General features: G+C 36.7%; 3 protein-coding genes across 10 annotated transcripts in view; 1 reads left to right on the forward strand and 2 right to left on the reverse strand.

Annotated features, from left to right (window-relative positions):
* Positions 1-1,384: 1,384 nt before the first annotated feature.
* Positions 1,385-14,024, reverse strand: LOC139960052 (steroid 17-alpha-hydroxylase/17,20 lyase-like). 2 transcript variants are annotated; one of them, XM_071958078.1, is made up of 10 exons: positions 13,925-14,024; positions 12,556-12,745; positions 11,825-12,007; positions 10,542-10,635; positions 8,422-8,586; positions 6,905-7,113; positions 5,294-5,419; positions 4,310-4,549; positions 3,562-3,660; positions 1,385-2,684 (listed from the first exon to the last, which is right to left on the reverse strand). In XM_071958078.1, the coding sequence occupies exons 2-10, from the start codon at positions 12,713-12,715 to the stop codon at positions 2,431-2,433; spliced, it is 1,530 nt and encodes a 509-aa protein (XP_071814179.1). In that variant the 5' UTR covers positions 12,716-12,745; positions 13,925-14,024; the 3' UTR covers positions 1,385-2,430. The 2 variants fall into 2 exon arrangements, with proteins under 2 accessions (XP_071814179.1, XP_071814178.1); XM_071958077.1 differs by having other exon boundaries at positions 13,707-13,977.
* A 1,863-nt stretch (positions 14,025-15,887) lies between these two features.
* Positions 15,888-76,234, forward strand: LOC139960064 (uncharacterized). 7 transcript variants are annotated; one of them, XM_071958103.1, is made up of 20 exons: positions 15,888-15,955; positions 17,908-17,970; positions 19,153-19,281; positions 20,575-20,799; positions 21,757-21,877; positions 25,130-25,694; positions 26,435-26,557; positions 28,246-28,426; positions 29,280-29,441; positions 30,182-30,534; positions 32,006-32,115; positions 33,277-33,583; positions 34,732-34,824; positions 36,144-36,318; positions 37,422-37,588; positions 39,427-39,501; positions 52,123-52,275; positions 53,977-54,110; positions 73,811-73,895; positions 75,606-76,234. In XM_071958103.1, exons 1-20 carry the CDS (start codon positions 15,892-15,894, stop codon positions 75,768-75,770), a joined length of 3,450 nt encoding a protein of 1,149 aa, XP_071814204.1. In that variant the 5' UTR covers positions 15,888-15,891; the 3' UTR covers positions 75,771-76,234. The 7 variants fall into 7 exon arrangements, 6 of the variants coding, with proteins under 6 accessions (XP_071814204.1, XP_071814207.1, XP_071814206.1 ...); XM_071958106.1 differs by having other exon boundaries at positions 25,130-25,652; XM_071958105.1 differs by having other exon boundaries at positions 25,133-25,694.
* A 59,859-nt stretch (positions 76,235-136,093) lies between these two features.
* LOC139960174 (gastrin-releasing peptide receptor-like) overlaps positions 136,094-144,179 on the reverse strand; it is a 17,000-nt gene continuing 8,914 nt past the window's right edge. Inside the window, exon 2 of the mRNA XM_071958338.1 lies at positions 136,094-140,129. Coding sequence (XP_071814439.1) covers positions 139,007-140,071 — 1,065 coding nt within the window. The 5' untranslated portion in view covers positions 140,072-140,129 and the 3' untranslated portion in view covers positions 136,094-139,006. The remainder of the gene's footprint in view (positions 140,130-144,179) is intronic.

Genomic DNA, 144,179 nt, shown 5'->3' on the forward strand with positions numbered 1-144,179 from the left:
GTTGTCAGATACAAACTGGTTGATTCTGTATGATGTCAGGAGAATTATGTGTTTTCTTTGTCAGAGATAGCTGCAAATGTCACCGTTTTCTGTGTCAAATCCAAGTTAGTTATAACTTTTCCTCCACCAAAGCCTTATAACTACCGCGCTTCGCTGTGTCAACAGTGAGCAACGCATCATAGTTATTGCTCTGCATATTAGGATGTATAGTGTGCAGTTAAGTTGTACACAACACTCGGGTGGCATGTTATCCATACCTCACCGAATGTATACTAATGAGAAACTATATTACTTGTTTTCATCGGAAAACGCACGCTTCAACATTTATCGACTACTGACGATACGGTCTGATCATCAGGGTCCGAAGTATTGACGGCTAGCCTAGCCCAGATTTCTAGAGGCATACATACTTGTTCCTTCGACTATATCTCTCAATCCATTTTTGACAAACCTCTTCGGCTTTCGCGGACCCATATTTTTTTCACGGACCCTTATTTTTTCACGGACCCCCTGCGGACCCCTTTGCCCTTACGGACCCCAAATAAATTTCACGGACCCCCTAGGTGTCCGCGGATCCCATGGTTGAGTAACCTGGATTTAGACGATAGATTTATAGGTATAGATGCAAGTTTGTTCTTATTATTTTTGAATTTTCAAAAACTCCTCCAACTGAAAGTCTCCCCCTCCCCCTCCTCCTTTGGGTATGTGCCAGTTACCTATGTCATAACAGTTTGGTAATTATTTGTCTTACAGCAATGGGTAATTTAGTCATGCACCTGCTTGATGTAACATGAAGATGAATATAATGCCATTATATTTGTGTCATAAGTTTGTTTGACCTACTTAGTATCAAGTCTTTTAAGTTTGGCTTAAATAAAAACTATTGTTTCAGTGTATCGTGTTGACATGAACCACATGAAGTTAATAATCCTGGAGGCTGTTTTAGAACTTGCAGAATACTACCTGCTGTCCCATATAAGACAACAGTTTTTAACAGGAAGAGTATAGGGAGTACAGATTTTCATGGTGAAAACTACTATATGTACTAGATTTCAAATAAGAAGCCACTTGAAGTTTGTCAAGTAATCAGCTGCGCTCACATCCATCTGATTGGGAAGTTAAATGGAACTCCTGGGAGCAATGACAATCACATGCCCCACTCATTATTCTCTGAACACCCCCTACGGAATGGTATCTGTTGGTATTCAGCGGAGAAAATCTCTTGGATAGGGTTTCAAATGAGCTTCTGTTAGCTTGCAAACTGTAGGAGGTATGATGGAATTAAGTACCATAACCATAGGCATAACTGGTTTAAGTTTTGAAAGAAGCAACGTTCACTGGACTTCATATGTGGGACACCACTTTTCATTAAAGAACTAAACAGTTGATATTTAACTTGTTTATTAGGAGTATTAATCAAACTCATATGACCTCTAACATGTCTGTTGTAGAAATACAACATTTGTCATTTAATTTATAAAGTGAAAACAAAATATTATCAAGTAATTTTGCCATATTAAAGTTGGAAATGCATAATTATGAAGGAAATCAATACAAAAATATCAAAACTTTAAGCAGTTGAAACATAAGGCCCAAATTGTTTTACCTGCATTTTCCTGATTCCCAGAGAGCAATCCATATGTGAGTGGTACAACAACATATACTAAGACTTGACCTAATACTATTGATGAAAATCATCATCAGATTGTCAAATTGTACTTAGCAATTTTATCGACACAGTTCCCCACTGTTACAGCTGAGGTTCCAGAATTTTGGGAAGTGGCCATGGGGTCCCGAGAGATGTATTGAGAAGAATTGGCAGATACTGAAATTAATACTTGATAGTGGTGCATAAAAACAAAAGATCAATAAAAAAGTAAGTAATGTACACACTCGATGGGTGCTAAGTATTTTCACTATGTACCTTGCTTGGACTAAAATTACATTGGGCTACGCTTTTGTACAAAACTGTCAAATGAGGTGGCTGAGCCCCCCCCCCCCCCTGGATCCTCTTTGGGAGCCCCTCCTTTGATCCAACTATGGATTTGCACCTGTACTGTCACTGCTGCATCAGCTATGGTAGTGCATTTGGTCATTTTCTTTGTCTTCAGTTTCTTTCTACAATTTTTAAATATATCATTGTAATATTAAATTCCCTTCACCCGAAATATAAATGTATATATAAAGTTCAAAACAGAGAGGTAATTATTTAATTAAAACAAAACAAAATGAAGAGTCTCTTAAATGTTTTCAAATTAATCAAACCGATGCAATGCCCCACAATTAATTTTCTTATTAATAAAGCTTTAATATGATTTACCCGTTCTTCAAATATATTTTTGAAAGTACAATTCAGGCAGTTCTCCACATCATCATATAGACTTTCCATTTCCAAAATAGCAGCCACAAACATTTGCTGCTGTCATGCAATTAAAAGCGTTTCTCTACAACCACTTCTATATCCTTCAGCATATTCAGTGCAGCCTGGGGATCTCCTTCTGAAAAATCTTTCTCTTCCTGCCCGATAGGTTTGCTGAACTTGTAATGCTGGAATAACCACGCAAAGAGAAGAAAGAGCTCAGCCTTGGCAACCGATTCACCGATGCAGACACGGCGTCCGGTTGAGAAAGGCATGTAACCTTCTGGGTGGAGACGAACTTTTCCGCTCTCATCCAGGAAATGTTCTGCCGGGGAAAAAAAGAGTTGATATATTATTATCATACCATGTTACATGAGGGTGGTCTGGAGTGGAAACTTTAAGCTGCCTCCTCCAAACTTTAGAACATTGTACTTCTGTTTACCTCTATACAGTTTGTAAACTAATACTATGAACACTATGCCATCATCATAACAAGCTTTGGATTATTTATATACTGTAATGTTAGATTTAGTCACGAGATGGACGAGAACCTGTTCTACAAATAAAAGACCAAAGCAGAGATTATTGTATGAATGTTGACTGGCTGCAACTTCACGACCGGTTTCTCTGTACAATCATAACATATGCAGACTTGTACAGAGATACCGGTCGTGAAGTGGAATTTTTCTGGTGTGTTGGTTTTTATTTATTTACTATATATCTGTCATACCACTTGCTACACATTCATTTCTTATTTACGGCTTGGCTTGCCTATAAAAAGTGTGTTGTTCTTTATTTATTTACAATATATATATATATATATATATATATATATTTTGAGACTAGTGGAACACTAGTAGTTGTTACTCAGAGTTTCACGCGTTGTGCGATCATCAGACTATATATATATATTTATATAATTGAATTCGTAGTGAGTTGGAAAATCCAGAACAGTGAAAAAACTTCCAGCCTCCACCGGGATTTGAACCCAGGCCTCTGGCTTTATATGCTGATGCCCTAACCACTAGGCTATGGACACTGATTGTATGTCCAGAGATTCAAAACCGGTAAGGAAGGTCCCATTCCACTGTAGGCGTTTGTCACCTGTATCGAACAATACTAGTTCTGTACATATATACTAGTTCTGTATATATATATATATATATATATATATATATATATATATAGGTCACAAAAATTACCTGGTGTGAATTTTTTAGGGTCGTCCCAGAGTTTTTCATCATAGTGCATGGAGTAGATGTTCACTAAAACCCAAGTATCTTTAGGGATGGTATAACCACCTACAAATTAACAGAAAAACAGAAGACATATACCTGTAAAGCAATCAGTAAGCATGGAATGCCGAAAGGGTCACCAGATGTGAAGATTTTTGGACGGAAATATCTATGGCCTATATGATACGTCTATGTCCATTGGCGTGTGTGCTAATGTGAAGATATATGTCACTGCTGTAGAAAGGCATATAAATCTGATAAACATTTTAATGTATTGAAAGCAAATCTATCTTTTACTGAGAGGGTATAAAATCACATTTTGCGCTGTCCTATTGATGGAATATAGCACTCCCTGATTAGCATAGCGAGAATTTTCAAAGGAAAACATTTTTGATATGCTGTAGACCAACTTCTTTAAGGTTTTGAGAAATGAAACTTTAAAAATCTGAGGCTCATGAATGCAAGTGGCTAAAGACCGCTAGACTACTTAGCATGATTACATTACAAACTTGTCAAGGACAAATGGTTTGGAAGGTCACGAAAGGGTAATCAATTCTTTAACTGAAATTAGGATAAAACATGGTTAGGTTGATTTATTAGCATGTATGGATTAATAATAACATTGAGGCATGCACTGAGGAGCCAACACCATCATCAATTTATTCTCCAGCCAAGCCGCTATCCAGTTGTTACATAATTGGCAATGACATCTTACCAAGCTCCACATCTGCCGATGTAGCATGCGGCACGGCTAATGGAACTAAGGTACTGTACCGCATAACCTCGTACAGGGTCGCTGTGGTGTATACTAGCTCCTCACGGTCATCAAGTGAGGGCAGCCTATCTCTTCCCACGACACGATCCACTTCGGCGGCTACTTTGGCTTGCACCTCTGGATATTGCACCATCAGTCCAGTACACCATTGTAAGGTAAAAATGGACGTATCCGTACCGGCTTAAAAGTCAAGAAAATGAAGACGTTGAGAAGATTTACAAGACACAAAATACCAAATCTATAGATAATTTCTAAATAAAACTCTTGCCTACTTCACTGCATAAGAATTTTTAATGTACATTAAATAGCATCTGACAACATCTAAATGATGAATAGCAATTGAAAGATTGATTTAAATTTTTCTGTTTTTGTTATTCCTTGTTTTGTGTGGTTTTACTTTAAGAATATGAGAACATAAATATATTACCCCTCCCTCCCCCCACCCCCCTAAGAAAAAGGTAAACAGTTTACACAAAGTGCTGAGTCCATACAGCTGCTTTTCAAATAATATACACATTTCATAGATATCCAATTTTCAGTTAAAATACTAACTGCTGAGTCACACATGGATCAGTGAGTCAAAAAAATTGGATGCAATGTTTTCAGCGATTGACATTATTATGGTGATTTCTATAAAAGTTCAGACAATTCAAAAAACCAATTTTTACTGCAACTGTTCTGTAGAATAATGTTAGATTTATAGCAGGCTAACATTGTTTCCATTCCATAACTATGGACTAAGAGAAACCTCCCCAGTTGGAAATTGAAGGAGAATGAAGATAGAGGGAAGGCAATCATGTTAGAATGAAAGATGGGGACAAAGACAAACCAACAGGAAGATTAATCTCTACCTGGAACCTCTGCTAGTCCTTCCATGAATATTCTTACTCTTAAAAGGAAACATTTATAATTGGAGATCCTTACCTCCAAATACATCTACCACTGTCTGTCTGATATGAGCCTCTGTTATCAAACTCATGTCTTCTTTGCCTTCATCTTTGATTTCTTGTCGAGACTGAAAGAGCATCTCTATGAAATCTTTCGGTTCACCTGTGTGAATCGGAGAAATGTAAATGTGTCAAGTCATTTGTACATCCCTCAAAAACAGCTTAGATGATATCACGTCAACTTGAAAACATCACTTGAAGACATCACGTGGCGCCGCAGACATCCTATTACGACAACATGAAAACATCTTCACAACTAGAAAAAGACATCCTTTTACACTACACAGATCACTGGAAAATAACTTTAAAGACAGCAAACCAAATACATCACTTCAAGACATCACTTGACACCACAGACATCCTATTAGGACAACATGAAAACATCTTCATAAATAGAAGGTACCACTTGAAGACATCCCTATACACCACACAGATCACTGGAAAAATAACTTTAAAGACAGCAAACCAAATACATCACTTCAAGACATCACTTGACACCACAGACATCCTATTAAGACAAAATAAAAACATAAATAGAAGGGACCACTTGAAGATATCAATTAACAACACATGAAGATAAATGTGAAGACATCTTGCTAACTTGAAGAATTCACATGAAGACATAACTCGACTCCACACACATCACACTTGAAGTCATACAAAGATATCATCTAGAATAAGGTGACCAGACGTCCCCGATTTTCGGGGACAGTCCCTGATTACAGTGTGCTGTCCCCGATGAACAAGTGTCCCAGAAAATGTCCCCATTCGTCAAAATGTTCAGGAATTTCGAAAATATCCCATATTATTAGTAATATAATTGTAAAAACAAAATATAGTCAAGTGTGCAGTCGCAGAACGGAACTAACCAGTACTTCAGGTAGGCCAGTGTAAAGTGGAATATGCTACTGTAGTTTGATCTAGCCTAGCACTCTTTCGTAAAGTAAACAAATTCATCTAAGAAAAAGCTACATTTTCGAAAATAAACTTGATTTAAAAAGTGCTTTTAAGTTTCACCATTTTACTTCTGAGCACCTTAGGTACTTGAAAATTTTCCAAAAGGGAAGGGGGACACCTCACCTTAGACCCCTCCCCCATATCAGTCATACAATAAATGTCCCTGATTCCAGTCAGGTAATATATCACCTTATATATATGGTCACCTTAATCTAGAATGACAACCTGGATAATTCCTTAACGTGTAACATAAATATCGAGAATTCTGATTGAAAGCACTCAAATTATAGATGGGGTTAAGAGACTCGCAATGCCAAACAGGGAAACAACTAACATAATGTGCATTATAATCATCTTTGTGAGCTATGGTTTTGTCTTTATTACAAATTCTAAGCGTTCAATATAAATACCTTCTCTCAATTAGTTGTGCATGTTATTTGAACAGGCTCAAGGAATCACTGAGAACAAAATTGTGGTCAGTGTAATGACTGGGCTCCTCTAGTAGTACAATGACTCTTCTGGCTAACTGCCCCCTCCTCTACCCCTGCCCTACCACCCAGTGGCGGAGCATCCATATAGTCAGGGGGGAGGGGCGAATGCCGTTTTTTTGTGACCACCAACATATACATACCCCCATCATACTTCTCACGGTGTTCATCCACTTCCTTGTTGACCAAGTTAAAGAAATCTTTAAAAATAGCTTCCAGTTTTCTCTGACCAGGGGTAGGAACATATTTGAAGATTGGTATGTAGTCAGCTAGAAGACCACTTCCAGCAATATCATTCCCTTCTTTACTTAGGTACATCAAGCGAGTAAGTTCCGGATCATCAAATTCGTACCTAGTAAATGAGGGAGATTACAGAAAGTTTATTGCAATAAATGGAAGGCAATGCTAAAAGTCAAGAATTAATTTACTCGTAACAAACTTTGTTTACCCACAAAATACACAAACAACATGCTGTGCACAAAAAAAAAAACAATAGGTAGACATCCTTAAGATAGGTATTTTGTGTAACCTTTTGCAATCCTAGACCAGATTAATAATTCCCCTTTAGTCTATTGATGATAAACTTGAAAGAAGTATGTGTACATCATACTTATTGTGGGAACCATGTCAGTAATACTACCAGAATGTACAATGCACAATTTGACCATTGTTGAACTCAAACGACCATTGAACTCCACCCACAACATTAGGCTTCTTGTACTCAATATGGTACAATTACATACCAAATATGCAATCTGCCCAAAGTTCCCCTTCTTGCAAAATCATGTTTACAAGGTTTTCACAATTTGACTCTTGTTGACCCCAAATGACCATTGACCTTCACCAAAAACTATAGGCTTCATGTACTCAATGTGGTACTTTTACCCAATAAATATGAGGTCTGCCCAAGCTTCTCTTCTTGAGATATCCTGTTTACAAAGTTTTCAAAGTTTTGACCCCTGGTGACCCCAAATGACCTTTTAACTCCACCAAAAACTATAGGCTATTTGCACTCAATGTCATTCATATACATTTTAGATATGAGATCTTCCCAAGCTTACCTCCTTGAGATATCATGTTTACAAGGTTTTTAAAATTTGACCCCTGGTAACCCCAAATGACCTTTGACCTCCACAAAAAACAATATGCTTCTTGTACTCAAGTTGGGGGTCACAAACACACTGATGCCATCATCAATGTAAAGGTTAAGACTTTCATCGAAACCGAAATCTGAGGTTATGAGATGATAATTAAACAAGGTCAAAGTTCATTTGAGACTCTATATTCATGAATGTAGTTTATATTGCCACTGCGCAATACTTGATATGTTATTTGGCAAATTATTTTACTTATACATATAAAAGCATTAGTAACTTACTTATTTGCACGGACATTTCCAGGTATCACTTAAAATATGTCACAGTAAACATTCACACAGTTGCTTACTTTGAAGAAATGATACATAACTAAAAGCACAAGTTAAGAACACATTGGGTGAGGGGGGGGGGGGTATTAGCATGAGGTGTAGAAGAGAAAATAGAGTCTTTGTATGCAACCTAATGAAAACTTTACCGACAGAAGCACTACATTGGTGGCAACTGCTTCCTTCTCTACAGAGAAACATTTCTACATTAGATACAACTGCAATTTCTTAACTTACTGTTTGCCAAAGCATAAACTCGCCAAGATATTATATATGGATGATGCAAGAACTGTTCGTGTGTCAAATGGTTCTGACCCTTTGGAGTCCAAGTTTGCTGTAAGGGCAGGAATGATGGAATAAACCAGCTTTTCAAATCTCTTGTTGTCACCAGTAGCCAACTTCCTGAAACATAGAAAAGGTTATTGAAAGTGAACATTTCATTCAATATATTAAATATAAAGTAACTAAAAATAAATTCTGTTCTGTACTATCAGGTAATAATTGCAAGCTTAAACAATCTTCAAACATAGAATAGTAATTGAATACCTTCCTTGGTAAATATGTATGTTTGTGATGATTTCATCATCCACTAATACAACTTATAATACCAGGAAGCTGGAAAACAGCTCCCTCCTTAACACAGGTATAGAGGTAACAGTATGTTCAACACCTGGCACATGCAAACAAGTACTGTACATCTCGGAATCCTCAACATTAGTACATGAATACCCCGTGGGGGCATACAACAGACTCCGAATTTGATGGAATGTACGAATGTGATGAGGATGACAATTTTCACACCAGTCCAACTTTGTACAGATAGGTACAGTGCATGTAGGCATATCTCAACACTGCACTGATAGGGATATTCCAGTGGCAAACAATTGAAACCTCATCTCAATATCTTACTCCTAACTAGAGATAGAGCGATTGAATCGAACCTATTTTGACAGGCTTAACTTTCAAATACTCTGGCAGGAAGTTGTTGGCTCACAGTAGGGTAAATTTGGAATGTTTGATTTCCTGTCAAACCTCTCTGTTCTTTAAAAAATTCCATCAAAATGTACATGTTTTGTACAAATATTCGTTTCTGCTGTGGATAAATGTTTGACAAATTGTAAAGAAAAAAAAACAAAGACATTTTCGACTGAGGTGCCCTGATGACATCATCCATTCTGCTGTTGCCAGATGCAAAATATCACAAAAATTTGACAAATTTAGCGATACAAAATGCTACAAGGTTGTGGTTTTCATCTGATAGGTTCTGTTAATTCCGGCAAATTTGCTAAGTAATCAACTTCAGCCAACAGAATATCTTTTTCAATGTAATATATGTGTAGGCACGTAGCTATAAATGTCTACAAATTTATGCCACTAAGATATTCCATTTCAACATCGTAGAGAGCTACATACAGCTGTGGAGGCATTTCTCAACAGCAGTTCAGCTCAGTTTGCCCTAGCCCTGTTATAAGGGCTGTAGACTATTCTCTCAAAAGCTGCCTCACTTGCTTCTACCAAACTTCCTCTCTACTCTTTGATGTTATCAAGCCAACCTTTCTTTCTTCTTCCTCGTCTTCCTCTTGCGCACACCTCTCCCTGAATCGTTGCCAAACTTAATCTGTTGCCTCTTCTCTTCCAGTGATCATACTTTCTCAACTTCCTCTTCCTTAATTCTTCCAACATTCCTTTCTCTACAGTGATACCAACTCTCCTCCTCAACAGCAGTACTTAAAGGGTGTGAAGACTCGCACAAAAAGAATTTTAATGATTTGACCTAGTTTCGAATGAGGTGTAACAGAAGTGTTAAACACCATCGATCCCAGAAAATACACACACAGCTTGCTACCGTCGGTAATTAGATACTACTGTACAGTCAGTACATACAGCTGCGGTCAATACCCACAGCACAGTATACAAACGATACAGCGATGGACATCTAAGGTCCAGCTAAAGATAACAAGGTATCAGGTTTCATAACTGTCTGCATTTTGTAGTGACACAAACAAAATGTCACTTGCAAGCAACAGAAAGTTAACTTTTTCAGATGGCCGCACGCGGTTTGGGGCGAGTCTTCAATGCCTTTAAAGTAATACATGTGAAGGCACATCCTGTAGCTATACATGTGATGACAGGTATATGATCCCATGTTTAGCCCAATCTTAGACCAAATGCAATGTTAGTTTGATTTATTGTGCTGGTATAATCTTCTAAAACTTTTACTCTAACCCCTAAGTGCACATATGTATGTTTCAGCACTTCCCACAAATTTCTGTTACTTTGTTGTGTACGGTAAATCTAATATGTTGAATGATGTTAGCAAATAAGTAGAAACATTAGACGATTCTAAATAACATTACCTGAAAGCAGAAAAGGCCAGCTTTCTGTGTAGCTTCCAGGAAGGGGAATACTGACCAAAGACAATATCCTGCCCACCTTCAGTGAATAAGTCAACTACAGGTAAAAAGAGAAAAAAAAATTTCATCAATTGAATATATGTCATTTCATAACAAAGAAAGTACTGTATAAAATACACTTCATCTGCCTTCTTTGTGTGTATCTATCAGTGGCATAGGAAGGTACATTTTAGTGGGGGGGGGGGCTAAAGACTGATGGCCGGCCTGGGGGAGGGGTCTAAGGGGACCCCTCCCCTTTGGATTTTTTTGGCATTTCCAGGTGGCCTCAGATGCAATTTGGTGTAATATAGCACACTTCAACACCCACTCCATTTTTGTAAATAATTTTGCATTTTCACCTGGCCTTAGATGCAATTTGGTGCTCCAAATGAGATTTTTTCTCATTTGGAAATGAAAAAGGGATTTTCTGACTTGCGGAGCGGGGGGGGGGGGGGGGGGGGGGAATGATACTTCCACCCCCCATATTTTTCACTGGGGGGCTAGTGCCCCCCCCCCCCGCCCCCCCCCCCCCGCCCCCCCCCCAGTTCCTACGCCCTTGGATTCTATAGCAAAATGGGTTTACATCTCAAATGCTCACAACTGAGTGGTTACAAAGTGTATGGTTGTCCAACCAGTCTAATGTAATGAAAAGGTAGAGAAAATAAAAACGATAAGAAACTAATTTAAACCTTAATTCCACATAAAATTGTCGAACATTTGTTGGTTGCCACAAGTAAAAATTTCTTGTTCATGGCACTGAAATGGAACATTTCTTTACTTTGGGCTGACCTCAAAATATGAGTCTCTTCCAATAATTGAAGTTAACTCTGGAATTTTTTTTTCATCAATTAATATTACTAAAGACACAATAATTCTGAGCACCCAGTAATGTAACAACAGTACTACTGTAATAGTTTGCTTCTTCTGGAAAAAACTGCTGTCTTTATCTTCATAGCAAAAAAAGTGACTTGAACAATTAGATCTGATGTTGCAATTTATACATCTCAATGTACCAAATCTCTTTCAATTGTTATTTTTAAATGTTAATTTCTTTAACAAGTCCTCAACAAAAATGAACAGTAAATATGTCAGTCAATGACTGACAGAGTAACAACACCTACATAGGAAGTATACCTGTAGAAAAGCCATAGGAGATTTTACCGTCATAACTATCATAGATTTCATCGCCTCCACCCCAACAACCAAAACAAAAATGAAACAATTTGCATGCTAAACAGCAGGCTTACTTGTGACGCTTGTTGGTCTGTTTGCAAACTCCACACCCTTCTTCAGGAGAGCTTCCTTTATCGTAGCAGCGCCATTCAGGACTACAGCCCACCTCTGACCTACTCTTATGGAAAATATATCACCATACTCCTTAGCATATTCCGTGAAGACAACAAAGGCAGGCTTCTCATTACGTGCAAGCTCTGTGAGAAATCAAACATACTTAAATCGCAAATGATTTGAGGTGGTACAGCGAATAGATTAGGCCTACTATGTATGTAAAGTAGACAACATGTTACAATTTACCAAAAAATTGCAGTTAGTGGTACAGAAAATTAACAGTAAATTTGACTGCAAACAAGCAACTTCATCCTTAAAAGCATGAGCAACTGTGATGGTATTATTATGAAAAATAAATGCATATTTTGAAAGAGCTTTTTTCAAACAGCACCCCTTGGAGAAAAAACAATTTTGAGTTTTCTGACTGAACAAGCTTGGCTCATCATAATTATTTCTTTTAACATTAATAATTAACATAATGTACAGACACGCAATATATCCATTTCGATATCATTTACAGTACATTGCCTTGGATGAGACTTAGACTGTTACTATCATTAGTTAAATACAAGTACAGATCCTTCAGTGACAGCAGCTTCCTATCTCTACTCACTTTTGATGTTTCAGGCTATATATAGTATGTTACACATAGGCAGCATTGGGATTAGCTGACACCTTTATCTACCCTTACCCAGGATATTGCCAATGAGAGGCCATCCCTTTGGTCCAGGTGGAAAGTTCTTAGTCGGCTTTTGTTGACTCCATATCCACATTCCAGCCAATACTGTTGTTATGGTAACCAGAGTTAGAGATGTGGAATTAACTACCACTGCACTAGACTCAAAAGCCATGCTGCTAGTTTATGGATCCTGAGCAGTTCACTATAGTGACAGAAGAAAAATAATACATCTTTGACTCTTTCGTAACTATTAATCACCTTTAGAAAACAGCCATGTCCCTACCATTTAATTCATCATCCTGCCTAATTTTAAAGATAACATTGCACCTGATAAACCCAGCGATAACCTACATAGGCGTATATGATGTCACAAAAAGTCCGGTATTAATTTAGAATCCGTACCAATCGACCCTACTTCTTAACCCCTAACCCTATTCCCTACTTCCTTACCCTACTCCTTAACCCCTAACCCTATTCCCTACTTCCTTACCCTACTCCCTAACCCCTCACCATATTCCCTACTTCCTAACCCTAATTCCTAACCCTACTCCTTAACCCTACTTTCTAACCCCTAACCTTATTCTGCCATTTCGAAGTAAGCTTTCCCATTCATATGGTACGGATTCTAAAGTTAGGCCAAAAGTCCTCCTCTAGGCCTATCAATGTAAGCATTAAATAAACTTTAATTCTCTGAATAAAAGTTGGGCCCTGCAAGCTTTCACACAATGTTGGCTACTACTTTGAGCACTGTAACAAAGTTGGCCTTGGCCAGTACTACTGACACAATGGCCATATCTTAATTAGCCCTTACTGCTACTGCGCTAACGTAATGTTAAACTAGGAAGCCCTCAGACTCAGAGCTACCTGTAGAGTCAGACACAAGTTGATGAGCTGCCACCAGGTAATCCACAGTATAGGTCTGGCCTACCTGTATTTTGTAGTAACTATTGTATGACGTACGTAGCTTATTAACATTATGGGTACATTATGAAAACTTTTACCCCTCCCCCCCCCCAAAAAAAATGGGAAAATCGGCCTGAAATATATAGCGTATATAACTCATGGCTCGTCTAATTGCTTACGCGAAAGTGGCCAGGGTATAGAGTTCTATAGGACCTAGAACTAATAGTAATACTATAGGCTACTACTACTGTACTAGTTACCGTTAGTTAGGCCTAGGCTAATCCGCTTCAGAGTCACCCCTTGGAAATATTGCTGCTCAGTGCTTTCACAATTTGGATAATCAGTGCAGGATTATATGAATAACGTCTGCCAGTGACGATGAGGACAAAGAGCTGATTATCCTGGATTGATAGATGATAATTGTGGTGACAAATTCGATGAGACTGTCTACATAATTATGGTTTACTCAATCCAGTACCTGGACATTTGAGATACGTCATTAATTCAAAAAGGTTTACAGTGTATACACTGTACTGTACAGTAATAATTAACTACAAATACAAGGACAATCTGGCACCTGTTGCCGATATGCGGATATACACGTAACTTCACTATGTTGCGTAACTACGCAAACTTGTTGCTGCACGCGTAGCTTTGGCCGGTTCGCAGTTATATTACCAGAATTTAGATTAGAACATGCGCGATATGATGGAAATTTCCCTCACAGTATGGTACTTTTTGCCTTTATTATAATAACACAACTAAAGAGAGAACACATACACGTCTGATCTGCTTGGGGTTTAAAGACTTGCTTTTCTCATTCAATCAATGATCTTTGCGACTCTTGACTTAATTCCTCTGCTTATCATCTATTTTCTGGATATGTATACATATATTTCGGTATAAGTGGAGAAGAAGAAATGCTCAATTCAGAATCAATTTTCACATTATGTTAATAATTCCTTTGTATCATTCAGATGACATACCTATGTTGGTATCAGAACTCTAAATATAATCGATTTACCACATACATGTTTAATAATCGTGAATAAATGAGACGGGAAAATTATTATTATTATTAATATTAATATTATTATAATTATTATTATTGTTTTTATTATTATTATTATTATCAGTGGCGTCGCAAAGGGGGGGGGGCAGGGGGGCACGTGCCCCCCTGGATAACCTAGTGCCCCCCGAGTGCCCCCCCCCCATCTGAGATTTGGGTTGGTAAAAAAATATATATATATTTTGTTGTTATATTCAACTCCCATCATCTCAGTTGGTTTTTCTTAAGGACAAAGAAGCACAGTAATTCGTATTTTCTTCAAATGAGCTGCGAAAAATGAAAATTTTATCCTTGACCGTCGGGTGTCGAAGTCGTAACCCGTGCCATCACAACAGGTGTCGATATTTACATTGAATATGTCAGTGCTCACGCCATACCAGCGGCTATACACGTCCGCTTGACAGGTTAGGAGCTGACGAAATGTGAGAATGTGAGGCACCATACTTGCCTATATTTGTGGACCCATATATTAACCCTGTTGTGTAGGGGGTGCAGAGGTCATTTGAGGTCAGATGCTTGTAGGAACAAATGGCGAATGTTCACACCTGCATACTGAGCCATACTCGATGTGTGATCAAACTTTGGATTGCATGGTGAGATCCCTGATAGGAGCCAATAACGATGCTGGAACCTGTTACATTTAATAGATAATGGAAGAAAACGAGAAGGACAAGAAAGGAGTCGGGGGTCATGCACACATTAATTCAACAAATGTAGGTTCTATTTATAGGGTTAGGCATAATATCGACAGCATGTGGTTCATATCCTCTGCAAAATTCTGCGCATTGTTAAAATCATTACCTCAGAAATAGCAATTTCTGGAGATATCTTCAGATCGAATTTAGCATCAAATGTGGCACCATTTTGCATCTAGCCCATCCTCCATATGCGAAAATCCCTCCCCTTAGACCCTTCCCCCAGGACGGCGATCCGTATCCACCTAAGTGCCCCGCCATCAGATGCTGGTGCCCCCCTGTGCCCCCCAGACTGAAAAGTCTGGTGACGCCACTGATTATTATCATTATTATTATTACTATTATTACTATTATAACAATTCTGTCGATTTCATGACAGTCCTTTCTTTGTTGCTGTGTCAAGTTGATTAAAATAATTATATCATCCATGCTTTTTAGAAATCGTCTCGTAATGTAGTGCCATAATAAGCCTATAGCCGTAATTTAGAGTAGAGCAGATGCCACTTCTGATTTCTAGGGTGCCATGATAGGGACCAAATACACACGCTGTTATCGGTTAGACAGCTCCAGGGTGCCATTCCCAGGACAGTCAAAACAAGTTTCCTCTTCGTTCAAGAGTAGGTAGATGACGTCATGAATAATGCACGTCTGCGATTGGCTTGTTATTTACCGGCCTGGTGTATGAAATTTTTTCTTGTCCGACGCTGGAAACATCGCCTGACCATTTTGCCTGAGTCTTACAAATGTAAGCCGCAATATTCTGTGGTATTTTCCCCAATTACTCACACGTTTCAATATTCATTAAAGAGGCATGAGGAAAAATAAATATACTTTGACATTGTAAACTTAGAACTCGAATTTCATTTAAATTAGAAATGCGTAGTCTTTTAACTCTGGATAGTCGTAGGCTTGGCCTAGGCCACTAAGTAATACATGCTAGGCCTAGTTACGCTATATTTTCGAGAACATAGAAGTTTAATGACGCGGGACCAATCAACTACGACTAAGTTTGGAAATTTCATAATTTTACAATAGCAACAGGAAATAAAACAAACTTGAAGAATGAAAGCTTGTCGCTCAATGTGCTTTTCACAACAGTGATGATGTAACTAAGCCCAAATGATCGTTTTCAGTAACATTTTTCATGTTACTATCGGCCTAACCTAGTTAACTTCTATACAGCTACCTAAAGCAGGGCTAGCCTATACTAGTGGTTTGTATCAGCTCAACTGGTGAGTAATAGTTTTCAGTGGAAATAAAGACGGAAAGAAATGTACTCAGACAATGCTTTGTATACGTTTCTTTTATACTTTGCATAGTTTTATTAAAACAAAGGATAGGCTAGTTATTGTAGCTCATTTGAGATTGCTTAGGCCTAAGTTTACTTCAGCTACATTGGACTCTAGTTTTATTCCATCTGTGTCATAACCTTTTATGCCTAGCCTATCTTGGGTATCACAGCTGCACCGTTATAAGCAAAGATGTTTGAAAATTCCCATCGATATTTTGTCAAAAACATGAAAAGATATGTACAGGTTGTTAAAGGAAGTGAGACTCGCGCAAGAGAAACGTCTAATGCCGGTAATTTGACCTAGTTTCGAATGAGGTGTAACAGAAGTGTAAGACACCACCATCGATCCCAGAAAATAAGCACACAGCTTGCTACCTTTGGTAATTATACACTAGTGTACATACAGCTGCGGTCAATACCCACAGCACAGTGTACAAACAATACAGCGATGGACATCTCAGGTCCAGCTAAAGATAACAAGGTATCACGTTTCATTACTGTCTGCATTTTGTAGCGATAAGCAGAAAACTTCCCTTGCAAGCAAGAGAAAGTTAACTTTTTCAGAGCTCGAGACATGGTTTGGGGCGAGTCTTCAATGCCTTTAAGATATTTCCAAAGCTAGATATGTACATAAGATTAAGACAACTTTGTATGACAAATTTGAGTAGGGCCTATATAAGTTGAAAGTTAAAATCTTAAATGTTTAATAATTGAGCTTCCAAATAATATCACATTCAGCATTCATAAACAGTCACACTGAGACAGTTGGTTAATATTATTCAGAAATATATGAAACTCTAATTACTCATCCCTAATGTTAAGATGATTACCATACCTGCAAGGCAAAGCCTTGGGAAATGTTTAATTCAGCAATGAAACTGAAAATCCAGTGTATCCAGTGTACTTATATAATAATAATAATAATAATAATAAATACTACTTATAAAGCGCCTCCCAGAAATCTCGAAGCGCTGTACAGTGAAGAAAGTCAAAAACAGAAAAACCTTATATTCGATTACAAATGCTTCTTCGCAATCAGAAGATTTGCATGGATGATTGCCTCAAAGAGTGAACTATGCTGGTCTAAAGGAAATCCTGAAAGACAACACACCAGTTGACAGTTGATACAATTGCTATAAATGTGTAAGGAACTATGTACATACAGTAGCCAACATTTCTGGATACATTCTTGATAATTAGGGGAAAGGGTTTCACATAGAACTGTACATCGAACATTTGAAACATTCTGTTAGTGTTGCTGTTATGCACATTGGTTAAAACCTTAAAATTTCTGAACAATTGTGTATAACATTGCATTAAATTATGCAAGATTCTATTCCACAAGTACAAAGTGGACATAGTTTCTTCAATTCTTCTCAAATTTAATATTTTTGCCTTATTTATAGTTTACACCTGCAGTATGGATATTCCATCTTCATCCTCATCTGAATATGGAGAATCTCAAACTGGTTTGTAGATTTTAAGTCTTTTGAATGTTTATTAGATAGGAACCCCTTTGGAATGGTTGTTGGTCAGTGAACATACTTGTTTGTAATGAACAGTTAGACTTGAATTGAAACCGATGTTCTAACTTTCTCTTTCCTATCGTGTTTTCAGGTGGACTTTTTTCCACTAAATTTTGCATTAGCATTAAAACTGTATGATTTCTGTGCATATGCATATCATCTGTGTGATTATGAAGGTCAAAAATTGGGGTTTTTTGGGGGGATGTTGTGTGGGGGGGGGGTGGTTTAGATACCAACTGAGGACCCCATAAAAGTAACTAAATGTTCACAATTGCAGTATTATTTACTTTTGGTATTACACACATTTGTTTATCCTTTGTCTATTTGATTTATTCACTTTCCTTCTACTGCCCCACTTTTGTCTGAGTAGCTTTTGTTGTTGACATTTTCATTCCTACTAGTCAAAGCTGATTTATTGATTTTATAGTATGCCTTATCATCCAACAGTCTAAAGCAGGAGTTCCCTAAATGGGGTGCATAAACCCCCAGGTGGTGCGCAAGCCCATCCCAGGGGGTTCGTGAGACGTTTCTGAAAGCCTAAACTAGAGTACTTTTTGTTGAACTGAAATCTGATATGGATAATACCTGTGCCTATCGACAAACTCTTTTCCCGTTCCATACGCATATGTTGCCATAATAGTATCGTACCGTGCATGTGATAAAATAATTGAATTATGAAACAGATACAGGCCGCATGACTTTGGTGAAGTTGGTGTACGCATGACAGTACGTCTTGAAGATAAAGAGCTGATCTGATCTTGAAGTTTCCAAATAAATATTTGTTCATCTCTTGTTTTATTGTTGTCACAATATTACACTATGGAACTTGATCTTTTATGAAGCAGTCTTATGCCTATTATAGTATAATAATGCATAAGATCGTGTCTCGAAAGTTGGGGGTTCATAGACAACTCTGACATCCACAGGGGGTTCGTGGGGGGATAAAGTTAGGGAAACCCTGGTCTAAAGGTACTATTCAATCATGATCAATTTCATCTTCTTTCTAAAACCTGTATTAACAATTTTTCCCTTGGGTAAAAAAATTTGTTGTAATGAAATTGAAAAAATAAGTTAAGTTCATTATGTTTAAGGCTCACAGGAACTCTTGTTTACTTTTCCCACCAGCAGGGTTCATAGAGACTGCCAATGAATTTCTCCTGAAATATGGACTTGACCGAGTCTCTGACCTGGCAGAAGTTACGGCTTCAGTATTTGTGACCGTCTATGAACTTATTCTGGGCGACAGATTGGAAGGTAAAAGTTCCAGACACTCACAGCAATCTCCAACTCTAGAGTTTTACAATATTAATCACTTGCTAAAAAATGCCAGTGGTGCATAAAATAATCTACGAGTTTGCTAACATGGAATTCCCACTCGAATTGCCTTGAATTAATACAATCACAAGATTCCTTTCGCAGAAAAATGCAGATTCCTTTTTTTCCCCATCTGGCAAGCAGATCCACTAACATTTAACCAGTAAACAGCCTGAATTTCGAGCCTTGATCTCTTTTCCAAACGGTAACATGGCATTGCTCTATTGTTGTTGAAGTGTCAGCCTGAAGATCAATTTGAACTGAGAGCTGTCGCTATTTAATATTGGAATCCTTCAACTTATTGCTTGGAAACATGTTGCAGCTTGTCTCCTGTTCACTCATTAAGCAATTGGTTGTCAGTGAACTACCTCTGTATTCAGTTTCATAACCAAAAACTCCTAGTATGCTAGAGCAAACCATAAGAGGTTCGAAGCTTAACTACATACATCACTGACATGACCCAAATCCAATTTGACAAAGTACTAAATTGTTTGGAAGAATTTACTTCCAGTGTTTTCACCACCGGAAAAGTACTTAAATAGTCTTGTTATTTTAGCATTCCAAAATCTGAGACCATTGCAGATAAAGACTTTTGACAAAGATGGAATATCAAATTATCATTTATTATATTACATTACTCATGCTTCTGTGGTGTTTCAGAGTTTGTTCAATCAGTGCTTGTCAAGAACCAAAAAATGCTTCAAGGGTGTTATTTACAGATTCACAGAACAGTACTTCTTACACGCAAAATGATTGGTCGTGTTGAAAGGATTTCATTCTATTTTCAACAGGGAAAGCTCATAGCAAATGACTATCTTGATACAATATCCTGTATTCTTACATATTACATATTAGACACTTGTATAGCACTGCTACATCAAGATTGTCTTAGTCTTGGTCATTGGTTACTTGTCACACCTACATACCCAAGGGTTTGGCAATTCAATCAATCTCTCCTGGGGCACCACAGTGCACCCCAACCATGTATTTCCTGGTGGACTTCCCATAAGGTGCAGCCACAAATCGGCGCACTATTTTTACAAGTTACCTCGCCAGTCCTCATTTATACACCTGGGTGAAGAGAGGCAATGGAGATAAAGCGCCTTGCCCAAGGACACAACGCAATGAGTCTGGCCAGGGCTCGAACCTGTAATCCTTAGATCACAAGTCCACTGCCTTAACCACTTGACCACAACGCCCTCTCATTTAATCTATGTTGCATTCTTACTTCAGGAGTCATCAAAGATGTGGTAACCAGAGAGGATGAGATCAACAACATCCAGCGTTTGATTGACAGTCTTGCCAATGACTTTCTGCACTGTGACCTGTCACACATCACTGGGGTGGCGGTGGCAGACGGTCGTGTGACCAGCATTCAATACCTGTTGGAGATTTTCCTTGCACTTGAAGCATTCTTAATGGAACAGATCAGTTTAGACTCCTCTAGCCATGCTGATGGTACGTCTGTACTTGGTATAGAAAGACACATTATGGTGGAAGATTTGAAATTTACTGCAATTAGTAAACGCCAGTCTGTTTAATTATATGAATAATGTAACATCATTTATTTAGTATATATAGTAAATTATAATCTTCCCTTAGAGGGAAATTTTATTAAGTTGAAATAATTTGTTATTGTTAAGATCATTGACATGTGATTATTTATTATCATGTTGTTTGGTAGTTTTACTTGAAAATGTTTGTTATTTACTTATATACATATGTAATATTTTACTTAAATTATTCCATTACTATTTACTTCAATAGGTAGTATAAGTTCAGTTTATGTTATGATATAAATAGTCATTATTGATGGGAGGTCAAAGCTTCCTAGGCCGCGTTGATTTATCTAGATAATACAAATAAAACATAAAATGCTTGGAAAAAGTTCAGCTTATCCCGTTGGCCAATCATTGTGTTTCCTCTCAATTACTGTTACATGATGTTAATATTAGTAAGATTACTGTCGAGATGTCACATATCCTACCGCCAAAATTATTTTTTCTATCAGGGAGACATGTATGAGAGAGGAAACTTGGCAAGCATGTATAATGAAATTATATATTTGACTATAATTGATATGTATTAAAACATAGTCAGCCAATTCCCCTTACGTAAGTTACTTATTTTGGATGATAATTGTCCCCAGCCTGGTTTTATTAGCATGGAGGCAGACTTTTGTAGTCAATCTTACATTTCAACAACCTATATATTTGAAATATATCTTTCTCGATTGCAATTAACTAAACTTAGATACAGTTTGAGCATTTAACACTGTTAAAATTGACAGAGAGGAATCTCTTAAGAATAAGAGATACTTATACATTCTGCTAGGAGAGACTCACCATGTTAGAGGCATCGAATCCTGCAAACAACATAAACAATGTATGAAAGGTATTTCTGGTTTCTTGACAGCACCACATGAAGAGGATTTAGATGTGGTTACCATGGGAACAGCACATGCTATATCAGAGGTGTTGAGAGAAGAAGGCATCAGTTCACCTCCTACCAAAGATGACACAGAAACCAGTATTAGGTAACTAAGTATTTTTATATGTTAGTAGTAACACACCAAGATGGGGAAGCTATTTGATTTATACTGTACTTACTTATACTGTACCATGTCATGCTTCAAAGCACTTGTTGTGACAGTTTGAACAGAATGAATATATCCTGTTCATATCAGATAATATGGTTAGGAACTATCCATACTGTCAGTAAGAATGCTTTTAAGCATGATTTATTTGTGGGACGAAATTATTGAGTGGTATGAGCAGGGGTAGTTAATTTTCCCAGTTTGATGAAGTAAAATTGACAACAACATCTATCTGCTTGCATATTCATGACCTTACCATTATTAACTTGTCTTAATTATATTGTTGCACAAGAGGTGTTTTGCAGATCTCATGGAAAGCTGTTACTCTCCAAAACCGATGTGAAAACTTTATCATAAATGTCATAAATCATATAATATCATAACTAATGGCTACCTCATAATACACAAGCTCGAGAGTTAAGTTTGGTATGTACAAATCTCGGTAGAGAATTTTTATTTTCTAGCTTTCAAGTGAATAGCAGAACTACCAATACCTGAGTATGCCTTGTTCTGGTATTGTTTGCATGGTGCACACTGCACTGCATTAATATACAGTAATTAGTGGGTGTGATGAAGCAGTGCATCAGTTGGAAAAAATGCATATATGGGTATTTTGTTTTGTACAGCAGTCAACTGGTTGAAATACACATGATGTTTTATATACATTCATTAACAATGATATTAAAAAAACACCAAAACGATGAAGCTTCTAAGTCTAGGACTGATTCCATATATTTTCATATATGATTCCATATGTGATTCCATGTATGGTTTTGACAATTTATCTTTCACTGACTTTTTCATGTTTGCTATTAGTAGTTGTACCAGAGGTGATTGTCTGAAACTCCAAAAGTCACAAAGTAGGATTAATATTCGACATAACTTTTTTTCTAATAGGGTTGTGAAGGAGTGGAACGGTTTGCCTGAGAAAGTTGTACTTGCTAGTAGTGTGAATGGGTTTAAGAATGCTTTGGACAAGTTCTTTAAGCATTGTAATCGGGTCTGAGTGTATGTGTCTTCAGGTTTTTTTTTCTCTTCTATAGGGTCCTTGATGGGGACTTGAGTGTCCCTCCTGATCCTTTTTTTCTACTCAACTCAACATATGAAGTGAAGATTTGTTTGACTATATAGTGAAACAGTCAATGTGAGGGAACTGATAATACTCTGTAACATGTAATATGTAATGAACTGTGTAGGCCTGCCACTAGATTAGTGTTCAACCGATTAACCTAATCGGAATCGGTACGAATATTGCATAATCGGAACATAATCGGAATCGGTAAAAATTACGTGGAATACCAGTTATTTCATACCGATTATTCAAAAACATATGGAAGGTGAAAATATCATTATTCAAAAACATATGGAAATTGAAAATATCAACTGATGTATTAGGTTTGTTCTTTTACTACGAAATATTAAAATAAGACACCCTCTATATACGTCTTTCACAGTGTATACTTTCATCAATTTACGCTGCCAGGGTCGCCGATTTAGCTTCCCTCGTGGTTAGTGACTTCAAATTTCTTGGCACAGTAGGCATAGCAGCAATACCAATTTCGCGAACTAACGAATGTGCTTGACAGGGTCGAAAATAAGCGGGAGCGATGTGCTAAAAAGCCCTCCTAAAGCACAATTACGAGTGTGAAAAAGAAATATAAGAAAATCGCCCTCGTTATATCAGGTGTCTGTGTAAAATTAATTGTGACATGCGTTTGCTTTAGCTAGGAATTGCAGTTGCAGCGCGAATCGCGCAAACAGTTTCACATCTCGCATCAAATTTGAAGCAGTGCGGTAGGGTCGCGCACAATCCCCGGGAAGTTACCGTGGAAAATTACGGCATGCACGAAGCAATTTCAGTACCAGCGAAAATAACCTAAAATCCTCACAAATCTCCGACCACATGGTAGCCTTACTTCACACTAAGTCAACTGCATGGAAATCTAACCTTGCCATCTGTTTATTCGCTCTAGTTGTGTCGCAAATACAAAATAAAAATATCCACGGAAACTGCAATCTTCGACCACATGTTAGCCTAACAACCACACTAAGTCAATGAGAAATGTAGCCTAACCATCGGTTTGCAAAAAAAAAATGCGTAGCAAACTTTCATTTTGCTGGAAATCGACATTTGTTTGGAAGGTACTGTAAGTGATATGTCTTATAGAGGGAATGTAATCTGGTATTACATTTTAGAGTAATTTTAAACAAGTTACGATGGTACAATTTGCTTTTCAGTTTGATTGGCCTAAGCTTACATTTTCTAATTGAACCTGAATAGAGTTAAATAGGTAACGAATAGGTATGTTTAACTTGAAGTTCGTAACATTTCTATTTGTTCATAAACAGTATAATACTGAAAATAAGTAGAAAATAATGTCGGAATGAAGGCAACATGTCATTAAAATTTACACTTTGGTAAAGATTGAAGATGGATGGTTTGTCTGAGATACTTTTTGAGATGGATATTTTGAGTAACTATTCTTAGCCCATTTCAAGCCATTAACAGGTGACATTCATGTCGAGGTGGTTAGGCCATTCGCTTAGCACAGTACTGACTAGGTAGGATGTCATATTTCCGTATTTTGGAAATTTAAAAAAAAAACACTTTTTATTTCTTTCCAAGAAACTCCAGAGGTAATTTGGTACATTCAAAATGATACCTTAGAGCCTTGTATAACAACGAAGCAAAAGGAAACAGGGGAAAATCACAACAATTATTGTTTCAAATTCTGTCAAACTTTATTGCCGATTTCGTATATACGGGATATTTTCGCATTTTCAAATAATCGGAATCGGAATCGGTACGATTTTGGAAAAAATAATCGGTAATCGGTATTTTCTGTTATGCATAATCGGTTGAACACTACACTAGATTGTGCCAAATATAAAGCAAAGTAACCCATGACAATGATAAAATGATCCTATAAATAGTGACACCATTTATCATATCATGTAATGGCATCTTAATACCACCTTATTATATGCCAAGTCATATAAATCTACGGTGATATTTCATCCTTAATATATGTTAAACCTGATATATTTAGTCTATAACGTTGTTTCAATTTCTCCTGTTTGGTTTCATATTGCTCTTGCAACATGTCAGCTATAGTTATGTATCGTAATACACATCAAATCAATTCAAGAAAAACTTAAATACTTTTCTATCATTTTCATCTCCTTTCAAAGAAGTTTAGATTCTCGTCTACCGAGCTCCATCTCGGGTGGTGACCTAGAGCAGCATCAGATCGAGAGTGACTTATCGATGGAGGAACTCATAAACTTGGGAGACAGAGCTGTTTACGGACAGTCTTATCCACAGAGAAATCTACCGCCCTCTACTAGCGCTCCCCCACACGACGATCGAAATCGTGTTCCTCGTACGAAGCATGATTATCTGATCCCCTCGCGGGATGAAACCGGAGCAAAGCCGTCATATTCTTACAGGGATCAGAATTCTAGAAGAGATCCTTTCACATATAGGGATCAAAATAAATTCAGAAGGGATGATATATCTGAATCTGGCGATTTACAGAGAGGCTTGGATGGTCGTAGATTAGAGGCAAAATCAGATCATCAAAGGAACCCACAGACATCCAGACATGTTCATCGCTCAAGGGATCTGGATGGAGAAAACCAACAGTGTGCAATTAAAGAACGTAGCAGATCCAAGCCTCTATATATATCTACTCACCAAAACCAACCCTCCAAGGTCAGCCCGATGCCTGATACAGTAACAGGATCAGTGCAGAAGGTAGTACTCTTTAATAGTTTTCTTTGAACCTTGTCTTGAACAAGAAGGGTAAAAATTAGAAAAAACAAAATGTGTTTTATTCCACCAGTTACAACATATTCCAATTTTTCAGTTACATTCAAATGATTTAATTTATAGTATACAAGTAAATTTACTTTCAGCGGTTTATGTTTTCTCGAAAATAAAATCTTGAAGGAATTAAAATCAGAATTTCTTCCATGTTTAGTGAACCACCCCTTCCTATTTTCCTGGTTTAATTGGACAATGTTTGTTTCTATTTTTTGGTAGTCAAAAGTCATATTATTCTTGGTTTCTTGGGAATAAAGGTTAAAGCAAAGAATGACTTCATCAGCAGCCTCCCCACCCCTCCCTCTATTCTCCTTGCACCTAGTTTTGGCTTCAAAGATTGAGTACATTGATGTAAGACATGATATTTAAACAGCCCTCTCCCCTTCTCCTCTAATCCCCTCCTTGCCTCTGGTTGAATAAGTTCTGTATGGACAACATTAAGTTAAATTATGACTCTGTACATAGTAGTTTTCTTGCCCCCCCAAAAAAGTTTAGTAAATCAAAGAATTGCTTTGACAAACTCTTGCTTTAAAAGTTCTTACCCTCATCATGGTTCATAAGAATTCAGATAAAGACAACAAATTCTCATTTTATTTGTCCTCATGACTGTTTATTTTTATGTGCATGCAAAAAATATGTTTCCGATAACTGATTGATTGTTCCTGCTTCAGAAAAGTCACAGAGATGAAGATGGAGCCTCAGAAGGAAAGGAAAAACAATCGAATCTAGCAACCTCTCTGGATTCCTACCTCTCAGTCAATGCCTCATCAAGGCCATCCGCTGCACATTCAATGGTACGACCATTTCAAAGTTTTATTCCCCATTTTAATTATCTACTGAGGGATAAACAAGGGATATTCTGGTGGCTGGAACTGATTGCTTAGTAGAAATAATTGAAACTTGAGGCATCTTTAGGTCAAAACCACATCCTCATAGCATCTTGTATTTATTAAGATATATCATCATTTTGGGGGGTCAAAAGTTTGGGAATATGTTTTGAAAGTATCTTGCAACAGTAAACTTAAAGATGTCATTATGGCAATTCAGCTAGAAAAGTAAGGCTTGCAGAACATTTGCCAATCACAGACCACCTTATGTGATCCCAGCCCTGGATTGATGGAGGGTTTAACCAATCAAAATAGGTTACATCAATCAAGCATAGAGGGCTTAACCAATCAAAATAGGTTACATCAATCAAGCACAGATGGTTTCACCAATCAAAATAGGTTACATCAATCAAGCACACAGGGCTTATCCAATCAAAATAGGTTACATCAATCAAGCACACAGGGTTTAACCAATCAAAATGGGTTACATCAATCAAGCATAGAGCGCTTAACCAATCAAAATAGGTTACATCAATCAAGCAAAGAGGGTTTAACCAATCAAAATAGGTTACATCAATCAAGCATAGAGGATTGAACCAATCAAAGTAGGTTACAATCATTCAAGCATATTTTGAATTAGGGACAAAATATTGTGATGGGGTTTTCAACTAACAGTGCAGCATTATTTTCTTTTCCATGTAAGTGTCACACTTGTCTGTCACTGGAATGTCCATCTAAAGTACCAGTTGAGTTTCCTATGAAAGGTTTCTTTACTATTTGAATACTCAGTATTCCAGGGTAATGCAGTTCATTAGTTTACCAGTCACCTTTCATTCATATTTTTTCAGAAACTTCCAAAATGACCATTTCTAATTGGGATTTTCGCATGTACATCATAGTAGTATGAAAAAAAAAATGTCTGGACAACGACAAGTTTCAGAAGTGAATAAAATAAGCATAGATAGAAGAAAAATATATGTTTGGAATTATGTGAAAAAATAGAAAAAATTATGCTTGTGTAAAATTAGTTCAAAATGTCAGTGAATTTGCATATATACATTGCCAGCTTAATACTGAAGGTTATAATTGTTATTTTGCAAACTGAAGTGTCATAATGTAAATTCCCTTGAAGATTTAAAACTCTTGACCTTGTTAACCTCCAATTACTTCTGGTAATTGAGAATGATTAATTAAATGATAAAGTTAATCATGAATGTCAAATCTCAGGCACAATGAATCCCTTATCCTGAAGTAAAATCTAGATTACATCAGAGTCTGTGGTTGTCGTCGTGTTGAGGACCCTCTGTAAGACTGCATGTCATATTGGCCAGACTTGTCACAAGTCATTTTCCCTTTCTTCACATGTTAGAACACAACATTCAGTAATGCAGTGTGGCCAGTACACATTTGTTGTATTATGTTCCATATGTCTGTGTGGTCATGTTGAGTTACAAAGGCACAGTCATATTGGCCAGACTTGTCACAAGTCATTTTCTCTTTCTTCACATGTTAGAACACAACATCCAGTACTGCAGTGTGGCCAATACACATTTGTTGTATTATGTTCCATATTTCTGTGTAGTCATGTTGATTACAATGACACAGTCATATTGGCCAGACTTGTCACAAGTCATTTTCCCTTCTTCACATGTTAGAACACAACATCCAGTACTGTTTCAAGTGCAGCGTGGCCAGAACCTCCATCTTCTAAGGATAGATATGCGTTGAATGCAGAACTTGCTAGTGTTGGAACTGGTATTCCAAGAACCAATCAGGAATCTAGGAAAGTTCCTACTCAACAACATACGCACACACATCATCATTATCACCAGCCTGGTATGTTTCTTTGTTAGTAAATGAAGCCTAACCTGATTACTCCATTTTCATTTATCCAGTAACCACTAAGCCCACATATGAATATGTGAATGCTGTATATTGTGTTGATTGACTTTTTGGTGAACCTGCCCATTGGACAAGTTTAAAATGACCTCTGTGTGTACTTTGACTTTTGTACATATCACTTGCTTACAAGAGTGTTGAGAGAAGAACATCTTTTTCTTAATAAGATGATTTCAAAGGAATCCTCCCCAACTAAAACATGCATTGAGCAGATAAACTTTACCCTAAAAAGCAATTAAATTTGTGATAATAACATACTGTAGATGCCTATAGTCTTCTTACATCATCTTTGAAAATATTGGAGGTCTTGGCTTTAGTGGTACTATCTTTATTTTGAAATTAAGTCAGTGTATTGCTATTCTAATATTAGTGGAGCACGTGTTTGCTATTTGTTATTCAAAGTTGTTTTTATGATTGAGCTGCTCAGGAGGGGACTTTAAATGTCCACCCCTCTGATAAAGGTATGGATAACTAATAGGTGTTCTAGATCAAAAAACAATATTTACAGTGTATGAATTAAAAGAAAACTAATTATATAAGATGAAATGGTTGGATCAATCTTGCTGCTTCTTATCACTAAACCAAGATGCAATTTGAATAATGTCAGAGCATCCCTTAAAGTGAATGGACTCTCTCAAAGTGGTGAGCCTCAGTTCTGTTAAAATACAACAAACATATGATATATAATGCACTCTATGGAGTCCTTGTATGACAGAAGATGTTACTTTGCCGACGGTCAGACTTTTTATTCTGTAGAAGTAAAATACATCTTTTATTCTCCTCTCAATAGTTGTCTTTGAAGCAGACAGAGATGGGAGACGGCCAGCTCCGGGTGGATCGCTACCAATCTCTCGTCCTCCATCAGATAGAGCAGTACCCCTTGTGTCGACATCCTCTTCACAGAGTCCACCAGCAGCTGGGGCTTCATCCATCTCAATACCTCCTAAATGTGGTAAGTTGCAGCGGGATTCATTTCTCAAAATACGAGCGATGCAGAGCCTAACAATGATATATAATTATTAAAATGTAAAGAGAGATTACAGGAGAGCTGCTTACCAGGGACTGTACACTGGTTGAATATAGGAGAACAGCAGAATGAAATCTGTTGCTCTTGTTATGATGGCGTTCATTAATGGACCAACTCATGATAATCTATGCTTTAAACAGATCATCAACTGAATGGGATATTCATCACCAGCGTGATGATATATTAAAACAGTTACAGAATGATGCTTAGGTCTAAGCAGCATATTCCAGGGACAGACAATGTGGACAATTACATGGAAGAGAAACATATTCTACGAAAACCCCATCGCAATACCTTGTTCCTAACCCGGGATACGGTGGTTGAATGTAACCTATTTTGACTGACATAAACCCTCCTTACTCCAGGAAATGGATTATAGCAGGTAGTCTGTGATATTGTTGTGGTAGATGTTCATCAAAAGCATTTTATTTTCTATTATAGAAAAGAAGTACTATAGTCATAATATAGTTGTTATTAATATATAATATTCTTGTTGATACATTTAGAATGGTCGCTTTATTAGTTGTCAGTGTTGCTTTCATTAAGAATTTCATTACTCTGCAACTCATTTGTAAGTTTATCAGCCTCCTCAGGGGAGAGCTGAATTGTTAAATTCAGGACGGCACTAACATTGCTGTTTTACTTGTTTTCATTTCATGGAATAGTAAAGAAAGATTACCCCAGCCGAGATGCTTTTATCTCCCTGACTCCACCTGCCAAGCTCCCAAGAGAGCAGTCCAAGAAAAAGGCTAAACAAGAAAACATGGCCTCACGCTTAGGTGCTCGTAGTGGGAAGAACGTAACCAGAGACAGGAAGGCAGCAGATGCTAACACTTGCGACGCAAAGATGAAAAGAGATCGACAGATTGCAAAGTCTAGATCCTGGGACAATGACAACATTGAACGATCGGAGAGAACAGCTGACGAGAGAAGTCTTCATATGAAGAATCACCGCAAAAGCAAAAGCGTTGAAACGGAGGGCAAAAGAGAACCAGGACCATCCAAAAGGAGGGCAAAGGTAAAATATAAAAGGAAAGGAATAAATTGAATCAGTCGAAACTTACTCTTCTCTGTCTCTTAAATTGTCAACATACCTGGATTCTATGATGGTGTAATTAGGTTAGGGAGTGGTGGGTAGTAAATTATTTTCAACTATGGACTGATTTACATAGTAAAGGAAATTAACCCTTCACATGGCTTGATTGGTAGCTGGCTGGTTCTAGCTGAATTATTGATCAGATCTGTCCATTAACCCTGCACATGGCTTGATTGATAGCTAGCTGAATATTTATCAGATCTGTCCTTCAACCCTACACTTGGTTTCATTGATAGCTGGCTGGTTCTAGCTGTTGATCAGTTCTGTCCTCTGACCCTGCACATGGCTTGATTGATAGCTTGCTGGTTCTAGCTGTTGATCAGATCTGTCCATTAACCCTGCACATGGCTTGATTGATAGCTGGCTGGTTCTAGCTGTTGATCAGTTCTGTCCTCTGACCCTGCACATGGTTTGATTGATAGCTGGCTGGTTCTAGCTGTTGATCAGTTCTGTCCTCTGACCCTGCACATGGCTTGATTGATAGCTTGCTGGTTCTAGCTGTTGATCAGATCTGTCCATTAACCCTGCACATGGCTTGATTGATAGCTGGCTGGTTCTAGCTGTTGATCAGTTCTGTCCTCTGACCCTGCACATGGTTTGATTGATAGCTGGCTGGTTCTAGCTGTTGATCAGTTCTGTCCTCTGACCCTGCACATGGCTTGATTGATAGCTTGCTGGTTCTAGCTGTTGATCAGATCTGTCCATTAACCCTGCACATGGCTTGATTGATAGCTGGCTGGTTCTAGCTGTTGATCAGTTCTGTCCTCTGACCCTGCACATGGTTTGATTGATAGCTTGCTGGTTCTAGCTGTTGATCAGATCTGTCCTTTAACCCTGCACATGGTTTGATTGATAGCTGGCTGGTTCTAGCTGTTGATCAGTTCTGTCCTTCAACCCTACACTTGGTTTCATTGATAGCTGACTGGTTCTAGCTGTTGATCAGTTCTGTCCTCTGATCCTGCACATGGTTTGATTGGTAGCTGGCTGGTTCTAGCTGAAACATTGATCAGATCTGTCCATTAACCCTGCACATGGCTTGATTGATAGCTAGCTGAATATTTATCAGATCTGTCCTTCAACCCTTCACTTGGTTTCATTGATAGCTTGCTGGTTCTAGCTGTTGATCAGATCTGTCCTTTAACCCTGCACATGGTTTAATTGATAGCTAGCTGAATATTTATCAGATCTGTCCTTCAACGCTACACTTGGATTCATTGATAGCTGACTGGCTCTAGCTGTTGATCAAATCTGTTCGTCTCCAGTTGTTGATTGTTTTATAAATAAACATAAAGGTGGTTATTTATTGATAACCATTGTATGCTGTATTATGTTTTTTGAGCCGTCAATCCAGGTGACTTGTTTCAGCTTCTTCCTTTGCTAACTCTTTCGGTAGTCCCAGCAGCAGCAGCACCCGGAGCGTAAGGTCGCTTTTCACTTGGAAGACGAGGCTGAAGAAGAAGATGATGAAACACTGGCCAAGCTTGCTGTACTCTCAAAATTAAGGCAAGTTTAGAATATTTGTTCTGGGTTCTGTAAAATAAAAACTTGTTTATTTTGTTACTGTGTTTTGATGCTGCAAGTGACATTTTAATCCTTTTAGATTTGTTTAAGTTGTTATCTTCTACTAGGAAAGAAGTCCCCACATCTGATGTTGACGGTAATTGTCTTTAAACAGATACTGTACCTCAGGTTGGTTTATAATTTATCGGTGCGGAACCTACTGTGGCAAAGAGGTATAGAAAAGCAGACAACACTGATTAGTTAATCGCGCATAAGTTCATATAACTTTCAGATGGTCAATAATCCCTCCACTTTTTCTAAACTAATGGTCACCTTCTGTCTTGAAGAGGATGACCTCAGGAGACAAAATCTCAACAGTCACTACTAATTTGTGTGATAGAGATAACTGTCTTTCAGAACAACTTCCCTAAACAGCTAAGAAAAATCATATTCCTTTTGGGAGAAATAACAGATTTAATGATATTTAACACAGATCGCTGGGGACTTGATCAAGTCTAAATATGACATCATGAAGCCACAAGTGCTTCAGTTCTTATATTCCTCTCTTAATTACAATGTTTATTGTCTGTAATGGAGTTTGCAATCTGTGACACCCGTAACATTCTACCTGGAAAATGGGAAAAGCAAAACAGAGGGAAAGTAAAAGGTTTCCGATCCTACTGGCTTTATGACATTACAGATAAATTTACAATATGGCAGCTTTCAGACACAATTTTGTAACTAAAGATATCTCCCAAATGGAGCAATATATTTCTTAGCTGTTTGAGGGAGCTGTTCTCTGTCATCTAAGCTGAAGGTAATGGTTGGGTTTGTGTGTCCACTTTTAACAAGCCTAAAGAGGTGGAATTCAGATTGTCAGTGACTGGCATCACAATCAAAATGGCCATTGTGAAGGACTGGCAATTCATGAAACATGCTTGAATGGTTAATGAAAAAACAGTTGGTTGGTTTTTGTAGTACAGTATGTTCCTCACACATTGCTAGAATTCATTTGTGACTTTAATCTTGAGAGCCAATTTACTTTGTTCTGTTTTCGATCCGAGGTAATGAAAACGTCGGATAGGGTTACCTGATATAACCTGCTGTAAGCACTTGTAAGCCTCCATTTTTTAAATGTTACATTATTTTTTATTCTCCCTGAAGGGCTAGACTGTCCTCCAGCGATGACGAAGATGATGATGATGATGCTTCCGATTCAGCTGTTGCGATTCACAGCGACAGCATCATTGATTACCAAACATCTCCAAAGGCAGACCTCCGTCAGAAAAAAACAAGACGCCTCCGCAGAAAAGGGGCACCAAAGTCTCCAGTGTCTGGCAGCCTCCTACAAGGTCGATCCCCACCCAGGGTTAGATTTGAAGATGCGTTGGATTCACAGGCAAAGGGAACGATGGGTAAAATCAGACGAAAGATTGGAAAAGAAAAAAAAGTCCACGATATTGAAAGAAAAGTAAGACCATCTTTTAGGAAATAGCAAAAGTGGTTTAAAGTTAGCTAATGACTCTTGAAAATTGCAGCTTTTAAGATTGAGGTACACATGATTAAAGTTTTAGACACATCGGCAACAGTTGTTAAGTGTTATGTTGGAACATATAATGAAGAAGGTAATAGGATTAGCAAGAGGAGGGTGTAGATTTCTTGCTTCACAGTTGAATAGTTGATTCAGTTTACAGTCTCTGTGGCAATGAAAACAACAGGTTGTGCTCTGCTTAAAATTCTGTTGCTTAAAAGGCAATAGAGAGTTGTATCTTAGACAGGTATGTACTGAAAATTTGTCGTGAGAAAAGGCCCAGACATTAATTGGACAATGTCACAAGCTTTATTATCATCATTGTGTGTCTTGTATGTATTATTACATTTTCAAAGGGTATGGAGATATATAATTGGAACTCTAGGAGTTGTGAAAGGTTCTTTCTTTATTTTGTAAGCTGCCTTTGTGTTATAAAATATTGTAGGTATGGTGTAATCTTGGTTCAAATCTGTGGGGGGGGGGGGGGAGTGGGGCAGTAACTGTGGAAGTCACCCATGGAATTATAAAAGGATGTAGTTGTGATGTTGTTTCAAATCTTGGGGCTGTGGAGGGGTGGGGGGTTAATAAACCTGGAAGTCACCATTTGAGTTTGAGTAAAAAATGAGTGTGACAATATTGTCACCGTGGACTTGAGTGATGTTTTTTTGGGGTGTCACTCTGTTCTACCAAAGTACTAACATTAAGGTTATGAATGAGTCTCCCCTGTTCATTTGAGATGAACAAATTGATAAATAAATTGATTTCACTATATAGAACTTAAGATGCTTACCATCTAATTAATTTCTATTTTTACAGCATATCCTTAAAAAGGTTGCAAAACCTCAAAAAAGTATAAAAACACCAATATAGTTTGTAGAGTGTAGAGAAAAGTCCAAAATGCTTCAAAATTGACAACAAGAAGAAAGGAATAAGTGCCAGAGCCAAATGCAAATGCAAATCCTGATCAAAACTTCAAGCTTGATATCATATTTGTTCCATTTCTTTTATTACAATAAATGTTATTGAAGAAACCATTTAATAAATCAAATCAATCTTTCTGAATTCCCGTCACCATCTCTTCTACTTAGACTTTGCAGTTTCTCTACTCTGCTGGCTTAAAGGAACTTCAAAGGGAAATGGAAGAACAAGGAGCTAACCGCAAGAGATTAGTCAAACAGCAGGTAAGCTAGTTTCCGAATCATATGGAGGTTTTGTATCAGGAAGTTGATGTGTTTACGATGTGACATGTCCTGCTATAGTGGGATAGCTACAAAGAAACGGCTATGGAAGACTACTGCACTTAAGAATACTGCTACATGGAAATTAACTGCTAGGAGGACTGCTATACCGAGAGACAGCAAGAAAGAGATTGCTCTCAAGAGACTGGTACAGAGAGACTGCTACGAGACAAAAAAGAACTGCTCTAGACAGATCCTGCTATGTTGTGACTGCTATAGTGTGCTATGGAGAGAGTGCTTTGTACAGTAGGAGTGCGGCTGAGAGACTGCTGAGTGCTACCAAAAAAGAACTGCTTTAGACATAACCTGCTACATTGTGACTGCTATAGTGTGCTATAGAGAGAGTGCTGCAGTAGGAGTGCTGCTGAGAGACTGCTAGAGAGAGTCTGTTGCAGAAAGACTGCTACAGTGAAGTGCAAAGAGAGACTGCTTCTTGATGCTACAGCGAGACTGCTGCTTTATGCTACACTGAGACTGCCGCTTTATGCTACAGTGAGACTGGTACTTGATGCTACAGTGAGACTGTTGCTTGATGCTATAGAGAGACTGCTATTTTATGCTATAGAGAGACTGCTACTTTATGCTATAGAGAGACTGCTACTTTATGCTACAGTAGGACTACTACTTTATGCTACAGTGAGACTGCTATTTTATGCTACAGTAGGACTGCTACTTTATGCCCTTGTAGACTGCTACTTTATGCTACAGGGAGACTGCTACTTTATGCTACACAGAGACTGCTACTTTATGCTATAGGGGGAGACTGCTACTTCATATCAGGCCTAAGTTCCATGTAAAGTGGATTAGTGCATTTTAATGCAACAATCATGTAATGTGTTAACTTCTTAACATATCCTTAGTATTCAACTGCTATTGAATAAAATGAAGTAGCAAGCAACAATCATTAATTTAAGTTCATTATAGTTGATATTCTGGCAAGTTCTTAAGTGAGATGATACTGCATCTTACAATGTATATTTTTATTTATTGTCAAACTATGGTCAGAATTGCCCAACTTAGAAAGGAAATAATCCCAGTACACCCAAAGTGATTTCTTAAACTTTAACATGTGTTCATCTTCCTAAGTTGTACATTTAACAGTGTCTCTTATGTTAAGAAGTTGTGTCTACTGTGATAAACAGTACGTAATCTCTATATACATCAGTCAATCCTAATGTCAGTAAGTATTCCTATATTTATGAGTAGCAAAGAAGATAAAATATAAAGCATTTGCAATTCTTTTCTCTTCATAAATCCCACAGGACCGAGAATACAAAAGAAAAGTACTGAAGAAGCCAAAGACTTCTATCAGTCGACCCGCAGGGAAATATTCTACGAAATTGTTACCTCACGCTACTGGTGGACAAGGTGGAAGGAGAGGTCAAAGGGCAAAACGTAAGCGAAGCCCCAGTCCACGATTCCGAAGGCAAAAACGTTGTAAGTGTTCATGTGAAAATAAAAATGTTATTGACCTGTCGAGGCTGGAGAATAGAAACACACCGATACAGCAATGAAACTCTTTATCTTCTGTTATAAAATATGAGAGGAACAATTGTACCTCACAGATAGAAGTTTCTAAGTATCAGGACAAAATACCAATTAAAATGGGACATTTTTGGGGGCAAATAGTTCATTAGAGAGGTGTCTACGACAGAGTATGATTTATTGCTTGATGATTGCTGATATGCTGTCGGAAGAAAGGAGATGGAATTTGCCAATGTTTAATCCTAAATATCGAAGCTCTCGGCAATTTTCTTCCTCTTCAGTCATGTATTGAAATGCGGAAGGGAGGCTTTTAAAGAGAGTCCAAGTAGTTGTCACAAGATAAGATATGTAAGATAAGAATAGATGGATGGATGGCCAATAAAGAGTCAAGATTTTAATCAGTTCTAGGCTTGGTGAGAATAAGAAAAAGTCACAAATGAACCCGAAAGGCAGGTTGCAACTGATCCAACTTGATGCGCTTTAAAGCTCATTGCTCTGGGGCTCATAGGAAATGACGTTCGTTGGTTATGCAAACCCTCCTTTCGTAACGATAATCCTCTCCCCAAAGGGATTCCTCACGTCAATACGCATGCATAATTAATTGTCTCCAGCGTATCATTTCAGCTTACTGACAGAGCATAACTCCAACGTACTTCGCAAATATCATATGTTTCCTACATTTTTTTTATTTTTATTTTTTAAATTTGTTATTGCTTCTTTTGTAAACTTATGACAATCACAACCCATTTTCTCTGGACTTATTGGATGGTTTCAGTTTTGACTTTTTGGATCGTTGCATGTTTGTGCGATACTTGTTTCAAGTGACAACTTAATTAGGACTTCCAACTTATTCAAATTGATTGGGGAAAACAAAACTATGTTCTCTGCAGATTATCTATGAGGGAAATTAAACCTGCTCGTTCCTTATTGTTTATTATTCTGCAGGAACAATGGTCAATTAAAACCAAGTAATGATTAATTAAAGATTAATTCATATGGAAGGTGCTGATTACAAGCTCAAAGTTTTCCCGTCACTTTTTCGTTCCTCTTCACAGTAACTGTCGGCGATGATGAAGTGTTACCTGTGCTGTTGAATGAGTTCCCTTTCCTACACGTTTCCCCGGAAACCGCCCATTCTATGTGGACCAAACAGCTGAGACAGGTGGAGCAACTCACCAAACTAGGGATAGAACAGAGCAAACACAACAAGCTGCAGAAGAAGGTAACGACAATCACTAAAGAGGATGGAAAACTGAAGAGAAGGGAGAGAACAGGGGGCTGGAGGGGGTAGGGATTAAGTATCAGGGTGTGAAGAAAGGGAAAGGAGGGAGGGATCATGGAAATATAGAGACCTCTAGCGGGTAAATACTGAAGGGATATGGAGGAGGGAGGGACCAGCAGCAGAAGAAAGTCAGAGGGGAAAATAGAGTTCAATAGCAGAGTGCAGGGCAGAAGAGGAAGAGAATGGGGGAAAGGACACTGGAAGACAGAAAAATGTGAGGAAGAAGGGACTGGATGGGGGGGGGGAATAGAGGGAGGGGGATAGGAAAGGATTAAAGGTATTACAGCACTGCCAGAAATATCAATAACTGTTGCTGTTTCTGAAATTCTGACCAAATTTATGACCAATGAGAAATTTTGCAATACTCAGAATATCATATCTTTTAAATCTGTTGTAATTTTTCACGTATTTAGTAGAATTTCATGAATTCATCTTCATGTTTTCCTTTTTCATTTCTATCTCTCTTTGGTTTGTTAGTGTCTCATTCTATAAATGGCTTCTATCTCTCTTTGGTTTGTTAGTGTCTCATTCTATAAATGGCTTCTATCTCTCATTGGTTTGTTAGTGTCTCATTCTATAAATGGCTTCTATCTCTCATTGGTTTGTTAGTGTCTCATTCTATAAATGGCTTCTATCTCTCATTGGTTTGTTAGTGTCTCATTCTATAAATGGCTTCTATCTCTCATTGGTTTGTTAGTGTCTCATTCTATAAATGGCTTCTATCTCTCTTTGGTTTGTTAGTGTCTCATTCTATAAATGGCTTCTATCTCTCATTGGTTTGTTAGTGTCTCATTCTATAAATGGCTTCTATCTCTCTTTGGTTTGTTAATGTCTCATTCTATAAATGGCTTCTATCTCTCATTGGTTTGTTAGTGTCTCATTCTATAAATGGCTTCTATCTCTCTTTGGTTTGTTAATGTCTCATTCTATAAATGGCTTCTATCTCTCATTGGTTTGTTAGTGTCTCATTCTATAAATGGCTTCTATCTCTCATTGGTTTGTTAATGTCTCATTCTATAAATGGCTTCTATCTCTCATTGGTTTGTTAGTGTCTCATTCTATAAATGGCTTCTATCTCTCATTGGTTTGTTAATGTCTCATTCTATAAATGGCTTCTATCTCTCATTGATTTGTTAATGTCTCATTCCATAAACTATTTCTATCCTTATAGTATGGATACTTGGAATTGTTGAGATGTCCAGGGAAAAGTTCAATTAAAGACAATTGTTTCCTCAATCTGTGAGAAAAGTTAGGACAAGAGTTCAAATGTTAGGGTCGCACATGGTATTAAAACATGTCCCTATAGCCAAAGAGGAAACATTATCTAAAAACATCTTCCAAGTTCTACTATATCTTCTTAAAATCATAATTATGACCTTGAGGGAGAAAGTTTCAGATTTTGCCTTGCGACATCATATCTTGCACTTCTGTTTCATCAATTGATAATCATTTTTGGCTTGCAAACTTCCTAGAATGTGTATATGTAGAGTCTTAATCTTAACGCTCTCTGTGCCAAGAGGCACACAAGGCCGTGACGTCTTCCCTCCACTTCTTCCTGTTCGCTGCTGCTGTCCTGGCTCTGTTTGAACTATGTAGATTGAGGCCTTGGTCTTGAGCCTTCTGGGGTCCATCCCAGGGCTATATGTAGAGTAGGCTTAATTTATTGATCATTGTGAACACTGTAAGTACCTCTGACTTGTTAGTTTGAAGTTGAAGAAAGCTCAGAATAGTTTTCCACGTGAACATTCCTCTCTGTTTTTATTTTTGGACTAATGTAGGTTGGAGATGCAGAACAAAGGCAAAAACTGTTGGTGGATATTATGAAGAAGGATCTTGCACACAACCAAAGAATGGTAACTTCAGAAATATTTATCCATTTTTTGAAATCATACAACAGATGGTATCAAGATATTGTCTGTGTTTCTGCCAGTTGGGACCAATGTTTTCAATTTCAGTTTCTGAGCTGGATGGAAGGGGTGTTTGATTATTTCAACCAGGTATTAGCATTACTGTTCCTTCATGCAAAATAAAAGGTTCACTGTTGATAAATAAATAAATTAATAAATAGTTGAACAAATTTAACTTTAGTTGACAATTTTATAGGTGTCTGTAATTAAATGACTACTATATATATCCTGTATAACCCCAGGAATCAGTTAACACATTGATACGGGATTAAGAAAGTAAACAAGGAAGGATGATCAAAAACAAAATAGCAAGAACAAGTATTGCCATAATCCCTATTTTAAAATGATCTAGCAGATTTTGAACTGATCTAGCAGATTTTGCTCAATTCCAAATTGGATCAAGTTTTAAAGGGTTTGTGTATTTTAGTTGCACATGTGTTTACTGGAAGCCATTACAGGTGGTTGTTTAGGCAACATGGTATCTCCTGTCACATAAACACATTTGCATATGTTTTTATTTTAATTTTGGGGGGGGAGTTGAAGGGTTTGTATGTTTGTGCCACAACATAGGAATATGAGGAATGAGAGAAGGTCTGGTTCCGGTGTTAAAGGTGTTCTTTTTTTGGTAACACGCTATATAGCTGGTTGCGTGCATAGCTTTGGGAGGTGGACTGATTGTGTGATAGTCTAGTAAGCCTATACAGCTATAAGCACTCTTAAATACAGCCCATTAAACAATTGGTTTGATTTCCTGGATGATTTATTCACGCCATCTAATAAATGCATTTACGCAAAGACTTGTACAGCCATTACTTGGAAGAAGCAATTTGAGACCTGATTCAAGTAAAGGATCAGATTTCACAAAAGATTGGGGGATTTGCAGTAATGATCTTGCAGCTTGAGGGAGACTGCTAATACATGGGATATTATTTACAGGCTTGACATTTGTGAAAATGAGACTTCACCCCTCAAAAATGTTACTAGTGAACTCTGCATTCTATTTGACTGTTGAGACACATATCTGGCTCTTGAAACCTCTTTTCTGGAAATGCTTTATTAAAGGACATGTCAATAATTCTGTAAGTTATATTAATTCTTTGTAATAGTGTGGGATATGACTGGCACATAATCAAATACCGAAAGATGACTCGAAGTCATCCCGGCTTGCTCCGAGGGAATTCAAAGAAATTAAAATTAATTTTGCTATGTTGTATTTCTGTTACAATTTGCTAATTTTTTTGGGAGACATGCTCCTTTAAACAGCTGAGGGTCATCCAATTAAAGTGACTGGACAAGATAGTCTAACACCCAAACCTTTGGGTCTGTGCCTCAGATGAAACACAAAACTCAATGGGGAAACATGAAGCCTTTTATGGCCAAATATCACATGCTGACAAAGTATTACAATTCTTTCAAGGGCTAATGGCGTTGTTTGTCGTGGAAGGATGTTCTGCAATTTTTATGAAGTTTAATGGACATATATTGGGTTGAGTTTGATTTGACAAAGAATTGATAAAACAATGGCTTTAACATTAACAATTCATGTCTGTACATAACGAGGAGGAGCTGATTTTATGATCAATTAATCCATAAGGGATCATCTCCAGGAGATTAGTTTATTTTAAACTATGGTGAATAAAGGATCATCTTCAAGAGATTAGTATATTTTAAACTATGGTGAATATCTTGAAAACTGGAGCAGCTATTTGATAGACAAATAGGAATAGTACTAGCACTCAAATTGTTTTTTTTTTGCTTTGATATGACATATCAACAAATAAATTTCTGTCTAAAATTATCCTTTAAAGTAGCTTACCAGAGTAAATAATACCACATGGCAGTAAAATGGCTACTGGGCTGAACTTTGAATGTGGAGCAGATCATATAACATTCTGGTACATCCTACAAATGCTACCTTTCAAAATGAAAACCTTCACATTTAATCAAAGAAATTTGAAGCTGCAAATAAACTGTTGAAGGAGAATTTCACAAAGCCTCACACAGAATGTTGAACCATAGTTTGAAACAATTTTTGGACAACTGTGACTTTGACAAAAACAAGGTTGTAAATTGAAAGTCAATATCACATATATGGGTCAGATCAAAAACAAAACTTCTCATTTGTTTGACAGAGAAGTTTGGTTGTTTAGATTAGAAACAATGATACAAGGAAGCTGGTATTGTTCTGATTTAGCTTGGAATATCCCAATGGAAGAGTTTAAGGCTACCTGCATCCCAATCTGTACACTTTTGCTAGTAAACTTGAATTGTTTACCAAAGATAGGGAGTTAAAACAGACTGCCCGGTCAAGGATTGACACCTTCCCTGAGAAAATAAAAAAGATGTGGTGATTAGAAGCTCTTATTTTGAAGTGTTGCGTTCCCCATTTTTTCTTTAAGGGCATCGAACCTGACGCCATCTTGGTGTAATATACGTATCTCTTGGGAGATACATTGGTCACCAGCAGACTTTGGCCACATCTGAGTAGCCTCAGAATTGCCTGTGACGTTATTTTTAATTCCCATTCAGGCCTCCACTAATCTTAGTCTCATACATTTCACGATATAAAGGTGGAGTGAAATTTAATGACACTTTCCCAACACCTTTGAAATTAGTCTTGGCTAGTACATTTATCCTCTTATAAGGTGTTCAGCCTACGAGCTATTTATTTGGTTGAATCGAGGTCAAGTAAAGAAATAGACAGCGAAGCCTGGAACAGCGTCTACGTAGAATACAAGTTCTGGAGGTGTGAGGTTTTGAGGACATGTCAGTATGTGGGACACTTCAGTATTGTACAATTCTATGTAGAAAAACCTTTGTCTTCATGCAAACAACGTTTATGAGTTAATTTTAGTAAAGTTTTGATAATAATCACCCTTGAAATCCAGTAGCAATACAGCTCATAAACTTGTCTAGAAGAGGCAACTTTTTGTTGCACATAAAAAAAGAAAGTAGATCCCTGTCTGATCAACCTTCTCCTTGCATCCTCTGGTAAATTCTTTATATGAATGTGTAGAATGCAATAGATAGCATAATTTTACTAATTAAAAGATGATTATGATTTTAGGCACAAAATTGACATGTTGTAGACTGTTAAAGACTACTGCAGCTGTCAGTCTTGGCAGTATTGAATGACAGGTTTTAGAGTTTGTGAATGACCATGTAAAACAGACAAGGGTTATCAATGAAAGTGGCTGGATGACTCAGTCTAACACAGACCATCAATGAAAGTGGCTGGATGACTCAGTCTAACACCCAGACCATCAATGAAAGTGGCTGGTGACTCACTCTAACACACAGACCACCAATGAAAGTGGCTGGATGACTCAGTCTAACACAAAGACCATCAATGAAAGTGGCTGGTGACTCAGTCTAACACACAGACCATCAATGAAAGTGGCTGGTGACTCAGTCTAACGCACAGACCATCAATGAAAGTGGCTGGTGACTCAGTCTAACACACAGATCATCAATGAAAGTGGCTGGATGACTCAGTCTAACGCACAGACCATCAATGAAAGTGGCTGGTGACTCACTCTAACACACAGACCTCAACAAAAGTGGCTGGATGACTCAGTCTAACGCACAGACCATCAATGAAAGTGGCTGGTGACTCACTCTAACACACAGACCTCAACAAAAGTTGCTGGATGACTCAGTCTAAAACACAGACTATTAGGTCAGTTCCTCAGATGCAACACAAAACTCAATTGAAAAGTATATTAAGACTTTTATGACCTCAAATGAGATGTTTAAAACAAAGAACCAATTAGTCAAGGACAAATGGTGTAGGCCATTGAATGTTGCTATGCTGTGGTTGATTTATTAGAACATATACTGTAAAGCAATGGGGCAACATTATTTAGGCCTGCACAGAGGAGCCCAAATCATTATCAAATTAGCCTTATAGAAGCATTCCAGAGATTTAGCGTATTATAAAAGTGGATATCTTGAACACTCAAATAGCTGTGGAAACATTACAAGCTTCACCCAAATGTTTTTTTTGTCATGGAGTGTAATCTATCAAGACTAAAATTCTGCTTAAAGACATCCATTAGCAGGCCATATCTACTTGAACAAGTTCAACATTTAGATAAATATGTGATTGTTTTACAACCGAATGCCAGAAACTGTTCTATCCCCCACCCCCCCTCCTCCCGCCCCAGCCATTTCAGAGTTTCATTGACTCTACATTTTGGTGTCCTTAGCTTATCAATGGAAAGTTACTCTGTAAGTAGGGAAGGTAATGACTAAACATAACGGGGTTGGTCCCGGAAGGAGGACAAAAATAAGCGAGACATTTCTTAGGACTAGTAGTCTAATTTTATTTATCATTTCCTAGTGAGTTTTCTGTTGTTCATTTTTCTTGATATATACATAAAAATCCAATTTTCTCTTATCCACTTCCTAGCATGCTTTGTGGGTTAATGGTATCAAATGTAATTTGGTTGCAATTCTTGGTATGAAAGGTACTATTATGGCTACTGGCTGGCCCCAATTAACCTAGAAATTATGAAAGTTTGGAAGTGTTACAAGTCTGTATCAATTGCATGTGTTCTGTGCTGGATTGCACAGTTATTTGCACCTAGCAGCATTTTGCTTCATTACAACTGAGTTTCTTGAAGATTTAACAGAATAGATAAAAGGATAAGTCTAAATGTTTGTTACTCTAGACTCACTCTCAGTAGAGAAAATTTAGGAGGCTGGGTTTGGTTTTAGTGTTTTTGCAAGGGCAGATGAACTTTGTGAGTTCTTAAGACAAAAATATCTGAGTAGTATGCTCTTTGCAAAATGAGACCTGGTTTGACCTTTTAGAACTGCCATAAGATGAACCTAAAATCCCTCTATCAGGAGAAGACTACCCCCCCCCCCCTTTAAGTTCCTATTTTGGCACTCTCTAACACTAAAATACTGGAAAGGTTGGAAGATGGCCCTCATCATTCTTTTGCCTTCAGTGCTTCTGATCCAGTGGTAGACTGCCCTCTGTAGAATAAGGTCACTTTACCACTATCATCTTTTTATTGTATTAATTACATATTTATAAAGTGACTTCATCTTAGTGAATTCAAGAACTTTTGTTTCATAGAGGGGCCAAAGCCAAAATTACCGTAATTGTGGTGGGACGGAATTTGATAGACCTTTTCAATAATACCGCTTTATATGTAGCATATATGAAGGAATCAGGATATCCACACAAACAGGTCAGTCACAGACTGCAACCAGACACAAAAAAAACAGACACAAATTTGAAGATGTTGCCATGGTAACACAAATATATTGACGTGGTGGGACGGAATGATAAATCTCATGAAATCATGAACATGTAACCTTTATGTAATTATTATCAAAAGTAGTACAATATCATAGTAATTATTAACACTGAAATGGAGGTGAACTATTCTTCTACCATTAGGGAAACAATGGCAGAAATTATACTTCACGCATAGGAATTGTGTTAATTTTACCGAAAGAATGTCAATGTGGTGGGACGGAATGTGGTGGGACGGAATTTTTTTCCAATGTAAAGGCTGTTGATTAGGTACGAAAACAATAAACAATTATGTTTTCTCTCACAAGAAGTTCATAAGCAACAATGAAATTTATGCTGTCCAGAGTGAAATATTAAATATGCTCGATGATATCTTGGACTTATTCAGTCGGAAAGTTATTTCGAACATTTGTAATGGATGCTTTGTACGCTGCTCGATTATTTGCTTTCTGGTTGGCCCTTTGCCTTTTCTTCCTACTCCACTCCCATTCTGGAAATACCTCAGCAGTCAGCACCCCATTCTCTCCTTCTTTTTCCTTCCTATAACGTATGTATCTGCTAGCAGACACATTTTGAGGCTCAGGATTTTCCATATTGATCTGCTTTGCAAAGAGAGATAAAAGGACATTCTTACCAGCCGGATGCATGAAAAGAGGACTGGGGGTGGGGGGTATAGCCACACACATTTCTAGCTTAATTGTTAAGAAGTTGGGGGACCAGGAAGCAATAGTGGTCTTCCCCCATATGCCAACATGTGAATAGAAAGAAAGAATAAGTTGGCTTCACTATCCTGTGAATTGTGTATTACAAATGCAATATGACATGAGAGTTGGCCTCATAATGTGCAGTTATGAACAGGCTGAATAATTGCTAGGCATAGACAGTATACACTTCCTGCACAATATATTTCAACTAGCCTATATTGTGTTTTGGTTCACTTTTTTTGCATCGTAGGCTACAAGTTTCAAAACCCAACTTAGTATGGTAGATAGCAACAGCTTAGGCAGCATACCATATCCTGTTAGGCAACAGCTTAGGCTAAAACATTAATTTGCTAGGCTAGACAACTCCAGCAAAATATGTAATATTTCATCTAACAGGTTTGCTTCCTTGCACTAGTACTGTAAGCTACACATTTCTACCTCTCATTATATTATAAGTTTTGTTTTAAACCTTTCCAATATAACATAGTCTGTTAGGCAACAGCTTAGGCTAAATCATAATTATAACTATCAAATTGTCTGAATTGCCTATAACCATGAACTGGAGGTAAATTAATATATTACTTTTGAGGAGCAAACTGAATTCTTACCTTAATTCTTGCAATCTAGCTCTTCTATCTTGTATGCTTCAGTATGTGAGTACCATAACAACTTGACTTTAAGGTCAATTTCTTGTGCACGTGGATCATTGTTCATCAGCAGATGATATCAATTCAAAAGCACATGTTCTACAATGGATAGTTTAGGAAAGCCAAAAGGGCCAAGAAAGAAATCTAGGGTGAACAACTAGGACTATTTCAATGGTGATGGGATTTATTTATGCATGATAAAAAACCCATTCTCAATTTACCCAAAAATGTGTTGTTTTGACACATGAGGTTCAAAACTGATGTGATGTGTACAGTATGTATGGAATATCCAGATACATAAAATTTTGAAGTATATATCATCAATTAATCACATTGTTATAAGGTAGGGTGTTCAAGGAGTCTGAATAAGTTTGTTATCTTAAGTGACAGAGGTAAATTTTGGACCAGACATGCTGTTTGAAAATGCCTTCCATTTAAAATTCCGTCCCACCACACCTTGTTTCCGTCCCACCACGAAAATGTTGGACTATCCCCCTGTCTATCCAGGATAAAATATTTATATTTTCTCCACTCAGAGGTGTCAGTTACATACATAGTTGATAGTTTGGAGTGTTTAAAAAAAATTATCATTTTTTTCCCCCTTGGAAATTAAAAAAATATTTTCAAAAATGTGGTGGGACGGAATTGAACACTTTCGTTTTATTTTTTTTTCATTCAAGAACTACTATTGATACATTTTATAGTGCATAAAGTATCCTCATTAAAGGCAATTTATACTGTCAAAAACAGAAAAGTTCAACTTTGTTCCCATATGTAATTACCTCATTTTTCTGAAATTCCGTTCTGAAATTCCGTCCCACCACATCAGGAGTGTGCTACCTGCATTTTGGAATGACCGCATTCCATTGTTATGCGAGTTATCGTAATTTTTTGTTATGATTACAGAACTTTGGTTAGTTGTTCTCATAACCATGGGTGAAATGAGCCTAAGTGGCAATGTTCAAATTCCAGGTAAAGTGATGACCATTAATGGCTTTGGCCCAGAGGTCAAAAGTTATTCTGAGGTCACCACAGGTCAAAATCTGAAAACCTTGTTAACACAATAATTCCCCATGTAAAGCTTTGAAATGAACTTTGTATGTGATGGAATAATTCACTTAAAAGAGTACAAGAGTTGTATTTGGTAGCTAGGTCAAATGTCATTTGTAGTCCTCAGAGTTCAAAGTCTACAAAATCTTGTAAGAAAGATAACTCCAAAAGTAAAGTTTTGGATGAACTTGGCATTAGTGTGTGGATTCCACACTTTTATGTAAAAGATTATTTTGATGGTTTTAATGTTGAAGAACCTTGCTGATCATGTGATTTAAGCTTTGTTCAAAATTTGATATCTTTCCTTCATTGTTACAATAAATATTGGCATATGGGATGTAGCAGTGAATCACTGACAGTCTGGGTTTGGCATGAATTAAGCATTACTGATGTTAGGGTGATGACATTACTGTTACCTTAATATAATTGCAGCTCCAGCCTCGCAAGCTACCCTATGTGAGAGCTTCATATGTTTAATTAGCCTCTGTAGGTGCACATTGTTGAGCCTCATACCCTTGCTAACTGTCCGTAAATGTTTCTTTTTTGGAGGGGTGGGGGGGGGGAAGGAAGTGAACTTTTGAGTCGTTATTTAAGCTATATCTTCTAACTACCTGAAATTGTGTGGCATTGATTTCTTAAATCCTTCATGTTCAAAAAAGGATTCTCTCTCAGAAAGTCAAATTCCTACTGTACAATTAGTCTTACCTCTCACATGGGTAAATAAAACAACAATTTCAGAACGACCTTTACATACAGCACAGCCCATTAAATGTCTGAGTGATGATTTAAGTTGTCATCACAGTCCTGTTGTGTCTCATCAAAATGCCATTTAAAAAGGTAATTTTTGTATCGTTTATTATTTAGACAATTTCCGATAACAAATCTGAACTTGAAGAACTTTACCTTTACTGTTCAGCTTCTTTTCTCTCTGTATTTCTCTGTGTCCCTAGAGAAATATTTCTGAGTGGCTTGTATCCTTTGATTAATTAAAAGAATCATTGTTTCAAGGTAGAGACGATGCTATGGTATTAGAACATCAAACGGAATGATATTCTCCAGAGATTCTCGGTAATTTGTTTGTCTTTCAAACCATTTCTTGGTTAATGAATATTTCCCAGAATTCGCCAAAGGTACTTCTTGAAGAACACCGGCGTAATCTATCGGATTAGTTAAAATTAACTGGGTTAAATCCAGTTACATTATTCTGACATTTTGAGTTGTCTATTAGAACATCATATTAGGTTAACAGATATTTTTGCATTTTGGCTCATGTTCAGATGGGATCAATACCCTTGTCTGTCAGAGTGAAGCAACTACATCTATAGAGATAATAATGGTTAATTCTGAATTTTACACGATGGTGAAGCTTAAAATGAGAAATTAACTACAACTCTATGTAAACGGTATATTTCAATCAAGCAGAAATTGTCATTCCTGATAGGACAATAAACTCTTTTAAAAATTATTGTATATATCTTTCAGATTCAACAATCATTTCTGTATCATACTTCTCCCGGAAGTTGAAATGCATATGTAGGTATGTGTATTAACATAGGAACTAATCTAAATGCTGGCCCTAAGCTAGGGTTGGAATGTTGGCCAATGTCCATCCAGGGTAGAAAAGCTTAGAGATCAGATGAGATTAGAGATCAGATTAGTCCTTGCCAAATATGAATCAAGATTAAGGATTTGATGTGGTTCTTGAAACTGAGTAAATCAAGGTTAATTAACATGATAAGATAGATACATATTAAGTGGGATTAATTTCAGAGTTCAGTCCTTGTCCAAATTTGAATTAAGACTATAGGGAATTGACCTGTATCAACTTTGTTTGTAACTTGGAAAAGTTTTCAGTAGGTTGGATTTAAGTACAGTAATTAAGGTTAACTTAATTATGGTGAAATTAATTCATATTTCCATCACCCATATCTTGTTTGTCAAGTTTTCTAAGATACTACAGTTGGAAAGAAATTAAGAGTAGTGTCTAACAAATCTGCTTGTGATAATATTAACAGTCCTACATTAATTCATTAATACATAGTTACTGTGTATATTTCCATCACCCATATCTTGTTTGTCAAGTTTTTATATTTTGCTTAGTCATTTCTGTTAGCCAATCCTTGAACTCACCATGTATGTCTCTACCTGGAAAAGCCATTCACCTGGAAGGTATTTAATGGTTTTAATTAGTTTGTTAATTATGGGTAACAAGCATCTGTCAAACAGTGGCAAGTTATCACAGATATGTCATCAGAGAAAATTTGTGCAATAATGAATATTGAGTTGTCTTCTTCATAAATAAAATGAAACTTATTCGGAAAATATGTCAGTAGATGTAAATTGATACCAGAGGGCAAAAGAAACTAATTAAATATGCAAGTACTGCATTAAAGGTAAAGATTTACCCAAATTGTCAGTGGTAGTAGTAACTTGTTGATTAAACAGAAAGGTAGGTGCTGAGCAATTAAAATTTTATTAGAATTTACAACTCAAGTTGACTATTTGAGTTTGTGGTACTGTATATATTTAAGAAATATCAGTTTCAATTTTGTGTCATCTGTCACCATAACAAAGAAATTATTCTTTATCTTCCCTTGAATAACTGTCATGTATTGCATGTTAAATGTTTCTATGTTAATATCAGACTGTCTTGGTATGTATACATTAGAAAGATTGTTAAATATATGCCAAGCGTTAAAGGGGTATTCCATTGGTAGAAAACGAGACACAATCTTAAAGAGAAAAATATTCCGCACTCCCCATCTCAATAAGTTGTCCGTTTAACTTGAGATATATGGTTTATTGACTGTAGGGTAGCTAATATTTGAATTATATAATTATTATTTGAATTGGCTAATCCTTCCCTCCCTCCAGGAAGTGTATAGCAGTAAGCGGTACGTGATGTCTTCAAAGCTTGACTACTCTGTTAGAATCTTCTTCATCTTGATTCCCTGTGTTTTATTTAGCCATCAATCTTTAGAATTCCATCAAAAATACAACTTTGTTGTAGAAATATTCCTTTAACTTATTTGAAAAGATAAACAATTACAGTTCAGTTTCCACGATGTCATTGTTCACTGTGCCTAGTTCATTTTACAAACTATCACCAGTTTTAAAATTTGTAAGATTAATATCTTCTTCATGACAGAATCATGACACAAATGCTATGTAGATGTGGTTGTTGAGAAATAAAGATAGAAAGTTTTTTCAGTAATTTTGTTAAGCAACCATATCTAGCTTAAAAGGATGATCCCTTTAAGTCAAGACAGCTAAATGGATGATCCCTTTAATACAAGACAGCTAAATGGATGATCTCTTTAATACAAGACATCTAAATAGATCCCTTTATTACAAGAAAGATAAATAGATCCCTTTAATACAAGACATCTAAATGGATGATCCCTTTATTAAAAGACAGCTAAATAGATCCCTTTATTAAAAGACAGCTAAATGGATGATCCCTTTATTACAAGACATCTAAATAGATCCCTTTATTACAAGACAGCTAAATGGATGATTCCTTTATTACAAGACAGCTAAATAGATCCCTTTATTACAAGACAGCTAAATGGATGATCCCTTTAATACAAGACATCTAAATAGATCCCTTTATTACAAGACAGCTAAATGGATGATCCCTTTAAAACAAGACATCTAAATGGATGATTCCTTTATTACAAGACATCTAAATAGATCCCTTTATTACAAGACATCTAAATAGATCCCTTCATTACAAGACAGCTAAATAGATCCCTTTATTACAAGACAGCTAAATGGATGATCCCTTTAATACAAGACATCTAAATGGATGATCCCTTTAATACAAGACATCTAAATAGATCCCTTTATTACAAGACAGCTAAATGGGTGATCCCTTTAATACAAGACAGCTAAATGGATGATCCCTTTATTATAAGACAGCTAAATGGATGATCCCTTTATTACAAGACAGCTAAATGGATGATCCCTTTATTACAAGACAGCTAAATGGATGATCCCTTTATAACAAGACAGCTAAATGGATGATCTCTTTATTACAAGACAGCTACAGTAAATGGATGATCCCTTTATTACAAGACATCTAAATAGATCCCTTTAATACAAGACAGCTAAATGGATGATCTCTTTAATACAAGACAGCTAAATGGATGATCCATTTATTACAAGACAGCTAAATGGATGATCCCTTTATTACAAGACAGCTAAATGGATAATCCCTTTATTAGAAGACATCTAAATGGATGATTCCTTTATTACAAGACATCTAAATGGATGATCCCTTTATTACAAGACATCTAAATGGATGATCCCTTTATTACAAGACAGCTAAATGGATGATCCCTTTATTACAAGACATCTAAATGGATGATTCCTTTATTACAAGACATCTAAATGGATGATCCCTTTATTACAAGACAGCTAAATGGATAATCCCTTTATTAGAAGACAGCTAAATGGATGATTCCTTTATTACAAGACATCTAAATGGATGATCCCTTTATTACAAGACATCTAAATGGATGATCCCTTTATTACAAGACAGCTAAATGGATGATCCCTTTATTACAAGACATCTAAATGGATGATTCCTTTATTACAAGACATCTAAATGGATGATCCCTTTATTACAAGACATCAAAATGGATGATCCCTTTATTACAAGACAGCTAAATGGATGATCCCTTTATTACAAGACATCTAAATGGATGATTCCTTTATTACAAGACATCTAAATGGATGATCCCTTTATTACAAGACAGCTAAATGGATGATCCCTTTAATACCACACAGCTAAATGGATGATCTCTTTAACATAAGGCAGATCTATAGAGCTCTCAATGGCCGCATCTGTCCAACAGATATTGCTGGCATTAACTATCGTCATCTGTCCTTTCAGAGAGAGATCCAAGAGAAACGTGAGAAGAAAACGATCCTGCAACGTAAAGAACGAGAGAGAAGACAGGTCACAGCGAGGGCGAGGCGTTACTACGACGAGTTCAGATTACAAGCTCAGTCCAGAATGGCTAAACGAAAGACTAAGGAGGAAAAGGTCAGAAACAAATGTTTCCATTAAATTTGACATTTAAAGAAGATGAACCTGACCATCGTAATTGATGTACATGTATATATTTGATAGAGACAACCACTATGAACAGCTTCCCAAACAGATTTAAGAAACACTTTGTACCATATTAAAGATACCCCAGGTTTCATGTTCCATGTAACACTCATAAGCTGAAGACTTGAGTAAGTCTAAATATGATATCAACGAGCCACATGTGCTTCAGTTTTGATTTTCTTTGATTCATATGAAAAATATGAAAAGAAAACTAAAGAGAATGAAATGTATCAGATCCTATGACATCATAGGTTTACAAAATGTCGGACCCCAGACATGACTTTTAAACTGGTATATCTTTCCAAACAGAACAAGATTTTTTTGCTTAGATCTTTGAAGGAGTTTTTCATCAAAAAGTTCTCTAGCATGTAACTTAGTACTGTATATGTTTCTGCTCAAAACTTTGAAATATCATTCATTTAACATTTAAGTAGACATTAAATTTGAGATGAGGAAGCTCTATAGCTAATTAATAGATAAGCATAGAATACAGCTCCACTAATCCATTTCTTGGTACATTCCATGCAATATTTCCTTCATCTTTGAAGCGAGCACGACAGAATCAAATTAAGTTTGTTTAGAGTAGTATTTGTTTCCATTTATTGGTTATTAATGAGTTTTTCTGGCTAGAAATCAAAAGTATAACATCTCGTCTCCAAATCATTCAATTGATTTCAGTTATCAGTGACAGCTTCCATGCAGGAGTTGATACTGTGTGCTGACAGTAAGAATCAACCTGATTTACATTTGCGCTGGTTAGCTGATTCCCCCGGGTTAAGAATGCCCACATTCATCGCTGCTCAACAGCTGATCTCTAAGTTGCTCGTCTCTGACTGTTTCAGAATGACCAGTCTGTGAGATATAGATCTGTTGAACATTTCTCTGCATTTAACTCAACTTTATTATTTCGGCACTGTAGTCTTGTACTTTGGAAAGGTTTCCTAATTCATTCATTCTTCCATGAATATAACAAATTAATTCATGTCTATAGTCCAAGAATAAATAAATCAATGTTTGTATGATGGTGACAGTTTGTTACCTCAGGACGACATTCAACACCACCGTTTGTCCCTGACAAATCTGTAACACATAGTAAACATGTCATTTGAGGCCATAAACGTCTCTTGTTTTCCCCATTGAGTCTTGTGTTGCATCTGATGATACTGGCCTGATGGTCTGTATGTTAGACTTAATAGTCCAGTCACTTTAATTGATGGACCTCAGCTGTTTAGAGTGTCATTTCTCAAGAATTCAAAGAGGTACAGATACAGTACAATCTGGACTGATAGTTAGTGGTTTTCATTACTACAACAACATAGCAACATTTATTTAACCTTTTAAAATTGTTAAGGTTTGGCCACCTCACTCAATGATCTAGTCAGCCCTATTTTCATATACTTTTATATACTTGATCATGTTTAGAATTTGTCCTGTGTATTAATTATTCATTTTCCCAACTCTCTCAATCTAAGTAAATTAATAAATAATATAAACCGATTCTTCTATCATATTTATTGTACTAACTCACATTTAGAGAATGTCCGTTGTTAACCCTTTCATGCAGTGTCATATCCATTAATACCAACTGTGCATCTTCAACCTTCTTTGCATCGCATTGCTTGTCACTTTCAGATCTTTAGAAATCTCTTTGATGAAGCGTTAAAAATTCAAAAGTCACGGATCGGCGATCTCAGAAAGTACGCTAGGGACAAGCGGGAGGATATGGCTGAACAAGAGCAGTTCCAGATTGACTCTATGGAGAATTAGTATCCTTTTAGAAGAAACGCTTTGTTTCCGGTGACATTGTAAAAGTTGACGTTTGGGTAAGTGGTACAAATCATTATTATTTACCAAATTTTATTATTTACCAAACTTATATGACGCTCTTTACATGCTTAAGCATGTTCAAGAGCAACAAAAACAAAAGACATCAAAATTACAAAACCCTTAAAATATTAATATGAAGAATAAAATTGACGCAGCTTAAATATTAATATAAAAAAATAATCATGACATTGTCAATAGATTCCTTCTGCTCATAACTGACCTGGATGCACCTCTGTAAGTTCTTTTACATATATACTGATAGTGATAGGAAAGCATCAGGGGCACTGGAGCCAGGGGGTGGGGGCAAATACCTCTATAGTTTGGTGAAAAAAAACCCTCAAAAGTGCACCCTTAATATATTAGAAGTGCTCCTAGATAAAAAGTGCCCATTTTCCATTTTTGTAATTAAAAAGTGCCCTGTGCTGTTTAAAAAGTAGTTGTGTTGAGAAATTAAGAGACATGTAAATCAACATGCCTCATTGCTTGGGAAATTGCTCTTTTGTTGAAAGCATTCGAATAATGGAATTTGTGGTAGAGAATGCAAAAATAAGGTTGATTTTATTGGGAAGCTTTGAGTCCCACTGCCCCTGGAAGTTTGTGTACCCTACCTCCCTCCCTCGCTCCTTTGAGCCTTCTTACATCACCTATGGAAAGGTTTGACGATTTGATGAGATGTTTCCAAGGATATAGCAGGTATACTGTTAGTTCTATGTTATTCAATGTTATTCAATGTGAAACATTGTGCTTTTAGTTTACCTCTGGGATCTGTTGTTTCAATAAAGGTTGGAAATAAATTGACTTTACAGACTGGCAGAACAATAAAAAACAAAGTCATAAGTCATATGAAAGTCATAAGACACTGTATCGTCTTAAGTTATATATTAGATTGCTGTTTATTGAATGACATAAATATTTTTATTGCTGTCATCAATGTGTATGTGTCATTAATGTGAATCTTAAACTTGAGACAGATCACTCTTCTTGCTTCAGTAAATAAGCATGTAAAATGGCAATTCACTGCAGCCATGAATAATAATGATCTTTCAACAGAAATATATTGGGAGTAATAAAGGGAGGCCAAGGTAAGGGTTAGTTTTGGCCTGTAACAAGTTGATGGAAGCCTGGAATCTTAAAAGCACTTTTCACATTTGGTGAAGAGTTGTTTGGAAGATTCAACCGATTGACTGATAAATGGAAGATTACCTGATAAAGGATTATTATATGTTTGAATAAAATAACTTGCACATTTCTTGATTAAACTGACCAATGAATTGGGACGTTGAGACATACTGTAAGCGGTCACATTTTATTCAGAGAATATCTGGCTTGGTGTGTTAAGCAGTTTGTTGCATTTGATGACATAAAATTAGAACAGACTCTGAAGATTTACACTCATGTCAAACACTTCCTCCTCACCTGGGTGGGGAGGAGGGCTTTGGAAGTGGACAAGAATTATTTGGAAATTTTGCTTACAGGAGCAACAACTGTTCTGTATTCTGAGAAACCTGTGAAAGAATTAAATCTACAGATGATCAGACTACAGACTAATCTACAGACAAATCTACAGACTACAGATGATCAGAGTTATAGTTAGTATTCAATCATAGCAGTTGCATAATAAAATCCTTTTTCCATGTGGTGTACCTGCATATATTCATACTGCCCTCTTATATAGAGGCCCTCATAGGTGTAGAGAAAGAAATGTGGCCATAACATTATGGCATGTGGGATGTCACCCGCCCACCTACCCATCCATCGAACACCACTCTCGGCTTTCATTGTAGAAGTCACTACCATTGCATTACTGGCTGGCCGATGGATTACATTCTAATATGTACTTACAAACCTTTGCAACTAATTTCTCACAAAACCCTGGAAGTAAATGACTTGAGAAGATGAGGGCCGGATGATCCTAAGGAGCCATTAATTTAAGCGAGCTCATTAACAGTGACTCCTGAAGATTTGACGTAGACTGGAGTATTAAAAATTTGCAACATTCCCATGAAAACGTAGACTTTTCTTGAATTATATAAGCCCACTGCAGTTGGCCTCATGTTTGTCGAAAGGTCATATCTGAAACTGGGTTGGCTGGTGATATTTTTAAGTTGAAACCATGACACCCAAGCAGTTAGTTGAACAGTTGTGATCGTGTTTGAGGGGTACAGGTATTCCCCCTGGCTGAAGTTGATTTTATGCTGAATTTATGTACATATTTTTTTTTCTTAAAATATATTTTTTGATACATTATTCAGATAGGAAGACCATATTTCTATGAAACGTTTGCATTTTGATGAACATCAATGTACAGAGAGTCTTAGAGGCTAATCAAACGTTCAAAATGCATCAGGTTTCAAAGATAAAGCAATAAGAAGATTTTAGTACTAGGTAGCTCAAGCATCTGAAGAACTGCCATGATGACATCACAGGCACCTATTGTGTGCCACATATAGGAAGAATCAAGGGTTCAGCCAGCCAAACCATTAACCATATATACCATATATATACCATATATATACCATATATAACCATATATATTGAGTTAGGGACAAGATATTGAGTTTGGATTTTCAGCTCATAGTGAAGAATATTACACTTTACCATACAGTGTCCCATTGTATGCCACTGGACTATCACTTCAAGTAACCAAACATGGGTCATTAAACTTACATTTACTTTACTCAACTCACTGTTGTTAACTATGCCCTGAGTTAGTGTACTTGGCACTACGCTGTATACACAAGGTATCTGGGCCTAGTTTCTTTTATGACATATCGCCCTCTTCACATTTACTCTACCATTACCGTTGAAGAAATAACTGGTTGCAATTCTTCATCACATTTCACTTCCCAGCAGATTCAGACTACAGTACAATGTCTATGAATTATTTTACCGTCACCGTGGTTACAGCGCCCAGTGGCGTAGCTACGGGGGGGGGGGGGCCTGGGGGGCCGAGCCCCCCCATGAAATCAGCTGGCCCTCCCACTGGGAATGGGGTAAAAAAAAAATAAGTGCGATTCGCTAATATTTTTGGTTCAATAATTGGGAAATAGAGTTACACAATTTTCTCGTCTGCATCTGGCAGAATAAGAATAATACAATATCTGTAGTAATCATGAGAATGGTCACACAGCATGGCATGGCAATGGTCGATGCGACGATTGCGACCATACACCACGAACCTTGTTGTGCTGCTCGATATCGATATCTGCTGAAAATATGTTCAGTGCTTCCACCTAGCGCAACAATCTATCAAAATATTGGCTCCGTTTGTACTGAGCCGAGGTATCATATAATATATTAGAAGTGCTCCTAGATAAAAAGTGCCCATTTTCCATTTTTGTAATTAAAAAGTGCCCTGTGCTGTTTAAAAAGTAGCCTTGTGTTGAGAAATTAAGAGACATATAAATCAACATGCCTCATTGCTTGGGAAATTGCTCTTTTGTTGAAAGCATTCAAATAATGGAATTTGTGGTAGAGAATGCAAAAATAAGGTTGATTTTATTGGGAAGCTTTGAGTCCCATGTCCCACTGCCCCTGGAAGTTTGTGTACCCTCCTCCCTCCCTACCTTCCTCCCTACCTCCCTCCCTACCTCCCTCCCTCCCTACCTCCCTCCCTCCCTACCTTCCTCCCTACCTCCCTCCCTACCTCCCTCCCTACCTCCCTCCCTCCCTACCTCCCTCCCTACCTACCTCCCTCCCTCCTTTGAGCTTTCTTACATCACCTATGGAAAGGTTTGACGATTTGATGAGATGTTTCCAAGGATATAGCAGGTATACTGTTAGTTCTATGTTATTCAATGTGAAACATTGAGCTCTTTTAGTTTACCTCTGGGATCTGTTGTTTCAATAAAGGTTGGAAATAAATTGACTTTACAGACTGGCAGAACAATAATAAACAAAGTCATAAGTCATATGAAAGTCATAAGACACTGTATCGTCTTAAGTTATATATTAGATTGCTGTTTATTGAATGACATAAATATTTTTATTGCATGTGTCATTAATGTGAATCTTAAACTTGAGACAGATCACTCTTCTTGCTTCAGTAAATAAGCATGTAAAATGGCAATTCACTGCAGCCATGAATAATAATGATCTTTCAACAGAAATATATTGGGAGTAATAAAGGGAGGCCAAGGTAAGGGTTAGTTTTGGCCTGTAACAAGTTGATGGAAGCCTGGAATCTTAAAAGCACTTTTCACATTTGGTGAAGAGTTGTTTGGAAGATTCAACCGATTGACTGATAAATGGAAGATTACCTGATAAAGGATTATTATATGTTTGAATAAAATAACTTGCACATTTCTTGATTAAACTGACCAATGAATTGGGACATTGAGACATACTGTAAGCGGTCACATTTTATTCAGAGAATATCTGGCTTGGTGTGTTAAGCAGTTTGTTGCATTTGATGACATGAAATTAGAACAGACTCTGAAGATTTACACTCATGTCAAACACTTCCTCCTCCCCTGGGTGGGGAGGAGGGCTTTGGAAGTGGACAAGAATTATTTGGAAATTTTGCTTACAGGAGCAACAACTGTTCTGTATTCTGAGAAACCTGTGAAAGAATTAAATCTACAGATGATCAGACTACAAACTAATCTACAGACAAATCTACAGACTACAGATGATCAGAGTTATAGTTAGTATTCAATCATAGCAGTTGCATAGTAAAATCCTTTTTCCATGTGGTGTACCTGCATATATTCATACTGCCCTCTTATATAGAGGCCCTCATAGGTGTAGAGAAAGAAATGTGGCCATAACATTAAAGCATGTGGGATGTCACCCGCCCACCTACCCATCCATCGAACACCACTCTCGGCTTTCATTGTAGAAGTCACTACCATTGCATTACTGGCTGGCCGATGGATTACATTCTAATATGTACTTACAAACCTTTGCAACTAATTTCTCACAAAACCCTGGAAGTAAATGACTTGAGAAGATGAGGGCCGGATGATCCTAAGGAGCCATTAATTTAAGCGAGCTCATTAACAGTGACTCCTGAAGATTTGACGTAGACTGGAGTATTAAAAATTTGCAACATTCCCATGAAAACGTAGACTTTTCTTGAATTATATAAGCCCACTGCAGTTGGCCTCATGTTTGTCGAAAGGTCATATCTGAAGCTGGGTTGGCTGGTGATATTTTTAAGTTGAAACCATGACACCCAAGCAGTTAGTTGAACAGTTGTGATCGTGTTTGAGGGGTATTCCCCCTGGCTGAAGTTGATTTTATGCTGAATATATATATATTTTTTTTTTCTTTAAATTTATTTTTTTACCAAAGTAACCAAACATGGGTCATTAAACTTACATTTACTTTACTCAACTCACTGTTGTTAACTATGCCCTGAGTTAGTGTACTTGGCACTACGCTGTATACACAAGGTATCTGGGCCTAGTTTCTTTTATGACATATCGCCCTCTTCACATTTACTCTGCCATTACCGTTGAAGAAATAACTGGTTGCAATTCTTCATCACATTTCACTTCCCAGCAGATTCAGACTACAGTACAATGTCTATGAATTATTTTACCGTCACCGTGGTTACAGCGCCCAGTGGCGTAGCTACGGGGGGGCCTGGGGGCCGAGCCCCCCCATGAAATTAGCTGGCCCTCCCACTGGGAATGGGGTAAAAAAAAAAATAAGTGCGATTCACTAATATTTTTTGTTCAATAATTTGGGAAATAGAGTTACACAATTTTCTCGTCTGCATCTGGCAGAATAAGAATAATACAATATCTGTAGTAATCATGAGAATGGTCACACAGCATGGCAATGGTCGATGCGACGATTGCGACCATACACCACGAACCTTGTTGTGCTGCGCGATATCGATATCTGCTGAAAATATGTTCAGTGCTTCCACCTAGCGCAACAATTTATCAAAATATTGGCTCCGTTTGTACTGAGCCGAGGTATCAGGTATTCATATATTGCCTCGAGTCAAATGAATATATGTAGGCGCGGATCCAGGGGGGGTTCAGGGGGTCCAGACCCCCCCTGCTCTTGGCCAAAAAAAAAAGAGAGCAAAAAAGAGAGAGAAAAAAAATAATTAAATTAAACGGCAATTTTAAACATGTAGGACGTCAGAAAAGCGGTTATCCTCATAAGTCATCCAGGTGTGTCTTTTCCGTCAAATGAACTATAGTGTGCACGCGTGCTACACGTGCCAAAAATGCCTAACAATCTCAATTTTCAGACCGAAAAGTTTCAAAATTGAGGTGGTGTTCGAATTTTTTTGGGCGGTGAGGTTACAGAGCGGTAGGCTGCTAGGATGCGCTAACGAATTTTTCATGAGCAAACCCCTCACCCTTCCAGAATCCTGGATCCGGCCCTGCATCAAAGAGTGTTGACAGAACGGGAGCGGATTGGGGGCTAAAGGCATTATGATTTTTGTATCATCTCAACTCATCTGATATGTAATACCATATTTCATAGATTGTTTTTTTCTCATCAATTGAGAAATTGCAGACATGAGATCCATATTTTCAGGCTAGGTACATGCAACTTAGATTACTCGGGAAGTGCCGTTTCTGGCCATCTGGGGGGTTTGTAAAGCCAAAAATTATCTTGTACGCTCCGCGCCAACCGATGATGGCGCTCCGCTTAGATAGTCTTACGTTCAGGCGCGGCTGGACCAGTCAGACCCCCCCTGTCACAAATCCTGCATCCGCCCCTGATATGTCATTGAATATTCCACAAAACAACTTTTTTATGGCCACGAAACTGTCGAAACATGATTTTCCACTACTGGTAGAGATATAAAATATTGGGAATACTGAAATTCCTGCAAACATGCGGCTGTGCCTGTTCACTACTCACTACTGTATCGCCTTAAAAAATGATGAGTGGAAATTGTTTCTCCAGGACCGTTTCGTATCGTGGGTATCGAGTGCGTCTGATATACGGACGTACGTAGTACGTACGTCTATGATGATATGCACTGTACTGTACTGATAAAAACATAGGTGAATTTCACTCCATGGGAGTGATCACTGAGCACATTCCGGTATAAGAGTGAATTTCCACTCCATTGGAGTAAATCTTAACTCCTAATAGAGTTATATTCACTCATATTAGGAGTGAGGGTTAACTCCAATAGAGTGAAATTTCACTCTTAATTTGAAGTGCGCCGAGTGATCACTCCAATGGAATGAAATCCACTCATTTGTTTTTAGAGTGTTGCTAGATATATGAAGAAGAAATTTACATACCAATACATGTTATCGGTCATCGATTGGCACAAAAACCTAGATTCTGATGACAGCTGCCTCAAGAAACCCAATAAATGGCCTAATTAGCACCGAGCCACCAATGTGGACCATTACCGAAACATCGATGCGTGTTAGTCTTCCATCCCCTTCCTCTAATGCTATTTAAGTCCACATGTGGGCATATCCTGCAAACCTACCGGTAGCCCACAGGGGTTTGAGTTGGGAGAAAGGCCTTGACACCTTGGAAAGACAAATGATGCCAACTTCCCTCAAGTTAAAAGTCTGGCTGAGTTGGCAAGGCCAGTCAGCATGAAAGAGTAAAAAAACTTTTTTTGCATTTCTGTCACCAAAGTTGCACATCATTTTGGTTGCTATTTTGCCTCACAGGTGCCATCTCCTGCGATCTGGGGGGTGCTGATATCTCAAATTTTCTCTGTACGCTCTGCGCCAACCAAGGTAGCGCTCCGCTTAGATAGTAACCTCCTGCCCCCCCCCGCAAGAAAGAACAGCCCCCCATGGCCCCCCACTCAAAAAATCCTAGCTACGCCACTGACAGCGCTGCATCGGCAATTCTTATATGCTAAGATATATTAGACAAGCTGTTTCTGTAAATGAAAATCTAGTAGGCCCAGGATACTAGTTAAATTGTTTAAAACGTTGTCTCAAGACTTGAGGTTGTATTTGTGAGATACTGGACAATATCAGTTCATATGAGTATACATACTATACATGGTATTTCAGGGTCAGGGAAATTAAGATGCAAAAACAACCAGCAACTGAAAGTTTGCCTTTTTGCTCAAAATATTTACGGTGATACTGCATACATACAGTATAGTTTTGCGTTTTGAGGAAGATAGACCCCAAGAGGCAACAGTTAATGTACCATGCAGTACTCTCTATGTGTTTGATCTTACCATCCAGTCTCTTTTCTGAACTACTGCCCTCTTTGTTTTCAATAGAGCCTCTATTGTTTAAAGTTTTATTCTTTTTGTTTAGTTTGCAGTTTCCTACATGTGACATCACTTACTCTGTAAGTTGTGTGAATTTTCAGATGCCTGGAACTGAAGCACAAATCATTTTGAGAATAATCTAGACTAGATTCTACAACACAGTTCTTAACTGGAACAAATCCTTCAAATGTTTGCACACGTGAGCTAAGTTTGTTGACTCGAGATCACACATGCAGAACTAACAACAACAGGATCAGGGTTATATTAATAAGAACTGGGAGAGGAAATGAAATCGCGGGAGGCTAGAGGTGCAGATGCAAGGATGAAAAGATCGTAATGAATTTACTCAAGTCAGGCTTAAACAAGGACAACTCTTAAAGTATGGCTATAAAACAACTATGTAGATTGAACCACATGTGTATACTACATATATTGATCTGTCTGGAGATTCATTCTCCAAGATTCTTTTCTACAGATCTTGACTCTCGGAAATTAACTAGATCGGTTATTCTTTGGTTGGTTTTGATCCAAACAATATTTACTTTGAAGGGACCTGTCGTCATATCGAATCTTGCATTTAAGTGCTCTGTTGCTGGTGTGCACCCCTCTCCCACAGGTGGCTACTGATATTAAAGATTTAATAACAGCTGGGTTTCTCATAACGGTAACATGTAGCTTTTGAAAGAACCACATTTGACCAACCCCAGACATAACTTGCTCTGTCATTAAGACACATTTACTATGTTAAAAGTAAGTGTTTTGTTTTAGGATATTAAACCAATAAGTGCTTTTGGTTTCTTTTAAATAAAAAAAACATTGAGAAGATAAATATAACCTTGAAATATAATATAATTAAGAGCCTTCCTTACCACCCCATCCATTCATTTCTACTGTTAATATGCTCAGTCTTAACTTGTTACAACCTTCCACCTGTTCCCAACCCACACCCCCGGGACCCACACCCTGAAGGCATTGCTTATGTTGTGTCCCATTTTTAATAACACTCTTCTATATCTTTTTTAAAGGCATTGAAGACTCGCCCCAAACCGCATGATGCCCTCTGAAAAAGTTAACTTTCTGTTGCTTTTTTTTCTTGTCGCTACAAAATGCAGACAGTAATGAAACGTGATACCTTGTTATCTTTCATCTAGACCTGAGATGTCCATCGCTGCTATGTACACTGTGTTGTGGGAATTGACAGTAGCTGCATGTATTGACTGTACACTAGTGTCTAATTACCAACCGTAGCAAGCTGTGTGTATATTTTGTGGAATCGAAACTTCTGTTACACCTCATTCGAAACTAGGTCAGATTAACGGCATCAGACGTTTCTTTGTGCGCGCGTCTTCACTCCCTTTAAGTCCTTTGATCATCATTGGTGGGGATCTGCGTCAAGACAATGTGCGTTGATGGAGTGATGAGGCCTTTAGCAAAAAGAATCACATACACAGTGGTTTATGCCAAATAATGACATTTATAATCTAGTCTTGCTCTTAAGCAAATGATTTATCACTCTTCTAGCAATAATAATAAATAGTCTTTCAAAGACAGTTAGTGTTTGCGAAAGGGTATATGTTGTTTGGCAGCTTTCATCATAATTCCTGTTTTTATCAAAACTCCAATACTGTATCCAGATCTGTTAATTTTCTTTTTTTAAGGAAACTTCACCGAATTTCATCAACGATTGGGAATGACAATTTGGTATTTTTGATGAATTCATTGCACCGTTGTCATCATGCGCTGCAACATAAAACTACTGTATATCATGACTGCCTTCAAGCTATTAATCAACATGGAAAATAGTGACAGAGAGAAGAGAGAGAGTGAGAAAGTAATTTGCATGTATTCTTTCTTATTTTGCCCCACCCCCACCCCCCCCCAAAAAAATATGGATAACTGCCTTAGATGAGGACTAAAGTTTAGGAATTAGTATGAGACACATTTCTCACCATATATGAGGAAAGACAGACAGAAGTATTACTGTGAACAAAAAGATGTGAAATAAATTTAATAAAATAAATTTAGACATTGGAAGAGTCATACGGTATCGTGTCAAAGCTCTGAAGCATGTAAGAAGTAAAGTATTGGTATAAAGTATAAACTCTACCGGTGAGTTCACTACCCTTTGGAAGGATAAAACATTCAGTTGTTCTTAAGCTAATATAAAATAAAAATACAGTGACATGTTTTGCTAGCAGAACCTAGGTTACGCTTTACTTACAGATATTGACTTTCTCGTTCAACTTTGGTGAATAATTTTCCGGTCAATTTGAGCTACTATTGATTTTGCTGATATTTCTTTGCAGTAGATTTTAGTAGAATTTGGGCTGAAAAGAGATTTCAAAAGTGAGTGTTGAAGAAATGACAGATTATTTGCAAGAAAACATATATGAATGCAAACAACATAAAACAATAAGATTTGAGCTTGTTAAACTTTGGTGAATAATTTACCGGCCAATTTGAGCTACTATTGATTTTGCTGATATTTCTTATTTCCTTTGCAGTAGATTTTAGTAGAATTTTGGCTGAAAAGAGATTTTAAAAAGTGAGTGTTGAAGAAATGACAGATTATTTGCAAGAAAACATATAAATGCGAACAATATAAAACTATAAGATTTGAATGAATTTCACTTTGTTTTAATTGACTGATCAATCAATTGAATGGATGAATGGATTGTTTGTCTGTTTAACAAATTTACTTGATTGTTCGTTTGTCTAGCAAATCCACCTTAGAGTATTAACGTCAACTGAATATTAAAGCATGCCGCCAAACAAAGAAATACAACTCCAGGTACCCTTGGCAAAGGCAACTTGAAAGAGTAGGCAAGAGATCAGGTGCAGTAGACATCTTAGTTGCAATCATGGCCATGGGGATATAAAATCCTCAGCAAACATCTCAAAATTATGAAGACAACTCTCACGTGACTTTTGTGAGCCCAATAGAGCTGTAAGGCATAATGCAAGCTGGTAATACATCTTTGCCAATACCTAAACTTGATAGCAATGCTATCAAAAAAGCTTTCTGTTTTAGTGTAAAGGGACCTGGAAGTTTGGTTCTCGTGGTTTCTGGGCACGCAATGCGAACCTTGTCTTTCTCCTTAAACTTGCAATCACGTGGCTAATTCTTTAGCTGGGTATTTTGAAATTTAAATCCAGTACTTTATTTAGTGAGGCCCAAACTTGAAGATAGTTACTGTCCTATATGATATTTCTGTGACCGGATAGCTCAATATGGTACTCTTTGATATGGAAAATTCATGTGGTAAAATGTGTAAATATAATTTTTTATTTACATCTGCTGTAAAAGATGTGGTAGGGAGAGGCAAAATGTTGATGTTTGCTGAAACATGTGAAGTAAGAAATTCTCCTGTATTCTTTTTTGTTAGCAGGGCGGGGGGGGGGGGGGGAATGGTTAATGTAAGCGATGGGTCTGAATTGATGCCCTGTTACAGATTGTTGAGAAGCAAGCTTGCTCAGTGATATATTCAAAGAAATTCTATTTTCATTTACATTTGGTTAAATCTGAACCTTGCTGCCCCACCCCACTAATAAGACAAACCTTTTCTACATTTGGTCAAATTATATCACCTATTTTAACCTACCACCCCCCCCCCCACGTCTCTTCCTCCCCCCACTGCCTGCCTGCCTGGTAATCTTTGTCATCTCTTGATACTATGAAGTATAATTTATATGACATTTTATACTTAATGTCAAGGTGCAGTCTGGGACACTCGAAACTTTAATTACAAATGTTCACTTGAAAACGTTTAGAACTAAATGTTTGACAGTTGAAATGAACTGTTGTCACAAGAGGGATTATATATCCAATTTCCTGGCCTCAAGGTTAATGTTCTAACAACATTAATGTTCTCTGCTTTCTGCCTGAAAACAAATTGTTCAGTTGCCTCAAGCTCGTCTTGAGAGCATGTTCTAACGTGCAGTCAATTTCCAAAAACCTATATCAAGTCACCAATTATTCTAATCTAATCTTGATCATCATCTAACTATTTCAACTGACAAAAGATTACTTTTTGTTTGTTGTTAATAATACATCAGAAGACATCTACTGATTCTGATTCTAGCATGAGGCCTGTAAAACCTCTTTTTCCATGGTCTAGAGAAGACATGATGAGGTGATTGATTGAGACTTGTGAAACAGCGTTCTCCATAATTCTTTCAGATTTTGTCTGTTTGAGTGTTAACAGATGAAAATGCGACAAATTCCTTGATAGTTATGGCAGAAATTAAGGAAAGGAAGTTATTTTACTCGAGCATTGGGAAGTAAAAAAGAATTTAAAAAGACAGGAGACAGGAGGATTGAATATTTGTCAAAACACAACCTGACAGAAAGTTGTGATTTTTAAGGGAACTTAAACTAGTTATGTGTGTTAACTGTTGGTTGGCATTTTTTTGTTGCAGTCTTTTTGCTCTTGTGCGAACTGGCAATTACATAATACTGTCTGAACATACAAACTGGTTCTCGGTGTAAACTCTTTCATATTTTGTTGTAATAACAATTTAACTAGGGATGCCCCTAATATTAAATATCATTTGTTTATTTTACTTTACGTCACAGTAGCAAACTTTACATCACAGTAAGTTCCAGTGACGTAATTTTGAAACGAGGCGTGCAGCCCATGCAGCACCATCGGTTGGGTAGCGAGACAGAGGGTACCGATTGTGGGTACCAGTTAAAACTGCAGGGGCACGATGCGCGCACAAATTGATAGAAATTTCAAATTGAGCAGATGGCACAGCTTTTCGTTACATTATCTGTTCAAAGAACACTTAAAAGTATCCGTAGTTTAGATTTTCAAAATATATTTCAGAAAATCAACAGTGGAAGACTGACTTGGAAAATTATTGTAAGCAATGGAAGAAAGCAAAGAAATACTAGAATGGGATTTGAAGAAGCAAATTTAGTAGCTGCGAAATGCTTGTATGAATCCTCTCTCAGCCACAATATGTCTTTGCTCTTTCTTAAGATTTGAAATTGTGTAATACAGGCTGATGCTAGACACTAGTCACACAAAGTCAGTGGAAGGACTATCAGTAGTTATATACTCTGCATTAAACTGGTGTTGAACTTTTGAATTATGTCTTTTTGCCAGTAAAGCAAGTTTTCTCTCGGCTGCACATGACTGATGGACTATATATAGTACAGGTTTCGTTGAAAGATTCATCGTTTTATCAAGCAGAGCCTTCTCCCGAGTGCAACATCCGTCCAGAGTCCTCGAGGGTGATTTCAAAAAGGTTTTGAAAATGCTCACAAATGAGCTTTTCACCACACATCACTGCTCCTTTACTTAACCTGATCATAAAGAAGGTTTTATATGGTTTTATAAAAGTCAAAATACTTCCTTTACAAACATGAATGCAGGTGAACCCCCAAGGTGATCCATCCCCAATTTCTGGAAGAGTTGTTTTTGTAATGTGCAAATGTGAGGTCAAAGGTCATCTACTTCTGGCCATTTGTCCAGTTTTTCTTGACAGAAAAATCCCATGTAATGTAACTTACTCTTGAAAATTAAATCCACTGTACACAGAAGTTGCTTAATGTCCCACATGATTACAGTACAGTAGTTTGGCTTTGATGTTAGGCAAAGCATTTCAGTCTTGAGTTTTATATCAGAGTAGACTTAATGGTTTCATGGCATATTTAAAAAAATGATTCTAACACAGCCATGGATAGTTATCCACCATGTTGCCATGGAGAGTTATCCACCATGTTGTCATGGATAGTTATTCACCACGTTGCCATGGATAGTTATCCACCACGTTGCCATGGATAGTTATCCACCACGTTGCCATGTATAGTTATCCACTATGTTGCCATGGATAGTTATCCACCATGTTGCCATGGATAGATATCCACCATGTTGCCATGGATAGTTATCCACCATGTTGCTGGTAGCTCTGACATTTTGCCAAGTTCTGAGAGGCTGGGTCTTGCAAGCTTATGTTCTGCCTACTATTTTAAAGCTCTTTCAGTTAAATGGTCAATCGATTGAAAATGACATGGGCATAATTTCATAGTTCCTTAGAACTAATTCCCTCAATCAACAACGACCTTAATGGAAATAATTACCTGCACAGTTTCATACTTTTCCAAGTTAATAACGTTGGAGCAATATCTGATGCTAGAATATTGCATAAACCAATCATGAAATCCTTCCGATCATGGATTGACAAATCATGCTTATAGGCCAAAACTGTTCAGAAAATTAATAACAACCTTTATGAGATATGAGAGGTCTCCTGGCAGTGTTTGTTTTGCCAAAGCTTACTTGTACCCATGTCAGATGACATTACAAACAGATGGCTGCCCTTGTACATGTATATACACTTGAAATTGTACATTAATAGTGATATAAATAATGAACATATGATATGTCGTGACATTTGAATTTTTCAAGTAGGCGCGCTCGGCTAGTATCTCTTTCTACATCAGGATAGATTTATGAGGTGTGTTGAATGTTCTAATTGAGAAAGTAAATGACTCGTGGAAAAATGATTGAACTGACAGACAAGCGTGACAAATATTGTTGCTAGGGTAATGATCATCCAGATCGACAGAGAAGTAAACCTGATGACTTTTTGATTCCTTGCCGCAGGAATCTCAACGATCATTATGGTGTGATGACGCTTGTAAACACCGTTACTCATAAACTTCATGGTGGATTAACTTCATATAATTGGTATGTGGCCCCATCGTATTGAACCCTATTTCTCTGTGAAGTTCAATGGTCATTTGGGTTCAACAGAGGTCAAAGTCTGAAATATTTGTAAACACGATAATTCAAAAAGTAGTACATCTTTTTTTAACCTCATGCTTAGTACGTAGATCCAGCTTGGTGAGTACAAGAACCCTATTGAAATTGGTGGAGGTCAAAGGTCATTTGCGGTCAACATACTGTCAATCAGTTTGTAAAATCTTGTAAACATGATAGGTCAAAAAGTACATATTTGTTAGAACTGCGTACAATTTAGTATGTATAACCAACTCAGTGAGTGCCAGAAACCTTTCTAAATTTGAAGAGGTCAAAGGTTACATGAGGTCAACATGTATCATAGGATGAAATCCTTGTAAACATGTTAAGTCCCAAAGCTAAAGCTGCAATTAATTTGTGAGTTCTACCATTCTATGATTTAAATTGATTTTCTTTTAGTTAACATCATTTGGTCTGTTCAGTTTAGTGAGCGGCCCCAATATTAAATAGATCTCAAGTGAACTTCAACTCTATACATATATAGTCATCCAGGATATAAAATTTGCTTCAAATAGTTGATTCCCTTTTCTTGTTGGGTGCTTTGAAGTGGCCCTTATCAGTTTCCACACCCTGATCTTCAAAGGGGTCAATGGGTTATCTCAAAATTGGCCTAAGGGGTCAACAGGTTATCTCAAATGATATCAAAATTGGCCTTATTCTCAGTCATTAATAAAAAGGTGATTTGGGATTTGGCAGTAAGTTGTGCGAATATTTCACAGTGTATAAACAGTGTCTTGAAGACCTCTCATTTTTCATTAATAACAATTATTAAAAGGATGGTTGCAAGGTGGAAGAGCTGATGTGCTAGCTCAAAATTGGTAAAAAAAAAAGGCCTTTTATTCATACATCTATGTGTCTATATTTCACTGCTAGGAGGACTGTTCTTTCTGAATATTGAACATTTTTGAATCCAAATTCTACTTATACTGTAAGAATCCTTACCAGTGAATTAATTGGTTGATGTCCACAAGTGAGTGCTACAATTAAGAGATGGACGTCTCTGATCTTTTCTGGTACTCATTTAATTCTTGGACAAATTGAACTCACTTGCTCCGCTTAAGTCAAATACATGGAATTTTGAGCAATTTATATGGCAAGGAATCACAAAGCCAACTGGCAATCTGGGTGTACTAAATACACTGGTAACTTTTCAGAAAATGATGTTAGGGCTCACGGAACATTCAGTCAATCAACCGATCGATTAATCAATCAAGTGAAAGAAGAAAGTAAGTGACCATTTAGCCTGACAACTCAGTTAAAATACACAGTTTTATTCACATGAAGAGAAAAGACACTGTCATGATGTACAGTATCTGGTATTGAAATGGTTGATTTTGCTGTTTTGAAGTGGCTGATTTTTTGTTCTTTTTTATAATTTCTTTATTCTTTTTAAGGCTTTTCAATAGCACAGGCGTTGTGGGATGCGAATTGACCCTGTGTCATGTAACATGAGAAGATATAAATGCGTCTTGGGCAGAGCACTTTAGATCATAATCCCTGAAATCTTAAACGTAATGGCTTTTGCTTTATTTAGCCTCACGATATGGGATTATTGAAAAGCGTAGCACCGAATTGATGTGTTGGTATTTTTATTATATTTGTGGGACGAGAAAATTCAAGTGTTGATATGAAATGATGATAGCAAAATTCCAAAACACAAACGTCCTCCCCAGTGTACCATTATGAATTTATTATCAGTATGTAAGCTTTATAAAATGTGGACCGGAATATCTTGTTTTAAAATGACTTCCACATTACCAATGAAAGCATGATAAACAAAACATTATTTCAAATGTTAATAGTTTTGTTAATTGACAGCCAAACAGAGGTCTTGGTGTTATGTGTGACAAATATATTCATTTAAATCACACTGCAAGACTATCTCAGCTAACTCCTGTCAAAAAGTAAAATTCTCTCTGGATAACATCCATAAATGTCCCCCGATAATCCTAATCTTTCTAAAATTATGCCGGACCACATGTTTGCGATCGTTTCCTGTATTCCCGCATTGTCTAATACTCAAAACGTCTTTTAAAAACTCTACACTTATGCGCTTCACTTTTGCCTCGAACATCCAAACTATATAAGCACTAGGCTGGTTTGTGGAGGCTGCCAACTCCATCCCCCTCCCCCCACCCTCTCCTCCCCCTTCACCTAATGTATCTCACAGTCTGGTGTTTTAGGAATGTTGTATCAAACTTTGATTGTCCATCACCTTTCATACTGTGCTGTAATCTGGGACGGTACTACAAAAACAGTTCTCTGTGTCTATTTCCTCAGCTCTTTAATGGTTCGGCTCGTATATGAAAGTTTCAGCAGATACAGACTACAGAACATGAATTCCCCAATTTGAACAAAGTTTCGCAGTGCAACCTAATAAAGCATTCTTTTCAAATTAAAGGGAGATTATTGCTCTCCCCCTTGATGTATTATTTGTCCATTTCCTCTGAAGGAATCGATCCAGGGATCGAACAGGACATATACATGTATGAAGTGTAAATAAACATAGCACACGATAAGTCTTAAACCACATGGTTGCACTATGCTGAAAACAAGCAATTTATACAAGGCTAAGCTTAGTGTGTTTTGCTCTTGAGTTCACTATCAGTTACGCCAACTGTTAAAAAAACAGAGTCTGTCAGTAACTGTATTTTCTCCACGAGATGAAGCACCAACATAGTTCATAGTAGTCATGTGACTGAATAACAGGCATAGACTCGAAAACGTCACCAACGAATTATCCTTTTAGCAGGAAAAAATACAACCATCTGTTTGTATAGGACTACCAGCAGGTGTTTTACAGTATGTCTCTTAGCCAGCCTTTATCTGATCTTCATTTTATGTTTTTTATCCATATATATTCAAATATGTATAAAATATAAAATAATCTCCTCATCAATCTGGAAAAGTTATTGCAGTTCATTATTAAGATCGTTGCCATTCTGAAGTGAGTTCATATCCTTCCCGTAGCAGTACAATAAACCGAACATTTGGTATCATTAAAACTAGCCTGCGGGGATGCACATTATACCCTCTCTTTACCATAATTTATCTGATTTCAGTACTGGTGTTCCAGTATCGATTTATGCATAAATTTGCTTCTACCTTGACTCATTTGAAACCGAGAAGCTACACGATTGCATTCATGAGCAAGGCTTTGCTTTCCTGTATTGCCCCTTTTTATCACGATTCCTTCATTTTTGTCTTGCTTCCTTTTCAGTCGTCTCAAATTACTTGCTTCATAGAGTCTTTAATTTGCACAAACAGATGCAGTGTCGTATTCTTTGCAAGTGATGTATATACTTGTAGATAATGTTACTTGTTGAAAATCATTCATGTGTTAAGCAGCTTGTATTTGAATGTATCTGCGGAATGTTACTATAGATTTTGATGATGATATATGTAAATGAGTTTATGCAATCAGTTGATAAGCTTCTAAGTTTTCCATTTTTTCAGCAGAGGTGGGAGAGGATGCATACAACTACAATATGTAAATAATATCAACAATTTTGAATCATATTTTTTTAATTGAAACAATCAGATCAAATTTCTAATTAGCTATCATACAATATATATATTTATATACTTGTTACATATTCGTGTACCATACACTAGGAAATTGTTGTAATAATATGTCTGTCAGTAGGGGGAAGAGGGAGGATTAATCCCCCTTGGTATTTATCTTTTAGGGGTAGGACTAAAACTGAGTAGCCTACTACATGTTACTATGCTAGAATACAAGTGAGTACAGACTTACTAAAATTCATTTCTTGTGGTGTAGAACCAACAGTCTTTAAATTAGTGTATCTGTAGTACAAACTTGCCAAGTTAAAAGCAAACGAAACAACCGTAACTCGTTCGATCAGATTGCAAACATGCTTTTGTAATCGGTTGAACCCGAGTATGAAAAGTCTTGTCCCGTGGATACCGTTTATGGCACAATGATAAACGGTATTTTACGGAATTGTGTGAAATTAGGAAATAAATATCTGTGATGGTCTCCGCCGACCCATTCTCCTCTCCTTGATTAATGGACTAAGGTCCATCAACTATAGTAGATACCATCGTAAATAATCTTTGCGATCTAATTAAGTCATGAAGATTTGATGAAGACGTGACCAAGACACCGATCTAAATTGTCTTGGCTGACAGTAATGTACCGTCTGTTTATGGGTGCCGTTAAGAGTAGAGGGATAATACCTGTCAAGGATTCCTGTTAGCGCATCCATCATAATTATTTGATCTGAGTTGTAATCTTGTCTCCTCTTGAAGAATCTTGTATTGGTTTTTACAAATTTGACTGTTTTTTTGTTTTCAGTTTTTTCATCTGCTTTTACAGTGTAGGCACATTGCATTATTACAGTACTGTAGTCTATTTCCATTGACTTGTGCCATGACAAATGTTGCATTCTTAAACTCTTGCTTATCTGTATGTTTGCTCTCTCCCTCTCTGCATGGGTGTAACTACAGTGGGTTGTATGTAATGGGTAACATTTCTTCCTATTTTGAGAATTACCATTATGGTATCTTCATTTATTTGATCATTTTCTGATTGTTTCCATTTCCTGGGGGGGGGGGGTGGTGGGGGAGGGGGTATTTGTATCGGTGCATTTTTGCTGCCATTATTGGTTATGTATCTAATGAACATGTTTATCCACTGATTACCACTAATCCTTGACTGCGTATAATTCAGCTATCGGGACCAGTTTAATCTCTTGGCAGAAACACTGGAGAAAGAAAGGTACGATTTGTCTGTAAGAGACAATGCTCAAGCAAGGGTGAGTACTGCATAAGCATATTATGCCACATTTTTTTTCAATTCACAAAAATGCTACTAGACTTACTCTATTTGGGATAATGACTGCTGGGAAAGGGGGGGGTGAGGTGTTTTTCTTCTGAGTCATCATCAAGGTGTCCAGCAGTTGGTTGAAGGTGGGAAGGAGGGATGGGGGTGCATATCCACAGTCCCAATCTGATTTAGATCAGGGCAAATAAATCTCTACATAGAGGGCCAGAGATGGATCCAGAATTGTATATATTGGGGAGGGGGGGGGGGGGTAATAGCCCTTTGGTCATGAAAACCGACACTCATAAAGGGTGTCTGGTCCTGCATCAGAAAGAAGTAAAAGTGCAGCAAGAAATGGTGAATTCCAAACATATTAATCTACTTTTAATTCAGCTGATAATTATAGCTAATCTCAAGGTTGTGGTAACAAATACCTTAGGATTTTTTGTGTTAGATGAAAGTGGGAGGGATCCCTGCACCTGAAGGTATACTGGGTCTGGAGGAATGGTCTAATTCTTGCTGACTGTAAAAATTCTGTGACTGAACATTTCCCCCCAAAGCTTAGGGCATGCCACTGAAGGTAACCACCCTTGTTGCTGGCTGGTTAAACCAGGTAGTGGCAATGTCAGGGGTGGCACAAATATCATCTTGGGAGAGGGAGATGGTGGGTGAAAATTTTTTATTTTGGTTTCCAATTGTAAATAGATGTATCATGCTTCAAATCGAACGCAATGGCGAAAGCTTTGCACATGATGATTTGTTATGATGGCGTGCGTGTAAACACCTTAAGGAGACATGAGCCTCATTACATTGACTAAGCCACTGTGTGGTATGTGGCGTTGAGTAGTAAGTAAACCCCAACCTTATGAATTAAATTCGAGTTAGCTGTGAAAAAAAAATATATAACAATATTAGAAATAGCCTATCAGCATTTGTGCAGTCATAGGCATCATGTAAATCACATGATAATTGAAAACAAGCATTCTGACCCAAGGGGAATGGAATAACAAAATCTCACAAAGATCTCATAAAGATTCATGACATGGCTGGGACCACTCTGTGCACATATCCTCTGAGGACAGTCTAAATAATTGCATAAATTTATTATTAAAGCTTTACTATTAAGACTGTCAGTGTTTTTGTGGCATCCAGTCAAAACTCGTGTTTGTTTTATGCGGCTATGAAAGTGACGTTTATGGCAAGCCAAATGCCCAATAATTAGATAAACCAGGTTTATTGACAGAAATCCAAGTTTATTGGTAAAAACCCGGGTTTATCGGTCGAAAAACCGGGTGTATCAAATTATTGGGCATTTGTTGTTGATAAATCAGGTTTGCATTGATAAGCCAGCCAAATGCACAATAATTCTATAAGCCTGGTTTATCGCACGATAAACCACGGTTATCAACCGAAAAGCTAAGATTTTCGATAAACCTGGTTTACCGACCGATAAACCTGGTTTATCAGGCAAGAACTTTTCTTATTGTTGGCTAAACCTTGTTCATAGAATAATTGGGCATTTGGCTTTGCCACAGAGGCTTTTGTTTGTCAAATGTCTCGAAACCGGGACGATAAATATCATGCATGGTGTTGTATCGATGAACTGTCTAGTCGATAAAGTTGACTTAAAACCCTGTACTTCTGACAATTTGTCATCCAAATTAAGCAAATTGATTTATGCTATAGTGGTTTCCATGTGTAGGTTCTGGACCAGATGAGGAGAGCAATGCGTCGGAAGATGGAAGATGAAATCAGGGGTTTTCAAGAGCAGTTATACCGGGATGAAGATACTGCTTACTTCAGGCAGTTAGAGGCAGATCGTATGAAGGCAAGACTTCGCTCTGCGGCATACAAAACACTACTGTGATGTACACATATATGTAAATCATGGTAGAGATGAATAATGGGAGGGACTTTCAAGGACAGAAGATCGAAGATTTAATAAGGGATATGCAGACGATCTGGTTTCCTTAGTGAAATCATAAAAATATGAATTATGGGAAGGATATCAAAATACGATGGAAAGTAAAGGATCAGCTGAATAATTTGTATATGTTTTGTAAACCAAATCAAGAGGAGCTGAGAAGAACCGTCAGCCTTTCTTTTAAGACGTTTTTTGAAATGAAATAAGCCGTAAAACATATGGTTAGAGCAGCTGTTTGTTATTCATATCTTGCTAGAGAGCAAGGCAAAGTCCCTTCTGAGCAGAGGATTTACTAGTTTCTACTGCACCTCAGTCTCTTATCTAATGCAGGTATCTAGTTTCTAGGCCTAACTTACTGAAATAATTTGATAATTAACCAAATCACTTCTTCAAAATAACTCCAGCTCTAGTTATGATGGGTAATTTCAGCATTTCAGGATAATATATTATATATTTTGTTATTTATCATTGGATATTTATATCACCTTGAAAGGTATTTCGTGAGAACCAGAGAAAGTGCTTTACATGCCTTCAAGTTTCTTTTGTACAGTTTATTTATAAAATACGAGAACAGCTATCCTTAACTGTTCTTAAGATTTATAAAAAGATTTATAAGCTTGCAAGCGATGATGTAAAATAAATAAATAATAAACATTTCTGCATAATTAATTCTACACTAATTTTTTAAAGTTAAAACTTTATGGCATGATTATATTGACATTTCTTGAATATTAGGTGGTGTAATTTGTTTACCCCTCGAACTAGCCCCATCACACCTTCGCCTCACACTCGTCTCCCCCGAAAACGTGACAAAAATGCTTAACGTCTTCACAGAAAGTAAAAAGTATGTTGTTAGTTGGTAAACAACTGTCAAACACAAAGATAGTTGATATACAACTATAAAACACACAGATGGTTGATATACAACTATAAAACACACATAGTTGATATACAACGATAAAACACAAAGATAGTTGATATACAATTATTAAACACAAAGATAGTTGATATACAATTATCAAACACAAAGATAGTTGATGGTTATATACAAATATAAAACAAAGATATTTGATATACAACTATAAAACAAAGATAGTTGATGGTCTATATACAACTATAAAACACAAAGATGGTTGATATACAACTATAAAACAAAGGTAGTTGATATACAACTATAAAATAAAGATAGTTGATATACAACTAAAAAACAAAGATTGTTGATTTACAAGTATAAACCATAAAATACTTAATAGTGTATATTCAACAATAAAACTTAAAGATAGTTGATGTACAACTATAGGACACAAATATTAGAAATAGGCCAAAGATAGTTGATGGTTGATATACAAGTATAAAACAAAGATAGTTGATATGCAACTATAAAACACAAAAATAGTTGATATACAACTATAAAACACAAAGATGCTTAATAGTTTATATTCAACTATAAAACATAAAGATAGTTGATGTACAACTATAGAACACAAAGACTAGAAATAGGCTAAAGATAGTTGATGGTATAAAACAAAGATGGTTTATATTCAACTATAAAAAACAAAGATAGAGATAGTTGATATACAACTAGAAACATTAAGTTAGTTGATATACAACTATAAAACACAAAGATAGTTGACATACAAATATCAAACACAATGATAGTTGATATTCAACTATAAAAACAAAGATAGTTGATATACAACTATTAAACACAAAGATTAGAAATAGGCTAAAACAATAACTCCTGTGCGTCGTTCGATCAATGAAATAAAATTCACAGAATTCAAGAGTTATTTTAACAAGTCATGTTTCCTCCGATGTAAAAAGTTGTATTTATGTTATTATTTTCCTTCGATATTTTGTCACATATCAAGGTATCCAGGCGCGTATCCTGGGGGGGCGTTGGGGGCGCGCGCCTCCCGGGTAAGAAAAAGAGGAGAGGGAAAAAGAGGGGAAAAAGAGGAGGAGGAAGGAAGGGAAAAAAAGAGAGAAAAAGGAGGAGGGAGTAGAAGAAGTACGCAAAAGACACCGGGAAGAGAAAGACGAAGAGTGACATCATTACAGCGCTGATCCCTATTATATACACATGGTATGCCAGTGACGGATCGAGGATGTCGGAAGGGGCGTGCGCCTCACCCTACCCCTTTCACCGACAACTCCATTTTTTACATTTCCATTTTTCCTCTCTCACTAATGTATCTATATATATACTATATATGGTCTACCATAACGCGTGTGTGTGTATGGACGCCTTAAACAATTGTGCTATGAAACCAACTGTGGCTGGTCTCGAACTCGACCGAGTCGTCGGGGAACATGACGCATTTCGGGAAGGGGGCGACCGCCCCCCGAGCATATTTTTTTTATGATATCGCTAGTAATTTCAAAATAGAAAATGCTTAAATGCAACTTACAAGGCAGTGGAAGTGTCATTTCCAGCGATCTGGGAGGCATTTTCGGCCAAAATTTTCTTGTACGCTTCGCGCCAACTTGTGGTGGCGCTACGCTTATATAGTTTGCCTACAGGCTTCGCCCCTCCCTTGGCAAAGTATTCGCTACGCGCCTGTTCGAATTTGTAAAGCAAACAACAGATATCACATCATATCAGTGAGCATGAAAATCGAGGTTCCAGGATGAACAGCCTCAAAACTGTCGATGTGTGTAGTGATAGTAACCCATTTGATTTGGGGGGCTGTATCGACTTACCCGAAAAATATAACCTAAATTTTTCGCGCGCTCCGCGCGCGTTCAACATGTTAATGTCAATATCATATAAGTAAGCATCGGTTCATTCGTACTTAGTAAAGATTCCTAAATCATATTGGTCCATTCAGGTCAGCTGACCGTGGTTAATCCTGTGAGTAACGCACGGTAAAATTACGGGGCATCACTTTAATAAATCTTTGGTTATATGTAACCAAAAATGTTTTGTTTTATGATTTTTCCCCCACACAAATGGTAGTGTATGAATGAACGGGGTTAATCAACGGTCTAGCGTGCGTTACTCACATGATTAATGCACTCCGGGTGTTACTGCTATCGCTGGATGCACTCGGGCTCCGCCCTCGTGCATCGCTTGCATTATCCCCCGATCGTGCATTAATCCTGTGAGTAACGCACGCTAGACCGTTGATTAACCCCTTATTATTACATCGCATGCCATCGTGTACCGTACGGTTCGTGGAAATTGCGCAGTATACCGCGGGATGCTAATGTAAACAACCAAATGTCTTATGTAGATGGAGAAAAAGCATGGAGGTCCAATTATGTCAAATTCTCTTTTACATTAGTAATGTCGAATTAGTCGGCCAAGCTTACAACTTTATTTTAATTATCAAGGAGATATTTTTTAAACTATTCATTTCCTTTAGCTACACCATTGCAATTTATTTTTCTTTCAGTAGGAGCCCCCGCCTCCTACGTCTATGTGTGTAGTGTTCGGTTGAAGGAAATATCTGCTATTTTTTCGTCTCCTTCAACCAAGTTTTATAATATCCGTTATAAGAGGGTTTAATATTTGTACACCAATAAATTAGTGTGTCTGAATTTTCGAAAATTTCCTCACCAACATTCTTCATCATACTTCCTTCTACTCGTGTAATTTTGACCGGTCTGTTAGGGGTTCAAGGAGGTTTTTCTATATTGGTTGTCCATAGATGACATTTTATGCAACATTATGGGTATGTTTTCAAGTGAGTTTATTCACGAGAAATGTGAATTTTCAAATTCTCAACAAATAATGGGCTGAAAACCTTGAAAAGTGGGGCTGTCGGGTATTGTGGACCGCGACGTAGAATCACCTACAAAAGCAATGATCCACAGGAGATGCGATCAGGTCGAACATGATGTGTGACTGGTGACAATCTTCAAAAAGGTTATGGATGGAAAAAGAACTATTGGGAAATACTTGGTTCTCAGGTAAAAGTGTACATCTGGTTGCTCATTTTCAAGCCCGAGAAGTGCCATTTCCGGTGATCTGGGGGGTATCAAAACCAGAAATTTTCTTGTACGCTGCGCGCCAACCGATGGTGGCGCTCCGCTTAGATAGTAATTCGCGCCCCCCGGGTTAGAAAATCCTGGATACGCGCCTGGTATCCTACCTTTAGCTGTCCATGATACTGCTACAATACATATATATATATTTCCGATATCAGGTATATCGAAACCGAACACTACACACATAGGCGTAGGTCTCGTAGGAGGTGGGGGCTGCAGCCCCCCCCCCCTCCCCGCAACCAAATTTTTTCCCATTTTTTTCGGGCACCTACTGAAAGAAAAATAAATAGCAATGAATAGCTTAAAAATGATCTCCTTGGTAATTAAAATAAAGTTGTAAGCTTAGCCGACATTACTACTGTAAAAGAGAGTTTTGACATAAATGGATCTGTATGCATTTTTCCATCTACATAAGACATTTGGTTGTTTACATTAGCATCCGGCGGTACACTTTGCAACTTTCACGGATCGTAAGGTACACGATGCCATACAAGGTAATGACCGATGCTTGCTTATATGATATTGGCATCGATATGTTGAACGCGCGCTTCGCGCGCGAAAAATGTTGGCTTTTTTTCGGGCAAGTCATTACAGCCCCCAAATCCAATTGGGCTCCTACGCCTTTGACTACACACATAGACAGTTTTTGAGGCTGTTCATCGTGGAACATGCATTTCAATGCTCACTGATATGATGTTATATCCGCTCTTTGCTTTACAAATTCGAACAGGCGTGTAGCGAGTAATTGCCAAGGGAGGGGCGAAGCCTCCCAGATCGCTGGAAATGACACTTCCCAGGCCTTGTAAGTTGCATCTAAGCATCGTCTATTTTGAAAATTACTAGCGATGTCATAAAGAAAATTTGCTCGGGGGGCGGTCGCCCCCTTCCCGAAATGCGTCATGTTCCCCGACGACTCGGTCGAGTTCAAGACCAGCCACAGTTGGTTCCATATAGCACAATTGTACAATTGTTGAAGGAGTCCATACTCACTCACGCGTTATGATAGACCATATATAGTATATATATAGATACATTAGTGAGAGAGGAAATATGGAAACGTCAAAAATGGAGTTGTCGGTGTAAGGGGTAGGGTGAGGCGCAAACCCCCTCCGTAATCCTCGATCTGTCACTGGCTACCATGTGTATATAATAGGGATCAGCGCTTTAACTATGACTGTTCCTCTTTCTCTTCCCGAGGTCTTGGCTATCTTCTACTCCCTCCTTTTCTCCTTTTTCTCTCTTTTTTCTTTTCCCTTCCTTCCTCTCCTCCTTTTCTTTTTCCCCTCCTTTTCCCTTTTTTTTTCTTCCCTTTTTTCTCTCCTCTTTTCCTTACCCGGGGGGGCGCGCGCCCCCAACGCCCCCCTGGATACGCCCCTGTATATATATATATATATATATATATATATATATATATATATATATATATATATATATATATATATATATATATATATATATATCACGTCCAATATTTTCGAGGCAAATAGTTTGAATGTAGTGCGTTAGTTTACTTTCCTATAGACAATAAATAAGATTAAAAGTTGTAGTGAATTGAAGTAAATCCGTGATTTTACATTCAAATCTTACTCGGTTGTCTCGCTATAATTCTCTTGGTAAGTTTCAGTGTTGTTTAATTTTACATCTTTTGGGGAGTTTGTCATTGCTAATCGATTTAATTTCTCATAAGTACTTGAACATCCTAACAAGTACTTGGAAGAAGGAAAGATCACTTCCCTAAAGTCATCGAGACCTCACCGAGAAGCGATTTATGACGCTAAACATACTAGTGAACCCATATACAGTGTCTTTGAAAATTATTCAGCTGCACGCAAACACTTGGAAGAAATTTTAGTTCACAGCATAGGCCTATATCTTAAGTCACGATGACTCTTCCGCGCATAACGCGTGACAGCTGCCCCCCCCCCCCCCCTTACCTGCACCCTCTTCCTTTCAGGGTGAGTCTGCCCAATAGTTCTGCTAAAATGCTACCTTAAAGCAGTAAATTACGTTTCCAGCACACTACACACATGCAATAGTGTAGGCCTATGGAATCATGGATTCCAAATCAGACCCAGTGTCGATATGTTCTGATGTTATTACAGAACTATAGCGGTGCATAAGGTAGCACCGATGAAGAACAAAAAGGCATGCCCGTTTCTCACTGACGCGTGCTAAATTTCCCCATTAATATATCTTATTTTCAGCAAACCCTCTCTGGATCTTCCCCTGTTCGTGATCCATCCATTAACGTTCAGAGATATTGTTGAAGAAAATAAACCTTTCAAGTGGTGATCATCATGACTTAACTTGAAAGTCAGCAGAACTCAATGTCTAAGGTCATCTGTGGTCAACCTTGAACGAGTACTTATATATTATATAGAAAAGCATTTCAATCAGACATTCATTAAAAGCGAATCTTCAATAATATGCATGGGGCCTTTGGACGTGCTTTACTGGACTGGCCGCATTAATACTATTTTTGGTCGGGCCCAAAGGCAGATTAAAGAAGGGGCCAGTCTGGATAATCTAGATGAATAAGCAATGAGGCCCGTTTGGTTGCTGCTTCTCAGAACGGATTCAACGGGTGGTTGGTTATTTTATTAGGTACATGCGGCCGTATCGGGCTATATATTAATATCATATGAAAGTATAGCTTTCCAAGAACATGTAGGCCTAAACCATAATCATGACATCATAGAACACCAAGTATGGTCCACTTTGTGGATTGAGAAAAGTTTTATTTGATTATCGAATAACCATATCTAGAGTTATAAACAAGATTATGTGCCGCACAGAACGGAATGTTAAGTGTAAGATTGTTTCTTACCAGAATATCCTCCTAATAGTATAGACACCTTCATTACATGAGAATATCTTGCTGAATTGCAACCTGGTGTCTGCTTACTTCAACTGTCAGAGAAAAAGAGAGATATTAGCACGCTAACCTCTGCGAGCACTTGCAGATAGAGTCCGAATGAAACCTCTCTCGTTGCTTTGTAAGAGAAAAGAAGTTCGTTAAATCAAATAAAAATCCCGCCTCTTGTGGCCTTGAAATGATTTATTATGTCAACTGAAATTAATGTTCCTCCAATCGAAATGTCAAGCCATAATTCAAGGGCGATATTGTGAGTTCTGCTTTATTAAACACGAGATCTATTTTAATGTGAATTAAAATATTTGGTCTTTTGTTTATAAATGGATGATCTCTCAAACTCGTTATAACCTTTCAGAGTGAGACGTTCCTCAACCCCCCCCCCCTCCCTTCCCCCTCCCCTCTCTCTATCTGTCCACTCCTCTCTCAATGTCTATCTTATTTTTACTTGGACAGCTGTCGATGGCAGAGTGGTTAATCAAAATCCAAGGGTCACAGGAAAAGGCAAGTAAGATGTTGATTACCTGTCAGATGCTTTTAGGCTTTCGTTTGAGAGTTGAGGCTTCAATTCAGAAATCACGGTCGAGGACTTGCTACAAGAAATAACGAGGGAACATGCAATAAAGAAATATAATTGTCCCAACTCATAGCGCCACAGCCCAATAGGATGAAAGTGTAAACTCCCTCGATAATCATGAGAAAAACCTAAATCACATACAGCCATACGGTATATGCAGCCTGATACATAAACAATTAGAAACTTGTCGATGCGTGGATGGATGGATGGCTACCGGCATACAGTTCATATTGGTTTACGTGAGTCTGCTTAAATATCTAACATGTTAATCAGACTTATACTCCGTGCAAGGCAGTCAACCGCTCCCCCCCCCCCCCAACAACAACAAAAAACGTGGGGACCTTCCCCGTATAATCCAATTGGGACATTGCCATTTTCCAATACTTTGTCTCCAAATTTCTTCTTCTCCTTTCATAGTTCAACTATATTCTCCAAATATCCACTTTTTTCTTCGAACTTGAGTTTTTTAATCGAGATTACTTCTTTTTATCTTCCCGACAAATGTATGCACCATTTCACATCTAACATCTCCAAATGCCCTCATAGGGAGTCGACTTCAACGCCCCAGGGCCACATTCCCTCATTTTACAATGAAAAAATGCAAATCTTGACGTTTATAAAAAAAATACGTCATCAAGCACGCAGCACAATGTTACATTGTCAGGCACCTATATACTCACCAAGTTTGAATAATTATAGCACGCTACAATTGCTAGAAGTTTTAAAGAAGTACTTTCCTGGAGGTCTTTGCTCTCCAAATTGAACACACAAAATGATTGAATGACCCAGTGAGGAAAATTTCTTCGATGGTTGTAAAACAGTTTAAGAATTTTGAACACAGGCGACCATATTTGAATAGCTATCATATTTGGGACCAATATAGCAAACCTTGAATCCAGGCTCGGATGAATAACAATTCTAGTATCCCCGAGGATTACGAGCGACTGTTGTTGCGGCAAATGGACGTTATTACATCATAGCATCCATGCATGAGCCATTATAGTCATCAATACCAATTTATGGAGAATTCCTTATGGGCTCGTAAACAGTTGATAATTGCTTGATTCTGATTCCTGGATGTTGAACTTTCCCCTTCGTCTATAAATATATATATTTTTCTTTAAAATGTTGAGTTTTCTATATGTTCATGCATCCTTGAAAAGGAAAAGAACTTGTAAAAAGACGTTATGATGTTTATGTTTTAACGCCTCCTTCAGGTTTTACGCATTAATTTCATATCAATATGTATTGTTCATTACACATATCACAACAATTGCACTATTCCTGTTTTTACCAGCTGCTAATTGGTTCCGTTTCAGCCTTTATTGTGAATGAACATATACAGGTGCTCTAACCTATCTACACATGTCTTTTCTATTGAGTCGGAGTTTAAATATTATATGTGTATACATATATACATATATATTTTTAATATATATTGTCACCAAACAGAACTATTGTTCGATACAGGTGAAAAACGCCCTACAGTGGTAATTACGATCTTCCTTACCGGTTTCGAACCTCTGGACATACAATCAGTGTCCATAGCCTAGTGGTTAGGGTGTCCGCATATAAAGCGGGAGGCCCGGGTTCGAATCCCGGTGGAGGCTGGAAGATTTTTCACTGTTCTTGATTTTCCAACTCATTACGATTTCATATATATATATATATATATATATATATATATATATATATATATATATATATATATATAAACCGTTGTAGGCTTGTGAGGCAGGTCACTCCCTTTTCTAAAAAAAAAAAAAACGAGAAGAAAAATATAGAGAACGAGAAAGGCGTGAAGGAATAACAATAATTGATTAATAAGTATTTACGTAATGCTTGAGTGTACTTGCTCTTAAAATATGAAAGTGAGTTGCAGTTATGAATTTTAGGAGGAAGATTATTCCAAGCTGTGGATGCTCGTACACGTGAGCTTTGCTTTAAAATATTATTGTTAAAACTTGGTACGTGGAGGCATCTAGACAAGGCTTGTATTTTGGTCACGCGTGTCACAGTTAAAGGAGTATGTGGGTGCAAGATTGTGAATAATTCGGTAGGCAAATGTAGCTTCTTGAACGTGGATAAGATCGGTGAATTTCAACAGACTGAGGGAAGAAAACAATATGCTAGTATGGTCATATGAGTTTACAGAAGAAATAAACCGGACAGCCTTCTTTTGACGTATGATAAGTCTGTTCAGGTGTGTTTAACTTGTTCCGGCCCAGACTGGACGACAGTCAGAAATGTGGGGCACGATTAGGGTAAGGTAAAGGGATGGAAGGATCTTCTTTATTAAGTAATGTTTTAATTTCGATAATAAACCTGTACATTGGACAACTTTCACACTAACAGAATCAATATGATGTTTCCATGTAAGGATGCAGTCAATACTAACACATAGCAACTTAATACGATCGACCTTTGCAGTGCCTCGCCTTTCATGGTAATATAAATGTCATTTAACACTTAATTCATTTCCAAAACTAGACTTACTAAATAAAATAAAATAAAATGTGTTTTCTTTACATTACGTGACAGCTTGTTAGCTGAAAAAGACACAAGGAAACAAATCAATAACAGCAGAGACTGGCTCAATACTGGATAGGACAATAGTATATCATGCATAACAGTGTCATTTGACTACCTCGTGATTTCAAGCTTTCTTCAATACAACAGATTACATAAACCAGACTCACGCTTGTATGTGTTAGATCTGGAAATATGGGTAATACTTAGACAAACCAGGCTAGCTATCAAAACAAACAAGAAACCAGGCATGTTTACTCTATATATGCTCTTGTGCATGAGTTGTATGTTTCATATTAATGATATTGAGTTCAAGTACCTGTTGTTAGCTCACACGGTGTCACTGATAACAACGTGTGTCTGATGACGGAGCACTGTCAGTTATAAATCAGATCAAACAGCATGGAATTAAGTTTTAAGAGTTTAAGAATTAAGTACCCCCCCCCCCCCACCCCCGAAAATATATCACTCAACATTTGGGCAAAAGTTGTTGAAAATATATATTTTAACCAGTTCAAGCTGATAGTGATAGCTGGCCATCTTTATATATATATATATATATATATATATATATATATATATATATATATATATATATATATATATATATATATATACATACATACATACATATATATATATATATATCACTGTTCTTGATTTTCCCACTCATTACGATTTTATATATATATTCATTTGCCTTTGTCATTTACCTCCATTTCATTAACATAAAGTCTGTTCAAAGTATCTCTTTCGAGATCCGGCTTTAAAGGAATCACAAATGATTTTCGAGGTGGTTAGCATCATGTTTGATCCCTTGAGTAAGGCAAAATATGTCACCACAAACAGAACTAGTATTGTTCAGGTGACAAACGCCTACAGTGGAATTACGACCTTCCTTACCGGTTTAGAACCTCTGGACATACAATCAGCGTCCATGGCCTAGTTGGTTAGGGTGTCCGCGTACAAATATATCTAGAGAAGTTCAATAAAGTAATAGTCGCAACCCAGTCGCGGATCCAATGGGACGCAAGGGAGGGGGGGGGGGGTTGGTTAAATAAAAACCCGGTAAAGTGTAGGCCTATGACGCTGTATTATACAACAGTAAAATGACATTTTTATATGTTCATGAAAATGTCCTTTCAATAATGAATGGTAATTTAGGCCTCTATATCTGGTAGGTCTGATATGATATACGCACAACTTCGAGAATTGGCGAAGAGGACTTGAAGAGACTGTTCAGTCAGGCAGTGCGAGTAGATGGCCGAGACAGCACAGTGCTCCCTTCAAATACCACGTTTTGCTGGGCGCCAAACCCTCAGTCTGATAATACCGATACTTATCATGGGAGAACTATATTTATCCCATTCATAGACAGTCTGTTCACACAACTACATGTGCTCGGTGCGTAGGTCGGTTACGTGCCCCAAAAAAGCTTGTGGCATACGCCACCTTAGCCTTTGTTAAGGCGTATCGGCCACTTTTTCTCTGCGCTGCGTCGATCCTTACTGTTCATCACGCTATGAGCGATTTCGTTTCTGTGATTGCTCTTGTGTGTGATTCGGTCCTCCTGTGATCGCGCCGGCCTCTATGTATTATTATTCGTTGTTATATGTGCCGAATATGCCGTTTATAATCCAATCATAAGCCAACGTAATTATTCGCGCGCGCAGTAATGTTTGGATCTTTTCTTGCCATGATACGTCACTTATGCTACAAATCGCGTGCAATCATTGAGTTTTCAGTTATCAACTTATGTTACCACTGATAAATGCACACACTCGGATTTTTCCCGATCCTTGCCCTTTTTACGGATACATGGTCATACTTACTGTCTAGCCTATTCCGAAATTGTAGAATGGTCACACTTCATAATAATGCTCGCAGTTTCGGACTTCGCCCTCACAAAGGGAACTCCCCTTGTTGTAAAACCCTGGATCCGCGCCTGCAACCGGCATCAGCATGTTTCATACGGCTAGTGTAGTATTTTCGAAAATTCGGGCAAACAATTTCTGCCCCCCCCCCCCCCTCCAACCAGCCAAATTGGGACGTTCCCGTACACCTATGACGTAGTGTGTAAGTTCACGTCTTCGTTAACATGTTTATTCGTATCAATTAAATTCTATGACTGTTGGCCTATTATTTGTTATATAAGGTTTTGATTGGCCTATTAATTGTTATATAAGGTATTGATTGGCCTATTAATTGTTATATAAGGTATGATTTATTTTATTTATAAAATTAGTCTCCTCTCTCGACTTGAGAAAGATTAATCATTGTTATCAGTGATTCCAATAAATAATCTTTCATTACTGGAGAGAATAAGCTCATGAATATTTACTTCTATGCAAATTATCCGAGGTAGAGCTAATGGAATGATAGTCGCGATCAAATGCAAGAACCGTGTCTCTAACGCTGAGTGTATATAATTACACGCTATAGTCATTATCTGTTGTCACATGATCATTTGTCCAAAGCTGTTATACCAGTATATTAAAAATTAATATTGTGATTAAGCTTAATGATTGAAAAGTTTGCTTCAATAATTCCTTGGCTGCCACCTTTATTGACTATGACAATTTTTTTGTCTCAAAAATCTCAATCAGTATATGAATTCTAATTCGTCAAGGTTTTGTTTAAGGCTCTAGTGGTACCGGTAATGAAGTTAATGTACTGTGATCACAAATAATTGGTTATTGATTAGATTTCAAATATCTCTGCTCTTTTAAAACAGGCTGAAAGCCTTATTTACATTCTGTGTCGGATTTATGGAACAACCATTTTTGTGTTTGACATTAAAAAATGCATGATATAAAAATTGTATAAAAAGATAGTTGATATATTTCGAACCAACCATTGTAATTGGCATTCAAATTTATTATATATAAACAAAAAGAAATAAAAAAAAATTCTCATATCTTGTCAGGCTATAGAATTCACCTTTCTTGTGTACTTGCTTTATATAGACTAAAATTCTTTAACTTTTCAGATATACACTGATCGTATGGCCAGAGGTTCGCAACCAGTAAAGGGATATAGCTATTCCTCTATATACCTAACCACCTACTATACTTATTAAATAACGCTATATTCCTGTGTGTTTTTTTTTTGGTATCCTATATAATAATCTAGAGATCAATCAATGCGCTTTCCATATCGACATCATATGATTTGTGAATCCAACATCCTGCACATCTCCGCAGTTACTTTGAACATAATTCTGTTAGATACAATGGAATTAAACGACCAAGGCAAATCCTTTTATATATATTTGAAACGCACTGAGTTGAACAATCTAGAACAGTGGAAAAGGCTTCAAGCTTCAAGCTTTTGGCACCGGGATTCGAACCCTGGCCTCCCATTCTATATGTGGTCACCATATCCAACTGATTGTATGTCAAAGGTTCGAAACCAGTAAAGGGAGATCGTTAATTCACTGAAACAATGTTGTTTGAAGAAAAGATTACAGTCGAAAAGTAAATGTCAGTAAGCTATGATTTCTGTAACTTTTACGTCACTGCTTGTTATCCAATTACCGGAAATGAGTTCAAACTTAAAGTTATATCTTTTCTTAAACTCTTTGTCCCCTTTAAGTAATTCGACTGCAATATATCTATATATAGATGTTTTATATTAACATTTTTATTAACGAGGCTACACTAATGTTTTGAACAACTTTTGCCGAATTTTGAGTCCCCCTGAAATTTTGAGATAAAAGAGACTGGCAATCTATGTTATATCGCGAAGTTTTCACGATATTTAGAAATATCCAGGCATGAGGCGTTGACGATTCGGATAAGAATCGGAACGATTCGGGAGAGAATCGAAGAAAAATCGGGCAAGCGACCGTGTTTTAAATGCTTCACGGTAATTGTTTTTAAATTTTAAACTGTGAATTTCCTTTTTCTTCTCCCGAAGTTGCCCGAATATTTCAACAACTTTTGCCAGACTTTTGAGTCCACTAAAATGTTTTCTCGGGGGGGGGGGGGGGCGCAGTCCGCCCCTCCCAACTCCGTACGCCCATAGCTGTTGACATTAAAACAAATGGCATCATTAGATCAGGTAAATAGCTTCAACATTTTAGATTCAGCATCCGCAAAGCAATCTTCATTACAGAAAATAAGTAATGCAATGAATAAAGCAAATAAAAATATTAATAATAATAATAATAATGAGCACATGTGGCTGGATGACGTCATATTTAGACTTGCTCAAGTCTTAGGCCTTTTCTGTGAAAAGGACGTTAAATCTGTGATATCATCCAAATGGAATAAAACATTTCTTAGCTGATTGGGGAAGTTATTCTTCGCAGAATAATGATGTTAAGGTTTGTGACTCCTGCATGTGAGGAAAGTTGATTCTGCTAAGAGTGTGTTCACGATACCGCTATGTGATTAATATTAAATATTCAGCGAACTGGTAAACTGTTAATGACCTTCAACTAGTTTTCGGTTTGGAAATCACACATTGAAGGAAATCTACAAAAACATAGTAAACGATAACACGTTAAACAACCTGCAAGAACTTACTAAAAAACTTATATTTCAATCAAAGAGGTATTGTCAAATCTTCAAATATCAAACGCAAAGATTGGAGATCCAGGTTTTTTTTTCAGGAGGGGCGGGTGTACGGGGAGGGGCATGTGAAAGACGAACATGAGATACCCAACTTTTGTAAAAAGTAAATGCGATTCCCATGCATACAGGTTTTCCTTTTTTCTATATGAGGTACTGAAATAATGTGCTCATCTTAATATGTTAGTTAAATGTTTAAACCTTGTATTGGCTAGATTCCAACGTTAACGTTGTAATGAATATCACATCTTCATATTATGATGCAACCAATGTTTGTAAGAAATTGTAAACAAACTTGGATGAACAGAACGTAAACCCCTTTTCACTCCCGCCTCTACGACATCATGCACACGTAACTGATTTCGTCAATTCAACTTTCATAGAAAAGTGATATAAATTCAACAATTTATCTCTAAAGATAGACATTTTAAGAACGGAAATAAAATCCACCAGACTAATGAGACCTTTATTTACTTGATATGGAGCCAAAACAGTTTTACCTTGGAATATTTTCCAATTTTAACTATATAGATGGATGAATTCCAAAAAAAAAAAAAAACTGTTTCATGGTAAAGTTTTAGTGTCTTTGTTGTTAGTTAATTAATATAGCATTGGTAGAAGTATAATTTTAATTTCTTGATAAGAAATATTATATTACAGTGAAGGATCTTGGATTTGAATTATTCAAGAGTCCTTTAATAGATGTTTACATAAAATAGAGATTAATGGATTTACTCGTCACGGAATCCGTAACTTAGTGAATGAATACAGTATTAATTCGGTCAAATAAGATTACATTATTAACGCACGCTAAATTTACACGCGTCGTCACTATAGGCAAACCCAATTTCTCAAAGTACTGTAACCGAACTTGCATAGTATTTAAGCTTTGAGGGCTATTCTTTAAGCTGTATAAACTGTTTACGTAATGTTATGATTCTATGTCGGGAAATCCCCGTTAAGTTGTTTACTATGACGTAAGTAATCGTGCACCTGGCCTCTCGGTCTCCGGAAGTCTGGTGACTGCAACACTAAGGCGGTGTTCTTTGAAGTAGTAACTTTCTCACGCGCGTAAACTTAAGCCATTGTTCAGGCTAGTATAAAAGGAGCTGTTGGTACGTGCAGCGAGGGACTCTTTGCCAAAATATCACAAGACGTCTACGTACGGTACGTTATCATATCATTTACTATTATCCAAGTTGGTAGGTTTCTAATACCACGGCACCGTGTATAACTGTTCTTAGATATTGTAAGCGCTCAGAATATTATTGGATACATTTGTGAGTTGTATAAATTGTTAGCAAACTGCACTATTGCACTGAGGGAGATTACGCCCAATTATTTAGGAGTAACGTTATTGACCGATTGTTATCATTTTACGTTATTCAGTAGCGCTCTGAACTACGTGACAATGTGTGTACTTTAGTAGAGATCAGTATTCTGCCGTGATTGTATATTTTCAGTTAGTCCGTAAGTAGGAATATAAGTGAATAGCCTAGGTCAGATATTTGCCATATACGTTACTGCCATTTAGTCAATCGATTGGTTCTTAGTATATTTGTATCTGTTAACGGTATTGCAGACACCGTTTAGTTAACCCTATAGCTTTGAATCTGTTTACATATTTAGAGCCTGCGTTTGGCGTTCCGTTTATCGCCGTGTTATACGTTGCGTTATACGCTGCGTGTGGCGCCGCGTTGGACGTCGCGTTGGACGTTGCGTTGGGCGCCGCGTTTTACGTTGCGTTCCGCGCTGCGTTGGACGCCGCGTTGTACGTTGCGTTATACGCTGCGTGTGGCGCCGCGTTGGACGCTGCGTTGGGCGTTGCGTTTAGTGCCGTGTTCTACGCTGCGTTTAGACGCCGCGTTTAGGAATTGCGTTAACCTTTACGTTATGCGTAATGTAAGGATATTTAATGAACCTAAGTGTAAGTCGGAGGTCTGAATAAACGGTACCACTGTGCCACGGGCACTTTATCATCCTCTTCATTGTCATCTTTCTGTCGAGACTCTCTTCCGCCAACCCCATCATTTAAGACTGCCCCACCAGACAGGGAAGTGACGTTACAGTACTTTTGCCTTTGTTATTGGACGATGTATGGCTGGGAATAGCACAACTTTTTACTTAAATTTAATTGGGTTGGACATCATTATTATCTCACTTTTTGTGATAAGTAATTAGGAAGTTCTAAATATTACTTCCCTTGCGGCTCAGTTGATTCCTCCAGTGTATTCCTGAGAGGATAAAAGTATCTCAGTTGAGGATAACTACTTTGAGAGCGGCAGTGAATCTTTCAGGGAAAATGCTGATAACCTTTAACCTCTTAAGGACCTTTCTTTTCCCTCTTGTCCAATTCCATTTTCCGCGTTTTTTTTCATGTTCGTGATTCTAATAATATCATTCCTTCCTCGGTCGTTTTAGTTTTCTAGGTATAATAGAGATGAAGGTTTTTGGATGAATCTCTTACTTAAGCTTGCTCGCCTTAAAAGCCTTCATTTGTGGTCTGATAAGGACTTAACCCCACGGCTAGGAATATTATCGTCAATAAAAGTTTTTTGGTAATCATCTGGTTACCTGTTCCTGACAGTTCCTGGCAGAACTGCAAAATAGTCTTGTTGACTGGAAAGTGAACCCAAATCAAAGTAACGATGGGCAATTTAGAGCTACCCATGTGGAAATGGTTTTAAATGGGAACATCGCTATGAAAGTATTTAATATTATTTCTTTTAAATAACGCGGTCTCCTTTACCTACTCTCTTTAAGTTACCTTGTGATATGGCATACAAGCAAACAAACAATGAATGTACTGGGCGGGGGGAGGGGAGGGCGGGGTGGGGGCCGGGAATACAATTTACACATTATAAAGAAAAGTAGCATACGATGTGTAAATTGAGGATGCTAGACCTAAATATAGGACTGAGGACTGTCATTCTTGGGCTGGGCTACGGAGCCCTGCGGAAGAATATAAGATACAGAATATTGTTTTCTTATTTTCATAATATACCTAAGAAACCATACATGATGGTTTCCAGACCCGAACTGAATCTCGACGACGCCTCTGCGGCTAAGAATGTCAGTTATTATCTAATTCTTACATATATATATATATATATATATATATATATATATATATTGACGAATTGTTATTTCTGTTACGGAACCGGTGTCTAAATTCGTTTTCTTCTGAACTTCGGAGGAACCGCGTGTAGCGAATAGCCAGCACTTTTACACAGAGGAAGTAGATGAGGCCTGCAGAATTTAACTTCCCAGTACAGCGCTCTATCGTCTGAACCAACTCTCTACCATTTGTAAGTAAATGTACAATCTTATATAGAATTAAGCCACTACTCGACACAGGTTGGACTGGTTGCCTCTCTTTTATATTTTCTTTCCTAGAAATCGTCCCTTCTTTTTATTCATCAGAGACATTCAGCCTGAGAAAAGATTAACTATGCTTTGCCAAAATAGGTGGTAGAGTAACTCGCCCTATCTTACAATATCCAAGCAATGACTTGCGCAAAGGGTGCCAACGTTATAGTAACGCGGTTTCGACGAAATACTGATCTTATCGTCGAAATGTCTTTCATTTTCACATATATGCATATATAGAAATACTTGAAGCACCAGAATAGCTCGAATTTTGTGGACGAAAAAATATCAGTTGAAATGATTTACAACTCATACAACTATCATAGCCGCGGCTTACACAGTTGTTCTTACTTTTTGAAAAATAATTCTAGCACGTACCCAATTGTTGTACAATCTAACGTTAGGCCCTTAACAAAGGGCACTAAGCCTATAGCCGTCAAAATTGTTCACCATGTTAATTTTGATTAGACCTAGATGTAGGGGAGACGGCTTTACAAAAATTATTTGGGTCCCTGGGGAACAGGCACTGAACCGGGTACGCTGACTTGGAGGGGCGTATGGCAAGCCGTTTTAACATTTACCTCGCAATTCGACTTAAGTCGAATACATTTCACTTAACTGGAATTCAATTAATACTATTTAACTTAAGTGGAATTCTATTTCACTTAAGTGGAATACCATTCCACTTAATTGTATTTTACTTAAGCTGAATTCATCAACTTGTCACTGCATTTTACTTAAGCTAAATTCTATTTCACTTAAGTGGAATTGCATTCCACTTAAGTGAAATTGTATTCCACTTAAGTGGAAATGCATTTCACTTAAGTGGAATTGTATTCTACTTAAGTGGAATACAATTCCACTTAAGTGGAATGTCCTGTCTATTTCACTTAAGTGGAATACAATTCCACTTAAGTGGAAATGCATTCCACTTAAGTGAAATGTGATTGGATAGTCTATTTCACTTAAGTGGAATGTGATTGGCTAGTCTATTCCACTTAAGTGGAATGTGATTGGCTAGTACATTTACCGCCAAACTTTGCCCATGCCTTTGCGCGCCATTATAAACAACTTGCCGCGATACGTGTACGTACGTACGTGGTGTCGATATGTGCACAATGAAAATCGGCTGTCCATCGGGATCCAGCTAGCACTTAACATCCGTGCAAGGTGTGTACGTACGTACCTGACCTGGTACCTGACGAATACCATTACCAAAATAATGCCATGGCAAATACATTATAAGTGGTTGGAGCTACAGCCGAAAACGCATTGACAAGGGCAAGAAAACGTTTTACTTTTTGTAGATTTTGGGTTTTGGTTGGAATCTTTTATTTCGTCAAAAGTTTCACTATCTAAAGTTACGAATTCTGCCTATGTTACTTAAACAAGATGTAAGTCGCCTCTGTTGTGCATCATACTGATTGTTCCCATGTGCAAGTGAGGAAACAACACTTCGAATTGTGTCTCTAACAACAACAATTATTTGATCGCATTCCAGCAATGTTAGATGTGAATGATTAGCCATAGCCATGATGTACACGTGCAACGAGGATCGACTAAATCATCATATGTGATGAGCAATTGAATGCGTTACGACGAACATTACCCTAAATTGTATTTATATGTAAGCCACATATCAACATTTCCACTTAAGTGGAATTGTATTTTACTTAAGCAGAATAGAATTCCACTTAAGTGAAATTGACGCCCAAAAGATGTTATTCCACTTAAGTGAAATTGTATTCCACTTAAGTGGAATACAATTCCACTTAAGTGGAAATGCAATCCACTTAAGTGGAATTGTATTTCACTTAAGTGGAAATGCATTCCACTTAAGTGGAATTGTATTCCACTTAAGTGAAATAGATGGGCTATTTAGCTTAAGTGGAATACAATTCCACTTAAGTGGAATGCAATTCCACTTAAGTGGAATTCATTTCCACTTAAGTGAAATAGAAATGTCCATTTCTACTTAAGTGAAATTGAATTCCACTTAAGTGGAATTCCATTTCACTTAAGTAGAATGTATTCCACTTAAGTGGAATGTATTCGACTTAAGTCTAATTGCGAGGTAAATGTTAAAACGGCTTGCCATAGGGGCGCCGACAATGTAAGGAGGTGCACAATACCAATGTCCTTTATTTGTGAAGTTTGTTGTAGGGCTACCTGATGGTGAGACAGATTGGCGGGTGGGATAACACTAGTTCAAGAGGGAGGGGGCACGGCCCCATAGCCCCAGCCTGGTTGCGGGACTGCTGGGGAGGGGTTAATGTTCAAATGGAGACGTATAACCACCTTAGACAAATGTTCAGTGAAGATAAAGACTGATCTACACTGCAAAATCATCTTGAGGTCAAACAGTTTCTTCAACCTTTTTATGTCAATTTAAGTGCAGCTAAGTGAAAAGAATTTCCAAAAAATGCTGAAATTGTTTTCATGTATAGTACCTTACAGTAATGGAACAACCAAAATGCAGTTAGTGCTGTGTATAAATTGGTGATGGAGGTGATAGGAAAATAGGTCAAGCCCCACTCTTCTTCCATTTCTGCAGAACCAGTTTAGATTTATCTTCCCTAACTATATATAATATATATAATATTATATAATATATATATATATAATATTGCCTTTGTACTATGCGACTACTTTCAATGGACATATCAGATCGTCCCGAGTGGGTACAGGTATATACATGCTTGTAAAACAAAAGGCACGAACAACATGTGATTCATTGTTAAACGAACCTTTTTTTTAGGTTTACCTGTAACAGTTTTAATTGGGGGGGGGGGGGGCGCTGGATTCTTTCAGGGATGTTTTCTTTCTTTATTCTTCCAAACCCCTCCCCCATAAAATTGCTTTCGATAAAACCCAAAAAAATTTCTCTTAACAATGAATCATATGCTGTTTCTCAGGTACTTACAATGTACACGCCTTTTATTGAAGAATATTCAAGTTAAGATGGATCAAGGCATCATTATAGATGATGGAAGCCTATTGCAGTAGTTTTCAGCAGTCTGCCACGCACGGTATGTTGTTTCTTCTGTAATAGTTGCATTTAGTAAATGAATTTCCAGTTTGGAACTCAACGATGTATTCAGTGGTGCATGGTGACTCACATGTGCATACTTTATGTTGTCATGAAACACAATTTATCACTTTATAACCCCCCAACAAAGGATGCAAACAATTGCAACAATCATTGAATCTTCATCGTCATTTTTTTCGCTTGGAATGTACAAAAAGGACTCCGTCGTGTTGCATCTTGAACTTCTTAATCAGCACAAACAGCAAGAATGTACTGTCATCACACTCCAAACAAGGTTTGTAATCACTAATAATTAATTTGAACCTTACTATCCTATCCTAGCTATCGGATATACACTATAGGCCTAGCTACTATACTGTAGCTTCAATACTTATACAACTTTATACTTATATAAACTAGTTGTAACTAGGCGAGACAAGCCATGTGCTATCGTTCGTCTGTGTCACTGCTTGTGAAATACCAAAGGACAGATGCAGTTTAGCCTAAGTTAAGCTACTATTGTAGCGTCAATAATTACATAACTTTTTACTATATGCTACTAGTTTCAGCTAGGTGAGGCAAGCCATATGCTATCGCTCGTCTGCTGGTGAAATACTCAAGGACAGGCCCGGTTTAGCCTTAGTCTAACACTAATGGATGACAGTTCCGATACTTCCTATAACTTGTGTATTCGTTAGGGTTAGCGTTAAATATTTTAAAATTTTAAAATTTCTGACAGTTAGGCAAACTGGGCATTTCATTGGCCAACGTTAAGACTCTACGTAAACTAGCAGAGTAAGACGACGCTTCCAGGTGCGTTGTTGATCTTCAAATTGTTGCAAGCGATAAGCCTGAAGTAGCTTCTATTTGATGTAGTTCTGTGCCTATAACTTGTTCACATTTCGCAATGCTAACAATATATTGCGTAGTGTTCAGTGGCGGCACCAGCCTCAGCAATCTGGGGGGGGGGGGACTATGGGGGGGGCAAATAGGGGGCAACTAGGGGGCAACTAGGGGCAACTAGAGGGAAACTAGGGGCAGCTAGGGGCAACTAGGGGGCAACTAGGGAGCAAGGAATATATTTTGGAGGGGAAAAATAAAACACTGATATGGGGGAGGGTCTTAGGGGAGTGGTGACTCCTCCCCTTAGGGAATTGTTCTACCAGTAAAATGACTTAGATACAAGTGGTGCTATCAATTGACATTATTGCACATTAAAGCATTGCATTGGAAGCTGTTTCTAATACAAACGATTAGCCTAGCACTGTATATTTTGGATAAGTACCGGTACCAGATCTGGTTGGGGCAAGTAAGGAGGGGGAGATCTGCGGGAGGGGCAAATCCCCCTAATGCACCCCCCCACCCACCTCGTAGCGCCACCAGCTGGTCATGTTAACAGCAAGCATGTTATACTACCAATCTTCGTATACAACCTGACTTAATACACTCAAGCATATATGAAAGCCCTCCTTATAGATTGTTCAAGTAGATTCAGGCCACTGTGCACCTTTTGCCATCGAGCTATTAGAATAGTTGTTTATATCTCCATGCAAACTGCTACTGTAGCTATGGGGTAAATCCTATAAGTAAGAAAAGACACATACATTACACTATTAAGCACGTTCTGGAACCACGGAAATATTGTTCCCCTATAAGTGAAATATCCATATTCTAAATACTCCACCTTACCCCCTCGTCCCCATCTCGTTTACATCGGAGTCAAAATGTTCAAATAGAGTCACGTACATGCGTAAACTTGGACTATAAATGACACGCTAGACTATGTCATAAATCAAACTAGTGGAACTGTCATTTAGCCGGCACTGCTTGCTATTAGAAGAAACCTTTTGGGAGTCCGGCAGTCAGTGAACCATCACATCTGAAACGAAAGTATATTCAGAGCAACAATTTGGTATTACAGTTCTGCACGTAAGGAGTAAACATATATCAGAAGGCCAACAAATATTTACATCATATATATGCGTGTAGTCATTTGTCAGTTAAAGCTGGGAGTTGGTCAAATCCCTTGTTGGATTGATGTATACATATGTTTAAGTGCTTAAATTACATTCTTTACGAGAAGGTTGCGTGTCTTCGTTGTGTAACCATATAAAAAAATGAGAGATGTATATATAGTAGGATAACTGAAATAGCATTGAAGGCCACGGTATGTTACAGGTTATAATGTGTTAGTGAATGTTTGTTAACAATGGATGGTTTTTATGTCACTGATAGGCCTATCAGAGCAACACGCATTTCATTGCGGCTTTCAAATGTATCACAGTATCTCGAAATGTCGTGAAATCCCTGGCAAGTAGTGTGAATGGGTTTAAGAATGCTTTGGACTGTAAGCACTTTAAGCATTGTAATCGGGTCTGATTTTTTGTGTCTTCTGTTTTTTCTCTCCTATAGGGTCCTTGATGGGGACTTGAGTGTCCCTCCTGATCCGTTTTTTCTACTAAACTAAACTGAACTAAACTAAGCTATCCGCCCCGAATCCCCACACAAAATTGATATACGATCGAGTGACGTCATCTTTTACTTCACAACTGATCCGAACATCGTACCAGCGTTGCGATTAAATAAGCGTTCACATATATTTTTGTCAATTTACAGGGAAAAATTTGCCCAAGAGAGAGCAAGCATATCATATGTGAATATTCATTTCGGGAATTACTTCCAAAGGTGAAAATATTGAGTTTCCTCCCTACTGCACCGCCTCAATGTTAACCTTTACTAAAATGACTAAAGGTAAAATACTGTGCTTAATATGTAATACTAGAACATAGGAACAGCAAGGCGTAGCAATCCACCTTTCTTAACTAGTTTCTGTTCTTCTGGCTTAACACTAGTCCGTAGAGAAATCAATTATAACTCCACCTTTGCCATCATCAAAGTTTGACCATCTCAACTTAGAAATGAGCAAGTTGTTGTCCTGAGAGAGTTGTTGCATCGGTCAGTTGCGGATAATCAAAACAGACAATGACGACTTGGGGGCAAATTCACTACCAGGAAAAACGAGATGAAAACAACTTTAAAGAGGTAGAAAACTGCCAAATAGCAGCTAAAACAAATGTTTCGATACTTTGTAAGTCATACGTTCTGTAAATAGGATTACTATTTATTATTATTATTATTATTATTATTATGATGATGATGATGATGATGATGATGATGATGATGATGATGATGATGATGATGATGATGATGATGATGATGATGATGATGATGATGATGATGATGATGATGATGATGATGATGATGATGATGATGATGATGATGATAATGATGATGGTGGTGGTGGTGATGATGATGATGATGATGATGATGATGATGATGATGATGATGATGATGATGATGATGATGATGATGATGATGATGATGATGATGATGATGATGATGATGATGATGATGATGATGATGATGATGATGATGATGATGATGATGATGGTGATGGTGGTGGTGATGATGATAATGATAATGATGATGATAATGATGATGATGATGATGATTATTATTATTACTATGATTATTATTAGTATTAGTATTATTTTTTGGAAGGGGAGGGGGAGGGGGTAGGGGGCCTTGAAATGATACAGGATAAGTAAGGATAATATCATATCCATGGAGCATGTATGGGGTTCCATATCAAGCGGGCGTAACTCTCAACAGACAAGACATTTTCCGAGTGGCTCTGTTCCATCTTCCTTCCCCGTATAGATAGCTTTTGTTGATCTTATCATTCAAGTAAGTTAATTTCTCAAAAGAAATGACGTAATTTTATTCATTTCAAGGTCTCTGAATTCTTGAGAGAGAATAATCCTCTTATTATAGTTAGTTTCTATAACATAATCCAATTTTATTTCGGTTTAACCTGTTTGTTTTTTCCTCTCTAGCTCTTGGCCTATCACTCCCACTGTGCGTTAATGCAATCTGAAAATGGATCGAAATTTGACAGTATCTCGACAAATTGAGAGATTGAAAGCCACTCAACAACGCTTCTGAACTGTATTATTTTCTTGTTTGGTTTTGATATTACATTTTCTTTGCGGGGTTCCCCCTAACGTACAGTATAGAGGAATACCCAGAAGGAAACATCCACTGTCACAAAATGCCCCAAACATCGACATTTCTGTGGCAATTGAATGATTTGATTTTTCTGTCGACTCGGATTTTACTTGGCTTTTCTGTGATATCATACAAGTTGTTGACTGTCTCTATAAAACATGTCTGAATATAAACTAAGTGATGTGTATCCATAACGCAACACATTCATGCTTGTATATATATATATATATATATACTAAGTGATGTGTATTCATAACGCAACACATTCTTGTCTGAATATAAAATAAATGATTTGTATCAATAAACGTAACACGTTCATGCCTGTAAATAAAATAAATGATATATATCAATAACGTTACACATTCATGTCTGAATATAAATAAATGATTTGTATCAATAACGTAACACATTCATATATATATATATATATATATACTAACTGATCTGTATCAATAACGTAACACATTCATTTTTCAAATGGGGCGGCAACAATTCATACAGTTGATAAGGTTCGTAATTTTGGTATTATTTTGATAAAAATCTTTCACTTGACTTACATGTTGCAAATGTGTGTAGAAAAGCAAATTTGAGTATTCATAAGCTTTGGCACATTCGTAGTTACTTGGATGATACCTCATGTAAATCACTTGTTCATGCATTTGTTACGTCACACATAGACTACTACAATTCATTATGTTGTAACTTACCATCACATCTCATAGATAAACTTCAGAAAATCCAAAATGCTGCTGCCAGACTTGTAACGGGTACTTCCAAATATGATCATATAAAACCCGTCCTACATAACTTGCATTGGCTTCTAGTTAGAGAAAGAATATCTTATAAGATTTTATGACTCACTTTTATATGCATTTACAATATTGCACCGCAGTACCTTTGTGATTTAATTTCTCTTTGCACTCTGTCTAGACCGTTGCGTTCCTCGTCCCGTCTGCTTTTAACTGTCCCTAACATAAGAACTTCAAAATTTGGACCGAGATCTTTTAGCTATGCTTCGCCAGTTTTATGGAATTCACTCCCTGAGGTTTTAAGAAATATTGAAAGTTTTACCCTTTTTAAACCCAAACTTAAGACTCATATATACTGAAAAGCTTATAATATCTGAATTCTTTTTATGTATTTTTATTTCTGTGGTTTGTCCATGGTTTTATATATTTTCCCGGCTCTTGCTTATTTGCTATATTTTATATTCACTTGATTTCTGATTCGTAATTTGTTTTCTTGCTATATTTTTGTTTTACTGTTTATCATGTAATTATTATATTCTTTTATCCACTATTTTTATTAACTTAACTTAATTTAACTTGATTTTTTTTTTTTTTTTTAATATTATTATTATTATTTATTATTTTATTTTTGTTGTTGTTTTTGTTGTTTTAATTCTTTCTTATTATTGTTTTATTCTTCATCATGTAAAGAGCATATAAATATATATATTTTATAGTATTTGCGCTATATAAGGAACCATGATAATAATAAAATAATAATTCATGCCTGTATATAAACAAGTATATGTAGCAAAGTACTTAGCATATACGTAAATGACGCAGGATTTGGTATCTATATCTTCATAGCTCGATAAATCGTTGCCGTTAGCAGGTTCAACTAGCTCGAGTTCACCATTGTAGGCCTACACACAGTATGTTTCGTTATTATCCTCTTCCATGAATTGTTGTAACCCGATCCTATAAATCTCACCAACAATATACAATTTAGTTTGGGAATTAAGTGAGTGGATAGGCTCGAGTTGGTGCTCTCAACAGACCGCTAGAAGTAAATATCAAATGTCAGATGTTAAGATATCTACATTTATTTGACCACAAACCATGCAACTTAAACTGACGTCCAAACCACCAAGCAATTCACCAACATTAACCAACATGTCAAAAGGAAACATGGTAAACTGAGGTAGGCTTTGTGCATATGATAAGAACGCTATTATACAAAAAATAATTGTTAAGAAATTTAGATAAAAACTGTGGCAGTCTCAGACACCTGTTGCTTTCGGAGAACAATCGATCGAAGAAAATATCGTCTTATACTAAGGTGAATGAAGTGGTACAAGGACTTCGACTTCCGTAGGATAGTTCAGATCAGAGCAGAATCCCTCCACCCCACCCCACCCCCATCCCCCATCCCCACCCCACCCCCCCCCCCCCCCCCCAAAATTGTGTAGACGTCAAAATTGCTACAAAGTTTCAAAAAACTATCTTAGTGATAAATCTGCTCTGTAGATTACGCTCACCTCTAGTCGGAAATGCGATCTTTGACTTACATGATTTACCAGTCGTCGATCGGTTAAAGCAACCTACCCCGCTGGTATGGCAAACCGTTTAACATTAACCTCCAAATTTTACTTAAGTAGAATTCAATATCACCTAAGTGAATTGGACAATATTGCCCTCTATTTAAATTAAGTTGGATTCCATTTCACTTAAGTAGAATTCCATTTTACTAAAGTATAATGGCAAAATACTTAAGTAGAATTCATTTTCACTTAAATAAAAGGCTATATAATTTACTTAAGTAAAATACCATTTCACTCAAGTAGAATTCATATTAAGTTTAAGTGACATTATGATCTACTTTAGTGGAATACAATTCTACTTAAGTGATATTGCATTCCACCTTGTGGAAATTGATCTTGAGTTGGTGGTACACTATTACCAAATTGAAGCAATCCGATCTTTAATATGCTGCTTACTGATATAGCAATCAGCGCCTATAAGCAATTAAGCAATCCATGTTTGATTATCTCGGCAATGCTAATTATAGAAACAGAGCATATACATTTTTTTCAAAGCATTTTCATAATTCATTTCCTTCGACATGAATTTAATTTCGTTCATTTTGATTCGGTATATGTTCTCTTTTCCTTGTACAAATAAACATTGTCGTCCTTCACGAACAAATTCATGTTCAGTTTAGATCACGAAAATATTTTGCAACTGTGAATTTTGATTAAGAAAAAGCAACCTCACGAAGTTTATGGTACAGGCAAAAACAGTTTCAAGTGTAATGTTAATGTTTTTGTTTTGTCATATAGGATCTAATTTATTCTTTGATAAAAATCATAAACGTTCAGAGGGTGAGGATCATTGTCGTCGTTCTGAGTATGGGAGAAAGGGGGGCAGGGCTGCCCTCTGAGGGTGGGGATACGGTCGTCGTTCTCAGGGTGGGGATAGAGTCGTCGTTCTGAGGGTGGGGTATGATCGTCGCCCTTAGGATGGGGATATGGTCGTCATTCTGAGGGTGGGTATTGGTCGTCGACCTGAGGGTTGGGATATGGTCGTTGTTTTGAGGGTGGGGATAGGGCCGTCGTTCTGAGGCTGGGGTGGGGTCGTCGTTCCGAGGGTGGGATATGGTCGTAGTTCTAAGGGTGAGGGAAGGGTCGTCGTTTAGAGCCTGGGGATAGGGTCGTCGTTCTGAGGGTGGGGATAGGGTCGTCGTTCTGAGGGTGGGGATATGGTCGTCGTTCTGAGGGTGGGGATAGGGTCGTTTTCTAAGGGTGGGGATAGGGTCGTCTTCTGAGGGTGGGGGTAAGGTACTTTCTGAGACTGATCGTTGGAAAGGAACCTCATCGGATATGTTGCTTGTTAAATTCTTGCTTACGGTCACAGTTTGCTATATAAGTAAGCATTTACAAATTATGATAATTCTGTAATTGTCAGATGTGCTTGTGTAGTCGTATCTGAGTTGAATACCATACACATTTGGATATTCTTGAATGTTCGGAGTCAAATTTGGCTACGTAAGTATTATGTATAATGATGATTTATTTATTCCAGCAAAAATATAAAAATAATAAACTAAAAGATTATATACAAAATGTTAGTTAATACAAATAAATGAAATATCATTTCATAGTAGTTTTTCGATTGAATGAAACCAGCAGCTCTATAAGAAAAAGGAATTCCTAAACAACTGTATTCTGTATTTTGTCAAAATATTAGGATTTCTCAGCTTTCTGTTTGGACTCCTTAGGGAGGTATGCAAGAGGTGATTCTGATCGTCATAAATGTTTGGTGGCCATTCTTATAAACTCAGCTCCAGAAGAGACATTCACGGTTTCCTTCATACAGTATTTTGGTAATCTAAATGAAGAATCTTTGACGTGTACTTTAAAAACTTTACAATTCTATCCTTATATTTTTGCAATTAAAAATGATACCAGACTGGCACTGCATAAATTGAGATGCCAGAAAATGAGAGGTTGAAAACATTTTCCTCTTTATTTGAAATATGAGACAATATAATATACGTTGCTCATAACATTTGATATGTGAGGAACATGTCAGGCTGCCATTCATACAATAACCCTAAATAGTTGGTTTTTGCAGTGCATTCAACATCGGACCACTGTACAGTCACACTCTGTAATTTTGACGATAACAGGCTTTCGTGTTTGATATATATGTTTGCAAAACACAATTCCTTTGATTATTGGGGATTGAGTAATAAATTCCTCTCATGGCTCGTAGAAACTATATCACAATATCACTACATATACGGCCTGTTGAAAATTTAGTTGATCCCTGGTAAAGGTTTTTTTTTTAATTTTGCATGACAATGCAGTGTCATCAGCATATTTTATGACCGAAATAAATCAATTTAATTTGTTTTCGTCTATGTATATAGTAAAGAGTGTAGCATATATAGCGGACCTCCCTGTGACACAGCAATTTTTATTTTTGAAATTTCTGAAAATGCTTTATCCCGGCATTACCTGCCTTGTCCATCCATGTCGACATTTCTGAAGCCAGTGCATGAGGCTCGTTAATAAATTTCAATAGATCTGTTAATATTTGATCTGGCAATGCTGTTTTGAAAGCACGAGAAAAATCAAGAAAAAAGACTTTTGATATGTTTGTTTCCTTACTAATCAAATATAAAACAATGCCGTGGATTGGTGTACAAGCACAGCATCAATACAGGATATTCCTTTAATCCTATAAGAAAATTTGCAATTTTATCTCCATGTTATTTGATCCCTATAAATTCAAGAACTGTTAAACGCTGTACTGGCTAGATCAATAAGTTTGACATCGTTCACACACTTAGGACATCTTTACCTCCGGGACCGGTGATATTAACGGAGCAGTTTGCCATAAACGAGGTATTTTTACTTCTTAAAATACTTTCTTGATAAATTACTTCCTAACAAATTTGACAATTATGCCCATAAAAGTCATACACCCTTTGGACACACTTCCTTGTTGAAATAGTTAGGTTTCGTATACTACGACGAAATTCAAGGTTCCTACTAAACTTACAACAAAAGAAGCAAACCTTGCTTCATGGTGTAGAGGACACGTTTTGTTCGGGGCTATCAACAAGTTAAATCAGTGTAACAAAATACTCTACGGCAAGGTGGAAATTTTTCTAATCCTTTTAACGATAACGGCATCTAATGGAATGAAACCTATTAGCGAGCCTTGTAGTTTCCCGCAATATAAGAGCAACTATTCGTTTATGGTTTGCCCTGTGGGACGAATATAATATACATACGCGTATTAACTCTTTGAATCCTGAATTTTACATGGGTGTTGAGCCCAATTCAGTCATGAGTCTTTATTTGATCTTCTCCTTGTGTAGTGTTATTTATATTTTGCACAGATATTGATTTGATTGAACAAAGTTTACTGACGTGTATCAATCAGTATTGCCAATATGTCAGTCCATCAAAACATTGTGTGATTTAAGTAACCATGGTAACAGGGCCGATACTGCCTTTAATCTTACCTTTTTTAAATAAAATGTAAATATTTTGTGTCTGTAAGTCTGCATATTTTATTGAATAAAGGTTTTTGTTTTGTTTATAAAGTGAAGATATTGCGGAAATCATATTAACGTTAGTATTATTATTAGTATTACCATACACTGTGTGTATAGGCCTACCGACATACGAATCATCACTAAAGTCGTCTTCATGCAAATTCGCTTTCAAAATCACTAGAATTGCTTCAATCAGCGTTCAGGTCTTCATCCTCATTGTGAAGTAGCAGCTTCAGAGTTACGTCAGCGGATATTATTTTGGATGTCATTTTTTGCGATTTTCTGTGCAAAATTCGGTCAAAAACTTCACTCAATGAATGTAAACATATAGAACTTACTGACTTTGATTAGATTTCATTCGATTTAATACGCGTATATACTCGAATTAATATATTTTTATATTCCTGCGTGGTTGGCTGATTTAATACGTGTATATATTCGAGTTACTACTCGTATATAATCGAATTAATATATGTATATATTCCTGCTAATGTGATTGGCTGATTTAATATGTGTATATATTCGAATTAATACGCGAATAAATTCAAATTAATACGTGCGTTATACCCGAATTAATACTAATATATATTCTAATTAATACGTGTGTATAATATGGTATTTGTCCCACCGGGCCTATACAATATCCATTGGGAGGAAATTCTTTTCTACCATTTTAACATTTCTCGGCAATTTGCTTTAGGGTATGATCTTGTGATAAACTTGAAGTGCATATGGTGTGCATAAGTCGGTTAAAAGTGCAATTCTTCGCACGTTTTCAAAGTCAAATCCCCAAAGTACAAAATATGAACAACAAACTTGAACGAGAACGCAGCCATGATCTTACATGAGAGGGTCCACTGTGTCAAAGCATGATGGTCTACTTAATTAAATTTATAGCAATCGCCTGAGCTTCCAAACACGATAACTCAAAAAGTACATCTTATTTGAAGTTCTTACCTGGAAATTGGTTGAGGTCAAAGGTCATATGAAGTCAACAGAATTCAAAGTCTGAAAAACTTATACGATAAGGAACTTCACTTGCGGTTTGTATAGCCTTTTTGACGAGTACAGGAACCAATCGAATTGGTGGAGAGGAAAGGTCGTTAAAGATGAACAAATATCAAAATGTTAAAACATTTTTAACAGTCACAGTTTGTAAAAGTTTGTTTGCATTTCATAATAGTATTGGTATGTTAAGCCACATTGTGGGTAAAAGAACTGTTGAAAGTGGTAACTGAGGTCAACATAGGTCAAAACCGGAAAACTTTGTCAACACTATAACTGCACTTACCAACCTTGGATGAACTTCATATTGTTATTTGTGATTTATATGTTAGTGTGTATGTCTTTAACTACAAATTTATATTTACAGAAAATGTTTTGGAATCGGCCTCTTTGTGTTTACACAAGTGGAGTTATTGGAAAACTATATGTGAACAACTTCAAATTCTCTTTAAACTCCCAATTTGGAATAACATTTTATTCCAATTGTAACGCTCATATTTAATAGCGTCATGGTAGATGTTATAGTGAAAACAGAACAAATTAATCTGTCGATAGTATCAAATAAATGGCTCTTTAAAAATGTGGGGTCCCTAAATATATGTGAATATGCTTGTTAGAATTAAGACATCCTTCATCGCAAACTCGGAAAACATGTGACAATTATAGCTAACTTAGAAGACGAAGGATTTTGTAATATATCGGTTACAAAATTACTATTTTTGGTTAGTGTTTGACACCTAATCATATAATTATGTAGGTTAATCGATTTTCAAGGAGTTGCATCCTTTTTTGTTAACGAGACATCTTTCGAAGTCTTCTCTTGGAGACGAAAGCAACTTGTGTGTCACAGTATGCTCGTAGCATAAAGAACTCAATCCAATGAACCTCTCAGTGTACAATTTGCATTATCTTTATTGTTTCATCCTATAGAGTTTGCTAATTCGGTAGACAGGGAGAACACGAAATGTCAAAGTGGTATAAATAAACAAGAAAAAGGTTAAAGACTTGGTTAATGTTGGGACATATGCATATATCAATGCTGCGTCTCTTAATATGAACTTGTGTAGCCTTTCTAAGCATTTCAGTGATGCAAAGACAACAAATGTAATCAGTGTTGACAGTTAATTAGGGTGCGAGAGTTGCATAACAATTACTATTATTACAAGGAAAACATTTCCCAAAAAGGAGGGCACAAAATGTATTTATAGTTTATTAGCTAATAGTGCTATGACTTCGTACACTGAAGATGGATATTGTCCAGACAGGTGCTTTACTACCTGCAAACACAACCTTTTAGGATGTGTGTCAAAGTAGCATGCAAGGTGAGGTTACCGCAGCGTCACTGTAATATGACACAACTAAATTGGTATGCTCTGAAGTTTGACATGCGCAATAGACAGTGCTAGTCTGCAAAGATATTCTCTGTTGTTTGATATTTGATGCAGCCTCGCTGCGGGGATGTGCAGCTATTTATGCTTTGCCGAAGACAATAGGAATCTTGGCAATGATGATGACGTATGTGTGTCTGACGAATTACTGGTAAACTATTATTTCAAAACAGTATGTTAGTTTCAAGTTATTGCGTGCGGTGGTTAAAGATCTTTCGAGGTTAGCAGGTAAAATTCTGAACATGTTGTAAATATGATACCTTAAAAATACTAAGCATGGATGAACTTCATACTTTGTAATAGACCTGTCTGAATGCATGGGTCACCAGAGGTCAAAGTCTGAACCCTTGCAAATATGAACCTTTAAACGCTTGGATATATTTACATATACACATGTGTATTGCCTGGTAGTCTAGGAGAACAGTTTAAAGTTTAATTTAATTTTGCTGAATAATGAAAGATATAATATCTAATGGCACATCACTATACTTGTACGGTGAGCTAAATATATAAGTCTTGGTTTGAACAACACGCAGGAAGAATATGCTCTGCTGTCGACGTACGCGCCAAGGCAAACGAGTGACGTCATAATATACTTATTATTTAATGATAGGCTTATCTCAAGTTCGTTCACACCAAACCTTTAGGGTATAATTACAAATCTTATAACAGCAAGATGTTCTTACACGATATAATTACTTTCTAGACAGAGAGATTTTCTGGGTATTATTTTACAATGCCCACTGGTTATTTTGACAATAATATTTCATTGAATAACGGCTAACCTAATTGCATCTCCATAGACTAATAAACTACATTCAATAATTAATTACCTTATATTTATACACAAAACATTCGAAACGATTGAATGGAGATGCTTTCAGTGAATATGAATGGTGTACCCTGACGTCATTCTATGTATCTTAATGAGAATAATAAGGCGCAATTAATCGATTCGTACCATTACAATGCTTTCTGTTCTTTCATTGGTTTTAAAACAACATTAACAGCTGAAAAAATGAAAGCAAAAAGGAAAGAAAGAAGAAAATCATGAAAAAATTGAAGAAAATAATAAAAAAAAAAAAAAATAATAAAAAAAATTTGTGTGTGTGTGTTTTTTTAGCGTGTGCACAAACTGTTGCGAAGTGGAGTAATTCTTATCAGAGACAATTTCACGAGTTTGCGATTGGTTTATTGCAGGATTTGAAATGACAAAACCTCCGAGTCTATTCCTACTACTCCTTTGTTTGTAATGTTACTTTATATAACTATAAGCCTTTAACTTGGCGGACATTTAAGTAACATTTCATAAACGGATGTCAGGTTTGAAGCTTTGTAATTGATTTTATAGATTAGCAGCGAAGGAAAGAAATTCAACCATACTCAAAGCCTAAAAGAATTGTGGACACTCTTTGCGAAGCATGGAGTGAAATAGTTGATCTCAAATCCTCTCAAATGAGTACCAGCAATTACAAATTTATTTTTATAAACGGCTGTGTGTACTGTGTGCTCAATCACATGATAGCAAATTTCAAAGTAGCTCATGACTTTCAAAAAATTATTTTCAATGATCTCATCATGTCTTTTGTATAGTTGGAATACTAGAGGTGAAAAAAAAGTTAGCTCAGAACGTTTGTAATACGTGGTATATATTTGAAATGATTTTCTTGAAAGGTTTCGTAAAATTAGCCATGGAATGAAGTCTGACTAAAAGATTTCATAAAATAGTTACCAAAGTAAAATTTTAAAGCTCTGCAATTAAACATTAAAATGTAAAGTATCTGATTTCCCAGGAGTTGCACCATGTTACATAAGGCTGACTAGGCCTAATACTCTAAATGTTAAATCTTGCGCTCTTCCCATAACCGATTAATGACGTTGGATATATCATGACGTAGTTTTTCGTTTCAAATGTTGAATCTTCTTCACTGATCGGGTAGCAAGGAAGAACAGGGACTTTTAGTTGAACTCTCGAAGACCTAAACACCTTGTTTTTCATTTTTAATTAGTCGTATTTTACAGTCTGCCCGAAGCTATAATATTCTATATATGTTCTTGAATTCATGTTTTCATGAATGACGCGAATTAATGGTTAACCGTCAAAAAAAGTGCCAAAGAGATATATAGGTTTTGCAGCTTTTTAAGATGAATTACTATTAATAGCAGACTGGTGGTTCGTCATTACTGTCTCCTAACTTACGTTCATTGAATGTACATGGTTGGTGAGTAAATTGGGGGCAACTGAGGCATTTTGAAGACACTTTTGCATTATTCATGTCGGTGCGGTGCGGTGTTTTGTACCGCAATGTCTTTCAGATGCCTGCCTCAGTAAATCAGCACACATAAAAGCACGTGAATTAGTTCAACAGGATCATAGTGATTTCCGAACCTAGCAGTTCGAAATACCATTCTCGAAGAACTGATATTATCAAGAAAAAAGAAAAGAAAAGACGAATGGAAAGTACGAAATAAATAAATATATATATATATATATATATATATATTTATATATATATATATATATATATATATATATATATATATATATATATATATATATATATATATATATATATATATATATAAATATATATATATATATATATATATTTATATATATATTAATAGGGCATGTTATCTAACATATGTTCAGTTGAAAGCAAGAAAGAAATCCAGTTTTCAGTCTTGTTTGCTTAAAAAGCAGTGTTTACACATTAAAACATTAAAAGAAGAAGCAGATGTTTTAATTTGTGTTGTTATTGTGTCCTTACATATATTATATTATGAGGCAATGCAGGCTGGTATGCCCATTTATATTTTTAAGCTTTTTAACCAACCGTTGGGTATAAAAAAAAATAAAACAACTATTGGGTAAATCTGATACTATTTTTGACCTCTATACTAGGCAGTTTATTAACCAGCTGTTACTTGTACTCTCCTTTCCAATGAGCAATAACAACATACAGTTATTTTACAGTTATTAACAGACATAGCATATCTTTTATAAGTATAATTGTAAAGATTGATATGTTTTCGGACTGATATTTATCTACATTAGGCCTATAAATAGAACTTTCTCATTGCAATCCATGTTTATCTATCATGTATGCAGCGCACATGCAAACTAAAATTCTCCTGTCAGATGGAATGTAAAATAATGTCTCCTGGATGCTCTTCACAGCTGTCTTATACCTTTACCATAAACAAGTATGATATCTAGAACATTCTGTTATCAAATCCATTCCAAATAAATAGATCTATCCTATTATCCTATTACTTTAACTTCAAAATATTTACATTCAGTATGAAAAGGACATACTGCATGGACAGGATTGCCTTTTCATAATATGTAGGCTACCGGCTCCTTTTCTTTCATGGGTTGAAATATTCCTTACATATGTTCTTTCTACCTATCACCAGTATTCAGTACACATCATGACGTTAGCTTTTGCAACATGAATGACTCTGTTCACACAATGTAACCCTGCCTAACGTCATAGTAACATAATCTAACGTCGTTAGCCCTAGCCTAACATAATTTAGGAGCTAGGCCTCATGTTAGCCCTAGCCTAACATAACTTAGGAGCTAGGCCTAATGTTAGGCCTAAGTTAACATCTGTTAAGCTTGATTAAAGATACCTTCGCAAAGGTGTTTAACAAACAGTTATACGATTTGGCTTCCAAACATGGCAGCTAGATGCAATTCATTAATCCCATTGGAAGGAACACTACTGTAAACTGTAAGTATATAACCTTAGATTTCTACACAATTCCTCCCGACTTCCCACCCCAGTTCCACCACCACACGCAGTTTATGTTTGCGGATAACCTCGTTGTCAAATATGCCGCCGTATTACCCATGGTACTTAGGTGCCAAACACTTCCCAACGTCGATTATGGTTCAAGACCCCTTCCCTCTCTTGTGATTCCGCTGCCAGATATTGCTATCGAAGATCCGGTGGGGGTTGTGTTGGGGGGGGCGAAATTTCCAATATATGTTCTAATACCGTACTCCTTAGTTGGCACGAAATACAAGGAACTTTGTGTTGTAAACGTGCAATACAACGCATATACTTTGTGAATTGATTCATATAATGGCCATATGAACATTGTTATTACTTTCTGAGTTCATGATGTATATTTTACCGTTTTCTCTGAACATAACTTATCAAAACTTGTCAAGTCTTATTTATCTGCCGTTACGGAATGATTTCCCTTTACGAACGTTTTTTTTTATGTCTCCGTAAGCAAATTGTTTGTTTTGTTTTAGTTCATTCCCTTTACTGGAAATTTGAGAAGAAGACCTTTGAAAATAATTCAATATCGGCAGTAAAAAAAATGAAAACAAGAACATTCGTTTTCTCTATATATAGATAAGGTTACAATATCTTTTATCATTCGAATTTGGTGCAGACATTTATATATGAATATTGACAGATTCTGTTTTTATGGGAATTAATTTGGACCTCAAAGGAATAACAATTTGTCATAACATTGAAACTGGAATCCTCTCTAATTACGATATCAGAGAAAACAATTAAGGAATGACAACACTTTGGGATTATTGATTCAGCCCAGCAGTGCGTTATCCGCTCTCTGGACGAAGAACGCAGGTGTCCTCCTAATCATTGGAATAGGGGGGGGGGGGGTGGGGGTGGTGATCATGGGACTGAACATCTAAGAAGTATGACGTTAACGGAAAACAGACGAAAACAGCTTGGAGTCAATAAAATAGCCATATATTGCAGCAAAAATAGGAGCTAAGAATACTTTGTTGATTGAAATAGAAATCGTCGACTTGTCTGCGCCTATACACTCAGATTTTTTTCCACAGGTTAAGTTAAATTTTACTTGATTTTCATGTCAAATAAGAACACTAAAACATTTAAGTAAAATTTAGTCAACTGCTGTTTTGTAAAGTTTAACATGATCAGCATGAAAAGCAACTACAAAATTATTATGAAAATTTTGCCAGCCATATCTACATAGCATCCGTTCATGCAGTAAGCGTTTTACACATGTATCAGGTTAATTGTTAAATGCAGCTTGATGCACTTTTTATGTATTAAATCGATCACAACAGAAAGGCACATTTAAGATCCAACAAAAAGGAATGACAACACAAATAATTCAGAATATTTGATGAATGCAACCTTTATTTTAACACTGTACAGAGGGTATCCTGTGCATCTACAGTCATGCATGAATTGTGAACTACATCCATGATATTTTAACTTTTGCGTCCAGTTATGGATGACAGTTTGCATCAGATACATTAGGGGGCCGTAACCATATTGATATCATACTTTGAAACGGTTAACAATTTCAGCAATTTAAATCCCATTTATAGTAAAACAAAAAAGCTACAATAACAAAAACATAAACAAAAGGTTATTAAAAAAACATGAACAAAAGGTTATTAAAAAAACATGAACAAAAGGTACTATCTCTTAAAGGTGCATGCTAACAAAAATTTAATTTTTTTTTTAATTTTTTTTTTTAGTTTCTGAGATGGAATTTTCACCCAATTCCCACAACATGTGAAGATATTTGAAAGATCCCAAAGAATAACAAAATCAACTGTCTGATTGCAAAATTTGGCAAAGATACAACTCTACCCGCAGCATTAGCTAAAATTTCTTGCATAGATACGTAAAATGATCTGTTCATATAGTTACTTTAGTTTCAATTACAAAACATCAACCCATGAACATTCCAAGAAACATAATCTTCTATGTCATGTGAACTTTGCAACTTAAGCATGCTAATATATAATTGAGTACTGTAGTACTGTTCCAACAAGTTAAACGTACTATCAGCTCTTTGACAGGATTATAATATAATACTATTAAGCACAATAGATCAATATTTATACATCCTCAAGTAAGAGGGAGGATCTTGAATATTTGCTGGTAGCCACAGTTAACACTGAAATTATTTTCCTTCGCTTTTTCACATCAATACCCTACCTCTTCAACGTTTATCGTAAACATCATTTTAAAATCTAAAGTTAAATCATAATCAACTGTCGGTTTTGAAGACAATGACAAAGATACAACTGTTCCTGTAGTCACCCATATATAAGCAGCATTTTCATAATCTGCTGCAGAAAATAGTTTAATTTCAATTAAGAGTCAACAATCAACCAGTACCACATAAAGAATGAAAAATGAAGTAAAACGATAAAATCTCTTGAAAGAAAATGGAACAATAGTGAACTTTGTGACATGAAACATATTTGTATAAACCTAACCATTAGCATTCTTGTGACACTGAATGCTATGACAGTATAAATCAATTTCATGTTACTGTTTGTGTAATAAATGTTACATTCACCATGTTAAACACACAATCATCACATTGATTGGATTTATTATTGTACTGCTGAGAATTAAGCACAATGAATCTAAACACTCTGACAATAACAACTCTCCCACAAGTCATCCGATGTGACAGGTCTGAAAATGTAATGACAAAGAAGCATCTCTTCCTGAAGTCAATTTAAAATAAGCAACAACTTTAGATACACAGTGATTTGTTCATTATTAGTTTAATTTGCATTAGCATGCAAACCAATCAAAACAATTAGTGGCGAAATGAAAGGATATCATCTTTTTAACAGAAACTGGAAGATACACATCAAAGTGAACGTTGAGATGTGAAAACTGCAGTGTGGAATGCTGACTATGACGACTGCTACACTGCAGTTACATTGTCTTTGTTGGTGGCACGGTAAGTACGAAAATCTGGTTGCACTTCACACTACCAGTCCAGGCAACTCATAAACAACTTTTTGGAAAAATTGACAGGCACCAAGACATGCCATTTGGTATTCCAGATTAAACACATATAATGATTTGAAGCACACATCAATGACCTACATAAATGTCCTCTGAGGTACGGCCTGTCTCTCGATGATCACAAATAACTGCTGAGGATGTATTTTGCTTTCTCCAAGAAGTAACACATATGGCTGAGGCTTTTCTGAAATATTATGCAATAGAACTGCAAGTTGGTGCTTTCCTAAGTAACAAAAAGAAAAGATAAATACACTCCCATCATAATAAGTCTGTGTAAAAACCTACATGGTTCCTAGGCTTTATTTGTACGTATACCATTCACAAAAACGTGACATCTGCATCCGAAAATAATAAACGTTTAGTGATTCAAGTGGTAAGAAAAATGATTTATCAAGCAAGGACCTTCAACAGAGATACTCTCAAGCTGTTCTATTTTTTTAATGTCTGTCATAATAAGAAAACAGAACTGTGGTACATTAAGCCATGTCCACTGATTACTATATGCATGATATCTGCACCAAAAACAACAGGGACTATCCTTGGGTTAATGGTTATAATTATACATAGTATCAACTCAAGCATAAATATATTTTTTTTAGATTTTGTGTTTTTACATATGGTTATTGTTGAATATGTGTACATAAATTTCCTTGATATCCACATCCAGGCCTATTGAAGAGCACAAGCTAACGACACAATATGTAGCCTCCATCTGGATTTGGGCGACAATTCATGCATGAAAATTAAATTAACTGCTGCGTGAACCCACATTGCTTCATGTAGTGTGCGTGTTCACCATATTATTACAGCTAGGCAACAGCTTTAAGGGTAAATCCCTATAGAGCATGTATTTACATAAACAAAGGAAAGAACTTCCCACGCATAGAACTTGGCAATGATTAGTACTGATTGCCAAAGACACAGTTAATCTAATTTTCATGCATGAATTGTCGCCCAAATCCAGATGGACGTAGCTACACAATGTGTGGTTAGTTTGAGTTCTTCTATAGGCGCACACAAGTCGAAGATTACTATTTCAATCAACAAAGTAATTCTTAGCGCCTCTTTTTGCTAGATTGGATATATCATTCACAAACAGAAATATATCCTAGCGGGAATGTGGATAATTCGGTGTCTCTGCACCTCTTTCCTCCACCCCTTCCCCTCTCTCTCTTTGCATGAAACAGATGGTCCGTCGGAGGGGAACAAGTTGGAGGAGCAGGGGAGGCGGTGATGGCGATGGCGTGTCCAAGGTTTCCTGGAATACAATTGCTTCGAATTAATTCTTTTACAAAATCGGCTGGAAAGAGACAGTTAGGGTAATAACAGGAAAACATCGGTTTTAAAGCTGTAATGTAAGAGGTTCATATACAAGTTTAAAGACTTATACTACAAATAAATCAAATGAAATAGAATCGTAATGATATGATTTCATCATGATTGATAATTATTATGACTTGTTGTTCAAGTAATTGCACCTTATTTTGCAAAATTATTTAATCTGAAGACCAAAGTTTATTTTTGTCCCCATATGCATCAAGAATTTCGCCATCAAGAACTATTCCTCTTTCGTTTTTTTCTATTTTCTTTCATCTGTATAATTTAACTTTTCTGCTTTTTTATGATGAATGACGTTTGAATTGAATAACTCCCTTGTTGGTTGAGTGCAACAGCGAGTGTTAAACGCAAAAACATAAATGATAATATAATAAGAGGTAAAACGAATCAGATCTCAAACATGATCTTGCGCAATACAGGAACTACACAAAATAACATTTTAAACATCGGCTTAATTAAGTTGACTGAAGTCTAGATGATATGTATTTAACTGTAAACAGCTTAAACATATCACCTTGCCAATATGCACAATCACTTAGCAAACATTTTATATGAATCTAATGCAATAACCATGCGTGCATGCACTCAATCATGAAACGCATTTCGTAGAACTGAGCTATATTTAGGTTCAGTGTAGGCCTATGTCATTACAGATTAAAAGACATATTATGAAAGCTATGAAGAACCTTAATTGCTTTCATCCGTCCCTCCCTCCCTCCCTTCCTCCCTCCCTTCCATCCTCCCTCCGTCCTTCATCTTCTCCCTTGGGAGCATTGATGAGAAGATGACTACCTCACTAAACGAATACTTCACAGATTGGAACTGAAAGGATGAAAAAACAAAAGTAAAGAGAATAATAGAAGTAGTACAAAGAACTATACAATAGAAATAATAAGCCGATGCCGCATTAGTTTGGAATGCCATGACCTCTGACGTCTCTGGTATAGGAATCCCGTTCTAGAGTTTTAGCGAACAACTCTTTACTCTTTTTAAGTACTCTCATAAATTGTATAGATATGTAAATATATAACTCATAATCTATCATAGGGGACTATTCAATGTCTTCCGTTGGTTATCATGTGTGTCGCCCTCTATTTTCATTAGTCATGTAGCATCTGCTAAATAATCTTGTTAGAACCGATTCCGAGATTTCAGGGTCAGTCTTTCCCATGATCTGATTCGTTTCATAGCTCGCTAAGTAAGTATGAAGTTATGAACAGATCATTTTACGTATCTAATGCAAGAAATTTTAGCTAATGCTGCGGGTAGAGTTGTATCTTTGCCAAATTTTGCAATCAGACAGTTGATTATGTTTTTTTTTTGGGGGGGGGGGGAATCTTTCATATATCTTTACATGTTGGGGGAGTTGGGTGAAAATTCTTAAGTCGACCAAATGCTTTTTGAACATGCTCAGAAACTAAAAAAAAAAAATTAAATGTTTGTTAGCATGCACCTTTAAGAGATAGTACCTTTTGTTTATGTTTTTTTATAACCTTTTGTTTATGTTTTTGTTATTGTAGTTTTTATTGTTTTACTATAGGTGGGATTTAAATTGCTGAAATTGTTAACCGTTTCAAAGTATGATATCAATGTGGTTACGGCCCCCTAATGTATCTGATGCAAACTGTCATCCATAACTGGCCACAAAAGTTAAAATATCATGTATGTAGTTCACTATTCATACATGATTGTAGATGCACAGGATACCCTCTGTATAGTGTTAAAATATAAGGTTGCATTCATCAAATATTCTGAATTATTTGTTTTGTCATTCCTTTTTGTTGTCTCTTAAATGTGCCTTTCTGGTGTGATCGATTTAATACCCAAAAAAAAGTGGACCAAGCTGCATTTAACAATTAACCTGATACATGTGTAAAACGCTTACTGAACGGGTGCTATGTAGAAATCGCTGGCGAAATTTTCATAATAATTTTGTAGTTGCGTTATATGCTGATCATGTAAAACTTTACAAAACAGAAGTTAAGTAAATTTTACTTAAATGTTTAAGTGTTCTTATTTGACATGAAAATCAAGTAAAAGTTTACTTAACCTGTGAAAAAAATCTGAGTGTATAGGCGCACACAAGTCGACGATTTCTATTTCAATCAACAAAATATTCTTAGCTCCTATTTTTGCTGCAATATGTGGCTATTTTATTGACTCCAAAGCTGTTTCGCCTGTTTGCCGTTAACATCGTATTTTTTAGGTGTTCAGTCCCGTGGTTTCCAACCCCCCACCACCCCAACCCACCCCCCATGCAATAATTTGGAGGACACCTGCGTTCTTCGTCCAGACAGCGGATAACTCACTGCTGGGCTGAATCAATAATCCTGAAGTTTTGTCAATTCCCTAATTGTTCTCTCAGATATCGTAATTAAAGAGGATTTCAGTCTCAATGTTATGACAAATTGTTATTCCTTTGAGGTCCAAATTAATTCCCATAAAAACAGAATCTGTCAATATTCATATATAAATGTCTGCACCAAATTCGAATGATAAAAGATATTGTAACCTTATCTATATATAGAGAAAACGAATGTTCTTGTTTTCATTTTTTTTACTGCCGATATTGAATTATTTTCAAAGGTCTTATTCTCAAATTTCCAGTAAAGGGAATGAACTAAAACAAAACAAACAATTTGCTTACGGAGACATAAAAAAAAAACGTTCGTAAAGGGAAATCATTCCGTAACGGCAGATAAATAAGACTTGACAAGTTTTGATAAGTTATGTTCAGAGAAAACGGTAAAATATTCATCATGAACTCAGAAAGTCATAACAATGTTCATATGACCATTATATGAATCAATTCACAAAGTATATGCGTTGTATTGCACGTTCACAACACAAAGTTCCTTGTATTTCGTGCCAACTAAGGAGTACTGTATTAGAACATATTTTGGAAATTTCGCCCCCCCCCCCCTAAACCCAACCCCCACCGGATCATCAATAGCAATATCTGGCAGCGGAATCACAAGAGAGGGAAGGGTTCTTGAACCATAATCGACGTTGGGAAGTGTTTGGCACCTAAGTACCGAAGGTATCTTTAATCAAGCTTAACAGATGTTAACTTAGGCCTAACATTAGGCCTAGCTCCTAAATTATGTTAGGCTAGGGCTAACATGAGGCCTAGCTCCTAAATTTTGTTAGGCTAGTGCTAACGACGGTAACGAAGGCAAAGAATGTGCTGTTTGATATATACTTATGTTTATCATGATTACGAAGCATTTTGTGATTCTGTACATTAATTTACAATGCAGAGATATAAATAACAATCGTGCCAAATGGACAAAGGTTTCCATAGCAACCAAGGGTGACGTATGAAATGTAACCGAGACGAAATGCTGCAACCAAGGAAAGAAAGTAAAGAATCAACGGTTCAAAACTCAAGGGCAAAATCTGAGTTGAATTGCAATGAAAGCCAACTAGGATGGTTTTGAGGGTAAACATAATATATTCAATGGATGGCAATGGATTGTCATACAGAAGCTTGGATTTTTTGTTAACAATGTTATAAAATACTTTCAATTCTCCATTAAGCATTAAAGAAGTAAAGTTATGCGAAACGATACAGATTATTAGGACAGATGTTTAGTGGAGAAATTTTTTGAAATTAACAAAAATCGTTTCTACGTGTCAATTTTTGATCTAATACTTTCCACATTGAATGCAAATAAACGAGTCCACAGAACACCTCTTTCCTGCGTTAATAACAAGAAATATCGACTATTGCAACTCTTTACCTTGTGGGTTTCCACAGACAGACAGACAGACAGACAGACAGACAGACAGACCGTATTAATGAAGCGGATTCGGAATTTCAGCTGTTAGAGTATAATAATACAACACATTTTAAACATGCATGCAAGCATCAGTTACGTACCATATTTCACGAGCATCACTGGTTGATTATGAAGCAGACATTCATCTTTCACAAGGTTATACTCTCCATTACTGTTTCGCTCTCTATACAAGCTAGGCTAATATCAATGTTAACTTCTTCATCGTCACCTAACATTAAGACGTCTCCGTAGGACTATAATAAAACATACGTTTCTCATTCCTATTTCATCGACCATAATCGTACGCGGTCGTAACTTTCGGAATTTTTGCCGCCCACTTGATTGGAAATCAATCCTTCTTTCCTTTGAGCTTTAGATCCAAATAAAGAAAAGATCTGTTTTTCTTCAGGCCTGTTGTTAGATTCTGTAGTTATAAAAATTGTGCCACCATTGCCTATAAATCCATTAAATTCGAAGGAAGGCATAATGTTTGCTGAATGTTAGATCGAGAGAGAACTAGTAACTTGAGGTAAAGATTGCAAGATTCGTTAGAATAAAAACCTTGATAGTGAACTTTCCACCTTATTCTTCAATGTAGCTCTGATTGATCCAAAGTTATGGTGCAGCTTTTCCTGGAGTAATGAAGATAAGGTGCCATCTGTGCTGGTTCATATTTGTTATCAAACAAAGTAAAGCTTTAGCTCAAATGGTTTCACCCTGAGAAAACTGCCTAGAAGTCTGTCATCCTACCGCATATTATCTATACAGTATCCGTATGGTATCGTGTTTGATTTATGATATGGTATGATTTTGGTTTGTTAAAAACTGAAGAAGAATCCTTTCAAAATGCCCAATGTTCAAGGTGTGACGTCACAATTATCAGTTTCTTTCTATTTCTTCTTGCACCGTTATATATTTTCAATGTCAAATTAAACACGAACTATATTGTACAACTTTTAATATTTAACGTTTAAAAAGGGAAATACTAATATTTAAGTAAACACGTTATTTCGGAAGAAAGGGATAAACATTACGAATTATCAGTCTTTTGTTCATGACCGTGTCTCTTTAATTCCATATTTAGACTTGTACCAGCCGCCACTATTGCTTGTGACATGAAGCAAGCCTGATAATTTCGTATTTAGACTTGTACCAGCCGTCACTCTTGCTTGTGACATGACGCAAGCCTGATATCTCGAAAATGCCGACTTTGCTTAAAAGTTGTTCTCAGTTATTTAAGTAGAATGCAGATCACCTGCAGATCAAATAGGTCAGTGATAATAACTGGCTTTGTATCTCATTTAAAGAGTGTCCCGTCCTCGGTTAAAGTCCTACCTAAATATATATTATGCAATCCCATAATGCCACGGAATTGATCAAGTTCAAGTACTTAGTTCAGTGCCCTTTATGCTGATTATTACGATGATGTTTACACTATATCTTCATGTACACCGGCTCTAGTAAACATACAGATTGAGTACCAGTAGATTGTTAAAAAAAAAAAAGAAGATATATGGTAAGAAATTTAATACAAACTTAATCATCAATACAAAATTTTTAATGACATTTACATACCAGTAACGGTGCTTATTTTGAAGGCCTGTAGATCTAATTTCTCGGAAAGAATTATTACCCGTTACTTGATATGACATTAAGGCTCTCTGCAGGTCAAATCAACCCTTGTTCGACAACAACAAGAATTGTTTACACTTCTACTCAGATATTATGCTATTACAACCTTGTTACTTTACATAATTGTATTGAAAATAGATAGTAACGTCAGCTTCTAAGTAAAAGACTAAACTTAAATAATGGACCTTGTTGTCAATATTCCACTTCAGTTTTGAATAAACTGACTATTTTGATCCTCTAAGAAAATATAAGGCCCAATTTTATATCACAAACAAACAAGCAAACTAAAAAACAGCAAGAAAAACAGAGTATACTGAAAAGAGGCCTCTTTTAACTTATGTATGCAAGGGGATAGCAAAACGAAAAGTCACAAACACAGTTGTTTACCGGAAGAGCAAAATTGATAGCTAGAATCCAAAATTTGACTACTCTGACCAACAAATATTGTAACTCTTAAAAGGTGTTCCATTTTAACAATTACACTTCAGGGTTGTTCAGGGTTGGATTTGATATGGATACATCTGGTTGTTTTTGTTTTAAGCTTACTTGCCCAAACACTCTCATGTCATACAATTCTCTCGCAACGTAGTTTTCAAATAGCCTAGGGCTTGTGCTTTGTTTTGTTGTGAAAATGCTATATCTGCAATTGGTATTTATATTTATCGGTAATTAAGGAATATGTAAATAAGGTCTTAGTTCAATGAGACACCTTCATTGGTTACGTATTTCCATTGCCTAACTTGTTTTTTGTTTGCTTGATTGATTAAATTGATTGATTGATGGATGGATGGATAACGATGTTATCCACCAATAACCATTGATTGATTGATGGATTACAATCAGTGACGTAGGAAGGTACTTTTGATTGGGGGGGGGGGCTAAAGACTGATGGCCGGCCTGGGGGAGGAGTCTAAGGGGAGGGGGAATTTTTTGGAATTTCCAGGTGGCCTCAGATGCAATTTGGTGCAATATAGCACATTTCAATACCCACTCCATTTTGTAAATAATGTTGCATTTTCACCTGGCCTTAGATGCAATTTGGTGCTCCAAATGAGATTTTTTTCTCATTTGGAAATGAAAAAGGGGTTTTCTGACTTTCGGAGAGGGGGGGGGGCGGAATGATACTTCCGCCGCCCATATTTTTCACTGGGGGGACTGGCGCCCCCAGTCCCCCGGTTCTTACGCCCTTGATAACAATTACACTTCACGGTTGTTCAGGGTTGGTCTTGATTTGGCAACATCTGTGTTTGTCCTACTTACCCAAGCAATCTCATGTCATACAGTTCTCTTGCAATGTAGTTTTCAAATAGCCTTGGGTTTGTGCGTTGTTTTGTTGTGAACATACTATTTTACTCTGCAATTGGAATTTACATTTATCAGTAAATAAGGAATATGTAAATGAAGTCTTAGTTCAATGAGACACCTTGCTTGGTTATTTATTTCCATTGATTAATTGTTTGTTTGATTGATCAAATTGATTGGTTGATGGATGGATAGACTGATTGATTAAGAGATTCCGGAATATAATAAAATCCCATAACAAAAGGAATAAAACATTTACACCAAAGACACAAACAATCCCGCAAACAGGAATATAATTTGTAATACTGTTAGTGTTGTCTTCCCTCTTAAAACAATGACAAGCAAACAATGCAGTTAATAAAGAAAGATTTGCAGTTTAACTATGACACAGAAAAGTGCTAATTATCTTAACTGATGATCTAGTGTATCTTTAAACGACAACGCAATACCAGTTTGCACTGTTACAAACATAATTTTACATTATAAAACGCTAAATTTAATTGATCTGTGTAAAACCACAAATGACAAACGGTATTAATTAACACGTTCCCTTGAAAGGGTAACATGAAACTTCCGATGTATCTTTGACTATTCATGCATTGAATGTAGTCCAAGCAGTAACATCGCGTGAGAATAAACTGGACTCTCTTGACACAGTTTCAGAGTTCAAACATTCCAATAATTATTGTTAAAGATGTCAATCAGCTAATGACAATAACAAGCTATCCGCATCTGTAATTAATGTCAAAGCATTTCTTACCATTAAAGTCGGTCGACGGTAATCGAAGCAATTTGTATACTGATGGGTTTAATACTTAATAAAGCGTACTTATCTAGCGTCATACTTTCATTGTGTTACATTTTGTACATTTCATTCCAATGCCAAGTATTGCTGCCAAGTATTGCTGACGAAATTTGGTATATATATATATATATATATATATATATATATATATATATATATATATATATATATATATATATTCTAAAACAGTACTCCTTATTCGTCAATTACGAGTCATATCTTATTTCTCTGCTTTTGTCTAATAATATTTTCTTTATAATATGTTTGACCCTCGCCTTGTCGGTAATTCTCTCCACGCTGGGCGGCAGCACGAACATCTTCTCCGTCAGTTAGCTAGGACTCGATCGGATATAGTGTTTCTATCACAATACAAACAGCTGAACATTGTACCTATAGTATATCTGACGCCATATTCTCACGAGCCTCCCACCAACTATGAATCCATGCACTCAAGTTTGCATATACTAAACAGACCAGACTGTATCGAAGGAACTATTACTTGCAAAGAACACTTACAGAACCTGGTTCTAGACACTGCCGCAAAGAAAAAGGTTCTTCTTGCTTAAGTCCATGCTTTGTTTTCATGGACAATTGCGAAAACTTGAACAATTAACAGCACAGGACCGGCTACGTCATCGTCTGTACAGCACATGCCATCCACATATCACCAGTTAGTTCCCAAAAACCATTAACTCATCAGGCTAACAAGGTTATCATTGATAACGTCATAAATCGTTCGGACTATGTTCTTTCCAAAGACGAACAAGACACAATGGTCTGTCTTTCTGACCCTAGATCGAATTGGTCTGTGCTTCGATATAAATCACTTTTGTTAGCCGTATGAGACTGAGATGATTTGTCGAAGAGAAAACTTCCGAACAGATTACAAAACTTAAGCACATCTGGACAAATTCATCTTAGAAAAGGCCAACTGTTAACCCAACTCTTAACATCAAGCCCTGCTCAATCTATGGCCATAAAGAATGTTGATAACAACCCTGATGTTGTTATACGTCAAGCTGATAAAGGATGTGCCACCACTATTATAAATACTTCTGACTACATCACTGAAGCAGAGGAACTACTAAGTAACTCTCATTTCTACGAGTTGTTATTGGAGATCCCTTCCAGACTCATCCACCCCAAAATTGATGAGTTATACCAAACAGTACCAGAACACGTGGCGACCAGGTAGTAGAATTAACACCGAAACACCCATCGTTAGCAACCTTTTACACTTTAATCAAATGTACATAAACATCCCAAAGTGATAGCCGATGCACAAAAAGCAATACCCGTAGGAACCCCTTCAGACCCAGAGAAAATCCGACGTCAAGACATTTGTGAACTACCCAGAACACGCAAGTTATTCCCTCCCTGCAGGCCGACCAATTATTTCAGGAATTGGTACACTTACGGAACATCATCAGGACACATCACCTCCATACTTAATACTTCACTAGATAATATTCCCTTATACACAGGACACTACAAGTCATTTGAGAATCCGAAATAATATTCAGGCGTTACCGATTAATTATTTAGATGAAACCATATATGAAAACCATTATATGAAAATATCGCTCACGATGAGGGATTTTTTACTTGTAAACATTTTCTTCGTGAGTATACCATTAACCCAACTTAGCTGATAATCTTGGTCCTATTTTACGTTTCATATTAAGTAATAACTATATTCTCTTTTAATGTTAAATATTATCTCCAAATCAGAGGCACTGCTATGGGCACTAAAATGGAACCATGCTACGCCAACATACTTTTGCCGAAATTAGAACAGGAAATGCTATCCACTTCTCCCCTTAAGCAACATTATTATAGAAACATTGACGATAGCTTCTTTTTTTTTATTTCTCTGACCACATGGTGAAGATTCGCTTTCTTTGAACATGTAAAATCATGTCATATGCGCGCTGGTTAAAATTTAAAATCTTGATTATGCTCTAAGACCCCATACCCTCTCTTGTGATTCTAGATATGTCATTTACATAATCTACTGTGTTCTTTGTAAATGTGGCAATTATGTAAGTGAAACAGGTTCTCGGTTCCGCTTGCGTTTTAATAATCACAAAATATCAATCCGTGATAATTTTAAAGGATTCCCCTTTCCGAAAATTTCAATCTTCATAGACATTCTCTTAAAACCTAAAATGGGTTTTAATTACCTGTAACTTCAAATCCTTATAACTGATCAACGTAAACGAAAAGAATTCGATCGGATTCATATCGATCATATCGGTTTAATTTTTATAATGGATTCATATCGATATATAAATATATATATATATGAATATATATATATATATATATGAATATATATATATATATATATTATTCATATATATATATATATATTTACCCTTTTTACCATAAACTGTCGACCTAAGGTACATATCATGAGTATATATATATATATATATATATATATATATATATATATATATATAGTTTTCAAATCAGGTATTGATTATTTATTATACTTCAAAAGAATTCGAATTGCCAACCGTCATATTCGTGCGTCATTTAAACCATGCAAAATCAAATGTATAGATAGGGGAAACAAGCGTTATTAAAAATTCACCTCATGGAGGAAATCCAGAGATTTTATCTACTCTTCATGTTGACTTACGTACGTAAATCCGGAGATACAAATACACTCTCGGTTAATGTATATATATATAAAAAAAAAAAAACATTCAAAATATTCACGATTCTGGGATTTTGTGATTACGGAGGTTTAGTTTGTATAATTATAAGTGGAAATAACGGTATCACGAATATCTAAATGTGGAATGCATTAGACTCTATATGATATCCATTTTTTTTTTCCACGAGATTAAAATCAAATACATCAAATTACAAACTTTATGGAAGACACGAAATATATATAAAACTAAATGTAAGTTAGTAAACCGAAAGTCAATTGAATTATAGATGTATACAAGAACGTTTGAACCTTAAAGAGTGAACGATTATAGAACCATAAAAAATACAATGTACATGAACATTAAATGGTGAGACTTTCAAATGACGTAAAGCGAAAAAAGGAACTAAAACATAGCATCGGTGTACTTGGTGAAAACGGTGTACTTGTCTTTTTAAGCTACTTACGTTGTTTCCATTTTGATTTTCTTTTGTAGTGCATTCCATTGGTTCGGTGCAATGTAGGAAAATCAGTTTTTCCACCTTACATCGTTAACCGTATTCCATGGTTATGTATTTCATGTGTATATTCAAACATTTCTTTCATGTAAGTTGGGGCAAGTCCGTCGTGGGATGGCTATTTTTTTCATGCGTTTAATCAAACATTTCTTTCATGTAAGTTGGGGCAAGTCCGTCGTGGGATGGTTATTATTTTCATACGTTTAATCAAACATTTCTTTTATGTGAGGTGAGGCAAGTCCGTCGAAGGATGGTTATGTACTTCATGTGTTTAATCAAACATTTCTTTCATGTAAGGTGGGGCAAGTCCGTCGATCCATGGTTATGTATTTCATGTGTTTAATGTAAGGTGGGGCAATTCTGTCAAGGGATGGTTATGTATTTCATGTGTTTAATCAAACATTTTTATCATGTAAGGTGGGGCAAGTCCGTCGAGGGATGTCTAGATGTATTTCATGTGTATAATCAAACATTTCTTTCATGTAAGGTGGGGCAAGTCAGTCTATCCACGGTTATGTATTTCATGTGTATAATCAAACATTTCTTTCATGTTAGGTGGGGCAATTCCGTCAATCGATGGATATGTATTTCATGTGTTTAATCAAACATTTCTTTCATGTAAGGTAGGGCAAGTCCGTCGATCCATGGTTAAGTATTTCATGTGTTTAATGTAAGGTGGGCAAGTCCGTCGATCCATAGTTATGTATTTCATGTGTTTAATGTAAGGTGGGGCAATTCTGTCAAGGGATGGTTATGTATTTCATGTGTTTAATCAAACATTTTTTTCATGTAAGGTGGGGCAAGTCCGTCGAGGGATGTCTAGATGTATTTCATGTGTATAATCAAACATTTCTTTCATGTAAGGTGGGGCAAGTCATTCTATCCATGGTTATGTATTTCATGTGTATAATCAAACATTTCTTTCATGTCAGGTGTGGCAAGCCCGTGGAGGGATTTATACACCATTACTAGTCTTTTCATATCTAGACTTTGACTTTATAGGCCATACAAATCGTTCCAAGAGGCAATTTACCTTTCGTCGAGGTTGATGTTACCTCGTTTGAAAGTACTCTTTGTGTTCTGGTATTCAGATATGTTTGCAACGATTTGATTGATGTATCAGAGCATTTTTTGGTAGATTTTTCATGTTAATGAAATACCATGACCTACAAGGTCGAACGCTTTTCTTAAGTCTAGCGTAATAGAGCCTACTAAATTTCCATCTTCAATATTGTTCATCCATGGCCTGTTCAAATGAAGCAAACTGCTGCAGTCTCACATGAATGTTTCGCTCGTAATTTCAGTTTTTTTCACCATAAGTTATTTAAGAAGTGTAGTTTCGCTTATATTTGGATAATTGGACGGTGATTGAACGTTTTTTATAAGATCTGCCACAGTTTTTTTTTTTGATTTCCATAAAGTAACCCTGTTTAGATTGTCGAATGAGTGATGTTGTTTTGTTTCCATAGATACGATATAGTATGGGTTCATTATAGATTTCGTTTTGTCCCTCATTTGCATTGCAGATTTAACTTCTTCGTTTAACCAATCAGGTTGATACTAATTGCTTTTGACCCTTTCCCATTTTCTGCGAGGAGTGAGTGTTCACGATACCAACCAACGCATTTGGCAACGTTTAAAGTGTGTGTTTTTTTTTCTAGGTTGATTTCAGAGGCTATATCATGCCAATTGTATAATCGTAAATCTTGCAAGAATGCATATTTTTTACTGCACTATATACGTCATCGAAGTATGCATTATTTTTTTTACTTGTTTGGCTTTGTGACCCAGAGAGAAATATCCCCGATAATGATCGCCCAATCTAATATGTGGTACATGAACATTTTGCACCATTTTCGCTCTCTGTGGTATACACAAAATTGATCGATCAGGGAGCTGTTTTTTTTTTTCTGTAACTCTGTTGGGGTATTTTACCATTTGTTCTAGGTTAAAATGACATATACACTTTGTGCCCATGTCTTATTGTTACTTTTATTTAAGATTTTAAAATTAAAGGAATAACGAAGGCAAGGATCAAAGACAATTTATATTGTTCAGTAACCTCAAAAACTAACATTCTATATACTCTAATATTCGATTTTTAAGTTGGACTGAATAAGCTCGCCTTGTAAATTTTCCCCTAAGGCCTAACCACAACGCACAGTAACCTCCCCTCCCCTCCCCTCCCCACCCCCTCCATCTCACCCTGGTTTACCCCTTACCTCCCCCTCTGCCACAACTCTTCTCGTAACTCTCTTCCACCTCTTTTCTCCTCACTTTCCTGTCTCTGTCCTGCTACAACCATCGAGGGTACTGTCAACGTGTTGCATGTTAACGTATGGCATTCCTGTTCAGTTGAATAGCATAGACATGTGGAATACTCAAAAGATGAGTACCAATGAGTACCAATGATGAGTACCAATCAAAACTCGTCATAGCCTAAAGGTTAGGTTATTCGTAAAAGAGAAATCGATAATTATTCTGCACACACCGAATGTGCGGATGGCATCTACTTTAAATTGTATTCGCCGATGGTGGCTGGAATTTGCGGCTGGAATACTAACTGTGGTATTTTATTATTTATGTATTTGTCTTACTCTAGAGATAATTTCATGATGCTGACCAAATCAAAATCATTTTTGAATCTTATCGGATCTCGTAATAGATACTTTGAACAGAACATCGATAAATGAAATAGATAGAAACGACCAAGGCAGATTGATGTAGGCCTAAAACGTATATATTTGGAAACGGTAATGATTTGGAAATCCAAACAAAAAACCCAGATCACTTGAGTAACTGATATAGTCCTAAGAACAGACAATTACCCACCAGATCCTCTTGAAATCTCCAAGTTTACCATGCTTTTCGAGAAACCTGATACCAAAAGCCCCATTGATGAACCGCCAAGTACTTGGTCTTCAAAAAAAAAAAAAAATCATTCCATTAAAAATACAGCCACGCATTTCACCTTCTAAAAGCATCTCAAGAGCCAACGGTCATGGGTTTAATTCGAAGAAGTAAACTGAAGTAGTAATGTGGGGTCAAAGATTGGTGATTCTCAATGCATCATAAAGATTAAAATAGTCGTTATGAATTCATGCCGTCGGAGCATGAATTTTTGTGTTCAACCATTTCTTCTAAGTAGTTTGATAGCAGTCACTTGCAATTGTCTTAATCACGGTAAGAGGTCAATGGTTCAAGACCGCCCGCTAGTATTATCCACACAACCTCACCGCCCCCCCCCCCCCCCCCCGTGAAGAACAACTTATCGTTCGACACATTTATCACAAGCGAGGAGCTTATCTGATTTATCGATTCGCTTTCGAAAAGTTAGTTGACTTTTTATGTCAGTTGATAAGTTGACAACTGTTACTGAACCCACGGAAATCAAATAAACTTTCTAGATGCGTTCGTTTTTTCAATCATATATTTTGACAGATACTTACTTCGTTTTGCAATGAAATTTGATGTAACTTAAAGAAGACCGTTAAAGTATTCTTTATTTCGCAGAACGTTTTCAAGATCTTATCGGAACCTTGAATTTGCATGGTTGGGCGAAGATGCTTGACGCATACTGACATGTCCATTAAGATGCCCCCTAGATGTGAGGTATCTTTATAAATGGGTATTCTTGAAATCTTGAGATATTGTGGACAGATTACTAAACTGTCAATTAAAGTACCGAGTTTGACTGGTGATTTAGCGAATGCAATTACAGGCAATCCTTAATATTAATTCTAATTAATGGTCAGTTTACTTGAGAATCTAAAGCGAACGAAAGGATGTACGAAATGACATAAGCACTGACGAACGAACCAATTCAAATTGCAACCATATTTTGTAAGACACCCTTCTATTGTAAGATTGGAATGTTGCAATAATCTCTTCGCTATGGGATCTTTGTTTCATTTATCCCTTTCATTTTATAAACAAAAGGTTTTTTTTCACGTAAACACTTTTTTTGACAACAAGGAACCCACGGTTTTAACGACGGTACTTACAAGTAGTTTATACATTTACCAGGAATGGAGCCATGCCGGAACAGTAGCGGATGTAGCCATGGGATCGTTGAGCCCGGCTCCCATAATAATATAGGGGTTCTGTGAGTCCTATCCCATCAAAAATAAGGGGTGGGGGAGGGGGAACTGTCGACATGAAAATAGTTCATTCTGGCATATTAAGACTACCAATTAGGTCAATAATTAGGTTTACTGTCACGTGTGTGCTAACAGCTGCTTGTTTCATCTTTGTGTGCGCTTGAAAAAGATAGAATTGGTGGGAAGGGGGGGGGTGGATAAACCTCATCAGAACACTGGATCTGCGCCTGTTTACTTAAGACTGTACCATCGCCGTTTAATTATTAAACAATTTATGATTCGCTGGATGTGTTAAATTTTACAGAACGGGGGGGGGGGGGGGTGTTGTGGTGGGTTATGCAATAACTAAATATCTTGACGTTTATTTGCTTGAATTTAGTTGGAAAGTTAGAACCGTCCTCTTCATCCGTATAATACTGATCATCAACTTTTTCCTAGCAAAATTGACCAAATTCACTTGGTTATATGAACTTGGTAGAATCTGAAATATGCCTCAACGGTTCTATGCTTATTTTGGCAATTAAATATCACCAGAAACTGATAACAAATCAGGCAAGATTGTGTTACCTTGGTATTTCCGCATTTTACAAATCGACATGGTTTCCAACTTGAAGCAAGAATTTCAACCTTTTACGCAAAAAAAAATGGAAAATAAAAATCACGAAATAAAGACAAAACAGAAGTTATATTTTTAGTTACATCTAGAAGTGTAATTTTGTTTGATGCTATTTAACTACACACAGTGAATACTTAATGGAACAAAGACACTTATTTCGTAATACTTTCATGTCAATAAATTGTAATTTGATAAACTATTTAAATATTAAATTGATGGCATTGATGATGAATATATACTGTACTATGTATTCCACGTATGAAGAGTGACCAATCAAGTTACAAGCTCGACACCTTTTTAAATATCTATATATATATATATATATATATATATAACACAAAATTCCAATTATGAACCTGTATTTCAGGACACTTTCATCAAATGTACTCTCCCGAATAGAAAACAAACTTCTTTCTTCTTCAACATCAATATATACCCGTCCACGCGAATGTAATGAAAAACTTGTGTGTTTTTATTCAATTTCCTTTTCTCTAATATTGCTAAGCATATGAAGTCTTTGAAGCAAACATGAAAGCAAACAGATATGTAGGCCTGACGAGAGGGTGATAGGGGGTACAGCCATGGGAACATTAGGGGGCCTGAGGAAATATGGGATAAAGTGTAAACTATTTTCATTTTCAAGACATACTTTAGGGAACATGAAGACTAAAAAGATGGGTTGACTGGGGTTTGATTATAAAACTTAGCTGCGGGCCGAGTTGTTTCTCGACGACATTGTTATATATATCAAACAGTGCTTCAAAGGCGAAAGGGACATTATTAGGGGTAGATTCTAACGTCAGAAATTGCTGTGTTTTTTTTTTTAAATGTAGCGAAACTGATGCGGCAGCTAATAGAAAGGTCTTCTAGGGTGATTTGTGTTTATTTCAGCAAGTCTGTGTTTTCACGACCCATATCATCACTGCCAGTGTAAGTTCAGTTGTTCTTTCACACGGAACATATAGTTTCTGAGAAGGAATCTGTTTTCGTTTGGCATTTGAAATGTGTCCATATAATCTATATGCATTAAAGATAAAAGAATATTTCTCAAATAATTATGTTGAGCAGATAACGAGACACATCTCGTTAATAGCTTATCATCCATACTTTTTTTTTTAATTGTAATCAGGGAGAATAAACAAATACACGACACGATTACTCATTCTCACTAACTCTCGTGACGTCACACTGCTGGGAAGATTGAATTATAATTTTTTTTTAGTCAAAAACACAAGAATGAAGCAAAGAGATATGGAGGGTGTCACTAGATAGATTTGCCTTTATATAATCTTGCTGTAAAATCAAGGACTTGTTACCGAGTAATGATGACAAATGGTTCCTATGGCAACAAGCTAACCTACATTTTAACAGGCATGCAGTGAAATGACAGAACCGTTACACGTAAAGAGCAGGGCATTTTAGTAGTTTAGAGACTAATGGATATAACGTAACCTCATTTTTTTTTAAATGGAAATGGCCCCGCGTGACTCAGTTTAACACTGTAAATTGTTCAAATTGCAACATTCCACTGAAATTAGTCAGGACGTTATCTATGACTTTAACATTTTGTAAAGTACCATAAATGAAATCTCTTCTATAAGAGGAATTTTTAAAACATGGTTTACCGAACCTATTCGGTAGAATGATTGTGCAACGCCAATTATCCGTGTATATACACAATATTAAATAACTTCATACCATAAATAAATTTGAGAGAGGAGATAATCCTTATATACAATAAAAGATACCTGGGACAGAAAATATGCCACACAAATGACACGTTAACCTGGTGTGAAACTTACTATAATTCAAACCAGACACAAAATATTCAGATTTTCTTCAGAAGTAAACCATTGAGAGAAATTAAATAAATTCACCTTTATATATCAAGAAACCAAGCAATGAATCATCGCATGTTTTCGAATATTGTTTTCCTTCGTTATTGCTAGGTATAAAGTTGCGTTTACTGCGAACCTCTTTAGCATTTTGTTTGTTGTCACTTGGATTAAAGTTCAGGCTATAAAAATTAAATTAAAAAAATATCTTCCTGATTAAACTATGCAAGTACACGGTAAAAACGATAAATATTTTTTTTATATTAATTTTCACTTAAAGGGATAGTCTGGTTACAGACAATGTGACACTAACACGGAAAATAAATCCACAATGTATGGTGAAATACCCATTCCAATATCTTGTGCGTAACCTTGCGATACGGTTGCTTGAATTAAACATATTTGACTGGCCGCAGTATGCGATTTATGACGTCATCACGGCATAACTCGTCAAAAGCTTTCCTATTCTATTTGTTGATAACATCATTTACTCTGCTGTTTAAATAGATACATTTACAAAACATCATAAGATATGTTGTATCTTTGACATACAATATGGCTTTGGCGTCAACATACAGAAAATGCAGAGTCTTTTATAATAACGCAATCAACTTTAGTCAGATGAGTAAACCTTTAAATAATAAGTAAAAAGAAAATCAATGAGTTCTAGTAATGTTTCTAATAGCTGTTCAGGTTTGCTAGATTGTTCACCTTTACAATAACCTAAATCTATCGAATACTCCTTTAAGGCTAAATTGATAATGACGTCGGCTCCTCGATAGTCTGTATATTAGACTTTACAAACCAGCAACTTTAATCGATGAACCTCACTTTTTTAAAAGGTCATTTCTCACAAAATTGAGAAAGAGTTTTAGAAATACAACCTGCACTGTACAGCAGTGGTTTTAACGGTCTGCAAAATTAATTGCTTCCCTAAAGTTGTTTGATGAAAACTCCAGAGGCCTTACATACTTATCTGTATAACACTTAAAAACTAACATTCAAACTGCGTTCGTTTCATTATATTTACATCGAGTCCAAGAATAAAAGAATCATGCAGGACAAGAAAACTATCATACATAACATTACGTATTATATACAGCACCATCTAAACAAAGAATTATCACAATAAACCATTGTCATATATATATATATATATATATATATATATATATATATATATCTGTATCTATATATATATATCTATATATATCGATATCTGTATCTATCTATATATATATATATATATAGATACAGATATAGATATAGATCTATATCTGTCTCCACCTCTCTCTCTCTCTCTCTCTCTCTCTCTCTATATATATATACATATGTATACAATATTAAAGGAGCAATGAAGTAAGTGTTAGCATCATGATAATAATGTAAAGGCAATCCAGTACTTATGATTGGATTTTGCAAGATAGAAGATCAATAAATACAATGAAACTATAATAAACTTAGTATAATATTTTCGTTTTAATCTTTGTAACAGAGTAAATTTGTTGCTAGCATTTCTACAGTAGGCATAGAATTTATAATTATATACAGAATAAAATAAAATACTATAACAATTAATTAATTATAGGTATACAGTTGGCAAAATATCTATCGAACACAGGAGTAAAATATCCACAATACATTGCTTGTATTCAAAGCCATCTACCACTTACATCGCATTCTGCGTAACGTTATTAATGAATAGAAACTTTGATAAACATAAAAGTAATACTTTTGTTTAAGGAAAAGTCGCCCAGGAAAGAACCTGGGCACGAAAACCAAACTACCGAACGACTGATCGGCTCTCAACCCCAGTCCCCTTGCATCGGGACTGTGACTGTGTGATCATCACCATTCCCCTCGAAAGGGAACAGATACTTTACATCAGAGTAATTGTATTTAAACTTGTAATGACAGGTCGCACAAGTCAAGGAGTTCATTAACAAAGATAGCTGCGACATGATAAAAACCAAAACGTACTAAAAATACAAATGACGCATACGCATGTACCACCTTACAGTTATAAGATTGTCCAATCAAATTGTATTTAAAGCTATTAAGACATAACCGAAACTTTTGGAAACGTGAGATTTTTTATTTTGCTATAATTACTACAAACATAAAAACAGGATCTGGATGACGATTTATAAAGTACAGAAATGCATGAAATCAATAATACCGAATTAGCTCTAATTTTCTTGACAAACTGAGTTTCTTAGTTTGTTCAAAATACAGCATGATTTTTATTTTATAATGCTTTGATATTTTGGTCAAAAAATGCTACGATAAGCTTTGGTGAATAGCTTCGCCAATTCTTGGTCCCGTCCGTGCACGTGACGTCAGCCCATCTGACGGTCTTTGAATCTGATCAGGCTATGCCATATATATATATATATATATATATATATATATATATATATATATATATATATATATATATATATAGGACAGTACTTCAATTATTCAAGGTAAACTTAGCACGACATAGTACACAGTGTGTAATTTGTGTGTGACAGGAACTAACAGCATATTCGCGAAATCAATTTCGTATAAATATTCATAATAATATTTATAAAAATGTTCATTTAATTTTCTACTGTGCAGCTTGCAAATAACAAAATAGTTAAACAGTTTTTTATCTTGTTTATTTTTGGTAGAGGCTAGACATAAGTTTACCATCACCTGACCCTGCAGGATTGTAAATACTAGAAAATATATATATCATTATGATATGGTGAGGCTAAGAGCTAATTGCAAGAAAATCCCCCAGTCAAGGTAATTAATTTCAGGATGTTTTCGTCTTTATTATTCCATGTTAGCGACTAAACTAGATAATCTCAAAAGTATAGCCCAAAGGGGATCGAATTTAAATGCTCTGGTTGTTAATGATTGCTAATTGCAGTGTGCAACTATATTGATTAGGAGTGCCTGTAGTATTAGCATGGGTTCCCTGCGTCATATTATAGCTTTATATTTCCCGTGCATCGATCTTGGTTTAGTTTGGATGTGTGTCAAAACTTTCCAGTAAAGTTTCTGAACAGCAACTTGAATAACCATTGCATTTTAAGCAGAAAACAAATGCGTTTGGATTCTCAAGTTCGATTAGATTCTAGAAGGTTGTTTGTTCAGAGACAGTGTGATAACATTTAATAGAAAAACAATTAAGCGATAACTAATTAAGAACAGCAATGAATAACTCAGGGGTGGAATCAGAATTAAAAACAATGGGAGGATGTAGCCCTGGGGTCGTTGAAGGCGACCCTAAGGTAGATGGGAAGGGGTGTGAGGGTCCTCTAGCAGACAAAAAGTTAATAATTTAGACGTGAAAAGGCGCATTGTAAGCCATATGTAGGATATATGTAAGCTCTGTAATTAGGTTTGCACTCAAGATCGTGCTAATAACTATATTTTTGTTGCTTATAACTATATACGTTTATTTCTTGACCGGTGGAGTTAAAAGGGTGGTGGTGTTGACCCCGATTCACCCCATCCATCCCCACCCAGAACATCCGCGCTTGTAATTAAGAGCAGAAACCTCCAAACGTTGGGATTGTATTGAACCATACCATAATGTAAGTTAAAGTAACGCTTTCACGGAAGGAACCTTTCCCGAATGGAGCGCAGATACAAGACGCACTATACAGATATATACATATATAGATATATACATGGGTTATATATAACCGTAATGAGAAGAGCATTTGTAAAGGTTGAATTTCTTTTACAAAGTTATATAACAATTCAAAGTGTGAGGAAACCATGGGTAATATGTATTACATATCATTGCACTTATAAAGTGAATAAATGTTTTATATCTCAGCAATGTATAAAGCTGGGATTTAGTATTATTCGCTTCGTTTATTCCTTTCTTTTTGTGGTAACTTTCAGATTTCTTTAATGCGAGGCGTGTATTCTCGCCTTTTCAACAACTGCTAATACGTACACCTTGTTGTAGCTGAATATCAAGGTCACAGACATCAGGGTATTTACAACATTGAATGTCCTTGAAAGGGGAGTCCTTCCGAAAATCGTACTTCATACCACGCTTTCAAAGCACTGGACACTATGACCACATAAACATTTGAATATCATGTTTCTATGTTAGACAGAGGTTGGAGACTGTTCATACTGTTATGTGTGAGCTTTGAAGCGTCACATGAAAATACATTGTATTGTAGAAGAATTATCTCAACGAACTGGCAAAGTTTATATAACTAAATGAAGTATGAATCAATAAGTAATGTCAAAAAGGCGGGAGCGAGAGCTGTAGAAAGGGAAGGATTTGACCTAAAAACAGCAATAAACTCACAACGTAGAAATGTTTTAAGAGGGCTGTAATTCATATCACATTTAATGTTTCATTCAAACATCAATATCCCGAGCATACATACATATTAAACAAAAGATGTACTAAGCTGAAGACGGATGTGAAACTCAGCTACCGTCCATTCTCTCAAATAAAGTTCGAGAGGCTATTTACAAACCATTTAGAAAAATCTAGATCAAGACAAGTTCCTCTACTGGAACCGTTTTAGCGTTGTTTGAGGGTTTTTTTTTTATCGTATATATTTGTTTCATCTCAGTATAAGTTCAAATACTAGAGCTGTTCGGATTTTTGGACACTGAGCTTGAATACAGCTTTGTGCTATCTCCGTTGCAAGGCCCATTTCGTGAAGATTGCTTTAATGACGTCATAGTCAATCGCTGAGGAGAGGAATCACTATGTGTGCTTAAACAGCATAATATGTTCTTTCTGGCATATCCGCGAAACATGGTACTAGCAGCGTACAGTGCGATCGGATTCAGGCAAGAACCCAACGACATGAAAATGTTAGAGACACTATTCCAATTTGCATAGTTGACTTTGGCATCGAAAAAGATAAACATCGTCAAAATATATCGTGGAAACCACGAAATCGCAAAAACGACGATGAGTGTTAGAATGATGATGCCAAGTCTGTTTCGAGACTGTACAGCTCGGCGTGCCGACATGGAATCGTTTCTTCTTAACATCGCACCGCCGCCGATAAGTTTAATAGCCATGATCGAGTAAACGCAGCTGATTAACAACAGGGGAATCATATAGAAGACCACGAAACGGCAAATATGGTATACTTTGACTACATTATTAATGTCTAAATAATGAACTCTAATGAAGTCGCTTATGCAGATTTCTTTGCAATGTTGCATCGGTACTATCGCCGATAATATCGCGATTACCCAAATCAGGACACAGGCAATCACCGTTCTGTTAATTCGATGGTTGGCAAAGTTCTCCATTGGGTGCATAACGGCACGGTATCGAATGAACGAAAGCACAACGAGTGACAAAATGGATACGTCGTGACTACAATATGTAACCAGTGCGAGCATTTGACAGAAAGATAACCCAAATGGACGAAAAAATAACACGTTTTCAAAAATACTTGACGGAACAAAAAATATCACGAATAAGAAATCGCCGATTGTCAAATTGATTATGAAGGCGTTGTTGACATCACGTAGTTTCTTTTCTCTCATAAATAAATACAAAACACTTCCATTCCCTGCTACACCGATCAGCAATATCGCGCTATAACAGAGCAACACGAAATTATTTCTCCCTTTATGCCCAGCTAGTGCTGAGATGGTGGTTGAGCAGTCCGATTCGTTCATTTTGCATGTCGTCGCCTAGTTCCGATCACGTGTGGTAAACGCTGGTTCTTTAACTGTCCTGTAGAGGGAAAAAAGCAGAACGTAAGTAATTTGTAGCCTTTACGTTTATGAATATATTTGTATACATTGTTCTTTACAGATGGCAAAAGTCTACATTATATAAATAGAGAAAACCAGAGAAATAAGATATGACTCATAATTGACAAATAAGGAGTAAAGTTTTAGAACATATATTGGAATTATCGGTCCCCCTGGGACCTTCGTCAGCAATACTTGGTAGTCGAATGAAAAATACAAAAATGTAACACAATGAAAGTATGACGCTAGATAAGTGTAAGTTGCATTGATGGAATTAGAACCAAATAAATAAACCATGACTATACAGGAAGCGGATTAAGGAGCAAAGAGCGGATTACATATGTTTGTAGAACTGATAGTTGTTAAGGGGTTAAGATATATAGTAAATCAATAAAGAGTAACACACCAGAAAAATTCGACTTCACGACCAGTTTTGTCCTTTCGGGACTCATCAGGCGAAGGTAGGAATCCAGCCCCCGGGTCTTGTGTCACGAACCGAAGTCCGTACCACTCGACCACAGTGATTCTACTGGTGTGTGAATGCGTATAAATTGGCTTTGTATAACTGTCATTGAGGGCGTATAGCCAAAGTGTTATGATGGTACAGAGTGCACCCCTGGTGCTTTGAATCTGACAATTTACACAGAATAACCACTCTTTATAGGCAAGCCAAGCCGTAAATAAGGAATGAATGTGTAGTAAGTGGTATATGACAGATATATAGTAAATAAATAAAGAACAACACACCAGAAAAATTACACTTCACGACCGGTTTCGTCCTTTTGGGACTCATCAGGCAAAAGGAAGAATCGAACCCCCGGATCTGTCATTGAGGGCGTATAGCCCAAGTGTTATGATTGTACAGAGTGCACCCCTGGTGCTTTGAATCTGACAATTGGGCTATACGCCCTCAATAACAGTTATAGAAAGCCAATTTATACGCAGTCACACATCACTTTGTAGGGAACTTTACGTTACTTTATAAGCTCTGCTTTATTTTAATTTTTTTACACATGTAATCATTGTAGCTATGAAAGCACGCTATAGGGTATTCTGATGGTAGCCGTAGCCTATATATGCTGAGGGGAAGCCCTATTGGGAATCTATGTGTAAATTAATTGTTAGGTTAGTTCTATCATTATCACTTGTTCATACCAAAAAGGGAGTTCGGGGAGAAATGAGCTGGGTGGGCCGTGTAGTTACTATGTTTAAAAAAACCCGTGGTATATACGTATATTCACAGTCCCTCAACATTCTTAATGAAAACATATGGGCACTAATGTAGGGGCTAACAATGAAACTGATAGGCCTACGTAAAACACATAGTGATGTCATAAATATATTTACGAACCGTAGTTTGACATTAAAATGCTCCACTGTTCAAGCAGGTTAAACTCTTAGGAGCTCTTTACGTTTATTATTGTTATTCTAACCAAACTCATGAAAACCTAACCAGACGCACGATCATCGCTTCCTCGACCATGCATAACTATAATGAAATCAGAAGAAATGATATGAACTTTTAGCTTAAAAGTAACGGAAATAATGCATACTGTCCAGGCGTTCACATTATCGTAGGCCTACTTTCATTTAGTAAGTGGAAATCTTAGGGGGCAGCTACCCCCCTCCCCACCCCACCCGCTGGCTACGGCCCTGAAATTATTAAAGATCAATCCACAAGAAAACTTCAACTTTGGGACTCGTCATGCATGGTTACATATATACTTCATAAAAGTTAAGTTCGATTTGATAAATATTAATATAACCTCCTTGGGTTCATGATAAAGTTGTGACGTGACGAATATATCCAAAGTAGATATTGTATTCTGTCGTTTAGTTTAATAAATACTTAATAGATCAAAGTTGCTTAAGATAACCTATTTAAATACCACGGAAGACGGTTTCCTGATTGAAGAACATACATGACACTATATGATGAACCTAAACCTCAGATTTACATTGTACGATTGGATACACAAAATGGTGTCCAACGACTGAGTTAGGTATATATAGGATCATGAATATTCATAGATCACAGTCATCCTGGGCACCTTTCAATAAGGATACAACACCATTTGTCTTAGACAAATAAACAATACCTGAAAACTTGTCGTTTGCGGCCATATAGGTCTTTTGTTTTTCCCATTGATATTTCTGTTGTATCTGAGGAGGAGTTGACCTACTGGTCTGTACATATTAGCCTTTAAAGTCTAGCTACATTTACCGAACGAACCTCTCAGCTGTTAAATTACCATAACTGACCAGAACCAGAGTACTAACGCAAATTGCGTCTAGGCTATTGAAAGGAGTGAGTATCTCCTCCCCCATGCACACTATACTGTCTTATCCAATGAGTAAACATGTTCTTTGTCACTAACATTCGTTACAATTAACACTTTCCCACAAGCTATAAGAAAGGCATGCCGAAGGCTTACACAAGGCTATACATACATAACATCAAATAGTAAACAGTCTTATAAGAAAGGCATGCCAAAGGCTTACACAAGGCTATACATACATAACATCAAATAGTAAACAGTCTTATAAGAAAGGCATGCCAAAGGCTTACACAAGGCTATACATACATAACATCAAATAGTAAACAGTCTTATAAGAAAGGCATGCCAAAGGCTTACACAAGGCTATACATACATAACATCAAATAGTAAACAGTCTTATAAGAAAGGCATGCCAAAGGCTTACACAAGGCTATACATACATAACATCAAATAGTAAACAGTCTTATAAGAAAGGCATGCCAAAGGCTTACACAAGGCTATACATACATAACATCAAATAGTAAACAGTCTTATAAGAAAGGCATGCCGAAGGCTTACACAAGGCTATACATACATAACATCAAATAGTAAACAGTCTTATAAGAAAGGCATGCCAAAGGCTTACACAAGGCTATACATACATAACATCAAATAGTAAACAGTCTTATAAGAAAGGCATCCCGAAGGCTTACACAAGGCTATACATACATAACATCAAATAGTAAACAGTCTTATAAGAAAGGCATGCCAAAGGCTTACACAAGGCTATACATACATAACATCAAATAGTAAACAGTCTTATAAGAAAGGCATGCCGAAGGCTTACACAAGGCTATACATACATAACATCAAATAGTAAACAGTCTTATAAGAAAGGCATCCCGAAGGCTTACACAAGGCTATACATACATAACATCAAATAGTAAACAGTCTTATAAGAAAGGCATGCCAAAGGCTTACACAAGGCTATACATACATAACATGAAATAGTAAACAGTCTTATAAGAAAGGCATGCCAAAGGCTTACACAAGGCTATACATACATAACATCAAATAGTAAACAGTCTTATAAGAAAGGCATGCCGAAGGCTTACACAAGGCTATACATACATAACATCAAATAGTAAACAGTCTTATAAGAAAGGCATGCCGAAGGCTTACACAAGGCTATACATACATAACATCAAATAGTAAACAGTCTTATAAGAAAGGCATGCCAAAGGCTTACACAAGGCTATACATACATAACATCAAATAGTAAACAGTCTTATAAGAAAGGCATGCCAAAGGCTTACACAAGGCTATACATACATAACATCAAATAGTAAACAGTCTTATAAGAAAGGCATGCCGAAGGCTTACACAAGGCTATACATACATAACATCAAATAGTAAACAGTCTTATAAGAAAGGCATGCCAAAGGCTTACACAAGGCTATACATACATAACATCAAATAGTAAACAGTCTTATAAGAAAGGCATGCCGAAGGCTTACACAAGGCTATACATACATAACATCAAATAGTAAACAGTCTTATAAGAAAGGCATGCCGAAGGCTTACACAAGGCTATACATACATAACATCAAATAGTAAACAGTCTTATAAGAAAGGCATGCCAAAGGCTTACACAAGGCTATACATACATAACATCAAATAGTAAACAGTCTTATAAGAAAGGCATGCCAAAGGCTTACACAAGGCTATACATACATAACATCAACCTAATCCCGCGATAGTATTGTTCTGAG

This window comes from Apostichopus japonicus, chromosome 19 (assembly GCF_037975245.1).
Source record: "Apostichopus japonicus isolate 1M-3 chromosome 19, ASM3797524v1, whole genome shotgun sequence".
In the NCBI taxonomy this organism is placed as follows: Eukaryota; Metazoa; Echinodermata; class Holothuroidea; order Aspidochirotida; family Stichopodidae; genus Apostichopus; species Apostichopus japonicus.

Bases quoted from the DNA above. Each gene is read 5' to 3' on its own strand.
- LOC139960064 (XM_071958103.1), top strand. From the start codon at position 15,892: ATGAAATTTTTTCTTGTCCGACGCTGGAAACATCGCCTGACCATTTTG. The intron at 36,319-37,421 runs GTAAGTGTTCAT...TCCTCTTCACAG, and splicing joins ATTCCGAAGGCAAAAACGTT to TAACTGTCGGCGATGATGAA. The intron at 37,589-39,426 runs GTAACGACAATC...GGACTAATGTAG, and splicing joins ACAACAAGCTGCAGAAGAAG to GTTGGAGATGCAGAACAAAG.
- LOC139960052 (XM_071958078.1), bottom strand. From the start codon at position 12,715: ATGGCTTTTGAGTCTAGTGCAGTGGTAGTTAATTCCACATCTCTAACT. The intron at 10,636-11,824 runs GTAAGCCTGCTG...TTTTACCTGTAG, and splicing joins CAGACCAACAAGCGTCACAA to TTGACTTATTCACTGAAGGT. The intron at 7,114-8,421 runs GTAAGTTAAGAA...CTCATTTACTAG, and splicing joins AGTTTATGCTTTGGCAAACA to GTACGAATTTGATGATCCGG.